Source organism: Pristiophorus japonicus, chromosome 17 (assembly GCF_044704955.1).
Source record: "Pristiophorus japonicus isolate sPriJap1 chromosome 17, sPriJap1.hap1, whole genome shotgun sequence".
NCBI classification, from domain to species: domain Eukaryota; kingdom Metazoa; phylum Chordata; class Chondrichthyes; family Pristiophoridae; genus Pristiophorus; species Pristiophorus japonicus.
The window spans coordinates 124,640,462-124,784,141 of record NC_091993.1 but is presented as its reverse complement, the minus strand read 5'-3'; the positions used below and the strand labels follow the sequence as shown (position 1 = coordinate 124,784,141).

Sequence of the window (143,680 nt, the reverse complement as noted above, 5' to 3'; positions counted from 1 at the left end):
CCTTGCTGGGCTGTTGGGCGTGATGGGTTCGATTTCCTGGTCCAGGGTGGTGTCGTTGATCCTTTGGGTGTGTGTTGTGGGCTCGAAAAAGGTGGTGTCTGCTGTGGGTTGTTCAGGGCAGTCTGTGAACCGCAGCCTCGTTTGGTCCAGGTGCTTTCTGCAAATTTGTCCATTGTCTAGTTTGACTACAAACACCCTATTCCCTTCTTTAGCTATCATTGTGCCCGCGATCCACTTGGGACCATGTCCATAGTTTAGCACATACACAGGGTCATTCAGATCAATTTCCCGTGACACAGTGGCGCGACCATCGTTTACATTTTGTTGCTGCCGCCTGCTCTCTCTACCTGATCATGCAGGTTGGGGTGAACCAGCGAGAGTCTGGTTTTAAGTGTCCTTTTCATGAGTAGCTCAGCCGGGGGCACCCCTGTGAGCGAGTGGGGTCTCGTGCGGTAGCTGAGCAGTATTTGGGACAGACGGGTTTGGAGTGAGCCTTCTGTGACTCGTTTGAGGCTCTGTTTGATTGTTTGTACTGCCCGCTCTGCCTGCCCATTGGAGGCTGGTTTAAACGGGGCCGAGGTGACATGTTTGATTCCATTGCAGGTCATGAATTCTTTAAATTCGGCACTGGTGAAACATGGCCCGTGGTCACTGACCAGTATGTCAGGCAGGCCGTGGGTGGCAAACATGGCCCTCAGGCTTTCAATGGTGGCAGTGGCGGTGCTTCCCGACATTATTTTACATTCAATCCATTTTGGAAAAGCATCCACCACCACCAGGAACATTTTACCGAGAAACGGGCTCGCATAGACGACATGGATCCTCGACCATGGTCTGGAAGGCCAGGACCACAAACTTAGTGGTGCCTCTCTGGGCGCGTTGCTCAACTGAGCACATACGCTGCATTGCCGTACACAGGACTCTAAGTCAGAGTCAATATCGGGCCACCACATGTGGGATCTGGCTATCGCTTTCATCATTACTATACCCGGGTGTGTGCTGTGGAGATCCGAGATGAACGTCTCCCTGCCCTTTTTGGGTAGCACTATACGGTTACCCAACAACAGGCAGTCTGCCTGAATGGACAGCTCGTCCTTTCGCCGCTGGAACAGCTTGATTAGCTCTTGCATTTCAACAGGGATGCTGGCCCAGCTCCCATGCAATACACAGTTTTTTTACTAGGGACAGCAGAGGATCTTGGCTGGTCCAAGTCCTAATCTGACGGGCTGTGACAGGTGATTTATCATTTTCAAATGCTTCCATGACCATCAACAAGTCTACGGGCTGCGCCACCATCAACAAGTTTGCAGGCTGCGCCATTTCCACCCCCGTGGTGGGCAATGGTAGCCGACTGAGAGCATCCGCACAGTTCTCGGTACCTGGCCTGTGGCGGATGGTATAGTTATACGCTGATAGCGCGAGTGCCCACCTTTGTATGCGGGCTGAGGAATTAGTATTTATCCCCTTGTTTTCAGCGAACAGGGCTATGAGGGGCTTGTGATCGATTTCCAGCTCAAATTTGAGGCCAAACAGGTACTGATGCATTTTCTTTACCCCGAACACACACGCTAATGCCTCTTTCTCAATCATGCTGTAGGCCCTCTTGGCCTTAGACAAGCTCCTGGAGGGATAGGCGACACGTTGCAACTTCCCCGCAATGTTAGCTTGTTGTAATACACACCCGACTCCGTACGACGACGCATCACATGCTAGCACAAGTCTTTTACATGGGTTATACAATACAAGGAACTTGTTTCTGGCTTTCTCAAAAGCAATTACTTGGTTTTTTTCCCCATACCCAGTTCTCACCTCAACACAATTACACATGTAGGGGCTCTAAGAGGGTGCTTAATCCGGTAGGAAGTTACCAAAATAGTTGCGGAGTCCCAGGAACGACCGCATCTCTGTGACATTCTGTGGCCTGGGCGCGTTCCTGATAGCCTCTGTCTTGGCGCCTGTGGGCCGAATGCCGTCCGCCGCGATCTTTCTCACCAAAAACTCCACTTCTGTTGCCATGAAGATGCATTTCGACCTCTTCAGCCACAGCCCTACGAGATCCAGTCGCTGGAGGACCTCCTCCAGGTTTTGTAGGTGCTCGACGGTGTCCCAACCCGTGACGAATACGTCGTCCTGAAAGACCACCGTGTGTCGTACCAACTTGAGTAGGCTCTCCATGTTTCTCTGGAAGATCGCTGCAGCCGACTGAATTCCAAACAGGCATCTGTTGTAGATGAACAGTCCCTTGTGCATGTTGATGCAGGCGAGGCTCTTCGAAGACTCCTCCAGCTGCTGAGTCATGTAGGCCGAAGTCAGGTCGAGCTTGGTGAATGTCTTGCCTCCTGCCAGCGTCTCAAATAGGTCATAGAAAACATAGAAAATAGGTGCAGGAGTAGGCCATTCGGCCCTTCGAGCCTGCACCACCATTCAATGAGTTCATGGCTGAACATGCAACTTCAGTACCCCATTCCTGCTTTCTCGCCATACCCCTTGATCCCCCTAGTAGTAAGGACTACATCTAACTCCTTTTTGAATATATTTAGTGAATTGGCTTCAACAACTTTCTGTGGCAGAGAATTCCACAGGTTCACCACTCTCTGGGTGAAGAAGTTTCTCCTCATCTCGGTCCTAAATGGCTTACCCCTTATCCTTAGACTGTGACCCCTGGTTCTGGACTTCCCCAACATTAGGAACATTCTTCCTGCATCAAACCTTTCTAAACCTGTCAGAATTTTAAATGTTTCTATGAGATCCCTTCTAATTCTTCTGAATGCCAGTGAATACAAGCCCAGTTGATCCTGTCTTTCTTGATATGTCAGTCCTGCCATCCCAGGAATCAGTCTGGTGAACCTTCGCTGCACTCCCTCAATAGCAAGAATGTCCTTCCTCAAGTTAGGAGACCAAAACTATACACAATACTCCAGGTGTGGCCTCACCAAAGCCCTGTACAACTGTAGTAACACCTCCCTGCCCCTGTACTCAAATCCCCTCGCTATGAAGGCCAACATGCCATTTGCTTTCTTAACCGCCTGCTGTACCTGCATGCCAACCTTCAATGACTGATGTACCATGGCACCCAGGTCTCGTTGCACCTCCACCTTTCCTAATCTGTCACCATTCAGATAATAGTCTGTCTCTCTGTTTTTACCACCAAAGTGGATAACCTCACATTTATCCACATTATACTTCATCTGCCATGCATTTGCCCACTCACCTAACCTATCCAAGTCACTCTGCAGCCTCATAGCATCCTCCTCGCAGCTCACACTGCCATCCAACTGAGTGTCTTCCGCAAATTTGGAGATACTACATTTAATCCCCTCGTCTAAATCATTAATTTACAATGTAAACAGCTGGGGCCCCAGCACAGAACCTTGCGGCACCCCACTAGTCACTGCCTGCCATTCTGAAAAGTACCCATTTACTCCTACTCTTTGCTTCCTGTCTGACAACCAGTTCTCAATCCACGTCAGCACACTACCCCCAATCCAATGTGCTTTAACTTTGCACATTAATCTCTTGTGTGGGACCTTGTCGAAAGCCTTCTGAAAGTCCAAATACACCACATCAACTGGTTCTCCCTTGTCCACTCTACTGGAAACATCCTCAAAAAATTCCAGAAGATTTGTCAAGCATGATTTCCCTTTCACAAATCCATGCTGACTTGGACCTATCATGTCACCTCTTTCCAAATGCGCTGCTATGACATCCTTAATAACTGATTCCATCATTTTACCCACTACCAATGTCAGGCTGACCGGTCTATAATTCCCTGTTTTCTCTCTCCCTCCTTTTTTAAAAAGTGGGGTTACATTGGCTACCCTCCACTCCATAGGAACTGATCCAGAGTCTATGGAATGTTGGAAAATGGCTGTCAATGCATCCACTATTTCCAAGGCCACCTCCTTAAGTACTCTGGGATGCAGTCCATCAGGCACTGGGGATTTATCGGCCTTCAATCCCATCAATTTCCTCAACACAATTTCCCGACTAATAAGGATTTCCCTCAGTTCCTCCTTCTTACTAGACCCTCTGACCACTTTTATATTCGGAAGGTTGTTTGTGTCCTCCTTAGTGAATACTGAACCAAAGTACTTGTTCAATTGGTCTGCCATTTCTTTGTTCCCAGTTATGACCTCCCTTGATTCTGACTGCAGGGGACCTACGTTTGTCTTTACTAACCTTTTTCTCTTTACATATCTATAGAAGCTTTTGCAGTCCGTCTTAATGTTCCCTGCAAGCTTCCTCTTGTACTCTATTTTCCCTGCCCTAATCAAACCCTTTGTCCTCCTCTGCTGAGTTCTAAATTTCTCCCAGTCCCCGGGTTCGCTGCTATTTCTGGCCAATTTGGCTTTAATACTATCCCTGATTTCCCTTGATAGCCACGGTTGAGCCACCTTCCCTTTTTTATTTTTACACCAGACAGGGATGTACAATTGTTGTAGTTCATCCATGCGGTCTCTAAATGTCTGCCATTGCCCATCCACTGTCAACCCCTTAAGTATCATTCGCCAATCTATCCTAGCCAATTCACGCCTCATACCTTCAAAGTTACCCTTCTTTAAGTTCTGGACCATGGTTTCTGAATTAACTGTTTCATTCTCCATCCTAATGTAGAATTCCACCATATTATGGCCACTCTTCCCCAAGGGGGCTAACACAGCGAGATTGCTAATTAATCCTCTCTCATTACACAACACCCAGTCTAAGATGGCCTCCCCCCTAGTTGGTTCCTCGACATATTGGTCTAGAAAACCATCCCTTATGCACTCCAGGAAGTCCTCCTCCACCGTATTGTTTCCTGTTTGGTTAGCCCAATCTCTATGCATATTAAAGTCACCCATGATAACTGCTGCACCTTTATTGCATGCACCCCTAATTTCCTGTTTGATGCCCTCCCCAACATCACTACTACTGTTTGGAGGTCTGTATATAACTCCCACTAGCGTTTTCTGCCCCTTGGTATTCTGTAGCTCCACCCATATAGATTCCACATCATCCAAGCTAATGTCTTTCTTTACAATTACATTAATTTCCTCTTTAACCAGCAACGCCACCCTGCCTCCTTTTCTTTCTGTCTATCCTTCCTAAATGTTGAATACCCTTGGATGTTGAGTTCCCAGCCTTGGTCACCCTGGAGCCATGTCTCCGTGATGCCAACCACATTGTATCCGTTAACTGCTATCTGCACAGTTAATTCGTCCACCTTATTCTGAATACTTCTCACATTGAGGCACAGAGCCTTCAGGCTTGCCTTTTTAACGCACTTAGACCCTTTAGAATTTTGTTGCAAAGTGGCCCTTTTTGTTTTTTGCCTTGGGTTTCTCTGCCCTCCACTTTTACTCATCTCCTTTCTGTCTTTTGCTTTTGTCTCCATTTTGTTACCCTCTGTCTCCCTGCATTGGTTCCCATCCCCCTGCCATATTAGTTTAACTCCTCCCCAACAGCACTAGCAAACACTCCTCCTAGGACATTGGTTCCGGTCCTGCCCAGGTGCAGACCATATGCTTTGTACTGGTTCCACCTCCCCCAGAACCGGTTCCACCTCCCCCAGAACCGGTTCCAATGCCCCAGGAATTTGAATCCCTCCCTGCTGCACCACTGCTCAAGCCACGTATTCATCTGAGCTATCCTGCGATTCCTACTCTGACTAGCACGTGACACTGGTAGCAATCCTGAGATTACTACTTTTGAGGTCCTACTTTTTAATTTAGCTCCTGGCTCCTTAAATTCGTCTCGTAGGACCTCATCCCGTTTTTTACCTATGTCGTTGGTACCAATGTGCACCACGACAACTGGCTGTTCACCCTCCCTTTTCAGAATGTCCTGCACCCGCTCCGAGACATCCTTGACCCTTGCACCAGGGAGGCAACATACCATCCTGGAGTCTCGGTTGTGGCCGCAGAAACGCCTATCTATTCCCCTTAAATTGAATCCCCTCTCACTATCGCTCTCCCACTCTTTTTCCTGCCCTCCTGTGCAACAGAGCCAGCCACGGTGCCCTGGACTTGGCTGCTGCTGCTCCCCCCGGATGAGTCATCCCCCTCAACAGTACTCAAAGCGGTCGTCTGCTTTAGGTAGCGGGTATTGGTCCTTTAGTGAGAAACGACTAATAGTTACTTTATAATCACCGCAAATCCTGACCGTGCCGTCACTTTTGAGTACTGGAACAATCGGGCTGGCCCACTCGCTGAATTCCACTGGGGAGATGATGCCCTCGCGTTGCAGCCTATCCAGCTCGATTTCCACTCTCTCCCTCATCATGTGAGGTACCGCTCGCGCCTTGTGGTGAATGGGTCGTGCCTCTGGGACCAAGTGGATCCGCACCTTCGCTCTGGAAAAGTTTCCAATGCCTGGCTCAAAAAGGGAAGGAAATTTGTGAAGAACCTGGGTACATGAAGCCTCATTGACATGTGATATTGCTCAGATGTCATCCCAGTTCCAGCGGATTTTGCACAGCCAGCTCCTTCCAAGCAGTGTGGGGCCATCGCCCGGGACAATCCAAAGTGGCAGTTCGTGCACCGTGCCCTCATAGGTGACCTTGACCATGGTGCTGCCCAGGACATTGATGAGCTCTTTGGTGTACGTTCTCAGTTTCGTGTGGATGGGGCTCAGGTCTGAGTGCCTTGTTGCACCACAGTCTTTCAAACATCTTTTTATTCATGATGGATTGGCTAGCGCCAGTGTCCAGTTCCATGGCTACGGGTGAGCCATTGAATTTTACATTTTGCATTATAGGTGGACATTTTGTCGAAAATGTGTGCACCCCGTGTACTTCAGCATCTGCCTCCTCTCTCTGAGGCTCGAAATTGCTTTGATCCACCATGGACCGATCTTCCTCTGCCACGTGGTGGTTAGCAGGTTTTGTAGAGCTTGCAGCTCGTTTGCAAGCTCGTTGGAGGTGCCCCATTGTTCCACAGCTCTTGAAAACATACCCTTTGAAGCGGCATGAATAGGCTGAATGGAAGCCTCCACAACGCCAACAAGGTGTGAATTGCCTTGCATTCATCCTTTGTTGCGGACTCTGAGTCATCTGGGTCACCTGAGGCCTGCTGGCACTTGCAGACTCGTGGTTTCTGCCCTGTACATTTCTGCTCGCAAACACAGTTCCAGTTAATTTATGAACATTGCTAGCACTTGTGTGCTGAGAGATTTGTTTGGTGTTATCACTGGTGGACATAAACGCCTGTGCTATCGCAATGGCCTAACTGAGGGTCGATGTCTCTACAGTCAAAAGTTTTCGTAGGATGGTCTTGTGGCCAATGCCCAGTACAAAAAAGTCTCTGAGCATTTGCTCCAGGTAGCCATCAAACTCACATTGTCCTGCAAGTCGCCTTAGCTCGGCGACGTAGCTCGCCACTTCCTGACCTTCAGATCGCTGGCACGTGTAGAACCGATATCTCGCCATCGGCATGCTCTCCCTTGGGTTAAGATGCTCCCGAACAAGTGTACACAGCTCCTCATACGACTTATCTGTGGGTTTCACCGGAACCAGAAGATTCTTCATGAGACTGTAGGTCGGTGCCCCGCAGACCGTGAGGAGGACCGCTCTCATTTTTGCAGCGTTTCCTTCTCTGTCCAGCTCATTGGCTACAAAGTACTGGTCAAGCCGTTCGACATAGGCTTCCCAGTCCTCACCCTCCGAGAACTTCTCCAGGATGCCCACAGTTTGCTGCATCTTTGCGTTGGATTTGTGTACTCGTCGCCAGTTATTGTGTTCCGAACACAGATGAGACTGCACACGGGGAGGTTAATGTAACAGTGACCTCAGAGTGAGGAACAGGCCTTAGGGGCCGGCTTATATACAGTGCTCCCAATGGATGCTGGGATCCCTTGGGACTTCAGGGGATGCGCTCCCTGGTGGCGGAACATGGGAGTGCATGCTTTACAGATACACAACTCTAACCTACATTCTCAAGATAATAACATGTATTTATATAGGGCCTTTCAAGTTCCATGACGCTTCACAGCCAATGAATTAATTTTTGGACTGTAGTCACTGTTGTAATGTAGGGAAACGCGGCAGCCTATTTGCACACAGCAAGTTCCCGCAAACCGCAATGAGATGAATGCCCACATAATCTGTTTTAGTGATGTTGGTTGAGAGATAAATATTGACCAGGACACCAGGGAGAACCCTGCCTGCTCTTCTTCAAAATAGTGCCATGGGATCTTTTACATCCACTCGAGGGGGAAGACAGGGCCTCGGTTTAACGTCTCATCAGAAAGACGTCACCTCCAACAGTGCGGCACTCCCTCCGCACCACCCTGAAGGAAACACAACCCATTGTGGATTCCTCCTCCCTCAAGGAAAAAAGGCTTCTCAATATGGAGCCTCTTCCTGCCCCAGATCTAGTTTTCATGGTGATAGATAGTCACAGTCGACTCAATGCTACAACAACGATGTATTTGCTCGTTATTAGGAAGGTATGGGCTTGAAACCCGAGTCACTTTGCATTACAAGGCACTAGTTATTTTTTTCTGGTGGGAAAGACTTGCATTTCTATAGCGCCTTTCACAACCTCAGGATGTCCCAACGTGCCAATGAAATACTTTTGGAGTGTTCTCACTGTTGTAACGTGGGAAACGCAGCAGCCAATGTGCGCACAGCAAGCTTCCACAAACATCAATAATGACCAGATCATCTATTCTTGTTTTGTTGATTGAGGGATAAATACTGGTCAGGATACCAGAGATAACTCCCCTGCTCTTCTTCTTCAAAGTAGAGGAAGAGAATATGGCGATGATTGCTCCTTTTAGACGCTCTGTAAAACCTACCTCTTTGACCGAACTTTTGGTCACCTGCGCTAATTTCTCCTTATGCAGCTCGGTGTCAAATGTTTTTATCTCATAATACTCCTGTGAAGGACCTTGGGATGTTTCACTACGCTAAAGGCGCTGTATAAATACAAGTTGTTGTTGTTGTAATGTAGGAAAACGCGGCAGCAAATTTGTGCACATCAAGCTCCCGCAAATAATGACCACAAATTATACAATTTGGATAGATCACAAATGTGTTTTTGCATACAGTCTGAATTTGGCGAGGTTGGGTGAGGGTTAGATATTGTCCGGGAGACCGGTGGGAGGAGGCGTTGGGTGATTGTGTGAAACGAAGGCTGATGCTGCAGTGTGGACCAGCTGTCCTGCGTTCCTGCTCCCAGAGATCGGGTTCCCACGGGAAGGTCCTGGTGGGTTTCACCCTCCCCGAGCTTCATCAAAAGCTCGGGAATGTGAGCCGTTGAGTTGACAGCTGGGCATCCGGAGTCGGAGAGGCATGTGGGGCCAACAGGCAGTGGCCGGATCGCCTTACGCTGGAAACCACAGTGTCTGGCAGAGTGTGGGCTCGCTCAACCCGACTTACTGTTCAGTATTATATACACTGTCCTTGTACACGACCACTTCCTCCCTGATACTGCCTGTCAACACCGAACAGATAGGGTTTTGGATGTCAGCCTTAGCTCAGAGGGTCATGGGCTCAAAGGGCTTTACAGCCAATGAAGTATTTTTGGAGTCACTGTTACAATGTGGGAAATGCGGCAGTAACGATTGGTCGGGACTCTGGGGGGGGAGGAGAACTCCCCTGATCTTCTGCGAAATACTGGTCGTGAGATCACCCGAGCCCTCGGTTTAACGTCTGCTCTGAATGATGGCCCCTCTGACAGTGTGGCACTCCCTCAGCACTCATACTGGAAGTGTCAGTCCAAATATTTGTCTCTAGAGTGGGACTTGAACCCACGACCTTCTAATTTAGAGGTGGGAGTGCTACCCACTGAGCCATGGCTGTCACAATTGTCATCATCATCATAGGCGGTCCCTCGAATGAGGATGACTTGCTTCCACACCAAAAGGGATGAGTTCACAGATGTTTCAATGGAAGACCTGATGTTCCCGTCCTGAACTCCAGGGGTGGAAGATGACAGTGTGTGGATTTTTTTAACGTGTCCTGGCCATTGCACACCAGCCACCACACGGGTTTGACAGAGCTAGGCCTTTATCCAGTGGCAAGGGTTAACCTGGATGACTGGAGACCTGCTCTGCTGCACCGACCTAGTGCGCCCACATATCGCAGTGTGGGCTGGCCCGTGCTGCCCCTGGGCCCCGCCTCTTCTGAACTCCGCACCCTCATTTGCCGCACCTCAACTACAATCACTCACCATTCCTCCGCCACGATCTCCCGCCGCTCCTCCGCCACAAAACATTCGCTGCACTTCCGCCACGATCTCTCGTCACCTCTCCGCACCAAACACTTAACAACAAAACGTTATGCAGTACAATCCCACCTACCAGCTTCAGGTCCGCAACCCTGCAGGCCACGGCACTTCAAGTGCCCATCAATTATACTGTGACATGATTGGCCTTCTTATTAATGCAGCATGTAAACATTCTTCTGGCCTGCTTCTTCATGCATTTTGCTACACGTTTATGCTTTAGTGGCATCAGGGGAGAGGCGGGAGGTTGTCCGGGGACGTATAGCGTGGGACTCCCCACACCTCCAAATTTTCTTGCTGCCCAAAGCCCTCCCCCCCCCCCCCCCCGAGAATTCTCTGGGGTTCATTTCATGTGTCACACTACATGGACCGAGATCCCATGGGTCAGTGCCACATTTATACCCAGGTCCCCAACCCCCATCGCTTACCGTACCCCGCCTGTGCACATCCAGGGTTGCCAACTCTCCAGAGCTGCCCTGGAATCCCCAGGAATGAAAGATTCATCTCCAGGACAACACTGCGAGCAAGCATCCGGGAGAAAGAACATCAGAAACAGGAGCAGGAGTAGGCCATTTAGCCCCTCGAGCCTGCTCCGCTGTGAAAGATCATCAGGGCAGTTAAAAAATTGCATTTTCTTGGAAATAATAGTTGTAAAAATTTATTGGAGCTGGGGTTGGGCAGGTGCTAGTGGAACGGCTGCTCGACTGGGTGAGGCGGTTGAAAGTGAGCGGTCATGTGATGAAACCTCCAGGGATACGTCCAATCAGCCGTAGCTCAGTGGGTAACATCCTCCTCTCTGAGTCAGAAGATTGTGGGTTCAAGTCCCACTCCAGAGACTTGAACACGTAAATCTAGGCTGACACTCCCAGTGCAGTGCTGAGAGAGTGCTGCACTGTCGGAAGGGCAATACTGAGGGAGTGCTGCACTGTCGGAGGTGCCTTCTTTCAGATGAGACGTTAAACCGAGGCCCCGTCTGCCCTCTCGGGTGGACGTAACAGATCCCATGGGCACTATTTCAAATAAAGAGAGTCCTGGGCCAATATTTATCCCTCAATCAACATAACAAAAAAAAACAGATTATCTGATCATTATCACATTGCTGTTTGTGGGAGCGTGCTGTGCGCAAATTGGCTGCTGCGTTTCCCACTATGACTATACTCCAAAAGTACTTCATTGGCTGTAAAGTGCTTTGAGACTTCCAGTGGCCATGAAAGGTGCTATATAAATGCAAGTCTTTCTTTCGTACTTTTAATCAGAGTTGCCGATCTAGGTGCAGTTTGAGCCCGTTCCCACTCTCCTCCCAATGGTTACAGATTTAGCCGGACAGTTTTAACATTGTTGTGAAGATTTGGGCCAGCTGTTGAGCGTGAGAGTGACTCAGTTCACCATTCAGTTGAATTATTGCAGCAGCTGTACTCAAGGGGCTGATACACTATGTAGAGACTGGAAGCTGGAAGCTGGATTTCTACATGTGCAGGGTTTCTGTACCTCCTTGTCGAATTGCACATTGCTTCAGGCAACAAGCCACTTTATTTTTGTTCGATTTTCTGAAAGTGTTGCAAAGGTTTATATCGGCAAGCAACCAAAGCTTTTTACCTTCAAGGGGCCTTATAGGGCACACTGTGTACTCTCACATAGGATCGCAAATCCTCAGAATTGCCCTGGATTCTCCAAGAATTGAAGATTAATCTCTGCAACACTGCTGTGAACAAATGGCAGCACAGTGGTTATGTTACTGGGCTGGTAATCCAGAGGCCTAATATATGTCATGAGTTCAAAGCCCAGCACTGAATTCAGTTAATTAAATAAATTTGGAATTTTAAAAAGCTAGTATCAGTAACGGTGACTGTGAAACTATTGGATTGTCGTAAAAATCCATCTAGTTCACTAATGTCTTTTAGGGAAGGAAATCTGCTGCCCTTACCCGGTCTGGCCTATAGGTGACTCCAGACCCACAGCAATGTGTTTGACTCTTACCTGCCTTCTGAGATGGCCCAGCGAGACACTCAGTTGTATCAAACCGCTACAAAGAGGAGTTGGTTCAATGAACTGAGACTAAAAGCTGACAAATCCCCCGGACCCGTAGGCCTACATCCTAGGGTTCTGAAAGAGGTGGATGCATGGGTTTATGAACTTTCAAAATTCCCTCGATTCTAGAACAGTCCCAGTGGATTGGAAGGTGGCAAATGTAACCCTGCTATTCAAGGAAGGAGGGAGAGAGAAAACAGGGAACTACAGGCCAGTTAGCCTGATGTCAGTCATCGGGAAAATGCTGGAATTCATTGTTAAGGAAGTGGTATCAGGGCACTTAGATCATCATTACATGATTAGGCAGAGTCAACATGGTTTTATGAAAGAGAAATCATGTTTGCCAAATTTATTAAGAGCTTTTTGAGGATGTAACTATTGAAGGCGGAGCAGGCTTGAGGGGCCGTAGGACCTACTCCTGTTCCTATTTCTTATGTTCTTAAATAAAAAGAAAACCCAGGAGAGAGAAACCATAGAGGGCGTGAAACAAAATTGTGCTTTTTTTTTCATTTATTAGTTATAAAAATATTGGAGATGAAGGTGTTTCATAAACAGTCAAGAGTAATAAATCACAGGGCTATGGGGGGAGGCGGGGCGGGGGGGTGAGGGCAGATCAAGGGAATTGGGTTTCATTGGAAAGTGCTATCAAGGTGACAGCACAGACATGATGGGCCGAATGGCCTTCTCCTGTGCTGTATCATTCTCTGATTCTTAACGCAATCGGGTGACAAACAGTCGGTTCGCTCTCCAATTGGCCACGGCAAGGCAGAGGTGTCTGGAGCATGGCGGGAATTGGGGGAGGGGGGGGGGGAGGGGAATGGGGCAGTTTGAGGCGGGAGGTCATGTGATGAAACCTCCAGGAATGGACGCATTTATTTGTACTGCCAAAATGGCCAACAGGCTCCACCCTTTGTTTCTGATTGGTCCCCTTGGAGGATAAGCCACACCCTGAAGTTTCACAGGAATGTGTAACTGGAACCGCCCATCCCAAGGTCTCACTGACTTTGCAAATTGTAACTCGATCCACTTTGATTTCCTGAAGTGACAGAGGACAGAGCTCCCCAGAATACAGCAAGGGCCAGCCAAAGTGCCTTACCCCAGTCCAAATGCTGCCCCCACCCCCCCCAACCACCATAGATGGGGCATTGTGTATGGATTGTTAACAAGTTTATTGGATGTGAAGTGAATAGTGACAGTGTCGTGCCTTCTGGATATCATCCACTCCAATGTCCTTCTACTTTGACCAGGATGATGCCCTGTCACTTTGCTGAGCTCTTCAAGGAGCAGTCTCATGGGCATGCTGAGAAACTGATGAAATTCCAGAATCGGCATGGAGGCTGAATCATTTTGGTGGACATCAAGTTGTGTGACTTCCTGGAGACCAACTACTTGGATGAGTAGGGGGTTGGAAGAACATGATTGTCTTCCCTGAGTTCCCTCTCTTTCGCAGCCCCCCCCACCCCCCACCTACCTGTGTCTCTCTCTCTCTCTCTCTCCCCTCCAGCTTCTCACTCTCCCCCCCCCACCTCCCAGTCTCTCTGTCTCCCCCCCCAACCCCAGTCTCTCTGTCTCCCCCCCCAACCCCAGCCTCTCTCTCTCTTCCCCCCACCATCCAGCCTTTCTCTCCCCCAGACTCTCTCTCTCGCCCCCCTCCCAAGCCTCTCTCTCTCACCCCCCCCCAAGCCTCTCTCTCTCTCTCTCTCTCTCTCTCTTCCCCCCCCCCCCCCAAGCCACTCTCTCTCACCCCCCCCCCCCAAGCCTCTCTCTCTCTCTCTCTCTCTCTCATCCCCCCCCCAAGCCTCTCTCTCACCCCCCCCCCCAGCCTCTCTCTCTCTCTCTCTCTCTCTCTCTCACCGCCCCCCCCCCCAGCCTCTCGCTCTCATTCTCTCCCACCAACCTCTCCCCACCCCTGCCCCCCCAGCCTCTCTCTCTCTCCCCCCCATGCCCCTCTCTTCCCCCCCCCCCCCCCAACCCCCAGCCTCTCTCCTGCCCCCCTGGCCTCCCTCTCTCACCCCCCATGCCCCCCCAGCCTTTCTCTCTCTCCCCTCCATGCACCCGCCAGCCTCTCTCTCCCCTCCCCCCAAGTTTCCCTCTCACCCCAACCTCTCTCCCCCCACCCCCAGTTCCTCTCTCCCCCGCCCCCCCCAAGCCTCTCTCTCTCTCTCTCTCTCTCTCCCCTCCATGCACCCCCCAGCCTCTCTCCCTCCAAGTCCCTCTCTCCCCCCGCCCCCCCCCATCTCCCTCTCTCCCCCCCCGCCCCCCCCAGCCCCTCTCTCTCTCTCCCTCCCCCCATGTCCCCCCAGCCTCTCTCTCTCTCTCCCCTCCATGCACCCCCAGCCTCTCTCCCTCCCAGCTCCTCTCTCCCCCCACCGCCCCCCAGCCTCTCTCTCTCCCACCACCCCCCCCCTCCCCAGCCTCTCTCTCCCACCCCCCCCAGCCTCTCTCTCTCTCTCTCTCTCTCACCGCCCCCCCCCAGCCTCTCTCTCTCTCCCACCGCCCCCCCAGCCTCTCTCTCTCTCTCCCACCGCCCCCACCCCCCCAGCCTCTCTCTCTCTGCTCCCATGCCCTCCCAGCACCTTTCTCTCGCTATCGGGCCCTCACACTGGTCGTGGGGAGGGGGGGTGGGGAGGAGGGTGGGAGCCTCAGGTCCACGTGCATCGAATGATTCGGCCGGTGGGGGGGTGGGGGGGGCTTGTCGCATGTTGATCCAGAAAGTGCAGTATGGGCCGTGGGGGGTGGGGCTTGACGGACGGCTGTCTGTCAAAAAAAGTGCAGTACACATAGTTAGTCCCTCCAGGAATATTCCCAATCAGGGATCCCGTCCCCTCCCTCCTATAAAGTTCAAACCCGTATTCCCATCCATCTGATGCTGCCAATGGCAACAGGTCTTAGTGTTCTGATTGAGGATTCATCCACCAATGAGGCATCGGCGCCAAGAACAACTCTTTCTAAATCTCCAGGCCCACACAAAAATGTCAAATAGAGTAAGCCAGCAAATAAGACTGCGTTTCCCAGACTTTGAGGTCCTGATCGCTGGGGCTCAGGGTTGCAGTCCGCACTCCACCCCCCACCCCCCATCAGTGCCCCCGCCCCCACCAACTCAGCCCTTGTTTGGAATTGTGCTTATTGCAAGTGCCCGCTACATACTTTCCAAACTATGAAGTTTAATTTTGGTGCCATCAGCCGATGAATAGTTAACGATTCTACCAAAATAGCGGGCAGAATCGTACAGCACACAAGGAGGCCATTTGGCCCATCGTGCCTGTGCCAGCTCTTTGAAAAAGCGATCCGATTAGTCCCATTCCCCCCTGCTCGTTACCCATTGCCCTGTAAATTTTTCCTTGACAAGTATATATCCAATTCCCTTTTGCAAGTTACCACTGACCTCTGGTTACCCACCTTCCTGCCAGTGGCAACAGTTGGTCCCCATCAATCAGTTTCTCTCTATCTACTCTAACAAAATCCTTTGTAATCCTCCATTAAGTCTCCTCTTAGCCTTCTCTGCTCCAAGGTGATCCATCCCAGCTTCTCCAGCCTCTCCCTCATCCCTGGATTTGGCTCGTGTAAATACAGGAGTCTTTCTCTCCTCCCACCCTCCTTCATTTTATCTCACCAACCCTTTCATGATCAGTGATATTTTAGTCCTGGAAAGATGTACAAGAGGCCAGAGTTAGAGGAGCGCAGAGATCTCGGAGGTTGTCGGGCTGGAGGGGGCTACAGAGATAGGGATGGGCGAGGCCATTGAGGGATTTGAACACGGTGAGAATTTTAAAGTCGAATTGTTGCTGGAACGGGAGCCAATGTAGGTCAGCGAGCACAGGAGCGAAAACATTTCAAAAGAAAGAACATTAGTCAGAGATGCATCACATTATTCTCAGGAACACATTCATAATAGATGATTGTAAAAATCAGCCAGCCTTGTTTCAATGTGGGCACTGTCAACGTTTATTAAATCTTTTAGCTCCGTGTCCCTGTATAGAACAGTTTCAAGTTAAAGGTCTTGGACAGGCCATGGGTAATATCTGGTAACACCTCACTAATCTACTACATCCAAGTATTAACAACCAAATCTGATTCTAAATAAAAACAAAATTCTGATGCTTTGTCTCACTCATTCACAGGCCACATAATATTCACACTCATCTGATGAAGCTGTCCTACCATCCATATCACATGAAAACAATGTTCACTCATCTTGGGATTATAAAGATAGGCTTGAACTAGTCTAATAGAACTTACAGGTTAAGCAAGAGAAGAACCTTGTTGAACACGGGCAGATAGGGAGAGGAGTGGGTGGAGGGAACGGACAAAGATCCCATTTGCGACGCAGTTATTAAATGCATTGCTCTTTGTGGTACTGAATCCAGGAAGATGCCATGTCCCCGCTCTGGTCTGTGCACGGCTGATCCCAGTTGGACTCAGTGCCTCTGGGGCTAGGAAGTGAAGCAATCAGTCAGGGTTAGCCAGAAGGTCCCGGCTGTGTGACCCTTGGCCAAGGACAGGGTCCGCACCTGGGCAAACGATCAATCCTGGGCTGGAACATCTAGCCCACACTCAGTGGAACCAGTCACACGCGGAGAATAAATGGCCACTTGGGTCAGAAACCGGAGGGCTTCCAGGAACCGAGCTCCAGAAATGAGCTAGCTCCATCAAGAGGAGAGCCAGGGCACTTTGGGAAGGTATAAGAGAGGAATGGCCTCGGTTGCTGAAGAGAGAGAGAGGAGCCGAGATGAACCTGTGCCCTTTGGGTTGGAGTGACTTTACAGATGGGTAACAGGGTGACAGGTTTCAACCCAGGTTTGCCTTAATGCAAAAACGTGGAAATAAAACAGAGAAAAAAAAGGTTTCATCTGGCAATGCCCCTTGAAATAGTCTTGATACCTTTCACTCTTGACATTCAAATATTCAAACTAGAAACCATTTGGAAAAAATGTAAACAATATCGACGCCCATTGTCATTGGGGCCACTGAAAAAGAAATTAAGTGCAATTCATTTTTTTTTGTTATCGAAAGATTGTCACATTTGACATCAGACCCAAACCACGGTGTTGTAGTCAAACGGAGACTGTTTCTCGGTCACCGACTGTGCCAGTTTATTTGTGCAGCCAATCGATCTCGTTTCCTCTGGTAAAGTGGTACAGCCGGTCCCACGTCCATCCTGAGTCCGGCTGCTCTGGGCGTTGCTGCCCCGCAGTGCAAAGTAAAAAGTCACCTTCTGCTTGGATCCCTTGGTGGGCCGCTTGACGATGGGGTCTCCCGGGTTACCCACGGGTGTCTGGCCCCGCTTCTCCTTGGTTAGCTTTCCCTTGTCCGGCCGCACACTCCTCAGCAGCTTCTTGAAGATGTTGGCAGTGAGGTTCAACTTCTTCTGGAATTCCTGAGATCGGCTGAGGGCCGGGACAGGGTCATGTCGGCCTCGTCCCTCCACCGAGGCAGGGTGGGGTGGCTTCTTCTCCAGCTCGGGCAAATCCAACCAGTTGCCCACCAAGTCGGCAAAGACATTGTCTCCCAGAATGAGGGGCTGCCTGTTTCTACTTTGGGAGAGCAGGGAGGAGGTCCAATCATTGGGGGCGTCGCAACCTTGGGTTGTCCTACTGCCCGATCTGCTTGCTGTCGGAGTCTCCTGGACTTCTGGCAGGGCAACCGGCTGGGTCTGCTTGTTGAGGTCCAGCCTGGATGCCTCTGGTGATGGTCCATCCTCGGGAAGACCAAGAGACACAGGCAATAGCGCCGGTGACTGCATCTCTGGGCAAGGAGCCTCCTTGATATATTCTCCTAACCATGAGGTCTTTTCAGCCTGCCCTGGGAAGATTGTGGGACTCGCTGCACGGAGTGTGCTGCTGCTGCTGTTGCTACTGCTGGGCTTGTAGGTTTTTCTCTCCAGCCTGGTTCCCGGCCAGCCCTGGCTGCTCTTGAGCTCTTCTTTCCCATTTCGCAAGCGTTGCTGCCGGTTAATGACGGATGAAGCTTGGCTTCGAAATCCTGAGATCTCCAACTGCTCCAAAGCTGTCTGTACTTGGAGAAGTTTCAACTCCTGCAGGGCGCCCATCATACAATTCATCTGGTCCTGCAGCTCATCTCCAGCGTTCTTCATGGATTGCTGTCAAAGCACATTTTGCACCATTAAGCACTGCAGCATTATATCACCAGAATATACTGAAAGCATCGCAATGTCATCCCCATTTACTAACGAACCACACATCACCTGCACAAGACAGCCATTTGCTTACTCACCACTTCCCCAGCACAGTTTTGCTTCTCTTCTTAAAGCACTTATGTAAAAGACAAATAATCTCTTTCTATTTGTCACTGAATATATTTAAGGTGGAGATAGATAGATTCGTGGACCTCTGGTGGGGCAACCGGCTGGGTTATGGGGAGCGGCAGGGAAGTGAAAGATCAGCCATGGTCTTATTGAATGGTGGAGCAGCAAATGGCCTACTCCTGCTCCTATTTCTTATGTTCTTAGATCTAAAGGGGTGCAGGGTTTCGCCAAACCCTGAATATCCTTGCCCACGTAGAGATGATCCCTTACACAGTAAGTCAAAACATCACCCAATATAAATATAATCTACATCAAAACAGTTTCCCAATGACTTGTGATCTCCCCAAAGGCAATCTCACAAGATACTGAGGTGAGGCATATAATAAGGATGAAAAATTGAACTTTTAGGGGGGTTTTTTTGTGGGGGGAGTGGAGGGGGGGTTGGGAGAGGGGCAGTGTTTGAATTCTGACTCTTACTCCAGACCTCCATCGAATGATTTAATCGGGATCGAGCTGACCACGGATGTCTAGACCGTTGCTGAATCCCATCAACTCATTTTCATTAAAGAAATGCTCTGGAATTTGATACAGGGACGAACATTGCCCCCTGGACCTGTCAACAAATCAGCTCCGATCAGCAATTAATTCCACCGTCATTAGAAATGAAAACGCATCGTTTCATTAAGTTAAAGGTTTGCAATCGAACCCCATCGAAAAGAATATTTGAAACGCTAATACACATGCACAACTCTCTCTCTCTTTCTATTATAACTGCTGTCCATCTCACTCTCTGTCACTTAATGCATTCTCGCATACAGTGCACTCCAGTGGGGGCTGTATTATCCTGTACACAGATTCGCTCTCCCATTGAACAGGATTAAACAGCCCCAGAACAAAGCCTTTCCCCCTTTTATAGTCTTACCTTTTGTTTAATTGACAATAGGGTACCTGCTTTCATGCATTCGTTTTCTCCCCGCACAGGCACAAGCCCCCGGTGGACGCAGTGGGAGAAATTATGTCCTTTTTAAAAGGGGAGCTGTGTTTTATTAATCAGGAACGGCTGATTGACAAGGAGTCTGGTGACAACGCAAGCCTATCAAAGGGTGGCCATATGTTGGATGGGTGTCGCTTGGTTGATCCAGTTAATCAGCACCTCAAGGTGGGCTCACGTTTTAAAAAAAAAACGAAATAACATGACAAGTGACAAGGCTTTAATAAATATCAACATTTCACCGAGTCCCGTCTGCCTCTATATCAATCAGACAGAGCTGGGGATTTTTTTTGTGAATTACAATCTCTGACTATGACTCCAGGTTAAGTCCGAGAGAGCTGGCAATCTGGATTGTCCTGGTAGATTATGTGTCTGGACACTTTATTTGTCTGGATAGTTTATTTGAAAGTTTTTTTTTGCAAACGGTTAAATCAAGCTGCATAATCGAATTAAAAATGCGAGGGAGCAAATCACTGGGTTGGATGTGAACTTGTGTTAATTATGTGTGTCTGTGTGTGCTTTAGTGCGTGTTCCAGTCAGCAACTGAGAACGAAAACAAACTCGAGGAATATTAAAATATTTACACAGCAATGCTTTCATTCCGACTGCTTGTTAGACACAAAGCAAGCGTGTGGAAATTAGAAATGCATCGTTCTCAATGGGCCAACTATTTCTTTTTTTAAACACTGGCACAATTGCGGATTGCACAATGCCAAAAATAAAACCCGCTGGAAAGTATTTCGGAATCTCAGGTAACAAAATCGGATTTATTGTTTGCTGGTTATTCACTGACCCTGGTCACTGTCCCATCGCTCAAGTCTTGGTTCGTTTGCAACCGAGTTCCACCCTGCCTTCCCTCAGTCACTTCAATTGAGTAAGATTAATTGCCCTGGTTGGGGTTCTCCTCAACCCTCAGCCCTGGTATTTTGGGTGGGCCATTGGATACAGACAACCCCCTTGACCTTCGCGTGGAAGAGGACACTGGAGGGACTGAGTGGATGCAGAGAGAGAGAGAGGGGGGACTCTCATTTTCGATCCCAGCCACCACACCCACACAACACAAGTTACACCAAATCCCGGCAAAATGTTAACTTAAACACAAGGAACTCAATGCCCACCCTCCCAAAAAGAACAAGCGCAGAGGAGCTAAGTGCCTGGGATTCCGAGTTTGACCCGACACTCCTGAAAATGAATTACATTTGCAGATTTGCAACAGAGTTCCAAGCCATTTGCAGTTTAATCCAGGGGCAGATGGGATGATTGCAATTTCGACATTCTGACACCTCCTCAATTTATTATTCCCTCTCCAAGTAATTAAATAAGGGGAGACGGAGAGTCAATAGCCCAATATTTGATATATAAACACAGGTTCATTCTCTCGCCCCCACAGCACACAGAGAGATGGACCTCCACATCTACCGCCCACGTTAGTGTCAAATGCAATAAACACAAAACAAGCCACCGCCCCCCCCCCCCCCCAAAAAAAAATAATTCGAATAGACCCTTACCAATTCTTGCTTCAAGCGGCGCAGACTGTTATCCATGGTCCCTTTATGGAAGGGGCTGAACTTTTAACAAAAAAACACAACAAGAAGTTAGACGGTTTCAAATGTGCGGCCGAAAGATTTTAACACACTTCACACGTGTCCATCAGGAAGAGAGAGAGAGCTGCCTCCAGTGTGCGAGCTGCCAGCGAGTCTGACTGAGACAGAATGGGAGGAAGGACTGGTATGCAATGGAGTGGTTGTCTTTTCATAGACCCACTTATACTCGGTCGAGTCTGTACAGTGTAAGTGTTTGGTATCACATTACCCTGCCCTCAGCTCGGACCTATTGATCATTTGCTCAGCTTATGCCTACGTTCTGCCTCTATTATTTCCTCCTTCTCCTGACTCTGCAGTCATTTTATCTCTCTATTATTACAACATGTATATTTTTAGAGCCAGTCCCCTATTCCTTCCCCCGGCCCCCACACCCCCTGCCACCGCCTGAGCGACATTGTCTTCAGTCCCCGCCACAAACTCCATTCCCCAGTCACTGACTCCATCTCCTTCCCTAGCATCTGCCTGAGGCTGTTCGCAACCTTTGGTGTCATATTTGACCCTGAAATGAGCTTCCGGCCACATATCCGCACCATCACTAAGACCGTACCAAAGTTGCATGATCAGCCATGATCATATTGAATGGCGGTGCAGGCTCGAAGGGCCGAATGGCCTATTCCTGCACCTATTTTCTATGTTTCTATGTCTCTTTCCACCTCCGTAACATCGCCCGTCTCCACCCTTGCCTCAGTTCATCCGCTGCTGAAACCCTCATCCATGCCTTTTGTTGCCTCGAGACTTAACTATTCCAACACACTCCTGGCTGGCCTCCCACGTTCTACCCTACGTATGCCTGAGGTCATCCAAAACTCGGCTGCCTGTGTCCAAACTCACACCGAGTCCCGCTCACCCATCACCCCGTGTTCGCCGACCTACATTGGCTCCCGGTTCAGCAACAATTTTAAAATTCTCATCCTTGTTTTCAAATCCCTCCATGGCCTCGCCCCTCCCTATCTCTGTAATCTCCTCCAGTCCCACAACCCCTCGAGATGTCTGCGCTCCTCTAATTTTGCCCTCTTGAGCATCCCTGATTATAATCACTCCACCATTGGTGGCCGTGCCTTCTGTTGCCTGGCCCCCCAAGCTCTGGAACTCCCTCCCTAAACCTCTCCACCTCTCTCTTCTCCTTTAAGATGCCCCTTAAAACCTACTTCTTTGACCCAGCTTTTGGACATTTGACCTAATATCTCCTTATGGGGCTCGGTGACAAATTTTGTTTCATAACGCTCCTGTGAAGCACCTTGGGATGTTTTAACTACGTTAAAGGTGCTCTATAAATGCAAATTGTGTTGGCATTGCTGAAATGGAGATAACTTTCTGCCTGTCCAGTTTTTCCCTTTCTGACTCCAAAGCCACTTGTTCACACAAAGGGTAATGAAAATCCAAAGAACTCTCTCCCCTCAAAAAACTGTTGAGGCTGAGGGGGGGGGGGGGGTCAATTGAAAATGTCAAAATGTGAGATGGATAGATTTTTATTAGGAAAGAGTATTGAGGGTTATGGAACCTAGGCGGGTAGATGGAGTTAAGATACAGATCAGCCAAGATCGAATGGCGGAGCAGGCTCAAGGGGCTGAATGGTCTCCTCCTGTTCCTATGATTTGTGCTGGGAGCCTACTATCAGCAAGGACAGACATCGACGACGAGGTCTAACACCGCCTTCAGTGGTCCAGTGCAGTCTTCGGTTGACTGAGGAAGAGAGTGTTCGAAGATCAAGCCCTCAAATCTGGCACCAAGCTTATGGTCTACAGGGCTGTAGTGATACCCGCCCTCCTGTATGGCTCAGAGACATGGACCATATACAGTAGACACCTCAAATCGCTGGAGAAATACCACCAACGCTGTCTCCGCAAGATCCTGCAAATCCCCTGGGAGAATAGATGCACCAACGTCAGTCTTCTTGACCAGGCCAACGTCCCCAGCATCGAAGCACTGACCACACTCAACCAGCTCCGTTGGGCGGGCCACATTGTCCGCATGCCTGACACAAGACTCCCAAAGCAAGCGCTCTACTCGGAACTCCTACACGGCAAGCGAGCCCAAGATGGGCAGAGGAAACATTTCAAGGACACCCTCAAAGCCTCCTTGATAAAGTGCAACATCCCCACCGACACCTGGGAGTCCCTGGCCAAAGACCGCCCTAAGTGGAGGAAGTGCATCCGGGAGGGTGCTGAGCACCTCGAGTCTCGTCGCCGAGAGCATGCAGAAAACAAGCGCAGGCAGCGGAAGGAGCGTGTGGCAAACCAGACTCCCCACCCACCCTTTCCCTCAACCACTGTCTGTCCCACCTGTTCCCGTATTGGACCGTTCAGTCACCTGAGAACTCACTTTTAGAGTGGAAGCAAGTCTTCCTTGATTCCTAGGGACTGCCTATGAATGATGAACATCCCACAGCTGATTTCTTATATGTGGGCAAGTGGAGCCTAGACTGTGGGGCCTGGAAATTACTTACTGCCGCGGCAGTTTTACAGGCGTAAAACGGGTGCCTAAGGGTCCAAATGTGGCGGGCTGCTTGCACATTCACATTCCATGCCATATTGGTGAAAGTAGTAAAAGAAGCCTTAGCCCGCAACTTGCAGAAGCATCATTTAAATATCGCACATATGTTCCCAGTTGTGTCAGTTGTGGCTCAGTGGGCAGCACACTCGCCTCTGAGCCAGCAGGTCGTGGGTTCAAGTCCCACTCCAGGGATTTGAGCACAAAAACCTAGGCTGGCTCTCCCAGTGCAGTGCTGAGGGAGTGCTGCACCTTCGGAGGTGCTATTTCTTGGATGAGATGTTAAACCGAGGCCCCGTCTGCTTTCTCGGGTGGATGTGAAAGATCCCACGGCACTATTTTGAAGAAGAGCAGAGGAGTTATCCCTGGTGCCCTGGCCAATATTTATCCCTCAATTAACATCACAAAAAACAGATTATCTGCTCATTGTCACTTTGCTGTGTGTGGGAGCTTGCTGTGCGCAAACTGGTTGCTGCATTTCCTACATTACAACACTGACTACGCTCCAAGACTACTTCACTGGCTGTAAAGTGCTTTGAGATGTCTGGTGTTCGTGAAAGGTGCTATATAAGTCCAAGTCTTCCTTCCTTTATTTCTCACTGTGTAGTGCATGGTGTGCCAGAAACACCATGGGGGTCGTAGGTCAGAAACCAGGGCCAGATCGGCAAGTGCCAGGATGGTATTTCTTGGCTCCTGATCAGTGCTAGCGCTCTAGGCTCACATTGAATGCACCAGGTACCCACAACCGATAACACAGGGTACCCACCAAACCCTTGTATTACCGTCCTTTTAGTAGCTGTATCAAACACTCCTGTATCTGGGTTGGGCTTCACTTACATGCCGTCATGTCACTTGAGTACTAATGAAAATAAAGACAGCATTTATATAGCGCCTTTCATGACCTCAGGATGTCCCAAAGCGCTTTACAACCAATGAAGCACTTTTGTAGTGCAGTTGCTGTTGAAATGTAGATTTAAAGCCTCATCCAAAAGGTGGCAGCTCACACAGTGCAGCACTCGCTCAGCACTGCACTGGGAGTGCCAGCCTGGATTTTATGCTCAAGTCTCTGAAATGGGGACTTGAACCCATGACCTTTTGACTGAGAGACGAGTGTCCTACCCACTGAGCCAGGGCTGACATCTGAGGGCAGTTATTAGGGGACGGCACTGGGAGTATAGCAAGAGGACACATGTGGCTGTCTGTGTACTTGGCTTGGTATTATCGAGGGTGAAGGAGCGATAAAGGTCATTACTTTATAATCCTGGCACTGTTGGCTGACCCGACTTTGGTAACAGACCTGAGCTATACTGCTGCCACTTTGACCCCTACCTAGCAATATAAGACACGAGGCTGCCGTATTCACCAGTTTTCATAATGCTTTCCATGTGCTTCCTCTACCATAGAACCTGCCCAACGTGAAAAGGCACATTCCACGGCCACTAAAGCCTGGCATGATACTGCAGAATCATTATCGATATAGCTAGATGTTTATTACGTACCAGGAGTATAATGTATTTGCTTCATGGGTTCTTTGCTTAAGAATTTTTAGCAACACATTGCTATTAAGAACTAGTTGGTTTATTAGCAAAGGTTTAACAATCCCACTACACATTACCAGTTCATCTGCTAGGCTCACAACCACCTGCCTCATTGTGGATCCCCCGAACCCAACTGGCTGGGGTTTTATTGAGTCTTGTGAACATCACAGAACTGGCTAAGCCACTCCCAACTCAACAGCTCTACAACTATTTTGTGTGAAACATAAAATCAAATGCCCCTTTTGGCGAGGGCACTAGAACCCAAAAATGAACAAATAACCTTTTGGAAACTCAAATCAAATTAAAATTTGGTTGCCAGGGGTGATGATGCACTCCATCCCTCCGGTGCCCACCTCTCACGGAACGCCACGAGCGTACCGGTGGACACCGTGTGCTCCATCTCCAGGGACACCCTGGTTCGGATGTAACCGTGGAAGAGAGGCAGGCAGTTGGGCTTAACGACCCCCTCAACCTCCCGTTGTCTGGACCGGTTGATGGCCCCCTTGGCCAGGCCCAGGAGCAGTCCTACGAGGAGGCCTTCCGACCTGCCCCCTCCCCTCCGCACCGGGTGCCCAAAGATCAGGAGCGTGGGACTGAAGTGCAACTAGAGTTTGAGGAGCAGGCCTTTCAAATAATGAAACAGGGGCTACAACCTCACACACTGAACATAGACTTGGAACACGGACTCTTCCAGACTGCAGAAATTTAAGGCGGCCTGGGAGTCCATGAACCGACTTAAAAACCAACTGCACGGAACTGCTTCGTGCAACATCCTTCAGGCCAAGTCCCCAATAAATAGAGGGAGGACTCCCGCGTAGAGTGCACTCCACTGGGGACCCCCGCCTCCTCCGGACGGCAAGGTGGTGCGCCATAGCGTGTCCGGATGGCAGATGAGGATGGCAAAGTGGAGAGTGTGCAGGAGCAGCCCGTACAGGAATCCCCTCCACGCAGAACTGAAAGGGCACGGAGGGGATTTCCCTGAGGAGGCTCAAGTTATGAGGCGCCGGCTCCCGAGGGAGGTTTCGGGGCTTGGCGCCGATGAGGAATTCCATCCGGTCGGAGGTCAGTTTGGACGGGATCTCCCCACGTGCTTGAGCCTCCTCGACACACCTAACGGAGTCAGGGCCCAGTTCAACAGCTCTACAACTCTTTTTGTTGCAAAACGAAAAACAATTAAATCAAGTGCCGACACACACACTCCAAACAGTTTTCAAGTAATCTTTTTTTGTGGGTTTTTTGTGGGGTTTTTTAGGGCAACGAGAGGCAAATTATACAAGTTCCCCCTGACTGGGGGGAATTGGTTGTGCAACATAGGGCTCGAACCCACGACCCTGAGATTAAGAGTCTCATAAGCCTGCTGACGGTGTATGGGAGCTTTGGCCCGAACCGTCAACAGCTCTACAAACCTGTGAGCAGACGCACAGGTGCATACAGTACAATAGAGTAAAGGAGTAATTCTGAATTGATCAATTTTTGTTAGGCGAGGGTATTAAGGAATATGGAACCAAGGCGAGTAGGCAGAGTTGAGATACAGATCAGCCGTGATCTAATTGAATGGCGAAACAGGCTCGAGGGGCTGAATGGCCTCCTTCTGTTCCTCTGTTCCATTGTATATAGGGGCAATGTTATTCGGAGTAAAGGGGCAATACATTCTTTATTCTGAACTATATGCAGAAGCAGTATTACCAGGAGTAAAGGGATGTTACAATCATTATTTTGCATCAAACCATCCTTGAAATTTGTTAGAGGACCGTACAGCACACATTTCATTTCACAGTGAATGGAACATTAATTTTTGACAACTGCTGTCAGTATAACTGAATGTATTTTAATAATGAATGAGCCTTGTTAGCAGCATGACTCCTTATTATAATCTCTTCACAATCGGTTCCTCATGTGCGTAAGACTGAACCAGAGCTTGGCAAACAATTGTAATTCATTAGTTTGACTGTTGTATTGTGTAAAACCCAAACCTTCCGATTTCAGCTGCAGGAACAGTAAGGGCACTGCCATTATCGTTTGCATACCTGGACGACATTCAGGCTTGGGCTGGTAAGTGGCAAGTCACATTCGTGCCACACAAGTGCCAGGCAATGACCATCTCCAACAAGAGAGAGTCTAATCATCGGCCCTTGACATTCAAGGGCATTATCATCGCCAAATCCCCCGCCATCAACATCCTGGGGGGGGTCAACTATCCGTTCCTTCAACCACCGTCTGCCCCACCTGTGACAGAGACTGTAGGTCCTTCATTGGTCCCCTCAGTCACCTAACGACTCACTTTTAGAGTGGAAGCAAACCATCCTCGACTCCGAGGGACTGCCTATGATGATGATGGGTGTCGACATTAAGCTGATGCTCAAGTGGACCGGCCACATAAATACCGTGGCAACAAGAGCCGGTCAGAGGCTGGGTATTCTGCAGCGAGTGACTCACCTCCTGACTCCACAAAGCCTTTCCACCTTCTGCAAGGCAAAAGCCAGGAGTGTGATGGAACATTAGTGCCTGGATTGGTGCAGTTCCAACAACACTCAAGAAGCTCGACACCATCCAGGACGAATCTTGATCAACACCCCATCCACCACCTTCAACACTCACTCCCTCCACCACCGGTGCACCGTGGCTGCAGTGTGTACCATCTACAAGATGCACTGCAGCAACTCGCCAAGGCTTCTTCGGCAGCACCTCCCAAACCCGTGACCTCCATGACCTAAAAGGACAAGGGCAGCAGGGACCTGGGAACACCACCACCTCCACGTTCTCCTCCGAGGCATACACCATCCTGACTTGGAAATATATCGGTCGTTCCTTCATCGTTGCTGGGTCAAAATCCTGGAACTCCCTCCCTAACAGCACTGTGGGAGCACCTTCACCACACGGACTGCAACGGTTCAAGAAGGCGGCTCACCACCACCTTCTCAAAGGGCAATTAGGGATGGGCAATAAATACCTGTCTTGCCAGCGATGCCCACATCCCAAGATTGAATTAAAGAAGAGCACTCCTTGGGCAAGGGAATGTAACAATTGGGAATTCCTACTCTCCAGGACGGGAGCAGATTAACGCACAGCCTAAGGGGCCACAGGCCAATAGGGAGCCCCCTGGTTAATCATCATAATGCAGACAAACTGCATACAATCAAAATATTCTGGCCTTTAAAAACACTGTCAGAAGGAGGAGGGATAGACAGTAGATGTGTTACCATATATACATGGACATTCTACAAGCTGAATGCCCATGCATTTTGATACACGTGTGGATTTTAACGGATCAGGGCAGTTATGTAGAAATGAGAGGGGGTTCTGAATTAACTTTGGAACCCAGGGCCCCAACAATTCTTGAAGAAAGAAAGACTTGCATTTCTGTAGCATCTTTCACAACCTCAGATTGTGCCAAAACCCTTTGCAGCCAATAAAGTACCTTTTTGAAATGTAGTCACTGTTGTAATGTAGGAAACGCGGTAGCTAATTTCCGCACAGTAAGCTCCCAAAAACAGCAACGTGATGATCTCCTGCTCATCTGTTTTTTAGTGATGATGGTTGAGGGACACATATTGGCCAGGACACCGGGGTAACTGCTCGTCTTTGTATAGTGCCATGGGATCTTTTACACCCACCTGAGAGAGCAGACGGGGCCTCAGTTTAACGTCTCATCCGGAAGACGGCACCTCCGACAGTGCAGCGCTCCCTCAGTACTGCACTGGGAGTGTCAGCCATGTGCTCAAGTCATGGTTGATAAAGTTTTCTGGACTAGTTTTGATCGACTTGAGGGACTGGGGTCAGGGCCGGAAAGTGGAGTTGAGGTCGAAGATCAGCCGTGATCTTACTGAATGGCGGAGCAGGCTCGAGGGGCCGAATGGCCGACTCCTGCTCCTATTTCTTATGTTCTTATGTTATGTTCTTACTGGAGTGGAATTTTCCAGATTTCCTCCCCTAATTCGCCTTGTTTTTACATCTGTTTCTCGCCTCTCCTCGGAGATCATATGACACCTTTATTCCCATGTCTGATATTTTTATAACTAAGAAAGCAAAATGTTTGCAGAATTTCTTTTATAAACACCAATTTTTAATGTCCCAGTGATTGTTCACCCAGTTTTTGTTCGCTGCAGTGTCCGGGAGATAAATCTTTAATCCCTGGAGGGTTGGGAACCCTGGGTGGGTGAGAATGGTCAGAAGTGGTCTTTGGCGGACGTGAGGAGAGGGATATCACAGATGGGGGGGGGAGGGTAGATGGGGGGGGGGGGAGGGGTTGTGAAACGCTGGTAGGCCTCATTGCCTCATTCCAATGTTATATTTCTCATGAGCCTGCCCGAGTTTGAGCGGATCATGGAAGAGAATTCCTCTCTCCTCCCCTGGCCTGAGCGAGACCTCTGGAGTATAAGGGATGAGTACTGGATGGAATGCTTCTATACATGGATAGTTTGCAGAAACAATTGCATCGAATTTTCAGCACAGAAACAGACCATTCGGCCCAACGGGTCCGTGCCGGTGTTTATGCTCCACACCAGCCCCCTCCCACCCCTCTCCATCTCACCCCATCACCATATCCTTCTATTCCTTTCTCCCTCGTGTGTTTATCCAGCTTCCCCTTAAATGCATCGATACTATTCGCCTCAACCCCTCCCTGTGACAGCGAGTTCCACATTCTCATCACTCTCTGGGTAAAGAAGTTTCTCCTGAATTCTTTCGTGGATTTATTATCTTACAGTTACAGCCCCTTAATAGATCAATGTTCCTTTGGAAATGGAGGTGCAGTACAGTTCAAACAGACAATGGACACAGTCACACCTCCTCAAAAATGACAGAGGGATTTAGCTAATGTCTATAAGCTGTTATTCCATGGAATCTTTTACCTTGTATAAGACCTTTGTAGCTGCCATCTTCTGGCTGATTCATGTTTTGCAAGGATATGTATTGTTCCACATCTCTCGACATCTCAGAAGCCCGTATTCCATTTACATCTGTATCTATTCCCGAATTCTGCTCCCCTTCTGATCCATGCTGGGGTTTAGGTTTTTAAGTTTTTTTTTAATTGTAAATTTTTATTACAATGGAGAATTTAGTTTCTCGGGGCCAGATCATTGGTTTAGCAGTCAATACGCTGCTGTTAAAACCCCAGTTACACCTATTCCAAAACAGCTTAGCATTTAATGGGGTATTTAACAGCGATATTACTGCAGAAAAGCCCAGGTTTTCATCAGCTTCTCTGATTTCACTGATTAGCGGTTTTGGTGGGTGGGTGCCAATGAAGGCAAAGAGAGAGGGACATTAAATAGCCAACATGAATCTGGAAAATCTCAGCAAGCCACACTTGCTGATGTTCTTCAGTGTGAACATAAGAACATAAGAAATAGGAGCAGGAGTCGGCCATATGGTCCCTCGAGCCTGCTCCGCCATTTAATAAGATCATGGCTGATCTGATCATGGACTCAGTTCCACTTCCCTGCCCGCTCCCTATACCCTTGACTCCCTTATCGCTCAAAAATCTGTCTATCTCCACCTCAAATATATTCAATGACCCAGTCTCCAAAGCTCTCTGGGGCAGAGAATTCGACAGATTTATAACCCTCTGAGAGAAGAAATTCCTCCTCATGGCAACTTATTCTGAGACTATGCCCCCTAGTTTTAGTTTCCTCTATGAGTGGAAATATCCTCTCTGCATCCACCTTGTCGAGCCCCCTCATTATATTATAAGTTTCGATAAGATCACCTCTTATTCTTCTGAACTCCAATGAGTAGAGGCCCAACCTACTCAACCTTTCCTCATAAGTCAACCCACTCATCTCCGGAATCAATCTCGTGAACCTTCTCTGAACAACCTCCAATGCAAGTATATCCTTCCTTAAATACGGAGACCAAAACTGTACGCTTAACTCCAGGTGTGGCCTCACCAATACCCTGTACAGTTGTAGCAGGACTTCTTTGCTTTTATACTCCATCCCCCTTGCAATAAAGGCCAACATTCCATTTGCCTTCCTGATCACTTGCTGTGCTCGAAAGAGAACTTGAAGCAAGAGATGAGGTGATTGAAGCATTGCAAGTAAGTGTCACAGATATTACTTTTGCTTCTCCCACATAGGAAGGAGTCACAGATTTTGTTTTATATCTCGCGCGTTCAGATGTTTCAGCTTGTGGGAAGGCAAATGTATTCATCCTAATTACCTTTCAATCCTAAATGTGAGAAATGTATGTGTACTGGCATCCCTTGCTCCAGTGTTATGTGGAGCGGTGCTTGGGGTGATTCTGTGAACAGTGTTAATCATTTAATTTTTTTGTCCAGGCCTATAAATATGTTCCTTCTTTGGTGCGCGGGCCCTTTAACTGGCTGCGAGGCCCATTCAATGTTCCGTGCAATGGTTATTTCCATTGGAAAGGCGATGAGCAGCTTGCGTGGGTCCTCCAGGCCGTTGCATGGCCGCGCAGCTTAGCCGGAACATAGCCCAGAAACCTCCGACCTGAAAAAGCAGGGTAAGTGAACGTGCCCTTTTGTCTCTGTGTGTATATATATATCAGCCACATCGTCCACATACCCGACACAAGTCTCCCAAAGCAAGTGCTCTACTCGGAGCTCCTACACGGCAAGCGAGTCCCAGGTGGGCAGAGGAAACGTTTCAAGGACACCCTCAAAGCCTCCCTGATAAAGTGCAACATCCCCACCGGCACCTGGGGGTCTCTGGCCAAAGACCGCCCTGAGTGGAGGAAGAGCATCCGGGAGGGTGCTGAGCACCTCGAGTCTCGTCGCCGAGAGCATGCAGAAATCAAGCGCAGGCAGCGGAAGGAGCGTGCGACAAACCAGACTCCCCACCCACCCTTTCCTTCAACCACTGTCTGTCCCACCTGTGACAGAGACTGTAATTCCCGTATTGGACTGTTCAGTCACGTAAGAACTCACTTTTAGAGTGGAAGCAAGTCTTCCTCGATTTCGAAGGACTGCCTATGATGATGATGATAATATATATCAGAGATGCTAAATCTGTCCTGGATTTATATTACCGGGTTGTAGACTAGAATTTATGATATTGACGTTTAAATACTTAACGTACTACTTCCGATTTTTTTCTCAGGATGTGGGCAGTGCTGGGAAGGCTGACATTGAATGATCATCTCTAGTTTCTCTCGAGAAGGTGGTGGTGAGCCGCCTTCTGGAACCGCTGCAGTCCATGCGGTGAAGGTACTCCCACACTGGTGTGAGGTAGTGTTTGAAATCTTCCTCGACTCCGAGGAAGTCGAGCTTGAAGACGCGAAAGTGAGATTAACGATTTGGGCTGAGACCTTTTGCTAGATAAGTGCACCAATTGAGACGTTCAACCGAGGCCCCGTCTGCCCTCTCGGGTGGATGTAAAAGATCCCACGGCACTATTTCAAACAAGAGCACAGGGAGTTATCCCCGGTGTCCTGGGGCCAATACTTATCCATCAACGAACATCACAAAAAAACCCTGATGATCTGGTCATTATCATGTTGCAGTTTGTGGGAGCTTGCTGTGCACAAATTGGCTGCCGCGTTTCCTTCATTACAACAGAGACTGCACTCCAAAAAGTAAAGCGCTTTGGGATGTCCTGAGGTCGTGAAAGGCGCTATAGAAATGCAAGTCTTTCGTTCTTATCTTTCGAGTTCTCTAAGGGTGAAGCTTTTTACTAGCACAATAGGTTAGAGAAATCTGCCCTCGAGGAAGAGACTGCATTAACCTACATTTCTGTTTACATTGCGATCTTCGTACTTTTGTTAAAGCACTGTCTAACAAGCCGGCAGCAGTTTGTGCATGAATTGGAAGCAATTTAAGAATTCCAGCAAGACAATGCTCGGTTTTGCAGACTTTTACATCTGTTTTTTGACTTTTATTCTGATATGTTTTTGCTCCTGTGGGCTAGGGGTTCCCAACTCTCCAGGATTGCACTGGACGCACCAGGAATTAAAAAAAGACTTACATTTATATAGCGCCTTTCCCGACCACCGGGCGTCTCAAAGCGCTTTACAGCCAATGAAGTACTTTTTGGAGTGTAGTCGCTGTTGTAATGTGGGAAACGCGGCAGCCAATTTACGCACAGCAAGCTCCCACAAACAGCAATGTGATAAATGACCTAGATAATCTGTTTTCTTGTTATGTTGATCTTTTACGTCCACCTGAGAGAGCAGACAGCGCCTCGGTTTAACGTTCCATCCGAGAGATGACACTTCCGACAGTGCGGTGCTCCCTCAGCACTGCACTGGGAGTGTCAGCATGGATTTATTGGAGGGAGCAGCCTTCGGCAGCCCGGCCTGGAAATCGGCACGGTCCTGTCCTGCAAGACCATCAGCAGGCCGGGACCATTGGAGGGAGCAGCGTGCGGAGGCATACCACTGCAGGGAGGGCAACGGCTGCAAAGCCAGGTCGCTGATTGCAGTGCGGGCAGGCACAGCAGGAGGGGCGAAGGAGCGGCAAAAGCCCGTAGAGGGATGTGACCAGGGCCCAGGAGAAGCGTGTGTTCGAGGCTCAGAGGAGGCGAGGGGCCCTGGGGCAGCACGGGCCCAGCCCACACTGCGATATGTGTGCACACTAGGTCCGTGCAGCAGAGCTGGTCTCTAGTCGTCTTGGGTAACCCTTGCCACTGGACCAAGACCTAGCTCTGTCAAGCCCGTGTGGTGGCTGGTGTGCAACGGTCACCCCACGTTAAAAAAATCCACGCACAGGAATCTTCCACCCTTCAGGATGTAGTTCAGGACCTGGAATATTAGGTCCTTCATTGAAACACCTGGGAACTCATCCCTTTTTGGCGTGGAAGCAAGTCATCCTCGGTACGAGGGACTGCCTATGATGATGATGATGATGATGCGCTCAAGTCACTGGAGTGGGACTTAAACCCACAATCTTCTGACTCAGAGGCGAGGGTGCTGCTCACTGAGCCATGGCTGACAAAGATTAAATGACTGCAAGCAACCATGTGAAAAATATATTGGCGATTAAAAATATCTATTTTTTCCTTTTTCTTTGAACACTTTTGTTTCTTAATTATAAAAATCATAGAATAGAATCATAGAATGACACAGCACAGACGGAGGCCATTCGGCCCACCTATGCCGGCTCTTTGAAAGAGCGACCCAATCTGCCCCATGTCCCTACTCTTTCCCCAGTGAATTTCCACAGTGAAGGGGCTGAACATCACCAAGGCTGAAAAGAGTTAAAAAATGTCGAGAAGTACAATGCGAGAAAGACTTGCATTGATATAGCACCTTTCCTGACTTCAGGACGTCCCAAAGTGCTTTACAGCCAATGAAAGTGTAGTCACTGTTGGAATGCAGCAGCCAATGTGTGCACAGCAAGATCCCACAAACAGCAATGTGATTGAGGGATAAATATTGGCCAGGACACCAGGGAGAACTCCCCTGCTCTTCTCAGAAATAGTGCCACGGGATATTTGACGTCTACCTGAAAGAGCAGACGGGGGCTTCGGTTTAACAATAGAAAAATAGAATCATTTTTAAATGGTGAGAAACTTTTAAACGTTGGTGTTCGGAGAGATTTGGGTGTCCCTTGTGCAAGAAACACAGAAAGCGAGCATGCAGACACAGCAAGCAATAAGGAAGGCAAATGGCATGTTGTCCTTTATTGCAAGAGGGTTGGAGTATAAGAGCAAGGAAGTCCTGCTACAACTGTACAGGGCCTTGGTGAGACCACATCTGGAGTACTGTGCACAGTTTTGGTCTCCTTATCTAAGGAAGGATATGCTTGCCATGGTTGACTAGATTGATTCCTGGAATGAGAGGGCTGTCTTATGATGAGAGATTGTGTAGAATGGGCCGATAGTCTCTGGAGTTTAGAAGAATGAGAGGTGATCTCATTGAAACGGAAGATTCTGAGGGGGATTGACAGGGTAGATGCTGAGAGGTTGTTTCCCCCGGGCTGGAGTGTCTAGAACCAGGAGGCACAGTCTCAGGATAAGGGGCCGGTCATTTAAGATAGAGATGAGGAGGAATTTCTTTGCTCAGAGGGTTGTGAATCTTTGGAATTCTCTGCCCCAGAGGGCTGTGGATGCTGAGTCTCTGAATATATTCAAGGCTGAGATTGATAGATTTTTGGACTCTTGGGGAATCGAGGGATATGAGGATCGGGCGGGAAAGTGGAGTTGAGGTCAATGATCAGCCATGATCTTATTGAATGGCAGAGCAGGCTCGAGGGGCCGTACGGCCTACTCCTGCTCCTATTTCTTATGTTCTTACATCTTATCCAAATGATAAGATATTAAACCTCCAACAGTGCAGAATCCCCGCGCTTCACTAACTCGCACTGGATTTTGTAAAGTCTGTGGAGAAGGACTTGAACACACAATCTTCTGTGTGAGCATGCGACCTACTGTGTCGCAGTCCAGATAATGTGACGCCAAGCACGAGCTTTAAAGGCTTTAGCATGGAATTGGAAATGAGCCCCACTGATGGCAGATTGCGATCCCTCATACAGACACGGTGCGCCAATAACAAAATAAATTCCCAACACTGAATTTAAAATTATTAAAATGCCAGAATAATTCTGGCATTAATAAACTGGAGCCTATCGTATTGTGCCATACAAAGGTTGTCTGGCAATGAATTGTGTGTCAAATAAGATGATTATTGATTGCGCTGTTTGCATAATAACGGACAAGTTGCCAGTTTATTGATGAATTCTTTGTTCAAAGATGAAGTTATGCGAACCAGAAAATTGTTCAATAAATCACCCCATTCAGGGCCTGATGAATATTGCGGCATCTCCAAGGCGCCCCATTATTTCACTCACCACCTCTCGTTGACCTCTAACCTGCCTCGTAATCGATGTTGAGCTAAAGCACAGGAGGGTGTTTGACAGGATGAACTGCCCTGGAATTCTAGCGCTCTGTAAACAGAAATGCCGAGTACCATTTGTATTCACTGGAGTTCAGAAGAATGAGAGGGGACCTCATAGAAACATATAAAATTCTGACGGGGTTAGACAGGTTAGATGCAGGAAGAATGTTCCCAATGTTGGGGAAGTCCAGAACCAGGGGTCACAGTCTAAGGATAAGGGGTAAGCCATTTAGGACCGAGATGCGGAGGAACTTCTTCACCCAGAGAGTGGTGAACCTGTGGAATTCTCTACCACAGAAAGTTGTTGAGGCCAATTCACTAAATATATTCAAAAAGGAGTTAGATGAGGTCCTTACTGCTAGGGGGATCAAGGGGTATGGCGAGAAAGCAGGAATGGGGTACTGAAGTTGAATGTTCAGCCATGAACTCATTGAATGGCGGTGCAGGCTAGAAGGGCCGAATGGCCTACTCCTGCACCTATTTTCTATGTTTCTATTTTCTATATGTTAACTCTCTGGGCCTTTATCAACAAAAACTACAACTTGTATTTATATAGCGCCTTTAACGTTCCAAGGTGCTTCACAGGAGTGTTATGAGCCAAAATATTTGACACTGAGCCGCGTAAGTAGAAATTAGGGCAGGTGACTAAAAGCTTGGTCATAGAAGTAGCTTTTAAGCAGCATCTTGAAGGAGGAAAGGGAGGCGGAGAGGTTTAGGCAGGGAGTTCCAGAGCTTGGGGCCCAGGCAACAGTAAGGCATGGCCACCAATGGTTAAATGATTATAATCAGGGATGCTCATGAGGTTTGGTGATGGGGCATGGGGTGGGGTAGAGAGAGCTGTGGAGGCTGGGTCATTGAATATATTTACGGCGGAGATAGACAGACTTTTGAGCGATAAGGGAGTAAAGGGTTATGAGGAGCGGGCGGGGAAGTGGAGCTGAGTCCATGATCAGATCAGCCATGATCTTATTGAATGGCGGAGCAGGCTCGAGGGGCCGAATGGCCTACTCCTGCTCCTATTTCTTATGTTCTTATGTATGGCAGTTGGGGGGGGGGGGGCGGTGGGGGTGGTGGTTGTGGGGCTGGAGGAGATTACAGAGAGAGGGAGTTGAGAAGCCATGGAGGGATTTGAAAACAAGGAGGAGAATTTTGAAATCGGGGCGTTGCTTTACCAGGAGCCAATGTAGGTCAGTGTGCACAGGGGTGATGGGTGAGCAGGACTTGGTGCGAGTTAGGACATGGACAGCTGAGTTTTGGAGAAGTCAATGGTAGTATTTCCAAATATGAACACCATGCTTTGATAGGGAAACACAGCAGCCAATCAGCACACATCAAGGCTCCCCAAAGAGCCTGAAATAAATGTCCATATAATCTGATTTTATGAAGTTGGTCAAGGCATAAATGTTAATGCCAGGACACTGGGGAGAACTCCCCTGCTCTTGCTCAAACAACGGAATCTTTTCTTGGATGTAGGGGGTGCGGAGGGGCTGGATTCTGGCCTCTTTTAGAACACACCTACCTGTGTATTTGCAGGGTTTTGAGGACAGAGCAGGGAAGTGGGAATAATTGGATAGTTCTTTTAAAGAGCCGACACAGGCACGATGGGCCGAATGGCCTCCTTCAACAGCTTTCATCCCCGATTTCCGTCGCTCCACTATTGGCAGCCTTCAGCTGCGTAAGCTCATAGCTTTGGAATTCCCTCCCTAAACCTCTCCACCTGAGTCAGAAGGTCGTGGGTGCAAATCCCACTCCAGAGACTTGAGCACATAAATCTAGGCCGACACGCCCAGTGCAGTGCCGAGGGAGTGCTGCACTGTCGGAGGTGCCGCCTTTCAGATGAGACGTTAAACTGGGGCCCCCTCTGTCCTCTCAGGTGGATGTAAAATATCGTGTGGCACTATTGGGAAGAAGAGCAGGGGAGTTATCCCCGGTGACCTGGGCAATATTTATCTCTCAACCAAGATCACTAAAACTGATTATCTGATCATTATCATATTGCAATTTGTGGGAACTTGCTGTGTGCAAATTGGTTGCTGCGTTTCCCACATTACAACAGTGACTACATCTCCAGAAAGTACTTCATTGGCTGTACAGTGCTTTGGGACGTCCTGAGGACGTGAAAGGCGCTATATAAATGTAAGTGTTAATTTTCCAGAATCTCATTGAGGATCAGTGGATCTGGGTGGATCTTCTCATGAGGCTTGAGTCTTATAACGCATTTATATAGCACCTTTCACGGCCACCGGATGTCTCAAAGCACATTACAGACAATGAAGTACTTTTTGGAGTCTAGTCACTTGTAATGTGGGAAACGCGGCAGCCAATTTGCACACAGCAAACTCCCTTTTTTCTTAGGCAGTCCCTCTGATCGAGGATGACTTGCTTCCACGCCAAAAAGGGATGAGTTCACAGGTGTTTCAATGAAGGACCTAATATTCCAGATCCCGAACTACATCCTGAAGGGTGGAAGATGCCTGTGTGTGGATTTTTTTAACGTGGGGTGACCGTTGCACACCAGCCACCACACGGGCTTGACAGAGCTAGGTCTTGGTCCAGTGGCAAGGCTTAACCAGGACGACTGGAGACCAGCTCTGCTGCACGGACCTAGTGCGCACACATCGCAGTGTGGGCTGGGCCCGTGCTGCCCCTGGGCCCTCGCCTCTTCTGGCCCCGACCTCGCGCCTCTCCTGGGCCCTGATCATGTCCTTCTACAATCTCTCACCGCTCCTTCGCCGCGACCTCGCTGCTCCTGCTGTACCTGCCCACGCTCCAATCACCGAGCTGGGTTATGGTGATGGCCAATCCAGTCGCCCTCTTCGCTGCCGTCGCCCTCCTGCACCAGCTCGTGCTGCTCCCTGTAGGGGTACGCCGCCGCGCTGTCCAGGGGTCGCTCATCACTCCTTTTATGCAAGGCTCCCACAGAGGTGTTAAAGGCGCTATATAAATACAATATATAAATATAAGTTGTTGTTTGCTCCCTCTCAGCCCCAGAGCTCAGCTCTGGTCACGTGGGAGGATAGTGGGCGGTGCCTAGAGTGTAGTGGGCGGGGCTGGCGGACAACGGGCGGAGCTTGAGCGGTCTTGGCGTGGGGTCTGGGCGGTAAGCGGGGTCTGGGCAGTGGGTGGGGCCTGGGCAGTCTGGGGGTGGGGCCTGTACAATGGGTGGGACCTGACCGGTCTGGCGGCGGGGCATGTGGCCTGGGGGCGGCACCTGGGCGGTCTGTGGGAGGGGGCATGTGGCCTGGGGGCGGGACCTGGGCGGTCTGGGGGTGGGGCATGTGGCCTGGGGGCGGGACCTGGGCGGTCTGCAGGAGGGGGCATGTGGCCTGGGAGTGGGGCCTGGATGGCCTGGGGGTGGGGCATCTGGCCTGGGGGTGGGGCCTGTACAATGGGTGGGACCTGACCGGCCTGGGGGCGGGGCCTTGGTGGTCTGGGGGCGGGGTATGTGGCCTGGGGGTGGGGCCTGGGTGGTCTGGGGGTGGGGCCTGGATGGCCTGGGGCGGGACCTGGGCGGTCTGGGGGCAGGGTCTGTGTAGTGGGCGGAGCCTGTGCTGCCCGTGGGCGGCGCCTGTTGTCCAGGGGTGGGGCCTGGGCAGTGGGCGTGGCCTGTGCTGCCGGGGGCGTGGCCTGTGCTGCCCGGGGGCGGTGCCTGTGGCCCGGAGGCGGAGCCTGTTACCCGGGGGTGGGGCCTGGGCAGTGGGCGTGGCCTGTGCTGCCCGGGGGCGGGGCCTGTGCTGCCCGGGGGCGTGGCCTGTGCTGCCCGGGGGCGGAGCCTGTTGTCCGGGGGTGGGGTCTGGGCAGTGGGCGTGGCCTGTGCTGGGGCGGGCGTGGCCTGTGCTGGCCGGGGGCGTGGCCTGTGCTGCCCGGGGGCGGAGCCTGTTGTCCGGGGGTGGGGCCTGGGCAGTGGGCGTGGCCTATGCTGCCCGGGGGCGGGGCCTGGTCCTCTCGCGAGGCCCGGGCCGGGCGGGATTGAGTTGGGCCGCGGCGTGTGCTGGAGCCGGACTGTTGCCTTTCCCCGCTCCATGGCTCCCCCGCCCCCGCCCCCAGGCCGCCCGGCTCACTGCCTCCAGCGCCGCCGCCGCACCGGGGACGTGCTGCTGCCCGAGGCCGAGCGCCTGGACTTCGGGGCCTTGCTGCTCAGCCCGCCCGTGCTGGCCGGCCTGCGGGAGGCGGGCTTCCAGCGGCCCTCGCCCGTCCAGCTGCAGGCCATCCCGCTCGGCCGCTGCGGCCTGGGTGAGCACCGGGCGCGGGAGTGGGCCAGGGGGTATGGGAGGGGGGCGTGTGTGGGGGATACAGGGGGGGGCGTGTGTGTGGGGTACACGGGGCGTGTGGGGTACAGGGGGGCGTGTGTGTGGGGTACAGGGGGGGCGTGTGTGGGGGGTACAGGGGGCGTGTGTGGGGGGTACAGGGGGGGGCGTGTGGGGGGTACAGGGGGCGTGTGTGTGGGGTACAGGGGGCGTGTGTGTGGGGTACAGGGGGCGTGTGTGTGGGGTACAGGGGGCGTGTGTGTGGGGTACAGGGGGCGTGTGTGGGGGGTACAGGGGGCGTGTGGGGGGTACAGGGGGGGGCGTGTGTGTGGGGGATACAGGGGGGCGTGTGGGGGGTACAGGGGGGGCGTGTGGGGGATACAGGGGGGCGTGTGTGTGTGGGGTACAGGGGGCGTGTGGGGTACAGGGGGTCGTGTGTTTGTGGGGTACAGGGGGTCGTGTGTTTGTGGGGTACAGGGGCGTGTGTGTGGGGTTACGGGGGGCGTGTGGGGTTACGGGGGGCGTGTGTAGGGTAAAGCGGGGTGTGTGCGGGTACAGGGGGCGTGTGGGGGTACGGAGGGCGTTTTTGGGGTACAGGGGTGTGTGTAGGTACGGGTGTGTGTGTGTGGGGGCACGCGCGTGTGTGGGGAGTACAGGGTATATGTAAGTGGGGTACAGGGGTGTGTGGGGAGTACAGGGTATATGTAAGTGGGGTACAGGGGTGTGTGGGGAGTACAGGGTATATGTAAGTGGGGTACAGGGGTGTGGGGAGTACAGGGTATATGTAAGTGGGGTACAGGGGTGTGCGGGGAGTACAGGGTATATGTAAGTGGGGTACAGGGGTGTGTGGGGAGTACAGGGTATATGTATGTGGGGTATATAGTGGTATAGGAGGCATAACCAGTGTTGCAGTTTAGAATGAATGGTTCAAAGTTTAAGCTCTAAATTGGGCTAATCTGACGTGCGTGGGTTTTATTCACAGATTAATGTCTCTTTCAGATCTGATTGTGCAAGCCAAATCTGGAACGGGGAAAACCTGCGTATTCGCCACTATTGCACTGGACTCCCTTATTGTGGAGAATCCAGCCACACAGGTTAGCGTTCGTGTTTAATGTACAGGGATTCTTCCGAATTATAGTTCACTTTACCTTGCATATTCCTGTCATGTGAACTTGCTATAGTTGAAGGCTTGGCTGTATATATTTCTTCTGCTCTCACCAACCTAGTTTTTTAAAAGTTCAAATAAATGGGAAAGGTTGCATCATTGATCGTGGACCTCCTCCCCAGAGACGGAGTTCGCTCGTGCCATACGTATTCTGACGAAAGGGAAAGAAAGAAGTTGCATTTCTATAGCGCCTTTAATGACCTCAGGACATCCTGAAACACTTTACAACCAATGGCGTGCATTTTGAAGTATAGTCACTGTTGTGATGTAGGAAACTCGGCAGCTCCCACAAACAGCAACGTGATGATGACCAGACAATCTATTTTAGTGTTGCACGGTTGAGGGATAAACATTGGTCGGAACACCGGGAAGGACTCCCCTGCTTTACAAAACCGAGCCAAGGGATTTATTACATCCACCTGAGCGAGTAGACGGGGCCTTGGTTTAATGTCTCATCCGAAAGACTGCACCTCCAACAGTGCAAGTTCTTTATTTTTAAACAAAGCGTGAATTGCTTTCAGGCTAGGTTGGACTCTTACTCCCTATCATTCTGTCCCATTTCTCTTGACTGTTGTGGTAAGTAACCACTCCGAGCCGGCTAAGTCCAGCAAGTAAAGAGTTTATTCGAGCATATGCAAGGGAATGACCCTCAGTTGCCTGAGATACCACATTCAATAATAGAGTTTGCAGCATACTGTAACTTGGGTTTTTTGCGACAGTCATAAATCTACGCACTATTCCAACACTTGTATCACGTGCCAGTTAATCAATGGAGTTATTGAGGCCCAGCAGATGTCTCCTGTTACTTTAACTCCTGGCCTTGGGCTTCCCATTCCCATGGTAACTCCAGTTTGGCCTTCATTCTCCCTATCTTCTTCTTCTGGACATAACAATGAATCATTTTTCCAAGCTTCTAAATAACACTTTTAATGTCCCAAGCTTCTTAATGAGCTAGCTGTCTCTAAAGATACCCTTGGTCAAGTATCCCATGATGCCTAGGTGAAGAACCATTCCCATCTGCAGCATTTATTACAACGGTGCACTTTACTTAACAATTCAAGCATTGCTACTATAATGTTAGAGCATAATAGAATAAGGGGCCGCCCATTTAAAATTGATGAGGAGGAATTTCTTCTCTCTGAGGGTTGTAAATCTGTGGAATTCGCTGCCTCAGAGCTGTTGAAGCTGGGTCATTGAATAAATTTAAGACAGAGATAGACAGTTTCTTAACCGATAAGGGAATAAGGGGTTATGGGGAGCGGGCGGGGAAGTGGAGCTGAGTCCATGATTGGATCAGCCATGATCGTATTCAATGGCAGAGCAGGCTCGAGGGGCTGTATGGCCTTTTCCTGCTCCTATTATGTTATATTATTTTTCTCCCTATCTTCTTGTTCTGAACATAATAATGAGTAATTTTCCCAAGCTTGTAAATATCCCTTTTATTTGCCCAAGCTTCTAAATGAGCTAGCTGTCTCTAAAGATGCCCTTGGTCAAGTATCCCATCATGCCTCGGTGAAGAACGACAAAGATGCACTTTACTAACAATTCAAGCATTGCTACTGTTTAATGTTAGCCGAGCCCCACTTCGTGACTGCGGCTCGAGGCGAAATTTGAATGGCCCAGAAATCCCGATCGAGGACTCCCCGTGGGCAAACTACTGAAAAAAAGAGGAAAAAATGCGCACTTACCTGAAGGTGCTGCGCCCGCTCGAACTCCCGATTCTGAGGCCTTCACTCCCGAGGCATCGGACCGCGTGCACGTTGGGATGTCCGTGAGCTGGAGCTGGAGTCATATAGCTCTGGGCAGCCAATCAAGGTACAGTATTTTCTCATTCATAATGGGAACGCCGTAAGTTGGAGTTCCCATTATGAATGAGAAACCCTCCCCCCCCCCCCCCCCCCCCCAAACACATACAACACTAATAAATAAAAAAATAGAAAAATACACTATATATTTAAGATCCATTTAAATGAAAGTTCTTATTTAAAAAAAAATTTCCCCACTTTAAAAAAAAAAAAAAAAAAAGTTTTTTAAATTATGCCTTAAAATAAACTTACCGTAGTGGGGAGGGTTTTTAACAATGAAATGTGTTTTTATAACTTTATTTAAAAATGTTTATGTATTTTTAAATACTTGCGCCTGTAAAAGTACGCTATACGCCTGCTTTTTCAGGCGCAAGATTTTTGAGGACATTTGCTGGGCAAGAAATGCATAAATGTCGCAAATCTTGCCCTGCAAGTGGTCCTCACTCCTGATATGCGCGAGATCTGTCAAGCCAGAAATTTGACAGATCAGAAAAGCCGGTTTTCAGCGCATGCGCATTGTGTGCTGAAAACCGTCTTTTCCGATGCCTTCCCGGGTCTGTAGAAATTTCGTACGGACCCGGGACGTCGGAATTTCAGGGTCCATTATTTTTTGCTGCGGCTGTGGCCTTGTCCGTTTGCGACGTACTTGCTCTGTCCCTTGTGTTGACGCTTTCCGTTTGATGGCAGGTTCTCGTTCTGGCACCCACCAGGGAAATTGCCGTGCAGATCCACTCCGTTATTACGGCGATCGGCATTAAAATGGAGGCCCTGGAATGCCACGTTTTCATCGGCGGGACACCGCTGAGTCTGGACAAGATGCGGCTGAGGAAATGCCACATCGCGGTTGGGTCTCCAGGTGAGGAGGATTCCTAGAATGGAACAACTTGCATTTATCATCGTCATCATAGGCGGTCCCTCGTATCGAGGATGACTTGCTTCCACGCCAAAAAGGGATGAGTTCACAGATGTTTCAATGAAGGACCTAATATTCCAGGTCCTGAACTACATCTTGAAGGGTGGAAGATGCCTGTGCGTGGATTTTTTTAACGTGGGGTGACCGTTGCACATCAGCCACCACACGGGCTTGACAGAGCGAGGTCTTGGTCCAGTGGCAAAGGTTAACCAGGACGACTGGAGACCAGCTCTGCTGCACGGGCCTAGTGCGCCCACATATCGCAGTGTGGGCTGGCCCTGGGCCCTCGCCTCTTCTGGGGCCCGAACTCACGCCTCTCCTGGGCTCCGGTCACTTCCCTCTGCGAACTCTTGCCACTCCTTCGCCCCGACCCCACTGCTCCGGCTGTACCTGCCTCACGCTCCAATAGCGACCTAGATTTGGGCGACCCTGGGAGTGTGTCAGCATTAGCAGGGAATTCCCTGGGATTTCCAGAGCTCGGGGGCCCAGGCAGCTGAGGAATTAGAGGAGCACAGACATCGCGGAGGGTTGTGGGCCAGAGGATGTTACAGATAGGGAGGGGCGGGGCCATGGAGGGATTTGAAAATGAGGATGAGAATTTAAAGATTTAACCGATAGGCGGTAACTTGCGATTCTCTCGCGTTTTTGGAGGCTGAGGATGTTTTGAACTAACCAAGCAAATAAAGCTGACCTGATGTCTAATGGGGCGATGGACTGACTGGTGTGGACACTGAGCCTTGGCCGACAAGTCCAATCCCTGTGCTGAGATAATACAAACAATTATAGCGCCTTTCATAACCTTCGGAGGCCCCAAACGCTTTACAGCCAATGAATTACTTTTGGAGTGTAGTCACTGTTGTAATGTAGGAAACGAGGCAGCCAATTTGCGCACAGCAAGCTCCCACAACCAGCAACATGGTTGAAGGATAAATATTGGCCAGGACACCAGAGAACTCCTTTGCTCTTTGAAATAGTACTGTTGAATCTTTTAAGTCCACCTGAGAGGACAGGCGGGGCCTCGCTTTAATGTCCCGTGCGAAAGACGGCACCTCCGACAGTGCAGCACTGCACTGGAGTGTCATACTGAGTTATGTGCTCAAATCTCTGGCGTGGGACTTGGACCCATGGCCCTCTGTCTCGGGTGAGAGTGCCACCCACTGAGCTACAGCTGACACCTCACGACTAACTATATAACAGCAGCCGAGAGTAATTTGCAAGTGCTTGGCCTGCACAGATTAGCGTGCTGTACGATTTGTGGGAATAGAAACATAGAAACATAGAAAATAGGTGCAGGAGTAGGCCATTCGCCCCTTCTAGCCTGCACCGCCATTCAATGAGTTCATGGCTGAACATGCAACTTCAGTACCCCATTCCTGTTTTCTCACCATACCCCTTGATCCCCCTAGTAGTAAGGACTTCATCTTATTCCTTTTTGAATATATTTAGTGAATTGGCCTCAACAACTTTCTGTGGTAGAGAATTCCACAGGTTCACCACTCTCTGGGTGAAGAAGTTTTTCCTCATCTCGGTCCTAAATGGCTTATCCCTTATCCTTAGACTGTGTCCCCTGGTTCTGGACTTCCCCAACATTGGGAACATTCTTCCTGCATCTAACCTGTCCAACCCTGTCAGAATTTTAAACGTTTCTATGAGGTCCCCTCTCATTCTTCTGAACTCCAGTGAATACAAGCCCAGTTGATCCAGTCTTTCTTCATAGGTCAGTCCCACCATCCCGGGAATCAGTCTGGTGAACCTTCGCTGCACTCCCTCAATAGCAAGAAGGTCCTTCCTTAGCTTAGGAGACCAAAACTGTACACAATACTCCAGGTGTGGCCTCACCAAGGCCCTGTACAACTGTAGCAACACCTCCCTGCCCCTGTACTCAAATCCCCTCGCTATGAAGGCCAACATGCCATTTGCTTTCTTAACCGCCTACTGTACCTGCATGCCAACCTTCAATGACTGATGTACCATGACACCCAGGTCTCTCTGCACCTCCCCTTTTCCTAATCTGTCACCATTCAGATAATAGTCTGTCTCTCTGTTTTTTATCCACATTATACTTCATCTGCCATGCATTTGCCCACTCACCTAACCTATCCAAGTCGCTCTGCAGCCTCATAGCATCCTCCTCGCAGCTCACACTGCCACCCAACTTAGTGTCATCCGCAAATTTGGAGATACTACTTTTAATCCCCTCGTCTAAATCATTAATGTACAGTGTAAACAGCTGGTGCCCCAGCACAGAACCTTGCGGTACCCCACTAGTCACTGCCTGCCATTCTGAAAAGTACCCATTTACTCTTACTCTTTGCTTCCTGTCTGACAACCAGTTCTCAATCCATGTCAGCACACTACCTTCAATCCCATGTGCTTTAACTTTGCACATTAATCTCTTGTGTGAGACCTTGTCGAAAGCCTTCTGAAAGTCCAAATATACCACGTCAACTGGTTCTCCCTTGTTCACTCTACTGGAAACATCCTCAAAAAATTCCAGAAGATTTGTCAAGCATGATTTCCCTTTCACAAATCCATGCTGACTTGGACCTATCATGTCACCTCTTTCCAAATGCACTGCTATGACATCCTTAATAATTGATTCCATCATTTTACCCACTACCGATGTCAGGCTGACCGGTCTATAATTCCCTGTTTTCTCTCTCCCTCCTTTTTTAAAAAGTGGGGTTACATTGGCTACCCTCCACTCCATAGGAACTGATCCAGAGTCAATGGAATGTTGGAAAATGACTGTCAATGCATCCACTATTTCCAAGGCCACCTCCTTAAGTACTCTGGGATGCAGTCCATCAGGCCCTGGGGATTTATCGGCCTTCAATCCCATCAATTTCCCCAACACAATTTCCCGACTAATAAGGATTTCCCTCAGTTCCTCCTCCTTACTAGACCCTCCGACCCCTTTTATATTTGGAAGGTTGTTAGTGTCCTCCTTAGTGAATACTGAACCAAAGTACTTGTTCAATTGGTCCGCCATTTCTTTGTTCCCCGTTATGACTTCCCCTGATTCTGACTGCAGGGGACCTACGTTTGTCTTTACTAACCTTTTTCTCTTTACATATCTATAGAAACATTTGCAATCCGTCTTAATGTTCCCTGCAAGCTTCTTCTCGTACTCCATTTTCCCTGCCCTAATCAAACCCTTTGTCCTCCTCTGCTGAGTTCTAATAGGAACAGGCGCAGGCCATTCAGCTCCTCCATCCTGTTCGAGATCATGGCGGTTCTATATCCCTTCATACGCCTAGCTAGCAAAAATCTATCGCTCTCTGATTTTAAGATGAGTAATTGAGTGAACATCTATTGCCTGATAAAGTGCAACATCCCCACCGACACCTGGGAGTCCCTGGCCAAAGACCGCCCTAAGTGGAGGAAGTGCATCCGGGAGGGCGCTGAGCACCTCGAGTCTCAATGCCGAGAGCATGCGGCAAACCAGTCCCACCCTCCCTTTCCTTCACGACTGTCTGTCCCGCCTGTGACAGGGACTGTGGCTCTCGTATTGGACTGTTCAGCCACCTAAGGACTCATTCTAAGAGTGGAAGCAAGTCTTCCTCGATTCCGAGGGACTTCCTATGATGACTGCCTTTTGTGGAATGTTTTGTGGGGAATATTTATGGAAAGGGGGGAAAAAGTAATCGCTTGTGGGGAACATTCCAATTAACAACAACGTGAATTTATATAGCGCCTTTAACGTAGTGAAACGTCCTAAGGCGCTTCACAGAAGTGTTATGAGATAAGAAATTTGACACCGAGCCGCATAAGAAGAAATTACGGCAGATGACCAAAAGCTTGGTCAAAGAGGTCGGTTTTAAGGAGCGTCTTGAAGGAGGAAAGAGAGGCGGAGAAGTTTAGGGAGGGAGTTCCAGAGCTTGGGGCCCAGGCAACAGAAGGCACGGCCACCGATGGTTGAGCGATTATAATCGGATGTTCAAGAGGGCAGAATTAGAGAAGCGCAGAGATCTCGGGGGGGGTGGGGGGGGGGGGTTGTGGGGCTGGAGGAGATGGGGAGGGGCGAGGCCATGGAGGGATTCGTAATCAAGGATGAGAATTTTGAAATCGAGGCCAATGTACGTTAGCGAGCCCAGAGGGTGATGGGTGAGCGGGACTTGGTGCGAGTTAGGACACGGGCAGCTGAGTTTTGGATTATTGAGAGGTGATCTCCGTGTTGACGGAAGTGAATTGCTTCCCTTTATCCAGGTCGCATCAAGCAGCTGATCGAGATCGGCTTCCTGCCGACGGCCAGCATACGCCTGTTCGTATTGGACGAGGCGGACAAGCTGCTGGAGGAGGGCAGCTTCCAGGAGCAGATCAAGTAAGCCAGCGTTTCCAGAGTCGTGTCATTCGCAATACTCCTCTTAAAACAAAGCAGTTTTTCCCGTTGAGAGTCAAGCATTTTGTTTGCTATAAATGCCGACTTTAAAATATGGTAATCTAGCAACTCTAAAAGTGAATTATCACATTGTCACCTTTTGTCACAAGTGCTGCAAGTGTTTTGCCACTGCCGCACATCACTGGAAGGAAACGCCTCTGATCAACCCTTTCGAGTACTGTCTGTCTTTCGGAACATTTAATGAAAGGGGAATCTCCAGACCCATTTGTGGCCCCCCGTGGGAAGTGGGAAATCAAACTCTACACGCATTTCTCTTCCCTCACAAGTAAGGAAGTAGCTTCATTGGAGGCTCAAATCAAAGCAGCAAATGCCGGAGACACTCAGCAGGTCGGGCGACATCTGCGGGGAGAGGAGAGGAGAGGAGAGGAGAGGAGAGGAGAGGAGAGGAGAGGAGAGGAGAGGAGAGGAGAGGAGAGGAGAGGAGAGGAGAGGAGAGGACAAGAACTTTGCATTTCAGATTAGCTGTTCTAATTTAAGGTCACCAACCTGAAACGTTAACTGTTTCTCTCTCCACAGATGCTGCCTGACCCATTGAGCATTTTCTGTCTTTATTTCAAATTAATATCCTCTGCACTATTTTACTTTTTGTTTAATTAATTGGAGGACCAGTTTGCTCTTTGTAACTCCCTTGAATTCCCCCTCCTCTCTTGTAAACGCCGATAGTGTTCGATTTCTGTTGCCTTAGCTGCCCTTTGATATCCCGCCCAGATAGCCATGGTGATCTCAGGGTGGCTGGTGGGGGGGTATTTCAAACCCATCTAACAGCTTGCTGGGGTCCTGGCTGTGCAGCTTACATAAGAAATAGGAGCAGGAGTAGGCCAAACGGCTCTTCGAGCTTGCTCCATTACATAATACGATCATGGCTGATCTGATCATGGACTCGGGTCCATTTCCCTGCCCGTTCCCCATAATTCCTTATGGTTAAGAAACTGTCTATCTCTGTCTTAAATTTATTCAATGTCCTGGCTTCCACAGCTCTCTGAGGCAGCAAATTCCACAGATTTACAACCCTCAGAAGAAATTCCTCCTCATCTCAGTTTTAAATGAGCGGCTCCTTATTCTAAGATTATGCCCCCTAGTTCTAGTCTCCCCCATCAGTGGAAACATCCTCTCTGCATCCACCTTGTCAAGCCTCCTCATAATCTTACAAGTTTCGATAAGATCACCTCTCATTCTTCTGAATTCCAATGAGTAGAGGCCCAACCTACTCAACCTTTCCTCATAAGTCAACCCCCTCATCTCCGGAATCAACCGAGTGAACCTTCTCTGAACTGCCTCCAAGGTAAGTATATCCTTTCGTAAATATGGAAACCAAAACTGCACGCAGTATTCCAGGTGTGGCCTCACTTATACCCTGTATCGCTGTAGCAAGACTTCCCTGCTTTTGTGCTCCATCCCCATGTCAGACGCACAGGAGCAGGGGTGGACCCCTCGACTCTGCTCCGCCATCCAATCAGATCGTGGTGATCTGTCGGATATATACTTGAAAAGGAAAAATTTGCAGGGCTATGGGGAAAGAGCAGAGGGAGTGGTACAAATTGGATCGGTCTTTCAAAGAGCAGGCATAGGCACGATGGGCCGAACGGCCTGATGTGCTATAAAATTCTCTGTTCGAATTTGCTTAAGTCTGCAAACCAAACGACTGAGAAATACACAAGTGGGGTCTCTGCTTGTTTGATATGGAGTCAGACTGACTGGGGACACATCCGACTTAATTAAACCCGGGGATCCTGTGCGCAGCTTGCTGAAAGTTAACACTTGGGGCTGGCCGAGTGTTTGTGCAAAAAGAAATTGCTGGACTTTAACAAATTAAACCTGCGCTGCATTCCAACCAAAACTGATAAGCTTCTCTCCATTTGTCCCACCAGTCTCCCCCATCCCCACCCCCCTCATCTTTTGTGGCATTATCTGGAGCCGAGTGGACAGAATTCCAGCCTCCTGCCCCCGCATTGTTCCCATTGATTTTTGTTTTGGGTACGCGGCCCATTCGGAATACAGCGCCTGCGTGATTTTTCCCATTTCAAAGCCGGTGAGCAGGCTTTAGGTTATCTCCAGGGTGCTGCGTGTTTGCACAGCTTACAGGGAACGTTGTTCCACCACCCCCCCATCACCACGTCGGGCTGTCGGTCGATCAACAGCTCCCTGGGATATCCCAGCTGCCTGGCTGCTGCTGCTGCTGTCAGCTGTGTTGTCTTGGAGCCAAAGGAACCCTCCTTGCCCTTCCTTTTATACACAAACATGTGTGCACACGATAGTCCCCGCTTGATTAGACAAATATTAAGTGAATGTTTGTTTGAGCGAAGCTAGTTAACCTTCTGCAGCACGGATCCTCTGCAACATGAACCCACATGTACAGTGTGTGTATACTTTAGGCTTTCTAAAGTGATGCTGATGCTCCTGAAGACTTAAAGCCCTGATTATATAGGTTCTGTGTGAACTGGCGCAAACGTTCCTGTGTGTATAAACGTTGTCAGATGTGTGAACTTACATCTTGATGTAGAACCCGTTATTTATACAGGTGTGTGTGTGTGTGTCTGAACATAGAATTATGAGCAGCAGTAGGCCATTCGGCCCCTCGAGCCTGCTCCACCATTCAATAAGATCTAGCTCCCCACGCAGCCCAACTCTCCTCTCCAGCCTCTCCTCCCCCGACACCCTAACTCTCCTCTCTACCATCTCCCCCCCCCCCCACCCCCCACGACACCCTAACTCTCCTCTCTAACACACACACACACACAGACGCGCTTTAGGAGGAAGATGGTATATTTATGCTGAATATGTGGCTTAATATTTCAGAGGATTTGTACGCCTGAAATATGTATTTGCTCAAACCCATGCTCGTCAGTGATCGAAATACAGAGCAACCACCAGCTGCAGAATCTAGAATGTGAAGTGGAGTTTGAATCACTTCATCCTGACCACTCGTGCCTGAAATAGTCCCTGGTATGCTCTCCTTCAATATATTGTGGCAACATATATTTTACATTTTTTACCTGCTTCGTTAAAGCTGGGGTTTGTATAATAAATGTCGATCTCCGCAGGTCTAAGCCCTTTGCGCTGATCCTCTTGTGAAGTTACAGCGCTTGTGGAGCAACTGGGAGAGGTCCGAAGCATTTCACTTCCTGCTCTTTCTCTACAGTTGGATTTACTCCTCCCTACCGTCCAATAAGCAGATGGTGGCACTGTCGGCCACATACCCAGAGGCGCTGGCCCATCATTTAACGAGGTACATGAGGGATCCCAGCTTTGTTCGACTGAACCCCACTGACCCAGCACTCATTGGTGAGTCCTAAACTTGCACTGTTCGATGGCTTGAAGAGTAAACGCTGCAGTAAAGAGTGGAAGCTCTCAAATCAAGTGTTTGCGAGGAATAGTTAAACTCAGTAGACTGGTTGGCGCAGTCAGCCACAACTTTGCCCCGAGTCTTTTAACATGCTTCAATTCCAGCTGCCATCGATCGGGTGAAAGCAATGTTACCCTAACCTGGAGGTCCAACGCAGGTCGCTCACCGGCTGTATTTAAAAAAAAAAAAAAAATTGTTCCTGGGATGTGGGTGTCGCTGGCAAGGCCGGCATTTATTGCCCATCCCTAATCGCCCCTTGAGAAGGTGGTGGTGAGCCGCCGCCTTGAACCGCTGCAGTCCGTGTGGTGAAGGTGCTCCCACAGTGCTGTTAGGGAGGGAGTTCCAGGATTGTGACCCAGCGACGATGAAGGAATGGCCGATATATTTCCCAGTCGGGATGGTGTGTGACTGGGAGGGGAACGTGGAGGTGGTGGTGTTCCCATGCACCTGCTGCCCTTGTCCTTCTAGGTGGTGGAGGTCACGGGTTTGGGAGGTGCTGCCGAAGAAGCCTTGGCGAGTTGCTGCAGTGCATCTTGTAGATGGTGCACACTGCAGCCACGGTGTGCCGGTGGTGGAGGGAGTGGATGTTGAAGGTGGTGGATGGGGTGCCAATCAAGCGGGCTGTTTTGTCCTGAATGGTGTCAAGCATCGTGAGTGTTGTTGGAGCTGCACTCATCCAGGTAATTGGAGAGTGTTGAAACCAAGGTAGGTAAATGGAGTTATCAGTTGTCTGACTGCAGAGCAGCCCGCAACTGCAGAATGGACGCCTAAGGTTTCCCACTCCTCTTGATTTATTCAGTCAGAAAACTGAGGGTGGGAGTTTGGTCAAAATCAGACCGACAAAGACTCTGATACAGTGCTTGTTATTGAGGAGTGGAGGGGAATAAGTGCCGATTTTTAATTTCCCATGGCTGGAATCGCTGGCACTTGCCCACTTCAGTCTCACTGAGCAAGTGGAACACGGACTATATTTGGATTTTCTAGCACCTTATCACATTGTTGAAACGTCTTGAGTGCGTCACATAATGAATTACTCTTTGGAGTATGCTGAATGTTATTGCTTTGGCAGAGGATGCAGCCTTTCTATCCAGGCCAAACAGCAGGACGGTTCAGCGCCACCTCCCATTTTTTGTTCCCCCCCCCCCCCGCTGGTATTTGTTGAGGCTGGGATATGCGGAGAGCTCCCTGCTCTGATTAATGCCGTAGGGTCATTCGCACTAACTGCAGCGGATAGGCACAGCCTCGCTTCAACGTCTCCCGTCTGACAGTGCAGTATTCCCCTCAGCGTGTCAGCCCGCTCAGAAGCGAGGGGGGGGATCTAAAAACGTGTTATTTTTAATTAAAATGAATGTAGCCTGCCAGCACTTGCTTGTCTTGGCTCTCTCATCCCTGAGGGTTGGCCAATTTGTGTGAGGCTACTGAGGGACGTCTTATCAAAGGTGAGGAGTGGGGAGCCTTCAAGTAGGAGAGAGGAGAAAATCTGCCTGGTTGGGGGGGGGGTGAAATCTTGCTTTATTTTAAGTAACAATTAAACGTCATTTGTCGCAGGTCGGGATGTTGCAGTTCCCACACCCACGACAAAATCTTCACCTATGTGTTCCTTCCGCTTTTATCTGAAGTTTGCAAGATGTCAAGGGGCACTGATAGGGAAGTTGGAAACTATTTCTGCCGATTGGGGAGTCTAGAACTAGGGGGCATAGTCTAAACATTGGAGCAAGGGTTTCGGGAGTGAAATTCGGAAACGCATCTACACACACGGTGGTAGAAGTTTGGAACTCTTCCGCAACCGCGGTTGATACTATATCAGTTAGTTTTAAATCTGAGATTGATTACTCTTCTGTTAACCAACGGTATTAAGAGGTCTGGGGCAAAGGCAGAAGGGTATATGAAGTTAGGTCGCAGATCTCATTGAATGGAGGAGCAGGCTCGAGGGGCTAACTGGCCTACTCCTGTTCCTACGTTCCTTGCCTGTGATGTCAGCGACAGCTTTGCGTCATAGAAAAATTATGACACAGAAGGGGGCCACTCGTCCCAACTTGTCCGCGTCGGCCGACAAAGCTTCCCAGCCTCATCCCACTTTCCAGCACTAGGTCCGTAGCCCTGCAGGTTACGACACTTTAAGTGCGCATCCAGGTACTTTTTAAATGTGGTGAGGGTTTCTGCCTCTACCACCCTTTCAGGCCGTGAGTCCAGACCCCCACCACCCTCTGAGGGAAGAAATGTTTCCTCATCGCCCCTCTAATCCTTCCACCAATTACTTTAAATCTATGCTCCCTGGTTATTGACCCCTCTGCTGAGGGAAATAGGTCCTTCCTCTCCACTCTAACTCGGCCCCTCATAATTTATACACCTCAATTAAATCTCCCCTCAGCCTCCCCTGTTCCAAAGAAAACAACCCCATTCTATCCAATCTTTCCTCATAGCTAAAATTTTCCAGTCCAGGCAACATCCTCGTAAATCTCCTCTGCACCCTCTCTAGTGCAATCACACCTTTCCTGTAATGTAGTGACCAGAACTGCACTCAGTACAAGCTGTGGCCTAGCTACTGTTTTATACAGTTCTAGCATAACCTCCCTGCTCTTGTATTCTATGCTTCGGCTAATAAAGGAAAGCATTCCGTATGCCTTTTAAACTTACCTTATCGACCTGTCCTGCTAGCTATAAGAATCTGCGGACGTGCACGTCAAGGTTCCTCTGTTCCTCCACATCTCTCGGTATCCTTCCATTTATTGTGCATTCTCTTGCCTTGTTGCCCCACCCCAAATGCAGGTGTCCTGAACCTTTGGCTATGTTCTGGAGACCAGTTACTGGGTGCAGAGGGGATGAGAAGAGGTAGGCAGGTACAGCAGGAGCAGCGAGAGACTGTGAAAGGATGTGATCAGGGCCCAGGAGAGGCGTGAGTTCGGGTCCAGGGGCAGCACGGGCCGGGCCAGCCCACACTGCGATATGTGTGCGCACTAGGTCCATGCAGCAGAGCTGGTCTCCAGTCGTCTTGGTTAATCCTTGCCACTGGACCAAGACCGAGCTCTGTCAAGCCCGTGTGGTGGCTGGTGTGCAAAGGCCTCCACACTTTAAAAAATCCACACACAGACATCTTCCACCCTTCAACATGTAGTTCGGGACCTGGAATATTAGGTCCTTCATTAAAACACCTGTGAACTCATCCCTTTTTGGCGTGGAAGCAAGTCATCCTCGATACGAGGGACTGCCTGTGATGATGATGACACTAGGGGAACAGATGAGTTACAGATGCTGACTGGCCTGCTGAGTGTTCCTGTTTTTTTTTTGATTTCCAACGTTTGCAATTTTCTTTTGGTTACTGCCCGTTTAATGATATCCTTGAACATAGAGAAAGCCCGAGAGAAAGGTGAAGATCTGATAGAACTGATGGTTCATAAAGGATCTGAAAAAGCTATCTGATTTATTTATGAATTAAGTGTTGCTAATTCCGGGTGACATTTCACGTTAAGGAATTTACTTACTTACTTTTTGAGCGAGAATACGTTGGCCAATTGCGTGCTGTGTTTGAGCCAGTCTTGCCAAACGGGCACATTCGGTTGAAAATTGCTGAAATTTTGCTGTACTGTGTCCAACTGAACTATGGAAGAACATCCGGCAGTATGGTTAAAGTCCATGATTCTGCTCCTGTCTGGACAGTGTATTTGCAGCTGTACGACACTAGGATCAGTGCTGATATTTACAGATCTGTCAGAAGTCTATTGTACACCATTCAAACCTATTAATTTAAATCGAACTTCTATGGTCATCGGTTTAATACCAGTGCTCTTAAGTCTAGCGATCCACTGATCTTTTGTGACCACGCGTCATGGAATAAACCACGTATTTTTCTTATTTTTAACCCGGGTTAATATTCCTACCCAACAGGGCTGAAGCAGTTTTACAAGGTTGTAAATTCCTACCCACTTCCACACAAGATCTTCGAGGAGAAAGTGCAACATTTACTGGCGTTGTTCAGCAAGATCCCCTTCAACCAGGCCCTGGTCTTCTCTAACCTTCACAGCAGGTACAGCAGACGCATTCGATGTTCCTCCGTGTGTGGCATTGTCCTATAATCAACAAGAAAGCAGCAACTTGTATTTATATAGCGCCTTTAACATAGTAAAATGTCCCAAGGCGCTTCACAGAAGTGTTACAAGGCAAAGAAATTAACACCGAGCCACACAAGGAAAAATTAGTGCAGGTGCCTTGGTCAAAGAGGTAGGTTTTAAGGAGCGTCTTAAAGGAGGGAAAGAGGGGTAGAGAGGCGGAGAGGTTTAGGGAGGGAGTTCCAGAGCTTGGGGTCCAGGCAACAGCAGGCACGGCCACCGATGGTGGAGCGATTATAATCAGGGATGCTAAAGAGGCCAGAATTAGAGGAGCGCAGATATCTCGGAGTCATAGATTCATAGGTTTGTCATAGATTCCTAGAATGATATAGCACAGAAGGAGGCCATTTGGCCCATCGTGCCTGTGCCGGCTCTGTGAAAGAGCGATCCAATAAGTCCCACTCACCCCTGCTCTTTCCCCACAGCTCTGCAAATTGTTCCCCTTCCAAGTATTTATCCAATTCCCTGTTTGAAAGTTACTATTGAATCTGCTCCCACCGCCCTTTCAGGCAGCGCATTCCCGATCACAACAACTCGCTGCGTAATTTTTTTTTCTCCTTCTCTCCCCCTCTGGGTCATTCGTTAATCACCTTAAATCTGTGTCCTCTGATTACTGTCCCTTATGCCACTGGGTACAATTCTCCTTATTTACTCTTATCAAAACCTTTCATGATTTTTGAACACCTCAATCAAATTTCCCCTTGACCTTTTCTGACCTAAGGAGAACAACCTCAGCTTCTCCATTCTCTCCATGTCAACGCACCCTGCTGACCAGTACATCTAACAGCTGGAGACCAGCTCTGCTGCACGGACCTAGTGCGCGCACACGTCGCAGTGTGGGCTGGGCCCGTGCTGCCCTGGGCCCTCGCCTCTTCGGGGCCCCAAACTTTCGCCTCTCGTGGGCCCCGATCACGACCTAGCTCTGTCAGGCCCGTGTGGTGGCTGGGGTGCAACGCCCACCACACGTTTAAAAAAAATCCACGCACAGGCGTCTTGCGCCCTTCAGGATGTAGTTCGGGATCCGGAATATCATTGAAACACCTGTGAACTCATCCGTTTTTGGCGTGGAAGCAAGTCATCCTCGTTGCGAGGGACGACTTATGACCAGTACATTTAGCCCTTGAGAGCGCCCTGGTCCCAGTAACACAGAGCAGGATAGAAATGATTACCTAAACCATTTTACACCAGGAATTCTTTTCAAAATTATTTATTTATGCAAGAAACCATCTTGATATAGATTTCCATCGTGGCTATCAGCAGTTCCTTGTTTGAATGATGGAGGTGGAAAGCAATGGGATACAGCACAGTAACTGACTTGAGTGGGTCACTAATACAAAATCTAAATACTGTGGATGCTGGAATCTGAAATAAAAACAGGAAATGCTGGAAATCTCTGGGTCACAGCAGCATCCGTGGAGAGAGAGAGAAACAGAGTTAATGTTTTGGGTCGATGACCCTTCATCAGAACTGGATAATGTTGGTTTGCATCTGAGGAGGGGGAATTACCTCGTGGTGAGTTCCTGGTCTTGCCTTTGGCAGCTTTTTGAAGTTATCCGGTTAGTCGGTGTCAGCTGTGGCTCACTGGGCAGCACACTCGCCTCTGAGTCAGAAGGTTGTGGGTTCAAGTCTCACTCTGGAGACTTGAGCACGTAAATCTGGGCTGACACTCCCAGTGCAGTGCTGAGGGAACGCCGCACTGTCGGAGGTGCCGTCTTTCGGATGAGACGTTAAACCGAGGCCCCGTCTGCTCTCTCGGGTGGACGTAAAAGATCCCACGGCACTATTTCGAAGAAGAGCAGAGGAGTTATCCCCGGTGTCCTGGCCAATATTTATCCCTCATAACTTAACAGAAACAGATGATCTGGTCATTATCACATTACTGTTTGTGTGAACTTGCTGTATGCAAATTGGCTGCTGCGCTTCCTACATTACAACAGTGACTACATTCCAAAAGTAATTCATTGGCTGTAAAGCGCTTTGGGATGTCTGGTGGTCGTGAAAGATGCTATGTGCTTTCTGACCTACATTGGCTCCCAGTTAAACAACGCCTCGATTTCAAAATTCTCATCCTTGTTTACAAATCAATCCATGGCCTCGCCCCTCCCTATCTCTAATCTTTTTTAGTCTCACAATCCCACAAGATATCTGCGCTCCTCAAACTCTGGCCTCTTGAACATGCCTCATTATAATCGCTCAACCATCGGTGGCCGTGCCTTCAGCTGTCTGGGCCCTAAGTTCTGGAACTCCCTCCCTAAACCTCTCCGCCTCTCTACCCCTCTTTCCTCCTTTAAGACGCTCGTTAAAACCTACCTCCTTAAACAAGCTTTTGGTAATCTGCCTTAATTTCTTCAGTGGCTCGGTGTCAAATTTATCTGTTTGTCGGTAACACTGTTGTGCAGCGCCTTGGGATGTTTTACTACATTAAAGGCGCTATATAAATACAAGTTATTATATAAATGCAAGTCTTTTATTTTTCTTGGTCTTCGGGGAGTGTGATTTGTAGGAGAGCGCTGCACACCCAGCGATCAGTGTAGAGCTGTGTTTGTGTGGGAACCTCCCTCGCATCTCTGGTCAGTTCATGTCAGACAGAATTTACTGACTGTGTGCTTAAGTCACCGCTCAGCGATTTTTCAATGTTTTTCCCCCTCACCTCTCTATCAAAACACTCCTGGGTGTGGGGAGGGGAGAGGAAGAGGTTATATACGACTGGTTGACGTTCAGATCCAGAGTAAATAGACAGATGAATGTGGCCTCCTTTCTTCCACCATCTTTTTAAAACCATGCAATCTCTCAATCTGATCAGTGTTTCAGTAACTTTCTGTTTGGTTTCAGAAATATTATTTTCAATAAAAGCAACTTGTAGAAATGTCATTCAGAATAAATGTTGTGTCTTTCATATTGTAACAGAGCACAGCGGCTTGTAGACATTCTGACCTCGAAAGGACTTCCCGCAGTCTGCATTTCAGGTGAGTGATATTCTGTGTTGCAGATGTATAACTTGCTGCTGGGCTGTATATTGGGACCTGGGGCTTCTGCTCGGTAATGCTGCTTTCTATCGGCGTAATTCGCCCGAAATTGGTGCAAAAAAAAAAAAAATCGCAGAATTTTCAGCCGCAAATAAAGTTACAAGAACACAAGAAATAGGAGCAGGAGTAGATCATTCAGCCCCTCGAGCTTGCTCCGCCATTTAATTGGATCATCCGCGTCCTCTACCTCAACTCTATCTTCCTGCACTAACCCCATATACCCCGATTCCCTGACTACCCAAAAATCTATCGATCTCTGCCTTGAATATACTCAACGACTGAGCCTCCACTGCCCCCTGGGGCAGAGAATTCCAAACATTCACCACCCTCTGAGAAATTCCGCCTCATCTCAGTCCTAAATGGCCGACCCCTTATTCTGAAGCTGTGACCCCCTGGTTCTAGACTCCCCAGCCAGGGGGAAACATCCTCCCTGCATCTACCCCAGTCTAGCCCTGTAAGAATTTTGTGCTAGTTTTAAAAGCATCACACTAGGAGCCGGTCGAACCCACGAAACCGTATCTCTACTTTGGAGGTGGTGCAACGAAGATTGACTAGGTTGATTCCTGGCCTATTTTGAGGAGAGATTGCGTAGAATGGGGCCTCTGCTCTCTGGCGTTTAGAAGAATGAGAGGTGATCTCATTGAAATATTCAAGATTCTAAAGGGGATTGACCCATCTTCTCGAGGGCAGCTAAGGATGGGCCAGCGACATGCTCAACCCATGAACGAATAAAAAAAACCTATCTGGTCTATATTTCAGTTTCACACTGCGAGAGGTATTTACTGGGGATGTCATAGTGAGAGCTCAATTAAATTGTAATGTTGCAAAACCAAATAAGTTGATAAAATGTGGTTCATGACTCCAGATGACTTAAGAGTGATGTTTACAGCTCACAATATACTGTTACTTTCCACTCATCTGTGTGTTTTCCCCCCCCCCCTTTATTTAGGCAGCATGAACCAGAATCAGCGACTTGAAGCCATGTCTAAACTAAAACAGTTCAAATGTCGCGTCCTCATTTCCACTGACCTGGTGAGTTTTCAAAGGCACTTGATCAAACCAGCACTGTGGCTCGTGAGAGGGGCAGTCCTGCCATTGGAGAGTCTACAGTAGCAGAGTGGTTATGTTACTGAACTAGTAATCCAGACGCCTGGACTCGAGATCCAGAGACGCGAGTTCAAATCCCACCAAACGGCAGCTGGGGAATTTAAATTTAGTTCATTAAATAAATCTGGTATTTAAAAAAAAAAGCTAGCCTCAGTAATGGTGACCGTGGGCTAGACTTTCCCGAGAGCCCCTCAACGCTCGATTGCCCGCCCAGAAAAAACACTAACGTTTGGTAAGTAACGCTGGTGAAAATTTACACAAGTTAAAACTAATCGCCCGGCGAGAAAATGGATCTTGCACCATTATTCTCGGCGGTTAAGGGGAAATTAAGTAAAACGGGCGTTTAAAAAAAAAAATCTAGTCTGAGGCTGTGATTGGGCCTAGGGAGGGGGGGAAAACTTAAAAATGTCACACAAAAAAAAGTTAAAAAAAACATTCCCAAGGTACTTTTATACCTAATCGCCATTTTACAATTAAAAATAGATAGATAAAGAACTTTTAACTTAACTTTCTTTGCCGAGTACTCACCTACAGCCCTGTTTAAGCTGCTTTCACAGGGCGGTTCCCTCGGCGATCTGGACGGGCTTCCGTTGAAACGAAACTTACGCTCTGGCGATTTTCTCGGCGGGGTATGTCGGCGGTTTGGTCCCGGAGAGCAGTTTCAGATTTGGGCGATGCTATTGAAAGACAAAAGGGGAAACTTTCGCCGGGTGGAAGAACAGCTGTACCCGCTGAGAAAATCGCCGAGAACCCGCCGAAAATGAAAGGGAAGCTTAGCCCCATGAAACTACCGGATTGCCATGAAAACCCATCTGGTTCACACACACCCTTTTAGGGAAGGAAATCTACTGCCCTTACCCAGTCTGTGAATCTTACCTACCCTCTGAAATAGTGGTTCAACGGCAATTAGGGATAGGCAATAAATGGTAGCCTTGCGTGCAATTTTGGTCCTCTTACTTAAGGAAGGATAGACTGGCTTTGGAGGGGGTACAGAGACGATTCACTCGGCTGATTCCGGAGATGAGGGGGTTACCTCATTTGTTACCTCATAGGTTGAGTAGACTGGGTCTTTACTCGTTGGAGTTCAGAAGGATGAGGGGTGATCTAATAGAAACATTTAAAATCATGAAAGCGATTGACAAGATAGAGGCAGAGAGGTTGTTTCCACTGGTCGGGGAGACTAGAACTAGGGGGCACAGCCTCAAAATACGGGGGAGCCAATTTAAAACCGAGTTGAGAAGGAATTTCTTCTCCCAGAGGGTTGTGAATCTGTGGAATTCTCTGCCCAAGGAAGCAGTTGAGGCTAGCTCATTGAATGTATTCAAATCACAAATAGATAGATTTTTAACCAATAAGGGAATTAAGGGTTACGGGGAGCGGGCGGGTAAGTGGAGCTGAGTCCACGGCCAGATCAGCCATGATCTTATTGAATGGCGGAGCAGGCTCGAGGGGCTAGATGGCCTACTCCTGTTCCTAATTCTTATGTTCTTATGTTGCCAGCGACGCCCACATCCCAAGATTGAATTAATAGAAAACCAGCTACAGATAACCCTGAAAGCCAATGCTCTTAACAGAGCAGCTAGTCCTGGCTGGAAGCTCGCCATTGCTCTCTCTCTCTCTCTCTCTCTCTCTCTCTCTCTCTCTCTCTCTCTCTCTCAAATACTGCATTATTTACCCAGTTACAATCCTGCGGGAACTTTATGCACATATACGAGGCGGGCGCTTGGCTCTTTATATTTGAGTGAGTGAGCTGCGTTCCTAAAAGAAAAACACGTATTTGTATAATGCTTTTCACGACGACCAGACATCTCAAAGCGCTTTACAGCCAATGAAGTACTATTTGGAGTGTAGTCACTGATGTAATGTAGGAAACGCAGCAGCCAATTTGTGCACAGCAAGCTCCCACAAACAGCAAAGTGATAATGACCAGATAATTTGCTTTTTGTTATATTGATTGGGGGACTAAATATTGGCCAGGACACCATAGATAATGCCACTGCTCTACTTCGAAATCGTGCCACGGGATCTTTTACGTCCACCTGAGAGAGCAGACGGGTCCCTCGGTTTAACGTCTCATCTGAAAGACGGCACCTCCGACAGTGCGGCGCTCCCTCAGCACTGCACTGGGAGTGTTAGCCTAGATTTTTTGTGCTCAAGTCCCTGGAGTGGGACTTGAACCCACAACCTTCTGACTTAGAGGAGAGAGTGCTGCCCCACTGAGCCACAGCTGACATTCGAGGGAAAGTGAGGACTTCATAACCAGGCAAAGGGGGAAAGTATTTGTGTGAATTTGTTACTAGTTTGCAGTCTCCACATTGGCCGTAGAGCTCGAAGCACAGGAAGAGTCCGTTTGGCGCTTTGTGCCTGTGCTGGTGCTAGTTCTGTATCCACTTGGATCCCATTTTCCTGCTTGATTTTATTGTAGCCCGTGATGTCCTCCTCCTCCTTCAGGTGTTTATCTCAATCGCATTTGAGTGTTATTGACTCAGCTACCTGCAGTAATGCACACTGTATTCTAATAACCTTTGCATCAACTGGACTGGCGTTGTTCTCCTTGGAGCAGAGAAGATTGAGAGGAGATTTGATCGAGGTGCTCAAAATCACGAGAGGTCTGGACAGAGTAGATAGAGAGAAGCTGTTCCCATTGGTGGAAGGGTCGAGAACCAGAGGACCCAGATTCAAGGTGATTGGCAAAAGAACCAAAGGCGATGTAAGAAATTTTTTTTTTTTTTTTTAAACTCAGCGAGTGGTTCGGATCTGGAATGTGCTGCCTGAAAGGGTGGTGTGGTGACAGACTCGATCACTGTTTTCAAAAGGGAGTTGGATAATTATCTGAAGGAAAAAAAAAATTGCAGGGCTACAGGGAAAGGTTGGGGGAGTGGGACTGGCTGAGAGTCAGCACGGGTCGAATGGTTGTCTCTTGTGCTGTAACCATTCTTTCCCCTCCTCCTTCATGTTTCTGGTATTAATCCTAGGTTTGTGCCTTGTTAGCGTACCACAGAGCATTTCTTCTGTCGTACTGTAGTAGCAAAGTAAATCAAACGTCAATATCCAAGTTGGATATCCAGGGCCAAAGCTCCCGGTGTAACAGCGTGGATATCCTGTAGGCTGCCTGTGAATTCCCTCTGAGGGCAGAGCTCGATGATGTGCCCCAGGGTCTGATTAGGAGCTCCACAGTCACATGATGGGGAGGCTTTAATCTTCCACCGATGGAGAAGGTGGCAGCATCGACCGTGACCGGTTCTGAGGTGGTTGATGGTTGTCCACTGTGAGGAAGGTTTGATCCTTCAGGTTGTACTGAAAATTATCTTCAATTATTTAAAGAGTCAAGGGATATGGGGACAGGAACAGGAGGAGACCATTCAGCCCCTCATGGCTGATCTGCGACCTAACTCCATATACCCGCCTTTGGCCCATATCCCTTAATACCTTTGGTTACCAAAAAGCTATCAATCTCTGACTTAAAATTAACAATTAATCTAGCACGATTGCCGTTTGTGGAAGTGAGTTCCAAACATCTACCACGCTTTGTGTAGAACTGTTTCCTAATTTCACTTCTGTAAGGTCTGGCTCTAATTTTTAGACTGTGCCCCTAGTCATAGAACCCTATCTGTTCTTAATATCCTGAAAACTTCAATCCTATTACCCCTTAACCGTCTAAATTCTAGGGAGAGAGTAATTTGGGAAGATGGAGTTGATCTTATTGAATGGCAGAGCAGGCTCAAAAGGCCGAATGTGTCTACTGCTCCTATTTCTTATGTTCTTATGTATTTCTATAGCGCCTGTCACCACCTCAGGACATCCCAAAGCGCTTTACAGCCAGCGAAGTACTTTTGAAATGTAGTCACTGCCGTAACCTAGGAAACACAGCAGCCAATATGCCCACAGCAAGCTCCCACAAACAGCAATGCGATAATGTCAAGACCATCTGAGGGTTTTTTTTTAAAGTGGTGTTGGTTGAGGGCTAAATATTGGCCAGGACACTGGGGATAACTCCCCTGCTCTTCTTCGATTCGTGTCAGCTGTGTCTCTGGATATCACGCTCGCCTGAGTCGGAAGGTTGTGGGTTCAGGTCCCACTCCAGGAGCTCGAGGACAAAAATCTAGGCTGACACTCCAGTGCTATCAGCTGTGTCATCTTGGAGCCAACTTGGCCCTCCTTTTCTACACAAACACATGTGTGCACAGGATACTCGCTGCTTGATTAGACAAATATTAAGTGAATATAGCTTGGGCAAAGTTAGTTAACATTCATCAGTGCAAATCCTTCAGGGACTTGAGCATATAAAATCTAGGCTGACACTCCCAGTGCAGTGCTGAGGGAGTGCTGCACTGTCGGAGATGCCGTCTTTCGGATAAGACGTTAAACCGAGGCCCCGTCTGCTCTCTCGGGTGGATGTAAAAGATCCCATGGCACTATATCGAAGAAGAGCAGGGGCGTTATCCCTGGTTTCCTGGCCAATATTTATCCCTCAATCAACATAACATAAAAACAGATTACCTGGTCATTATCACATCGCTGTTTGTGGGAGCTTGCTGTGCGCAAATTGCCTGCCGCGTTCCCCACATTACAGCAGTGACTACACTTTAAAAGTACAGGTTGAACCTCTCGGCACCATTCCTCGCTCAGCACCATTCCTGGGTGGCGCATGCGCAGATAAAAAACATTTTTGGACTTGCCAATATTCTCCGCTCCCCTGAAGGTGGAGAAGCCTTCCTCGGTCTGATTCTGAAGGCACTGATTGCCTAAGTGGCCTTGAGGGTGGCTATTCCAGTCCGGGGAGGGGTGGGCAAGAGAGGTTCAACCTGTACTACTATTATATTTTGAATTAAAATATAAATAAAAGCTTGATAAAAGTTATTTTCATTAAAAATAAATATGTTTACCCCCCCCCCCCCCCCCCCCCCCGGCTAGTTTTTCGCTTTGCTGAGCTCGGCCGCTATTTCTCCTCGATGCTGGGAACTCCTGCAACCACAGAGCCGCCATAGCTCCGCTTACGCTGGGCGGGCTTGCTCTTAACGCGATCCGGATTGCACATAGAAACTCGGTGCAGGAGCAGGCCATTCGGCCCTTCGAGCCTGCACCGCCATTCAATAAGATCATGGCTGATCATTCAACCTCAGTACCCCTTCCCTGCTTTCTCTCCATACCCCTTGATCCCTTTGGCCGTAAGGGCCATATCTAACTCCCTTTTGTATATATCTAACAAACTGGCCTCAACAACTTTCTGCGGTAGAGAATTCCACAGGTTAACCACTCTCTGGGTGAAGAAGTTTCTCCTCATCTCGGTCCTAAATGGCTTACCCCTTATCCTTAGACTGTGACCCCTGGCTCTGGACTTCCCCAACATTGGGAACATTCTTCCTGCCTCTAACCTGTCCAATCCTGTCAGAATTTTGTGTGTTTCTATGAGATCTCCCCTCATTCTTCTAATCTCCAGTGGATATAAGCCCAGATCCAGTCTCTCCTCATATGTCAGTCCTGCCATCCCGGGAATCAGTCTGGTGAACCTTCGCTGCACTCCCTCAATAGCAAGAATATCCTTCCTCAGATTAGGAGACCAAAACTGTACACAATACTCCAGGTGAGGCCTCACCAAGACCCTGTACAACTGCAGTAAGACCTCCCTGCTCCTATACTCAAATCCTCTAGCTATGAAGGCCCACATGCCATTTGCCGCCTTCACCGCCTGCTGTACCTGCATGCCAAACTTCAATGACTGATGTACCTTGACACCCAGGTCTCGCTGCACCTCCCCTTTTCCTAATCTGCTGCCATTCAGATAATAGTCTGCCTTCGTGTTTTTGTCGCTGAGTCCCATCGACCGGGCTGGTGGGCCGTGTCCTCGGGCTGGCTGTTCCTGTCCTCCACGCTCTGCCAAATAAAACGAAAATGCTTCAATACTTTCAATGAGTTTTAGAGATGGGGGGTGGGACTGATATCTGTATCGGGGCTGGCTGGCTGGGGGCTGGCAGTTGTAAAAGGCGGTAGAACACGTGACCTCCCCTTGTCCGGAAAAATCCCTTATCCGGCACAGGCCAGGTTCTGAGGGTGCTGGGTAAGGGAGGTTCAATCTGTAATTCATTGGCTGTAAAGCACTTTGAGACGTCTGGTGGACGTGAACAGCGCTATATAAATGCAAGTCTTTCTTCATACTGTGGGATCTTCATCGTAATTCTTTAGATTGCTTTGCTCAAAAGTCCAACACCCGAGAATAACTTGATGATTTACACCTAGGAGAGTTAGTGTTGGGGAGAAACTGCTGTAAATTGTACAGTACAATCTGGCTCCTCTCACTGGGCAATGTTTACAAAGCTCTCGGACATCCTCTAGTGGTAAAGGCTGGTTATTGCAGTATTGTGTTCATTGCACTGAAAATATAATGGGGTGAAATACTGTGCGGGACTTCTGATCCCTCACTAACTTTGGTGGCAACAGCCATTTATGCCTTTTTGCGCCCGAGGAAATTTTACTCTGAATTTTTAGGAACAGCCAGTCCCCTTTTTAATAGATCGACCCCCACCTGCCTGTGTTCATTGCGAGAGGGATGGAGTACAAAAGCAGGGAGGTCCTGCTGCAACTGTATAGGGTATTGGTAAGACCGCACCTGGAGTACTGTGTGCAGTTTTGGTCACCTTACTTAAGGAAGGATATACTGGCTTTGGAGGGGGTACAGATACATAAGAACACAAGAACATAAGAATTAGGAACAGGAGTAGGCCATCTAGCCCCTCGAGCCTGCTCCGCCATTCAATAAGATCATGGCTGATCTGGTCGTGGACTCAGCTCCACTTACCCGCCCTCTCCCCGTAACCCTTAATTCCCTTATTGGTTAAAAATCTATCTATCTTTGATTTGAATACATTCAATGAGCTAGCCTCAACTGCTTCCTTGGGCAGAGAATTCCACAGATTCACAACCCTCTGGGAGAAGAAATTTTTTCTCAACTCGGTTTTAAATTGGCTCCTCCGTATTTTGAGGCTGTGCCCCCTAGTTCTAGTCTCCCCCACCAATGGAAACAACCTCTCTGCCTCTATCTTGTCTATCCCTGTCATGATTTTAAATGTTTCTATAAGATCACCCCTCATCCTTCTGAACTCCAAGGAGTAAAGACCCAGTCTACTCAATCTATCATCATAAGGTAACCCCCTCATTTCTGGAATCAGCCTAGTGAATCGTCTCTGTACCCCTTCCAAAGCTAGTATATCCTTCCTTAAGTAAGGTGACCAAAACTGCACGCAGTACTCCAGGTGCGGCCTTACCAATACCTTATACAGTTGCAGCAAAACCTCCCTGCTTTTGTACTCCATCCCTTTCGCAATGAAGGCCAACATTCCATTCGCCTTCCTGATTACCTGCTGCACCTGCAAACTAACCTTTTGGGATTCATGCACAAGGACCCCCAGGTCCCTCTGCACCACAGCATGTTGTAATTTCTCCCCATTCAAATAATATTCCCTTTTACTGTTTTTTTTCCCCAAGGTGGATGACCTCACACTTTCCGACATTGTATTCCATCTGCCAAACCTTAGCCCATTTGCTTAACCTATCCAAATCTCCTTGCAGTCTCTGAGTCCTCTATACAACCCGCTTTCCCACTAATCTTAGTGTCATCTGCAAATTTTGTTGCACTACACTCTGTCCCCTCTTCTAGGTCATCTATGTATATTGTAAACAGTTGTGGTCCCAGCACTGATCCCTGTGGCACACCACTAACCACCGATTTCCAACCCGAAAAGGACCCATTTATCCCGACTCTCTGCTTTCTGTTCGCTAGCCAATTCTCTATCCATGCTAATACATTTCCACTGACTCCGCATACCTTTATCTTCTGCAGTAACGATTCACTAGGCTGATTCCGGAGATGAGGGGGTTACCTTATGATGATAGATTGAGTAGACTGGGTCTTTACTCGTTGGAGTTCAGAAGGATGAGGGGTGATCTTACAGAAACATTTAAAATCATGAAAGGGATAGACAAGATAGAGGCAGAGAGGTTGTTTCCACTGGTAGGGGCGACTAGAACTAGGGGGCACAGCCTCAAAATACGGGGGAGCCAATTTAAAACTTGAGTTGAGAAGGAATTTCTTCTCCCAGAGGGTTGTGAATCTGTGGAATTCTCTGCCCAAGGAAGCAGTTGAGGCTAGCTCATTGAATGTATTCAAATCACAGATAGATAGATTTTTAACCAATAAGGGAATTAAGGGTTACGGGGAGAGGGCGGGTAAGTGGAGCTGAGTCCACTGCCAGATCAGCCATGATCTTATTGAATGGAGGCTCGAGGGGCTAGATGGCCTACTCCTGTTCCTAATTCTTATGTTATGTTCTGTGTTCTCCCCATGTCCCTCGATGCTCCCTGTCTCTCGAATTGTGTCTAATTAGCATCAAACCCATTAGCCGACCTGGCTGAGTTGTTGGCACTCTTAACCACATGTAATCTAGGCTGACCCATGCAGTGCTGAGGGAGTGCTGCATTGCTGGAGGTGCCGTCCTTCAGACTGAGGTAGTACACACAAGCCACTTCTGCCTGTTCAGGTGGATGCTAAAGATCCCATGACACTATTTACAGAAGAGTAGGGTGTCCTCCAGGTGCCGTGGCCAATATTGCTCCCTCCACCAGCATCACCAAAAACAAACTAACAGGACATTCTTACTGATGGTGCAGGATTTTGTTATACCCAAGATTGATTTTGTAACCACAGTAACAGCAGGATATAATTTATTGAACGTGGAGCACTTTAGGATGTTTTGAGATGTGATGAGGTGCTGTATAAATGCAAGTTCTCTCTCATTCTTTTCCATTCAATACCTTTCCCTGGAAACTAATTCCACGACTTGACATAGAATGTACAGCACAGAAACAGGCCATTCGGCCCTTCTGCTCCGTGCCGGTGTTTATGCTCCACACGAGCCTCCTCCCACCCTTCTCCATCTCACCCCATCAACATATCCTTCTGTTCCTTTCTCTCTCGTGTGTTTATCTAGCCTCCCCTTAAATGCATCAATGCTATTCACCGCAACCACTCCCTGTGGCAGCGAGTTCCACATTCTCACCACTCTGGGTAAAAAAAAGTTTCTCTTGGATTCCTTATTGAATTTATTGGTGACTATCTTAATAGTTATGCAGGCTGAACCTCCCTTATCCAGAACTCCCTTATCCGGCACCACCCCTCGTCTGGCACCATTCCCAGCTGGCGCATGCGGAGAACGCGACCGTCAAAATCCTACTCGCCAATATAATCTTTCTCAATCGGCTGCCTCCTCCTCGTTGGCCTGCTGGAACTCCTGCAGCCACAGTCCTCGGGCCGGCATACAGCGCTCCCTCCGAGGCCCGCCGGCTCTTTGGGACCCCCTGCACACTGATTGGCTGGCTGGCTGGCTGACTGACTTGACAGTCGGTCGAGCCAATCAGCGCGCACACACACTTACCCCAGCAACGGCACTTAAAGGCGCAGTCCACCCAAACACGTGACCTCCCCTCATCTGGCAAAATCCCTCGTTTTGGGACAGGCCAGCTCCTGAGGGTGCCGGATAAGGGAGATTCAACTTGTACGCCCTCGTTTTGGGCTCGTCCGCCCCACAATTGGAAACATTTCTCTACCTCTACCCTATCAAACCCTTTCATCATAAATATCTCCCATCAGGTCACCCCTCACTTGCTACCACTTAGAATGAAAAGTTCCATGCTGATTCCTAATTCAGTTTTTCACTCCTGACCCCTAGCATTTGAACACTTCACCACCATGAGCGCTCTTTCCTGTTGAATTAGGGTGTCGTTACACTGTTGGCTCCTAGCGTCAGTATACACTGAGAGGTTAGACCCTGGACTTTAGTGATAGAGTGCACCTACTGTTCCCTGTCTTCTGATGCTTGCTGCGCTGTGTAAGCGCATTACCAGATTAATTATTTTTTGTTATTCATGTGTCGTGGGGGTCGCTGGTGAGACCAGCATTTATTGCCCATCCCTAATTGCCCTTAATTACAGCGTTACCCACATTACAACAGTGCCTATACTCCAAAAGTACTTCATTGGCGGTAAAGTGCTTTGAGGTGTCCGGTGTCATGAAAGGCGCTATATAAATGCAATTCTTTCTTTCACTGAGTGGCCTGCTCGGCCATTTCAGAGGGCATCTTATTAAATGGAGGAGTAGGCTCGAGGGGCCAAGTGGCCTACTCCTGCTCTTATTTCTTATGTTCAACCACATTGCCGTGGGACTGGAGTCACATCGGCCAGACTAGGTAAGGGCGGCAGATTTCCTTCCCGAAAGGACATCAGCGAACCAGATGGGTTTTTACGACAGTCAGATAGTTGCATGGTCACCATTACTGATGCTAACTTTTTATTCCAGGTTTATTGGTGGGATTTGAACTCTTGCCTCTGGATTATTAATTCAGTACCATAACCACTGTGCTACCATTCCCTTATGTTGGGTGTCTGGATTAGTTCTACGATACTGTTGAATTTAATGGAGAAATATATCCATAATACTTATTTCTTTGTAGCAAACAAAAACGGAGGAGATTGTTCTCATTGTAATGAGCCAATTTTATGTTCTGCATCGTTTAAATAAAACATCAAACTCCCTAAGTCGCACAAACCAAATGGAAGGATTCCAGTTCTTCCGTCAACAACAACAACCTGTATTTGTATAGCGCCCTCAATATCCCAAGGCATTTCACAGGAGTATTAGGAGATTAAAAAAATTTGACACCGAGCCGCATAAGTAGAAATTAGCACAGGTGACCAAAAGCTTGGTTAAAGAGGTATGTTTTAAGGAGCGTCTTGAAGGAGGAAAAAGAGGCATAGAGCTTTAGGCAGGGAGTTCCAGAGCTTGGGGCCCAGGCAGCTGAAGGCACGGCCACCAATGGTGGAGCGATTATAATCCGGGATGCTCAGGAGGACAGAATTAGAGGAGCGCAGACATCTCTGAGATTGAGAGGCTGGAGGAGATTACAGAGATAGGGAGGGACGAGGCCATGGAGGGATTTGAAAATGAGGATGAGAATTTTGAAGTTGAGTACAAGTCATGTCGGCTGAGGCAGGAGGCAAAGATGCTGCAATTGGTCTCCACCTTCTCCGTTAGGGAAGCGAACAATCAGCCTTTGTGCAAGTCCCTGATCGCAATCCAGTGAGCCCTGTGGGAAGTTTTGTAATGGGGAACTGGTTTGGGGCAGGGTTGAACATGGCTAGTTTGTCTTATTCCGTCTCCCTCCCTTGTGATTCCGTAGCATGCTGCACTTCAGTGGCCGACAAAAGTTGAAAAGCTTGGACACTGTGACACTTGGCCGTGGGGAGCGGGAGATGTGCAAGGATTTACTGTGGCGTAAAGGTGTTCTTTATTTATACAGCTGTGTGCGTCTGTCTCTTTCAGACTTCCAGGGGGATTGATGCAGAGAAAGTGAACCTGGTTGTTAACCTTGATGTGCCCCAGGACTGGGAGACGTACATGCACCGGATCGGAAGAGCAGGTCGCTTTGGTACAAATTGCATTGTGTTTCCAGCACAGAAACTGGACAATTAGCCCAACTGGTCCATGTCGGTGTTTATGCTCCACTCACAAGAACATAAGAAATAGGAGCAGGAGTCGGCCATTCAGCCCCTCAGCCTGCTCCGCCATTCAATAAGATCATGGCTGATCTGATAATGGACTCGGCTCCACTTCCCTGCCTGCTCCCCATAACCCTTTATTCTCTTATCGCTCAAAAATCTGTCTATATACGTCTTAAATATATTCAATGACCCAGCCTCCACAGCTCGCTGGGGCAGAGAATTCCACAGATTTACAACCCTCAGAAGAAATTTCTCCTCATCTCAGTTTTAAATGGGCGGCCTCTTATTCTGAGACTATGCCCCCTAGTTTTAGTTTCCCCTATGAGTGGAAATATCCTTTCTGTATCCACCTTGTCAAGCCTCCTTATTATCTTCTATGTTTTGATAAGATCACCTCATTCTTCTGAACTCCAATGAGTAGAGGCCCTTCCTACTCAACCTATCTTCATAAGTCAACCCCCTCAACCTAGTGAACTTTCTCTGAACAGCCTCTAATGCAAGTATATCCTTAAACAAAGAGACCCAAAATTGTACGCAGTACTCCAGGTGTGGCCTCACCAATACCCTGTACAGTTGTAGCAGGACTTCTCTGCTTTTATACTCCATCCCCCTTGCAATAAAGGCCAACATTCCATTTACCTCGAGCCTACTCAGCACCTTCGCTTTATCCACACATCCTTCCCTTCCTTCCTCCCTCTGTACTGAAGAAGTTCTGTGGCTTTCTGATACTTTATAAATGGGTGGTTCATGAAAATGGCACTGCGAATGTTTTTAGAGATCGACACGTAAAAGAACTCTCTTCTATCAAACCTATTTCTGTGAATTAAGGGAAGGAGCATTCTGCTAATTTGCCTCACAGTCCTGAATGTAATCAAGGAAGATGCCTGTGCTCTTCCTGGTGTCTCGTGCTCTGGTTTATGCTTGAGAACTGCTAGCTTAGAAGCCTCTAGAGAGTAGGCAGATAATGACAATACCCAACCTGCTCCAACACCACTGATGGGGACAGTGGATTATGGATTGAATGCAACAGTCCAGCTAAACTGCACAGCCGTGCAGTGGTCTGGGGGTCCCGCGCTTCAGTACAATGAATGGGCAACGCAGCCAGTTAAAGGGACAGCGCACCCAAAATCAAATTAGAGGGAATATTGGTTGAATGTACTTTCCCTGTAAAAGCCGTAATCTAATTAGGAGATTGATGCAATGTCCCTGAACCGAATATGAAGCCAGAGTGGTCTATGGCCGTTGTCTGCACTTATTGCCGTAAACATGATTATGTTGCTTTTTATAACTTTCCTTACCCGTTAAGGTATATGAATAATAGCTGTGCCACCTCGGCCTGTAGCATTACTGGGTCGTGGGTTCAAGCCTCACTCCAGAGACTCGAGCGCACAATCTAGGCTTGTATTTCTGCAGTACTGAGGGGAGTGCTCAATTGTCGGAAGTGCCCTCTTGCGGATAAAATGTTAAACCGAGGCCCCGTCTTTCGGTTCAGATGGAAATAAAATAATGCATGACGCTATTCAAAGAACAGCAAGAGTTCTCCCGGTGTCCTGGCCAGCACTTATCTCTCTCGTAACCAAAGCCAGATTAATTGACCATTTATCTCATTTGTGGAACCTTGTTGCATACAATTAGCTGTCACATTTGCCGATACAAGTCCCATCATAGGCAGTCCCTCCAAACGAGGATGACTTGCTTCCACACAATGTGGAAGGCAAGCCAGGAGTGCGTTGGAATAAGTCAAGTCGAGAGGTAACACAGGCGTGAGGGCTTCAGCAGCAGATGAGCTGAGGCAAGGGCGGAGACGGACGATGGTAGAGGTGGGAATAGGTGGTCTTAGTGATGGTGCGGATATATGGTCGAAAGCTCATTTCAGGGTCAGCTATGACAGCAAGGTTGCGAAGAGCTGCAAACAGCATTCGTCGTCATTTCCCCTCGGGAACTGACCGCACCTTCGGGATTTAGCGCATGAGCATCTAAACGTAGAAATCCTGACGTTGTGGCTAGCCATTCACTGCTCTGACACTGGCTGCACTGTTCCCCCTACACCTGCCCACCCCCTTCATAGGTGGTCCCTCTTATCGAGGATGACTTGCCTCCACAAAGGGATGAGCTCACGGGTGTTTCAATGAAGGACCTAATATTCCAGGTCCTGAACTACATGTTGAAGGGTGGAAGATGCCCATGCGTGGATTTTTTTAACGTGTGGTGGCCATTGCACACCAGCCACCACACGGACCAAGAAATGGCAGACCAATTGAACAAGTACTTTGGTTCTGTCTTCACAAAGGAAGACACAAATAGCCTTCCCGATGTACTAGGGGTCCAAAGGACTAGTGAGAAGGAGGAACTGAAGGATATCCTTAGTGGGCGGAAAACTGTTGGGGAAATTGACGGGGTTGAAGGCCGATGAAGGCCGATAAATCCCCAGGGCCTGATAGCCTACATCCCAGAGTACTTAAGGAAGTGGCCCTAGAAATAGTGGATGCATTGGTGATCATTTTCCAACAGTCTATCGACTCTGGATCAGTTCCTATGGACTGGAGGGTAGCTAATGTAACACCACTTTTTAAAAAAGGAGGGAGGGAGAAAACGGTTAATTATAGACCGGTTAGCCTGACATCGGTGGTGGGGAAAATGTTGGAATCGATCATTAAGGATGAAATAGCAGCGCATTTGGAGAGCAGTGATAGGATTGGTCCAAGTCAGCATGGATTTATGAAAGGGAAATTATGCTTGACAAATCTTCTGGAATTTTTTGAGGATGTAACTAGTAGGGTGGACATGGGAGAACCAGTGGATGGTGGTGTATTTGGACTTTCAAAAGGCTTTTGACAAGGTCCCACACAAGAGATTGGTGTGCAAAATCAAAGCATATGGTATTGGGGGTAATGTACTGACATGGATAGAGAACTGGTTGGCAGACAGGAAGCAGAGAGTCGGGATTAACGGGTCCTTTTCAGAATGGCAGGCAGTGACTAGTGGAGTGCCGCAGGGCTCAGTGCTGGGACCCTGGCTCTTTACAATATATATTAATGATTTAGATGATGGAATTGAGTGTAATATCTTCAAGTTTGCAGATGACACTAAACTTGGTGGCGGTGTGATCTCTGAGGAGGATGCTAAGAGGCTGCAGGGTGACTTGGACAGGTTAGGCGAGTGGGCAAATACATGGCAGATGCAGTATAATGTGGATAAATGTGAGGTTATCCACTTTGGGGGCAAAAACACGAAGGCAGAATATTACCTGAATAGCGACAGATTAGGAAAACGGGAGATGCAGCGAGACCTGGGTGTCATGGTTCATCAGTCATTGAAAGTTGGCATGCAGGTACAGCAGGTGGTGAAGAAGGCAAATGGTATGTTGGCCTTCAAAGCTAGGGGATTTGAGTATAGGAGCAGGGAAGTCTTGCTGTTGGACAGGGCCTTGGTGAGGCCCCACCTGGAATATTGTGTTCAGTTTTGGTTTCGTAATCTGAGGAAGGACGTTCTGGCTATTGAGGGAGTGCAGCGAAGGTTCACCAGACTGATTCCAGGGATGGCTGGAATGACATGAGAAGAGACTGGATCAACTGGGCCTTTATTCACTGGAGTTTAGAAGGATGAGAGGGGATCTCATAGAAACATAAGATTCTGACTGGACTAGACAGGCTAGATGTGGGAAGAATGTTCCCGATGTTGGGGAAGTCCAGAACCAGGGGACATAGTCTTAGGATAAGGGGCAGGCCGTTTAGGACTGAGATGAGCAGAAACTTCTTCACTCAGAGTTGTTAACCTGTGGAATTCACTGCCGCAGATAGTTGTTGATGCCTGTTCATTGGATATATTCAAGAGGGAGTTAGATATGGCCCTTACGGCTAAAGGGATCAAGGGGTATGGAGAGAAAGCGGGAAAGGGGTACTGAAGGAATGATCAGCCATGATCTTATCGAATGGTGGTGCAGGCTCGAAGGGCCGAATGGCCTACTGCACCTATTTGCTATGTTTCCATGACAGAGCTAGGTCTTGGTCCAGTGGCAAGGATTACCCGAGACGACTGGAGACCAGCTCTGCTGCACGGACCTAGTGCGCACACATATCTCATTGTGGGCTGGCCCGTGCTGCCCCTGGGCCCTTGCCTCTTCTGGGCCCCGACCTAACTCCTCTCCTGGGCCCCCCTGCGAACTCTTGCCGCTCCTCCGCCCCGACCTCGCCGCTCCTGCTGTACCTGCCCACACTGCAATCAGCGTCCAATCTAGTCCTCTTCGCAGCCGTCGCCCTCCTGCAGCAACATGCGCTGCTCCCTGCAGTGGCATGCCTCCACACGTTGCTCCCTCTTAATGGCCCGGCCTGCTGATGGTCTTGCGTATAAGAAGGGCGTTGAGATACAAGTGCTATAAGATGCTGTATAAGTGCAAGCAACGCCTCGCTTCCTATCTGTCACTACTCAGTAAGCCCGACTGGAAAGTGGCCATTGGGGAATATGGGCTGTGAACATCATCGAGCTCGGCTGTGACCAATGTTACCACCACGGTGCGCGTGTTTGTCGGATCCCGCGCAGGCTGCTCACCAGCTTTTCCATTGTAAACATTGCGTGGGCGCTGAAATTTAAAGGGACCACGCATTAAACGAAACGGGACGCGCAGAACAAAGCACAGCTCACGGAACATTGACCGCGAAGCCTTCTGCAGGCGAATAACCCTGCACTCCAGCTTCGTGCATGAAGCAGTGACTCTATGGGGAAGTGCTGGAAGGCAATGAGTGCAGTCATATGACAATACAGGCCAGTGCCTTTTAGAAAAGCGTTGGAGAAAATTATACGGCGAAATTTAAAAGGTAGCATTAATGAGTCCTTTTGCATACTAGGAAAAAAAAACACCTTGCATCTTAATTTTCTTTTGATATTCATTCAGGCACTCAAGGCTTGGCTGTAACATTTTGTTGCCGTGGTGAAGAGGAGACGGAATTGGGGCTAATAGCCCAGCGATGCAATCTTCAGCTCCTGTGTCTGCCTGGTAGGTGAAGACCGTGAGCATAATTGAAAGTGTGATATGCTAAATTGTTTTTAACTGGAGCCAAGTTGTAACTGCGTACTGTAGCCGTTACAGAATCTCCCATTTTTGGAAGAAAGACAGACTTGGATTTATATAGCCCTTTTCACGACCACCAGATGTCTCAAAGTGCTTTACAACCAATCAATCAATCCCTCAATCAACATATTATCTGGTCATTATCACATTGCAGTTTGTGGGATCTTGCTGTGTACAAATTGGCTGCCGCGTTTCCTACATCATCATACGCAGTCCTTCGAAATCGAAGAAGACTTGCTTCCACTCTAAAAGTGAGTTCTCAGGTGGCTGAACAGTCCAATACGGGAATTACAGTCTCTGTCACAGGTGGGACAGACAGTGGTTGAAGGAAAGGGTGGGTGGGGAGTCTGGTTTGCCGCACGCTCCTTCCGCTGCCTGCGCTTGGTTTCTGCATGCTCTCGGCGACGAGACTCGAGGTGCTCAGCGCCCTCCCGGATGCACTTCCTCCACTTAGGGCGGTCTTGGGCCAGGGATTCCCAGGTGTCGGTGGGGATGTTGCACTTTATCAGGGATGCTTTGAGGGTGTCCTTGTAACGTTTCCTCTGCTTACCTGGGGCTCATTTGTCGCATAGGAGTTCCGAGTAGAGCACTTGTTTCCTAGATTACAACAGTGACTACACTTCAAAAGTACGTCATTGGCTGAAAAGCGCTTTGGGACGTCCTGAGGCCGTGAAAGGCGCTATATAAATGCAAATCTTTCTTGGGCATACTGGTTTAATATATGTATAATTAACAGGTCTCCCATGGCATTGCTGACTATAAGTCAGATGATTATGGTGCTTTACAAGGACCAAAGCCTTATACATTGTACTGCTCTGCTGCTAAAGTGAATCTATGTGCTTTTAGGCAACATGTTCTATGTACTGTTAAGTAAACACTGGATAAGGTAATTCAATTACAAATATATGATGAGAAATCTGAGGTCTAATTCTCGCCTCTTGTGCATCCTGTGATTTCCTTCACTCCACCATTGGTGGCTGTGCCTTCAGCAGCCTGCGCCCTAACCTCTGCAATTCCCTCCCTAAACCGCTCAGTTTCTCCATCTCTCCTCTCCTCTAAGACGCTCCTTAAACCTACTTCACCTGTCCTCAAAAGAACATAAGAAATCGGAGCAGGATTAGGCTATATGCCCCCTCAAGCCTGCTCTGCCATTCAATAAGATAATGGCTGATCTGATATTGGCCTCAATTCCACTTTCCTGTGTGTTACATAGAAACATATAAAATAGGGGCAGGAGTAGGCCATTCGGCCCTTCTAGCCTGCACCACCATTCAATAAGATCATGGCTGATCATTCACCTCAGTACCCCTTTCCTGCTTTCTCTCCATACCCCTTGATCCGTAAGGGCCATATCTAACTCCCTTTTTGAATATATCTAACGAACTGGCATTAACAACTCTCTGCAGCAGAGAATTCCACAGGTTAACAACTCTGAGTGAAGAAGTTTCTCCTCATCTCGGTCCTAAATGGCTTACCCTTATCCTTAGACTGTGACCCCTGGTTCTGGACTTCCCCAACATCGAGAACATTCTTCCTGCATTTTATATGTTTCTATGAGATCCCGTCTCATTCATCTACACTCCAATGAATACAGGCCCAGTCGATCCAGTCTCTCCTCATATGTCAGTCCTGCCATCCCGGGAATCAGTCTGGTGAACCTTCGCTGCACTCCCTCAATAGCAAGAACATCCTTCCTCAGATTAGGAGACCAAAACTGAACACAATATTCCAGGTGAGGCCTCACCAAGACCCTGTACAACTGCAGTAAGACCTCCCTGCTCCTATACTCAAATCCCCTAGCTATGAAGGCCAACATGCCATTTGCCGCCTTCACCGCCTGCTGTACCTGCATGCCAACTTTCAATGACTGATGTACCATGATATTTAACATTTAACTTTATAGTTCAAGAATCTGTCTATCTCAGCCTTCTATATTCAAATACCCAGCCTCCACAGCACTCTGCAGCAGAGAATTCCAAAGATTCACGACCCTCAGAGAAGAAATTCTTCCTCATTTCTGTTTTAAATGGGCGACCCCTTATTCTGAAACTATGCCCCCTAGTTCTAGATTCCCCCACGAGGGGAAACATCCTCTCTGCATCCACCCTGTCAAGCCTGCTCAGAATTTTATGTTTCAATAAGATCACCTCTCATTCTTCTAAACTCCAATGAGTTTAGGCCCAACCTGTTCAACCTTTCCTCATAAGTCAACCCCCTCATCTCTGGAATCAACCTAGTGAACCTTCTCTGAACTGCCTCCAATGCAAGTATGTCCCTCCTTAAATACGGAAACCAAAACTGTATGCAGTACTCCAGGTGTGTTCTCAGTTGTAGCAGGACTTCCCTACTTTTATACTCCATCTCCCTTGCAATAAGAACTAATATTTCCTGATGTGGCTTGGTGTCAAATTTTGTTTGATAACGCTCCTGTGAAGCACCCTGGAACTTTTTACTACGTTAAAGGGCGCTATATAAATGCAGTTTTTTGTTGAAAGACCATATCCATTAAACTGCACCCATGTGTACCTTTAACATAACATGAGAAATAGAAGCAGGAGTAGGGCATTCGGCTCCTCGAGCCTGCTCCGCCATTCAATAAGATCCTGGCTGATCATCTACCTCCACTCCACTTTCCTGCACTATCCCCATATCCCTCGATTCCCTTAATATCCAAAAATCTACTTGAATATACTCAACTATCTGGGGTAGATCATTCCAAAGATTCACAACCCTCTGAGTGAAGAAGTTCCTCCTCATCTCAGTCTTAAATGACCGACCCCTTATCCTGAGGCTGTGTCCCCTAGTTCTAGATTCCTCAACCAGGAGAACAGCCTCCCAGCCTCTACCCTGTTGATCCCGGTAAGAAGTAGTAAGCTGACTTTCTGTAGTCTGCGGGTGAGATGAAATGCCTGAATTCCTTCTCACTGTGATGGCCAAGCACGGTCAGGAGTTAGACATTCTTACTGCTGTGTCAGTAATGTATTTTCAGAGGCTAGAGGAGTTCCATTACACATTTCAAATGACTGGCTCTCTTTGCAGTCTTTCTTTATTAAAAAAATATCTGTTTTCCATGTGTGTGATGGGCACAGATGTATTAATAGAATAGATTTTTTTTACATATCGAGAATAGATTTGAGACGAACATAATAATAAAGGGGCAAAAGCTGGTTCCACAGGATTTCTCAAATGGTGATCACGGGCTGATTATGGAGCACCCACTGTGTAGACCGCCCCGACCTGTGTGAGACCACCACCGCAGATCGGGGCTATAAATAGAGCTGGAGCGCCGGGTCCTGGAACATCGTGGCGAAGGTGTGGTGAACAAGGGTACGGGGCCCAGAAGAGCCGAGGGCCCAGGGGCTGCACGGCCCAGCCCACACTGCAATGTGTGCGCGCTAGGTCTGTGCAGCAGAGCAGGTCTCCCGTCGTCCTGGTTAATCCTTGCCCCTGGACCAAGACCTAGCTCCGTCAAGCCCATCGGTGTGGTGGCTGATGTGTAACGGCCAGCACACGTTAAAAAAATCCACGCACAGGCATCTTCCACCCCCTCTACTGGAGTTCAGGACTGGAACATCAGGTCCTTCATTGAAACATCTGTGAACTCTTGTGGAAGCAAGTCATCCTCGTTCGAAAGATTGCCTATGATGGGATGAATTGTGAGGTGCCTGAATCAGAATGATTTAGCACAGCGTGCCCAAGGACAGCCGGGGACTGAATGTCCTGGTTTGGATGCATTGTGCGACAGCATGATTTCTGGTTGACTTGCAAGTTGATATCCTCTGTGAAACTTCTTGCTGGGGGAAGAGCCGAGGGTCTTTAAGGAAAGGGAAAGATAAAGTAAAATAATAAATGGCTCTTGATTGTGTCGGAGATGCATGGATGTGGACCAGCTTATGAGTAAAGCTGGAGTCCAGTTCCCCCAATGGTTTAACTGGGGAATACACTGCATGGTCAAGTGGTAACCCATATAGACTGAGGTTTGATCCCTCTACTCTGCTGAGTTTAAACCCGTGCAGCTGGGCTGAGGAGAAAGCCTTACATTTATATAGCGCCTTTCACGACCACAAGACGTGCCAAAGGGCTTTACAGCCAATGTGGTACTTTTGGAGTGTAGTCACTGTTGTAATGTGGGAAATGCAGCAGCCAACTTGTGCACAGCAAGCTCCCACAAACAGCAATGTGATGATGACCAGATCGTCTTTTTTTTTGTCATGCTGAATGAGGGATAAATATTGGCCCCAGGACACCAGGCATAACTCCCCTGCTCCTCTTCGAAATAGTGCCATGGGATCTTTTACGTCCACCTGAGAGAGCAGACGGGGCCTCGGTTTAACGTCTCATCCAAAATATGGCGCCTCCCGACAGTGCAGCACTCCCTCAGCATTGCACTGAGAGTGTCAGCCTAGATTTATGTGCGCAAGTCTCTGGAGTGGGACTTGAACCTCCACAACCTTCTGACTCGGAGGTGAGTGTGCTGCCCACTGAGCCACGGCTGACGGGAGGAGGGAAAATCCACCAGGCTCCATGTTGCCGATTATCGGGCCATTCCTGTTGGTACATAGGTAGACAGTGAGAACAGGATTGTCCCCCCCCAGTCTCCACTCCCCTCGCCAACCAGAGGGTTGAGGAGTGCAAGTTTGCAGACAATGAATAGACTCTTGCTGCAAAATTCTTCACGGTTCTTTTTGTTTCTTTTTAACAGATCCAATTCCCCCAGGATTACTGGAAGAGCCTATTGATTGGGACATGGAAGTCATCAAGGTGCAAGAGGCTGAGAATTCGCCCCCTGTGGAGGCTTCACTGCCCATTGAAATCGACCCTCCAATCGCCGTGAAGCAGCAGGACCCATCCCTCGACCCGCCACTGCCACCCCGCGTCGAACCCGCCGGAAAGAAGTTAACGGCCGGAAAGAAGTTAACGACCAGGAAGGTTCAGAAACCGAGGAAGGCACCGACAGAAAAGGAACCCCAGGAAGAGCTCGGGGGAGGGGGTTCCGAGGTCACCGTCTGTCACGTACCCGACAACGACATCAAAATGAAAGTCCGGGCGAATCTGCGTGACGCTCTGCCCCAGCCGGTAACCGAGGAGACTGCCGTCACGCTCCAGGAGAGGAAGGCCCTGCAAGAAACGCTTCCGAAAATCCCGCCCTTGCCGCTGTTCAAGAAAAGAGCGAGACGCAACAAGAGGCCGCTGAGCTTTGTGGGCATCGTGGAGGATTACGAGAAGTTCCTCACCGAGCGGAACGAGAACCCCGTGGAGATAGTCAGGCGGTGGACCGGCTTCGCTGGGGTCCTGAAGGAGAGGTCGCGCAACGAAAGCGAAGACTTGGAAACCCGCGAGCTGATGTCCCGGGAGCAGAACAGCAGCCTGTTTCTGAGCAAGAGGGATATGAGGTGTCTGCACACTAATCAGCAACGGGCCAAGCCGCCGGTGCTGGTTGGGCCTGACCCCAGCGATTCCGACTCCAGCGCCAGCTCTCCGACAAGAAGCAGGAGCAGCAGCCGAGAATCGTCCACCGAGGCCGAGGTGCCGGTGATGGCGCGTGTCCGTGGCGGAGTCCCGAGCCCGGCGCTGGAGGGCTCCCCCGACCCGAGTGGGGGGAGCCTCCGTGACGCCCGGCCCGCCGCCCGCCGAGGGGGCTCGGAAGGGGGTGCCGGCTCCGATTCTTCTTCCTCCCGCGCGCCTTCCAAAAGGCCGCTTGAAAACGATGCGGGATCGGCTCCTCGGGTCGCCTCCGTTAAAGGCCAGCCTCCCAAGGCCAGCACGAAACGATCCAAGATTGGAGCAGCTAGGGTGGCCAGAGCTCCCAGTGTCACTGAGACGAGCAGCCAGGGCGCATCGAGCTCTTCGGCCGAAAGCGGGCACCTTCCGCCCACCGAGCCCGACAGTCCCGGCGATTACTGGAAGGCTTACTATCGGGCCTGGCGCGGTTACTACGCGACCATTGGCTATCCTTACTACGGCAGCTCGGACAGAAATTGGCTGAATGCTTACCAGATGAACTCTGTGTATCTGCGGGAACTGTTCAAACCTTAAATGATGAACTTTTTATTGGTAATTCACAGCAGAACTTTTTTGTACCAGAACTAAGCTGCGACAATAAAGATTTCACCCTCGTGATCTATTTTGGTATTCGTTCTTTTAACTATCTGAGGCAATGCTGTCTTCTGAAGAAAGGCTGAGCAGGTTGGGCCTGTACTCAGAAGAATGAGGGGTGATTTTATTGAAACGTGTAAGATTCTGAGGGAGCTTGACAGGGTAGATGCAGAGAGGATGTTTCCCCTCATGGGGGAATCTCGAACTAGGGGGCATAGTTTCAGAATAACGGGTTGCCCATTTGAGACGGAGATGAGGAATTTTTTCCCAGAGGGTTCTAAATCTGTGGAATTCTCTGCCTCAAAGAGCTGTGGAGACTGGGTCGTTGACTATATTTAAGGCGGAGATACAGACTTTTGAATGATAAGGGAATCGAGGGTTATGGGGAGCGGGAAGGGAAGTGGAGTTGAGGCAAAGATCAGATCAGCCATGATCTTATTGAATGGCGGAGCAGGCTCGAGGGACCAAATGGCCGACTCCTGCTCCTATTTCTTATGTTCTTATGCTGTGGTTTTGGTGTAAGAACATATGAAATTTGAGAAGACCTGTTTAGTCCATTGTACCTGCCCCCACACCCATGATGGCTGGAGCATCCTGACTAAACACTTCTTCCCAATTTCCCCACCCCCACATTCCCGTAATCTCTTAGGAGAATTGGAAAAAAAAACACCACTGCCCATAAGGGGAAAATATTACTCTGGAAAATTCCTCTCTGACCCACCTCTCGGTTGATCAGAGCCTGTCTAGGTGATCTTGTACCAGAAAAGATGCCATGGATTGGTGGAATTAAAAAAAAGAAAGACTTGCATTTCTATAGTGCCTTTCACGACCGCCGGATGGTGACAGACCCACTCCCATCCCACTAGCAGCCCATCCCATAAAGAAAGTGTGAGTGGTGAAGTTGAGGTTACCCTGCTACCGACCTTGCAACAAACCTGACCACAGCATAGACATGGAGGCTGCGCTGAACATGGGCCAAGCTCCACTTGAAAGTGGTGTCTCCGCTAGTCCTTTTGAGAGCGAGTACCTGGGTTGGCTCAGCACATTGCTCTGTAGATGTGCAAACAACTACCAAACCCTTAAACTGACATCTCCCTTTGGCGTGTGGGGGGGATGTGGAACTAGTGCAGACAGACAGCGGGCTCTGATGTTGAGGCACATTGCTGGAACATGTTAGGGAGAGCTTTCCTTTGTGTCTTGTTCTGGGGGTGTTTGGTGTAACCACAGGGGAGTCCCCAACAACAACACACCATGGCATGTTGGCCTTCATAGCGAGTGGATTTGAGTACAGTTGTACAGGGCCTTGGTGAGGCCACACCTGGAGTATTGTGTACAGTTTTGGTCTCCTAGATTGAGGAAGGACATTCTTGCTATTGAGGGAGTGCAGCGAAGGTTCACCAGACTGATTCCCGGGATGGCGGGACTGACATATCAAAGACTGCATCAACGGGGTTTGTATTCACTGGAGTTCAGAAGAATGAGAGGGGATCTCATAGAAACGTTTAAAATTCTGACGGGTTTAGACAGGTTAGATGCAGGAAGAATGTTCCCAATGTTGGGGATGTCCAGAACCAGGGGACACAGTCTAAGGATAAGGGGTAATCCATTTAGGACCGAGATGAGAAACTTCTTCACCCAGAGAGTGGTGAACCTGTGGCATTCTCTACCACAGAAAGTTGTTGAGGCCAATTCACTAAATATATTCAAAAAGGAGTTAGATGTAGTCCTTACTACTTGGATCAAGGAGTATGGCGAGAAAGCAGGAATGGGGTACTGAAGTTGTATGTTCAGCCATGAACTCATTGAATGGGTGTGCAGGCTCGAAGGGCCGAATGGCCTACTCCTGCACCTATTTTCTCTGTTTCTATGTAACCGGCACAACAATTTAACCAGTTTGCTGCTGCTGCTGATTTGAAACCTTGGCTCTTAAATGTTTTTGATTTGCAATAATTAATTTTGAGTTTTTTGAAAAATTTGTAAATTATTATGACTTAAATATACAGAATTGTTTCTTGGTTAAATTGAGGTACAGTAGTCAGTTTCTTAGTAAATTTAAAAAATATACATTCAAAATATCCTTAAGTGTCCTATCGCCCAAAAGAACCAGCTTAATTTTTCGAGGCTCCTTGAAGTCCTGCAAACGAGCGCAATTAGCGGAAACTCTCAATGGCAGTTCATTGACCCTGGCAGCGTGACCCGTTTTCTGGGCAGGGTGATGTTTTTAAAACTAGCGCAAAGATGGTGGAAAATTGATTGGTGCTGAATGCAATTTTCATGTAGAATTCTGTGCTGGTTTCGGGCCGAGAAAACCAACGCAACCAAGTGGAAACTCTACCCCGGAGTGATTACCACTAATGGTTGTGGTTGGTCAGATTGGTAGATTTACCACTTGGAGTGGGTGTGGGGGGGGGGTGTGGAGGGGGTAGGGGGGAAGAAGGAGAGGGCAGGAGGGGGTGGGGGGGGGGAGAAGGAGAGGGTAGAGGGGAGGGGGGGGGTGAGAAGGAGAGGGGAGAACTTAAAAAGGACAAGGAGGAGAAAGAACAGATGCTCCAATCGCAGAGAGGGAGTTAATGCAATGAATGAGCTGCGTTGTTACCAAATCGGCACCTGAAATGCAAACCGCACCTTCCCGCTCCCTCCGGCCATTGGCAGACCCATCCCACCAGCAGTCCATCCATCCCATAAAGAAACTGAGTAGTAAAGTTGAGGCTACAAAAGTCAAGGTTGCAATCCAAGGCTTACAGATTGACCAAGATGATGAGTCGCTGATCTTGATAGGTAACTTGAGGCTGGCTGGGGGACACAGGCAGATCCGCACCAATCGTGGATAGGATGGAGATGCTCTTCTCAGCGTAGAGGAGACCACACAGTGAGTGGCGATTACACGTTACTGCACTGGAGAGGGCACAGAGGAGATTTACAAGGATGTTGCCAGCACTGGAGAATTTTAGCTATGAGGAAAGATTGGATAGGCTGGGTTTGTTTTCTTTGGAATAGAGGAGACTGAGGGGAGACCTTATTGAGGTGTATAAAATTATGAAGGGCCTGGATAGAGTGGATAGGAAGGATCTATTTCCCTTAGCAGAGGGGTCAACAACCAGGGGGCATAGATTTAAAGTTATTGGTAGGAGGGGATTTGAGGGGAAATGTCTTCACCCAGAGGGTGGTGGGGGTCTCCTCCTCCTCCTCCTCACTGCCTAAAAGGGTGGTAGAGGCAGAAACCCTCATCACATTTTAAAAGTACTTGGATGTGCACTTGAAGCGCTGTAACCTACAGGGCTACGGACCTAGAGCTGGAAAGTGGGATTAGGCTGGGTAGCTCTTTGTCGGTTGGCGCGGACACGATGGGCCGAAATGGCCTCCTTCCGTGCTGTAAATTTCTATGATAGTTTGCTAGATTTGAGGAAGTAGATGTAAATTGGTTTGCCACACTGCAGGAATGCCGGGGGATTGAGGCGTTGAGGAGGAGGAGGGGGGCGTCCTGGGCAGTTGTGTGGGAGGAGGTTGAGTGGGTGGGTGCATTTGCACTGATTGCACAGGATGGTACCAGAGAAGTGTGGCTGGAAGCTGAGTGATGGAAGAATAGAAACATAGAAAATAGGTGCAGGAGTAGGCCATTCGGCCCTTCTAGCCTGCACCGCCATTCAATGAGTTCATGTCTGAACCTGCAACTTCAGTACCCCATTCCTGCTTTCTCGCCATACCCCTTGATCCCCCAAGTTGTAAGGACTTCATCTAACTCCTTTTGAATATATTTAGTGAATTGGCCTCAACAACTTTCTGTGGTAGAGAATTCCACAGGTTCACCACTCTCTGGGTGAAGAAGTTTCTCCTCATCTCGGTCCTAAATGGCTTACCCCTTACCCTTAGACTGTGACCCCTGGTTCTGGACTTCCCCAACATTGGGAACATTCTTCCTGCATCTAACCTGTCTAAACCCATCAGAATTTTAAACGTTTCTCTGAGGTCCCCTCTCATTCTTCTGAACTCCAGTGAATAAAAGCCCAGTTGATCCAGTCTTTCTTGATATATCAGTCCCGCCATCCCGGGAATCAGTCTGGTGAACCTTCGCTGCACTCCCTCAATAGCAAGAATGTCCTTCCTCAGGTAAGGAGACCAAAACTGTACACAATACTCCAGGTGTGGCCTCACCAAGGCCCTGTACAACTGTAGCAACACCTCCCTGCCCCTGTACTCAAATCCCCTCGCTATGAAGGCCAACATGCCATTTGCTTTCTTAACCGCCTGCTGTACCTGCATGCCAACCTTCAATGACTGATGTACCATGACACCCAGGTCTTGTTGCACCTCCCCTTTTCCTAATCTGTCACCATTCAGATAATAGTCTGTCTCTCTGTTTTTACCACCAAAGTGGATAACCTCACATTTATCCACATTATACTTCATCTGCCATGCATTTGCCCACTCACCTAACCTCTCCAAGTTGCTCTGCAGCCTCATAGCATCCTCCTCGCAGCTCACGCTGCCACCCAACTTGGTGTCATCCGCAAATTTGCAGATAGTACATTTACTCCCCTCGTCTAAATCATTAATGTACAGTGTAAACAGCTGGGGCCCCAGCACAGAACCTTGCGGTACCCCACTAGTCACTGCCTGCCATTCTGAAAAGTACCCATTTACTCCTACTCTTTGCTTCCTGTCTGACAACCAGTTCTCAATCCATGTCAGCACACTACCCCCAATCCCATGTGCTTTAACTTTGCACATTAATCTCTTGTGTGGGACCTTGTCGAAAGCCTTCTGAAAGTCCAAATATACCACATCAACTGGTTCTCCCTTGTCCACTCTACTGGAAACATCCTCAAAAAATTCCAGAAGATTTGTCAAGCATGATTTCCCTTTCACAAATCCATGCTGACTTGAATCTATCATGTCACCTCTTTCCAAATGCGCTGCTATGACATCCTTAATAATTGATTCCATCATTTTACCCACTATCGATGTCAGGCTGACCGGTCTATAATTCCCTGTTTTCTCTCCCTCCTTTTTTAAAAAGTGGGGTTACATTGGCTACCCTCCACTCAATAGGAACTGATCCAGAGTCAGTGGAATGTTGGAAAATGACTGTCAATGCATCCGCTATTTCCAAGACCACCTCCTTAAGTACTCTGGGATGCAGTCCATCAGGCCCTGGGGATTTATCGGCCTTCAATCCCATCAATTTCCTCAACACAATTTCCCGACTAATAAGGATTTCCCTCAGTTCCTCCTCCTTACTAGACCCTCTGACCCCTTTTATATCCGGAAGGTTGTTTGTGTCCTCCTTAGTGAATACCGAACCAAAGTACTTGTTCAATTGGTCCGCCATTTCTTTGTTCCCTGTTATGACTTCCCCTGATTCTGACTGCAGGGGACCTACGTTTGTCTTTACTAACCTTTTTCTCTTTACATATCTATAGAAACTTTTGCAATCCGTCTTAATGTTCCCTGCAAGCTTCTTCTCGTACTCCATTTTCCCTGCCCTAATCAAACCCTTTGTCCTCTTCTGCTGAGTTCTAAATTTCTCCCAGTCCCCGGGTTCCCTGCGATTTCTGGCCAATTTGAACAGGAAGGAACAGTTCCTCCGCAAGAGGGAAGGGTATGATGTGTCTGGTAATGGTGATGGCATCGTGTTGTATGGAGTGTAACATAATCTGGTGAATGTGGAGGCTGGTGGCATGGAGGCCGAGATCCACGGGGCCCTGTGGTCTTTGCAAGGGGAGGGCGTTGTGGTGGAGATATAGGAAATGGGGTAAGGTGAGACAAAGACAAATTCGGTAAGGAACAAAAGAACATACATTTATATAGCTTCTTTCACGATCTCTGGATGTCCCAAGGTGTTTTACAGTCGATGAATTACCTTTGAAGTGCAGTCCCTGTTATGCAGCCAATTTGTACACTGCAAGATTCCATAAACAGCAATGAGAGAAATATTGAGGAATAAATATTGGCCAAGAGTGGATACTGGGTGAACCCATAAGAGTGCCATAAGACCCATTACTTCGATGGTGGAAGGGTCGAGAACCAGAGGACACAGATTGAAGGTGATTGGTAGAAGAATCAAAGGCAACATGAGGGAAACCGTCTTTACGCAGCGAGGGGTTAGGATCTGGAATGTGCTGCCCGAGAGGGTGGTGGAGGCAGACTCAATCGTGGCTTTCAAAATCGAATTGGATGAAGTGTCTGAAAGAAAAAAAAATTGCAGGGCTACAGGGAAAGGGTGGGAGATGGAGCTGAAGTGCTCTTGCATAGAGCCACCATGGGCTCGACAGGCCACATGGCCTCCTGTGCTGTAACCATTCTATGATAAGCAGGCAGATGGGGCCTCGATTTAACATGTTAACTGAAAGACGGCACCTCTGACAACGCAGCACCCCCTCAGCACTGCACTGAAGTGTTGGCCTCGATTGTGTGTACAAGTTCTGGAGTGGGGACGTGATCCCACAATTTGCTGACTCTCAGAGGCGAGGGTTCTTCCTCTAAGGCAACACACTGAGGCTTGTCGAAAATGAAGAGGGAATGGGGCATGAATTGTTCGAAGTTCCTGCCCTTGCCACCCGATAGGAAGAGGGGGCGAAGAACTTTTGTTGAAGTGTCAGATGAGCAGGAATTGGATAAATATTTGAATGGGATGAATTTGCATAGCTAAGAGGGAATGGCAGGGGCATGGATCACTCTTTCAAGGAGTCGGTACAGGCATGATGGGTCAAATGGCCACCACCTGTGCTGTGAGATTCTATGTTAAGGTGTAAAATTGAGAACCTGCTCACCAATGGAATTGACAGATTTAACCTAAAATTATTGCATTGCTTACAAAAATACATTGAACAAATTAAACTTTTCACTAAACAATTACATTATTTGTAGTGAGGGCAGGGACTGGTAGGACAGCCATTCTGAGAATGAATATGTTGCTCCACTCTTGAGTTTTAACACTTGCAATAAAACAACTTGCATTTATATAGTGTCTTCCATGTCCCAAACCGCTTCGCAGGCGCGTAATCAAACACAATTTGACACCGAGCCACAGGAGGAGAGATTAGGACAGGTGACCAAAAGCTTGGCCACAGAGAGAGTTTTTAAGGAGCATCTTAAAGGAGGAGCGAGGTGGGGAGGCTGAGGGGAGGGGAGGGGGGGGGGCAGAGTTTGGCGGCCACCAGTGGGGGGGGTGATTCAAATCTGGGATGCTCAAGAGGCCAGAGTTGGAGGAGAGCAGAAATCTGGGCGAGCTGTGGGTGGGAAGGGCCATTGGGAGAGGTGAATTGCACCAGAATGGGTTAATGCGCTTGTTGTGAGTTGATGCACTTGCGCTACACGAAAAGCCAAGTGCTTACGTGCGCTGGGAGGGAAACCAATCAGAGATTAACGAGGAAGATGCAATGATGAGACGGTGAGGCAAAAACCCGCCGACCCACAGCATCGAGGCGAAGCTGCAAAGGGAAGGAAGGTGGATTGCAAGAGTGAAGTTTGCAGTTAGTGCAAGATTATTGACGCGGAAACTTAACAAGGAGCAAAGACGATCGGGCACCGAAGTGAAGTGATTTGAGAGTCCTGGAGGAAGTTTTGGGCGTGTGTTGAAGAGGGGGAGATGCCGGGACCTCTTGGTCCAGGGTCCAACGGGAGCAGCTCCCCGGTGTATATTCCCCTGAGCGCTGTTTCTCTGGCGGTGAGCGGACTGATGCTCGGCTGCACTTTGGTGATCGGGGTGTTGGGGAACGGGCTGGTCTGCCGGGTGGTGTACGCGAACAAGTCCCTCCAGACGGCCAACAACGCGCTCCTGGTCAACCTGGCGGCCAGCGACCTGCTGCGATGCACGGTGGACATCCCTGGGTTCCTGGTGGCCACCACTTGGGGCAACAGCCGGGCGGACCTGGGGGAAAGCATGTGCCTCCTGCAGCCCTTCACCTACTCCCTCAGCAGCTGCGTCCAGTTGGTCACTCTGGTGGTCATCAGCGCCGAGCGTTACCAAGCCGTCGCCCACCCCTTCCAGACGGCCAAGAGGAGGGTCAGGGTCAAGGTGTGGATCTCCATGGTGTGGTCCGCGGGGCTTGTCCTGTCGGTCTTCTCGGTCACGGTGGCCAAGGACACCCCGGTGTACCTGAGGTGCCGGCATCGCCCAATCGACGCCCAGAGTTACTTTGACCCTTTTGGTTCCTACATCCTGCTGCCCGTTTGGATGGCCAGTCTGTCTCTGATCATTGTCCATTACACGAGAATCTTTGTGCTGGTCAGACGGCACAGCAACCGAATCTTCGACAGCGGCATCGTGCCCGCTTCACCAGAGGAGCACGGGCTACGCCTGCCAGCCTCAGCCTGGCACAGCGTTCAGCAAATGCCAGCCGCCATGGTGCCAACCAACGGGCAGGTCCAACACCTGCACATTGAGGCCGACCCCGCTCTTCAGTCGAAGAAGGATGTCTGTCCAGTCCAGTGCCAAGTTGCTCCGATGAATAATAGTGTACTGTCGCCCCCCGGGCATGGACCATCCGATGCCCCTAACATTGTGGGAGCAGTGTGCCTCGTTACCAGCAAGTCTCGAGAGCACACCACCAAAAGGATGGAGGGCAAACTAGCCAAACGCTTCGGTTACATCATCTTGACCTTCCTGGTGTTCTGGATGCCGCTGGTTATTATTTTGCTGTTGAACACGTTTCTGCAAGGTGCTTTTTCCATGGTAAGTGGATATAACTGTACTTTAATAAAGGAAAGATTTGCGGGGCTATGGGGAGAAAGCAGGGGACTGGGACTAATTGGAGCTGGCACAGACATGATGGTCCAAATGGCCTTCTGCGCTGTTTGATTCTATGAATTCTCCAGCCTAAGTATAAGGAGACTGATTATCTACACACATGTGTACCTACACACACTGGGGCTCAGCCATTGAGTTAATGTGGCTATGCAGCTCAAGATAGCAGAGGTGAACGATGTATTTCTCTCCATTTTCTCCACTCATTTTCTGCAGAACAGAAGAAATAGGAGCAGGAGTCGGCCATTCGGCCCCTCGAGCCTGCTCCGCCATTCAATAAGCTCATGGCTGATCTTCGACCTCAACTCTACTTCCCTGCCCGCTCCCCATATCCCTTCATTCCCTTAGCATCCAAAAATCTATTGCTCTCAATCTTGAATATACTTAACGACTCAGCATCCACAGCCCTCTGGGGTAGAGAATTCCAAAGATTCACCACCCTCTGAGCGAGTGAAGAAATCTTTCCTCGTCCTGAGTCCCCTTATCCTGAGAGTATGACCCCTAATGCTGAAGGCACTGATTCTCTCTGCAGGTCAGCCGTACAAGGACCAGTTGTCCTCCAGTGCATCGCGTAAGTGGCCACTCTTCACGTTTGAATAGACCAGGGAAGCTGGCAGGTTAATCAACCTTGGGGTGCATCATAACCCAGCCTAAACATGTCCTAGTGAGATCATCATCATCATAGGCAGTCGCTCGGGGTCGAGGATAACTTGTTTCCACACTAAGAATGACTACTCAGGTGACTGATGAAATTTTAAACAGTAGAAGATGCCTGTGCGTGAATTCTTTTAACGTGGGGTGACCGTTGCACACCAGCCACCACACGGGCTTGACAGAGCTAGGTCTTGGTCCAGTGGCAAGGGGATCCAAGAAGATTGGAGACCAGGCACTGCTGTATGTGCCAATACATACACACACATTTTGTCCTATGTCCTAGCGCGATATCCACACAGGCACATGTTCCAGCAGGGGTTATTGTTCAGTTAGCAGCAGTGGGAGGCTCCGATTTTTCTTGTATTCGACCCTTCAGTGCCTGGGGTGTTGAGGCCTGTTGTAATACCTCTGCTGCCACTCCAGCGAACTTATTGAGGTGTATAAAATTATGAGGGGCCTAGATAGAGTGGATAGGAAGGACCTATTTCCCTTAGCAGAGGGGTCAAAAACAAGGGTCATAGATTTGAAGTAATTGGTAGGAGGTGTAGAGGGAAAATTCCTTCACCCAGAGCATGGTGGGGATCTGGAACTCGCTGCCTGAAAGGGTGGTAGAGGCAGAAACCCTCACAGCATTTAAAAAGTACTTGGATGTGCACCTGAAGTGCCGTAATCTACAGGGCTACGGACCTAGAGCTGGAAAGTGGGATTAGGCTGGGTAGCTCTTTGTTGGCCGGCGCGGACACGATGGGCCGAAATGGCCTCCTTCCGTGCTGTATATTTCTGTGATTCAATGATTTCTATGAAAGGCTTAGCTGCATACCGGCCATTGAACTACCCAACCGGGTCACCGGGGAGCGGCGCCGGGCAGGAAAGTCCTGGAGCCTCTCACATACTCCCCACTCCTCCCCAGTTCCCACATTACTGGTGTAAATCAGAGGTACTGATTGGGGGTTGGTAATGATATCAAACTTGTTCAAGTACTTTTGGTTTTTGCGAATATATTTGAAGAAACTGGAGGGTTGTCAGCAAAAAGGGCACCAGATTCGAGAAACTGTCAGGGACGAGGCACAGTATCGAGTCTTGATTCTAACCGTGTTCTCCCTGTCTCTTCCCTTCCTCCACAGCGGCCATTACTCCTCGAGCTTCAGACGTTTGCAGTTGCTTTGACCTGCGTTCCTGCCGCCGTGAACCCTTTCATTTACACCATGCTCAATCAGCAGTTCCACTCAGAAATCCAGCAGGTTATCACTAGATTGCGCAGCACTTGTGAGGGTCTGATCAGTAGGACATGAGGGCCACGCCCCCTGTCTGATAGGCCACGCCCCCTGTCTGATAGGCCACACCCCCTTCCTGAAGGGCCACGCCCCCTGCCTGAAGGGCCGCGCCCCCTGCCTGATGGGCCACGCCCCCTGCCTGATGGGCCACACCCCCTGCCTGAAGGGCCACGCCCCCTGCCTGAAGGGCCACGCCCCCTGCCTGATGGGCCACGCCCCCTGTCTGATGGGCCACGCCCCCTGTCTGATGGGCCACGCCCCCTGTCTGATAGGCCACGCCCCCTGTCTGATAGGCCATGCCCCCTGTCTGATAGGCCACGCCCCCTGCCTGAAAGGCCACGCCCTCTATCTAAAAGGCCACGCCCCCTATCTGTAAGGCCACGCCCCCTATCTGAAAGGCTACACCTCATCTGAAAGGCCATGCCCCCTGCCTAGACCTATATTATATTTGATCTTAAAGGCTGCACCCCTATCGAATTGACTGTGCCCTATCTTCTAGGCCACGCCCTCTTTTTTATCGACCACGCTCCTACCCGAAAGGCCACACCCCATAACAGGTCACGCCCCTTATTTTAAAGGCAGCGCCCCCTACCTCATACCTCTACTTATCTCTTTGACCTACTTTTGTATATGACACTGAAATGTTCCATCCTGAGTCAGCGAGGGCGGTGTGTCTGGGCTTCACCACATGCGATGTGACGTCGCCGGGTCCTACCCATGGGCGGTGTTGAGTTGGACAGTCTGGGTTGTGAGTAGCCGTCTGGACAGCTCTGAGATGTAAGCCAAATGCCTAAAGTCTTCATATAAAAAATAAATAAATAAAGGCCCATTTTTCTGTTTCCGTTTGTGTGTGATGATATGGAAACATTGCTGGTTATTGTCAATGAATATTTTCTTGTTACAGAAATGTCATAACTTGTGACACAATCCCAATCTCTCCTTCCCCCCATACTGCTCCTTGTCTTGTCTTGGCTGAAGTTGCCATTGATTCTGGCCCAATCACTTCAATGGACTGTTCTACACTCATAAAATACCTTCTCCAAATGTGCCGAGCTATCCTAGCAGACACGCAATCTTCTGCAAGTTAAGACAAAGGTTTGAAACTTATAAAGCAAATTTGAGCAATATATATATTTATAACTTGCATTTATGGAGTGCCTTTCATGACCACTGGATGCCCCAAAGTGCTTTACAACCAATTAATTACTTTTGGAGTGTAGTCAGTGTTGTAATGTGGGAAACGCAGCAGCCAATTTGTGCACAGCAAGCGCCCACAAACAGCAATGTGATAATGACCAGACAATCATTTTTAGTGATCTAACTGGGCTTGTAACCTTTTATACATTAAGGGGATCTAATTGAGGTATTTAAGGTGATGAAAAGATTTGATCGGGTAGATAGAGAGAAACTATTTGCTCTTTTGGGGAACAAGGGGGCATAACCTTAAATTCGAGCTAGGGTGTTCAGGGGCGATGTCAGGAAGCAATTCTTCATACAAAGGGCAGTGGGAATCTGGAACTCTCTCCCTCAATAAAGCTGTTGAGGCTGGGCGTCAATTTACAATATCACAACTGAGGTTTCTATTAGGCAAGGGTGTTAAAGGTTACAATGCCAAGGCAGGCACATGGAGTTAAGATACAGATCAGCCATGATCTCATTGAATGGCAGAATAGGCTCAAGGGGCTGAATGGCCTTCTCCTGTTCCTATGTTCCTATTATCTGAGACATATTATAACCCACTCCAAGTCTAAATACATCGCATCTGATCCAGCTCCGGACACGAGGAAAACGTTTTACGCAACGAGTGGTTAGGATTTGGAATGCACTGCCTGATAGGGCGGTGGATATAGATTCGATAGTCGCCTTCAAAAGGGAATTGGATAAATACTGGAAGGAGAAAAAATTACAGGGATTTGGGGATAGAGCGGGGGAGTGGGACTAACTGGCTTGCTCTTCGAAAGAGCTGGCGCGGACTCGATGGGCCGAATGGTCTCCTTCTGTGCTGTAATAATCTATGCAACCACGAGCCCCTGATAAAAGACATGAAACCCATATTGAGTTTTCAGTATAATTTATGATACATGTTTGATATATAGGATGGAGCTACCTGTATCAATGACGAATCAATGTCTTGCTGTATTCAGTGATAGTCATAATAATAATCGGATTTCTCATTTCGAATGTAGATTTTCACGGCACTTTATATATGTGTCAGTGTTTTGTGACAAAATTATTATTTTCTTGAAGGAAAATTCAGCTGTGATGTGCCGGTGAATTATACATGGATCCGACCTTGGGAGGTCTGATGTAGTTGTCACTAGCAGAGTCTCGCAGAACAGTAGGGAGCCATTTGAATGACGATGTAGAAAATATCAGAATTAATTGGCGTCAGTAAATGATTCAAGTCTCAATTGTTCTTTGCATATGCCTCTCATTACCATCTGGGCTTCAGTTCCAGCAAGGGCAGGGACCACCCAGGATTCTGAATGCAGGTAACCTGGCTCACAATTCATGAAAATTCTTGGCCACAGGCAATTGGGTCACCTCTACCATGGTTACTGTTGGCCATTCTTAATGGGGTCGTAGAACATAAGAAATAGGAGCAGGAGTCGGCCATTCGGCCCCTCGAGCCTGCTCCACCATTCAATAAGATCATGGCTGATCTGATCTTGGTCTCAGCTCCACTTCCCTGCCCGCTCCCCATAACCTTGACTCCCTTATCATTTAAAAATCTGTCTATCCCCACCTTAAATATATTCAATGACCCAGCCTCCACCGCTCTCTGGGGTAGAGAATTGCAAAGATTCACGACCCTCTGAGAGAAGAAATTTCTCCTCATTTCCGTTTTAAATGGGCGACCCCCATATTCTGAAACTGTGCCCCCTAGTTCTAGATTCCCCCACGAGGGGAAACGTCCTCTCTGCATCTACCCTGTCAAGCCCCCTAAGAATCTTATACATTTCAACAAGATCGCCTCTCATTCTTCTAAACTCCAGTGAGTACAGGCCCAACCTGCTCAACCTTTCTTCACACGACAACCCCCTCATCTCAGGAATCAAACTCGGGACAACCTAGTCTTCTACCAGGAGTAATCCGGGAAACTGTAAGAAAGAAAGACTTGCATTTATATAGCACCTTTTACAACCTCAGGATGTCCCAAAGCACTTTACAGCCAATGAAGTGCAGTCACTAGTGTATTGTTGGAAACATGATAAGCCCCCCCTACCCCCACCCCCACACAACAATGTGATAGTGACCAGATCATTTGTTTTTTTTTAGCGATGTTGATTGAGGATAAATATTGGCCCAGGACACATTGGGGATGTTGTGTCTTTAGATGCTCTGATAATGACTCCACGAGGCAATGTGTTGTACTTGAACTGTAGTGACCTTAGTCCTTTGTTGATAACTCCAGAGTGAGGATCACACCTGGTGGCCTGCCTTTTATACTAGGCCAGGCACACCTGTACAGGTAACCTACAAGTCTCCCACTGCAGTGCCTTGTGATAGTACAAGCAGTAACCATATAGGATACATGACAGGGGAGAACTCCCCTGTCCGTAAGAACATAACAACATAAGAAATAGGAGCAGGAGTAGACTATTTGGCCCCTCGAGCCTGCTCCGCCATTCAATAACATCATGGCTGATCTGATCATGGACTCAGCTCCACTTCCCTGCCCGCTCCCCATAGGCTCCCCATAACTCTATTCCCTTATCGATCAAAAACCTATCTATCTCCTAGGTTATCCTTGTTGTGGCACTCTTGCCCCTGAGTCAGAAGATTGTGGATTCAAGTCCCGCTCCAGAGACTCGAGCCTCTCTACCTCTCTCTCCTCCTTCAAGATGCTCCTTAAAACCTATGCCTTTGACCAAGCTTTTGTTCACCTGCCGTAATATCTCCTTACATGGCTCGGTGTCAAATTTTGTCTGGTAACACCCCTGTGAAGCATCTTGGGACGTTTTACGATATTAAAGGCGCTATATATCGCTGGATGTCAGACGAGGACAGGGTAAGGCTCAGCTGCGATGACCCCACAGTCAAATAGTTGTCCGGCACCGACTAAGGCTTTATAAAAAACATAGCCTTGGGTGAGGTGTCGGAAGGCAGACTGATTCCTGCGGAACCCGAGCCCTCACGAGAGTCAGCGTCTGCAGGAGAAAGGGGGGGTGGAGGAGAATTAAAAAAAAAAATCAAGATAAAGTCATATTATCTTCTCCACAAAATGTAAAGATGTAAAAATGAGTCTCTTATATAAAATGGCAGTTGAAGAGTTGTCTGCGTCTCCTGAGGAGGGCAACTGTCAATCAGACGATATGTCAGAGGGTGATCAGGAGCACTTGAGACAGTTCTTTGAGTTATTTAGATATCTTTGCTGCTAATTAGCTGTGACGTTTGATAAACCCCACATGCTAATCTCCCCACGCCCCCAGCCCCTCCAGTGATTTAATGAAACACAGAGGAAGGTCGTTAACTCAAGGTTCTGAAATTAAGCAAGGGATTCTCTGTCCACAACACCCTTGAACAATGAGGTGACGGGGAGGGGGGGTGGGGATGGCGCAAGGTAGGGGGAGGGGGGGTGGGGATGGCGCAAGGTAGGGGGAGGAGTGGGGTGGAGGGGGGAGGAGTGGGGTGGAGGGGGGAGGAGGGGCATCATGGGGGAGGGGGTGGAGGGGGGCAGGGAAGGAGAGGAGTGGGGTGAAGGGGGTGGGGAGGTGTGGGCTGGAGGAGGAGGGTTTGGGGAGGGGGTGGAGAGGAGGGGGAGGTGCTTAGATGAAGGCAGCTTTGAGACTTTGGACCTCCTCAGCCCTCGCGTCCAATCACTCCCCCTCCCCCCACTGTATATTTTACCATCTCCAGGGCCCTTTGCTCTGCATCATAGCCCTTCAGCTATGGAGACATCAAACAGGCACCATGGTGTGACTTAGTTATTAATATAACGCAGCATTAATCTACTGTTAATATACATATTTATTATGTACGCGGAGTTATTAATATGTTGCTTTATTAATTTACCACATTCTTAATTAACTGGGTTATTAATTTACCAAGTTAATAGATCATGTTATTAATTTAATGGGTTATTTAATTTAAACGTCTGCTCAGTTGCTCCTACCCTGACCTCTGAGTCACTAGCTGTGTTTTACAAGCCCCACTCCAGGGTTTGAGCACGTAATCTGGGCCAGTCTTGTTCAGTACCTTAGCTGCTGGCCACATGGGGCTAATTGGGAATCCAGATGTGGCTAATAGCATTTATGATTAGCAAATAAAAAATGAGTAATTGACACTATCATTGGTCATGTGGTCCGAAAGGTCCTGCCAGCTGTGGCTCAGTGGGCAGCACTCTTGCGTGAGTCAGAAGGTCGTGGGTTCACGTCCCACTCCAGGGACTTGAGCTCAGAAATCTAGGCTGACCCTCCAGTGCAGTGCTGAGGCAGTGCTGCACTGTCAGAGGTGCTGTCTTTCGGATGAGACGTTAAACCGAAGCCCCGTCTGCTCTCTCAGGAGGATGTAAAAGATCCCAGGACACCATTTGGAAGAAGAGCAAGGGAGTTTTCCCAGGTCTCCTGGCCAATATTTATCCTGCAAACAACATCATTAAAACACAGATTATCTAATCATTGTGTGTCAGCTGTGGCTCAGTGGGTAACACACTTGCCTTGGAGTCAGAAGGTCGTGGGTTCAAGTCCCACTCCAGGAGCTTGAGCACAAAAATTCAGGTTGACATTCCCAGTGCAGTGCTGAGGGAGCGCTGCACTGTTGGAGGTGCCATTTTTCAGATGCGATGTTAAACTGAGGCCCCGTCTGCTCTCTCAGGTGGATGTAAAAGATTCCATGGCATTATTTTGAAGAGGAGCAGGGGAGTTATCCCTTAATCAACATAACAAAAACAGATTATGTAAAGAGAAAAAGGTTGGTGAAGACAAACGTAGGTCCCCTGCAGTCAGAATCAGGGGAAGTCATAACGGGGAGCAAAGAAATGGCGGATCAATTGAACAAGTACTTTGGTTCGGTATTCACTAAGGAGGATACAAACAACCTTCCGGATATAAAAGGGGTCAGAGGGTCTAGTAAGGAAGAGGAACTGAGGGAAATCTTTATTAGTCGGGAAATTGTGTTGGGGAAATTGATGGGATTGAAGGCAGATAAATCCCCAGGGCCTGATGGCCTGCATCCTAGAGTACTTAAGGAGGTGGCCTTGGAAATAGCGGATGCATTGACAGTCATTTTCCAACATTCCATTGACTCTGGATCAGTTCCTATGGAGTGGAGGGTAGCCAATGTAACCCCACTTTTTAAAAAAGGAGGGAGAGAGAAAACAGGGAATTATAGACCGGTCAGCCTGACCTCAGTAGTGGGTAAAATGATGGAATCAATTATTAAGGATGTCATAGCAGTGCATCTGGAAAATGGTGACATGATAGGTCCAAGTCAGCATGGATTTGTGAAAGGGAAATCATGCTTGACAAATCTTCTGGAATTTTTTGAGGATGTTTCCAGTAAAGTGGACAAAGGAGAACCAGTTGATGTGGTATATTTGGACTTTCAGAAGGCTTTCGACAAGGTCCCACACAAGAGATTAATGTGCAAAGTTAAAGCACATGGGATTGGGGGTAGTGTGCTGACGTGGATTGAGAACTGGTTGTCAGACAGGAAGCAAAGAGTAGGAGTAAACGGGTACTTTTCAGAATGGCAGGCAGTGACTAGTGGAGTGCCGCAAGGTTCTGTGCTGGGGCCCCAGCTGTTTACATTGTACATTAATGATTTAGACGAGGGGATTAAATGCAGTATCTCCAAATTTGCGGATGATACTAAGTTGGGTGGCAGTGTGAGCTGCGAGGAGGATGCTATTAGGCTGCAGAGTGACTTGGATAGGTTAGGTGAGTGGGCAAATGCATGGCAGATGAAGTATAATGTGGATAAATGTGAGGTTATCCACTTTGGTGGTAAAAACAGAGAGACAGACTATTATCTGAATGGTGACAGATTAGGAAAAGGGAAGGTGCAACGAGACCTGGGTGTCATGGTACATCAGTCATTGAAGGTTGGCATGCAGGTACAGCAGGCGGTTAAGAAAGCAAATGGCATGTTGGCCTTCATAGCGAGGGGATTTGAATACAGGGGCAGGGAGGTGTTGCTACAGTTGTACAGGGCCTTGGTGAGGCCACACCTGGAGTATTGTGTACAGTTTTGGTCTCCTAACTTGAGGAAGGACATTCTTGCTATTGAGGGAGTGCAGCGAAGGTTCACCAGACTGATTCCCGGGATGGCGGGACTGACCTATCAAGAAAGATTGGATCAATTGGGCTTGTATTCACTGGAGTTCAGAAGAATGAGAGGGGACCTCATAGAAACGTTTAAAATTCTGACGGGTTTAGACAGGTTAGATGCAGAAAGAATGTTCCCAATGTTGGGGAAGTCCATAACCAGGGGTCACAGTCTGAGGATAAGGGGTAAGCCATTTAGGACCGAGATGAGGAGAAACTTCTTCACCCAGAGAGTGGTGAACCTGTGGAATTCTCTACCACAGAAAGTAGTTGAGGCCAATTCACTAAATATATTCAAAAGGGAGTTAGATGAAGTCCTTACTACTCGGGGGATCAAGGGTTATGGCGAGAAAGCAGGAAGGGGGTACTGAAGTTTCATGTTCAGCCATGAACTCATTGAATGGCGGTGCAGGCTAGAAGGGCTGAATGGCCTGCTCCTGCACCTATTTTCTATGTTTCTATGTTTCTATGTTTCTATCTAGTCATTATCACATTGCTGTTTGTGGGAGCTTGCTGTGCATAAATTGTCTGCCATGTTTCCTACATACAACAGTGACTGCACTTCATTGGCTGTAAAGTGCTTTGGGACATCGAGAAGTGCTGAAAGGTGCTATAGAAATGCACTCTTCCTTATTATTCTGAATACAGATACATCAAATCAAGTTGTTGATTTATTGAGTTGCTATTTGTTCAGTTATTAATATAGCAAGGTAATATACGTAGGCCTTGAAATGACACTGTGACATAGTAAGTACGACATGGACCGAATGGCCTACTTCTGTGCAATAAATTTCTAAGATTCTATGTTAAATATTTGTCTGAAATTCTTTTCTCTGCTATTTTAGTGGAGGCATTAATCCATATAAAATAAATTAGTGACTCTTCGGAAAGAGCAGAGAAGTAAGCATTTGTACCTATTATTCCACAGCTTAATTTCAAAGCCCAATTTATTAACATGCCAAATTATTAAGATACTGAGTTCATACATTGAACTATTAATACACTTGATTTATTAGTTTTCAAAGTTATTATTACACCGGGCTATTAATAGCAGCTGCATTCGGTCTTCACCTCATCCATTGTCCATATTTCACAAAGGCATCGCTGAACCAGGAACCTTGGCCGAATTTGTTCTTGGCTCTCGCCTAGTTCCATTGTGACATCCCAGATAAGGCAGCCATTTAAAGAGAAGGTCGAATTGTCACCGTCCATTTTACCTTTCTTCAGTGTAATTCTTTCCGACGTTCAGTCGAGCCTCATCATCATAGGCAGTCCCTCGAAATCGAGGAAGTCTTGCTTCCACTCTAAAAGTGAGTTCTCAGGCGACTGAACAGTCCAATATGGGAATTACAGTCTCTGTCACAGGTGGGACAGACAGTGGTTGAAGGAAAGGGTGGGTGGGGAGTCTGGTTTGCCGCACGCTCCTTCCGCTGCCTGCGCTTGGTTTCTGCATGCTCTCGGCGACGAGACTCGAGGTGCTCAGCGACCTCCCAGATGCACTTCTTCCACTTAGGGCGGTCTTTGGCCAGGGACTCCCAGGTGTCGGTGGGGATGTTGCACTTTATCAAGGAGACTTTGAGGGTGTCCTTGAAATGTTTCCTCTGCCCACCTGGGGTTCGACTGCCGTGTCGGAGTTCCGAGTAGAGCGCTTGCTTTGGGAGTCTTGTGTCGAGCATGCGGACACCAGAGGAACTAGAGGGAAAATGAGGAGCAGTTTCTTCACACAGAGGGATGTAAAGATCTGAAATGCACTACATGCTCTATCAAAACCTTTCATAATTTTGAATACCTCTATTAATGCTACACTGGGAGTATCAGCCTAGATTACGGGCTCAAGCCTGTGGAGTGGGACTTGAAATCACCATCCTTCTGACTCGGAGGCGAAAGTGTGCAATGGCTCACATCTAAGCTATACCTTGGGTACATTCTACATTGATGCAAAGCCAAATCCACTCCATATATTTTTTTATTTTATTCGTTGCTGGGATGTGGGTGTCGCTGGCAAGGCCGGCATTTATTGCCCATCCCTAATTGCCCCTTGAGAAGGTGGTGGTGAGCCGCCGCCTTGAACCGCTGCAGTCCCGTGTGGTGAAGGTGCTCCCACAGTGCTGTTAGGGAGGGAGTTCCAGGATTGTGACCCAGCGACGATGAAGGAACGGCCGCTATAATTCCAAGTCAGGATGGTGTGTGACTGGGAGGGGAACGTGGAGGTGGTGGTGTTCCCATGCGCCTGCTGCCCTTGTCCTTCTAGGTGGTAGAGGTCGCGGGTTTGGGAGGTGCTGCCGAAGAAGCCTTGGCGAGTTGCTGCAGTGCATCTTGTAGATGGTGCACACTGCAGCCACGGTGCGCCGGTGGTGGAGGGAATGAATGTTGAAGGTGGTGGATGGGGGGCCGATCGAGCGGCTGCTTTGTCCTGGATGGTGTCGAGCTTCTTGAGTGTTGTTGGAGCTGCACCTATCCAGGCAAGTGGAGAGTGTTCCATCACACTCCTGACTTGTGCCTTGTAGATGGTGGAAAGGCTTTGGGGAGTCAGGAGGTGAGACACTCGCTGCAGAATACCCAGCCTCTGACCCACTCTTGTTGCCACAGTATTTATGTGGCTGGTCCAGTTAAGTTTCTGGTCAATGGTGATCCCCAGGATGTTGATGGTGGGGGATTCGGCGATGGGAATGCCGTTGAATATCAAGCGGCAGTGATTAGACTCTCGCTTGTTGGAGATAGTCATTGCCTGGCACTTGTGTGGCGCGAATGTTACTTGCCACTTAAGCCTGAATGTCGTCCAGGTCTTGCTGCATGCGGGCATAGACTGCTCCATTATATGAGGAGTTGCGAATGGCACTGAACACTGGAATTGAACACTATCATGGGAAATGGACAGTGTGGGTACGGGGAAAAATACTCCGGATGCTGGAATCTGAAATAAAAACTGAAAATGCTGGAAAAAGAGTGGGAGAGCTATAGTGATAGGGGACTCTATCGTAAGGGGAATAGATAGGAGTTTCTGCGGCCGCAACTGAGACTCCAGGATGGTATGTTGCCTCCCTGGTGCAAGGGTCAAGGATGTCTCAGAGCGGCTGCAGAGCATTCTGGAGAGGGAGGGTGAACAGCCAGTTGCCGTGGTACATGTAGGTACCAACGATATAGGTAAGAAGTGGGAAGAGGTCCTACAGGCTGAATTTAGGGAGCTAGGAGTTAAATTAAAAAGTAGGACCTCAAAGGTAGTAATCTCTGGATTGCTACCAGTGCCACATGCGAATCAGAGTAGAGGAAGCAGGATAGTTAGAATAAATACGTGGCTTGAGCAGTGGTGCAAAAGGGAGGGATTCAAATTCCTGGGACATTGGAACCAGTTCTGAGGGAAGTGGGACCTGTACAAAAGGGACGGTCTGCACTTGGGCAGGATTGGAACTGATGTCCTCGGGGTAACATTTGCTCATGCAGTTCGGGAGTGTTTAAACTAATATGGCAGGGGGATGGGAACCTATGCAGCGAAATAGGGCAAAGTAATATGGAGTCAGAAACAGATGGTAGAAAGGTAAAAAGCAATAGTGGAAGGCCGAGTAAACAAAGGCAAGAAACAAAAAGGGCCACACTACATCATAATTCTAAAAGGACAAATGGTTTTAAAAAAACAAGCCTGAAGGCTTTGTGTCTTAATGCAAGGAGTATCCGTAATAAGGTGGATGAATTAACTGTGCAAATAGATGTTAACAGATATGATGTGATTGGGATTACAGAGACGTGGCTCCAGGATGATCATGGCTGGGAACTCAACATCCATGGGTATTCAACATTCAGGAAGTATAGAATAAAAGGAAAAGGAGGTGGGGTAGCATTGCTGGTTAAAGAGGAGATTAATGCAATAGTTAGGAAGGACATTAGCTTGGATGATGTGGAATCTATATGGGTAGAGCTGCAGAACACTAAAGGGCAAAAAACATTAGTGGGAGTTGTGTACAGACCTCCAAACAGGAGTAGTGATGTTGGGGAGGGCATCAAACAGGAAATTAGGGCTGCATGCAATAAAGGTGCAGCAGTTATCATGGAAGACTTTAATATGCACATAGATTGGGTTAACCAAACTGGAAGCAATACGGTGGAGGAGGATTTCCTGGAGTGCATAAGGAATGGTTTTCTAGACCAATATGTTGAGGAACCAACTAGGGGGGAGGCCATCTTAGACTAGGTGTTGTGTAATGAGAGAGGATTAATTAGCAACCTCGTTGTGCGAGGCCCCTTGGGGAAGAGTGACCATAATATGGTGGAATTCTACATTAGGATGGAGAATGAAACAGTTAATTCAGAGACCATGGTCCATGGAACTTAAAGAAGGGTAACTTTGAAGGTATGAGGCGTGAATTGGCTAGGATTGATTGGCGAATGATACTTAAGGGATTGACTGTGGATGGGCAATGGCAGACATTTAGAGACCGCATGGATGAACTACAACAATTGTACATTCCAGTCTGGCGTAAAAATAAAAAAGGGAAGGTGGCTCAACCGTGGCTATCAAGGGAAATCAGGGATAGTATTAAAGTCAAGGAAGTGGCATACAAATTGGCTTGAAATAGCAGTGAACCTGGGCACTGGGAGAAATTTAGAACTCAGCAGAGGAGGACAAAGGGTTTGATTAGGGCAGGGAAAATAGAGTACGAGAGGAGGCTTGCAGGGAACATTAAGACGGACTGCAAAAGTTTCTATAGATATGTAAAGAGAAAAAGGTTAGTAAAGACAAACGTAGGTTCCCTGCAGTCAGAATCAGGGGAAGTCATAACAGGGGACAAAGAAATGGCAGACCAATTGAACAAATACTTTGGTTCGGTATTCACTAAGGAGGACACATACAACCTTCCGGATATAAAAGGGGCCAGAGAGTCTAGTAAGGAGGAGGAACTGAGGGAAATCCTTATTAGTCGGGAAATTGTGTTGGGGAAATTGATGGGATTGAAGGCCGATAAATCCCCAGCGCCTGATGGACTGCATCCTTAAGGAGGTGGCCTTGGAAATAGCGGATGCATTGACAGTCATTTTCCAACATTCCATAGACTCTGGATCAGTTCCTATGGAGTGGAGGGTAGCCAATGTAACCCCACTTTTTAAAAAAGGAGGGAGAGAGAAAACAGGGAATTATAGACCGGTCAGCCTGACATCAGTAGTGGGTAAAATGATGGAATCAATTATTAAGGATGTCATAGCAGCGCATTTGGAAAGAGGTGACATGATAGATCCAAGTCAGCATGGATTTGTGAAAGGGAAATCATGCTTGACAAATCTTCTGGAATTTTTTGAGGATGTTTCCAGTAGAGTGGACAAGGGAGAACCAGTTGATGTGGTATATTTGGACTTTCAGAAGGCTTTCGACAAGGTCCCACACAAGAGATTAATGTGCAAAGTTAAAGCACATGGGATTGGGGGTAGTGTGCTGACATGGATTGAGAACTGGTTGTCAGACAGGAAGCAAAGAGTAGGAGTAAATGGGTACTTTTCAGAATGGCAGGCAGTGACGAGAGGAGTACCGCAAGGTTCTGTGCTGGGGCCCCAGCTGTTTACATTGTACATTAATGATTTAGACAAGGGGATTAAATGTAGTATCTCCAAATTTGCGGATGACACTAAGTTGGGTGGCAGTGTGAGCTGCGAGGAGGATGCTATGAGGCTGCAGAGTGACTTGGATAGGTTAGGTGAGTGGGCAAATGCATGGCAGATGAAGTATAATGTGGATAAATGTGAGGTTATCCACTTTGGTGGTAAAAACAGAGAGACAGACTATTATCTGAATGGTGACAGATTAGGAAAAGGGGAGGTGCAACGAGACCTCGGTGTCATGATACATCAGCCATTGAAGGTTGGCATGCAGGTACAGCAGGCGGTTAAGAATGCAAATGGCATGTTCGCCTTCATAGCGAGGGGATTTGAGTGCAGGGACAGGGAAGTGTTGCTACAGTTGTACAGTGCCTTGGTGAGGCCACACCTGGAGTATTGTGTACAGTTTTGGTCTCCTAACTTGAGGAAGGCCATTCTTGCTATCGAGGGAGTGCAGCGAAGGTTCACCAGACTGATTCCCGGGATGGCGGGACTGACATATCAAGAAAGACTGGATCAACTGGGCTTGTATTCACAGTTCAGAAGAATGAGAGGGGATCTCATAGAAACGTTTAAAATTCTGACGGGTTTAGACAGGTTAGATGCAGGAAGAATGTTCCCAATGTTGGGGAAGTCCAGAACCAGGGGTCACAGTCTAAGGATAAGGGGTAAGCCATTTAGGACCGAGATGAGGAGAAACTTCTTCACCCAGAGAGTGGTGAACCTGTAGAATTCTCTACCACAGAAAGTTGTTGAGGCCAATTCACTAAATATATTCAAAAAGGAGTTAGATGTAGTCCTTACTATTAGGGGGATCAAGGGGTATGGTGAGAAAGCAGGAATGGGGTACTGAAGTTGCATGTTTAGTCATGAACTCATTGACTGGCAGTGCAATCTCGAAGGGCCAAATGGCCAACTCCTGCACCTATTTTCTATGTTTCTATTTTTCTAAATACTCAGCGGGTCAGGCAGCATCTGTGGAGAGAGAAACAGAGTTAACGTTTGGGGTCTGTGACACTTCATCAGAACTGGAAAAGTTCAAGATGTCACAGCTTCTTGAGGAAGTGCGGGGGGAGGAGGGCTGTGAGGGGGGGGGGCAGGGAAAGGGGGAGGGGAGGAAAGAACAAAAAGGAAGGTCTGTGATCAGGTGGAAGGCAGGAGAAATTAGAGAGACAAAAGGGATGACGGGCAAAAAGGAGATGATAATGGCACAAGTTAGGAAACTAAAGATGAGTTTAGATAGGGATGTGAATGGTAGAATCACCACCAGCTGCCGTGACCATCTCATTTGTATTATCTATGTGGGGGGCAATCTTGTGAGCCACATTTGATCGAAGGTCATCTCCAGGTGCCCTCTGCTCCACAAAAGATGCATTTTAATGGCAAGTAATCAGAGTAATCAGCTGCACAATGGCCATGACATTAAATCAGCCACTGCTGTGATTAGGATTGTCTACACATCTGCATTTAATTCACAAGAGTTACTAATCAGTAATTAATGGATTGAAGTGCGTCTTCACCATGAATGGTATTATTGCTTAAATGGTATTATTTACATAATTTACCAAAATACGTGCAGCCGCTCAGTTCAGTGATGGAGGCGGGGATAGTGAACCCTTTTAACCCTTATCAAACATGACACATTTTTCACCCCACCGACACCTGGGAGTCCCTGGACAAAGACCGCCCTAAGTGGAGGAAGTGCATCCGGGAGGGCGCTGAGCGCCTCGAGTCTCGTCGCCGAGAGCATGCAGAAATCAAGCGCAGGCAGCGGAAGGACATGCGGCAAACCAGACTCCCCACCCACCCTTTCCTCCAACGGCTGTGGACAGAGTCTGTGGCTCTCATGTTGGACTGTTCAATCACCTGAGCACTCACTTTTAGAGTGGAAGCAAGTGTTCCTCGATTCCGAGGGACTGCCTATGATGATGATGATGATTTTTTTAAATACATGGGAACGATGAGTCAGAAGGTGCGGTGTTGTGTCCATTGAGCTTCCACTATACTGGACCTACAACCATAGAATTCTACAGCACAGAGGGAGGCCATTCGGCCCATCGTGCCTGTGCTGGCTCTTTGAAAGGACCCACCAATTAGTCCCACTTCCTCCTGCTCTGTTCCCATTGCCCTGCAAATTTTTCCTTTTCAAGTATTTATCCAATTCCCTGTTGGAAAGTTACTATTGAATCTGTTTCCACCGCCCTTTCAAGCAGCACGTTCCAGATCACAACAACTAGATCAAATGCTCTTAGAATCATAGAAACTTACAGCGCGGAAGGAGGCCATTTTGGGCCAATCATGTCTGCGCCGGCCGACAAAGAGCTATCCAGCCTAATCTCACTTTCCAGCTCTTGGTCCGTAACCCTGTAGGTTATGGCACTTCAGGTGCTCATCCAAGTAACTTTTTAAATGTGGTGAGGGTTTCTGCCTCTACCACCCTTTCAGGCAGTGAGTTCCAGACCCCCACCACCCTCTGGGTGAAGACATTTCTTCTCAAATCCCCTCTAAACCTCCTACCAATTATTTTAAATCTATGCCCCCGATTATTGACCCCTCTGCTAAGGGAAACAGGTCCTTCCTATCCACTCTATCCAGGCCCCTCATCATTTTATACACCTCAATAACGTCTCCCCTCAGCCTCCTCTGTTCCAAAGAAAACAACCCCAGCCTATCCAATCTTTCCTCATAGCTCAAATTCTCCAGTCCAAGCAACATACTCGTAAATCTCCTCTGCACCCTCTCTGGTTCAATCACATCTTTCCTGTAATGTGGTGACCAGAACTGCACACAGTACTCCAGCTGTGGCCTAACTAGTGTTTTATACAGTTTAAGCATTACCTCCCTGCTCCTGTATTCTATGCCTTGGCTAATAAAGGCAAGTATTCCATCTGCCTTTTTAACCACCTGACCTGCTACCTTTAGGGATCTGTAGACATGCACTCCAGGACCCTTTGTTCATCTACACTTCTCAGTGTCCTACCATTTAATGTGTATGCCCTTGCCTTATTCATCCTCCCCAAGTGCATTACCTCACACTTCTCTGGATTGAATTCCATTTGCCACTGTTCTGCCCACCTAACCAGTTTATTGATATCTTCCTGCAGTCTACAGCTTTCTTCTTCATTGTCCACCACGCAGTCTATTTTTGTATCATCTTCTCCTCACAGTTCTCTCCCCTCTTGTCCTGAAGGCACTGACATGTTATGGTACAGTGCCATGGGGATTACACACCGCCAGTGCCTGACCCAAGAGGGGTGGGTGGGCAATTCCTCCATGGGGAGCATCTCAGTCCAGTCCGACTTTGTCCTCATGAAATATGCAGCACTGATTACTGGATAGCCATCAGAAACAGATACCTGGACTAATTTTGATCTTCACTGGTTGAAGGACAATTAAAGCACCCCACTCTTATTCCCTTGTAATGTATTTGCTTCCTGGGTTCTTTGCTTAAGAATTCATAGCAACACATTGCTATTAAGAACTAGTTGGTTTATTAGCAAAAGGTTTAACAATCACACTACACATTACCAGTTCATCCACCAGGCTCACAACCACCTGCCTCATCGTGGATCCCCCGAACCCAACTGACTGGGGTTTTATTGAGTCTTGTGAACATCACATGACTGGCTAAGCCACTCCCAACTCAACAGCTCCACCAACCTGTGAGCATATTCACAGGTGTATAGCTTACAGTGCCTCAACCAACATCACTTTAAAAAAAAGCAGATTATTTGGTCATTATTACATTGCTGTATGTGGGAGCTTGCTGTGCGCAAATTGGCTGATATTTTTCCCACATTACAAAAATAACTACATTTCAAAATTGCTTCATTGGCTCTGTACGGTTTTGGTCTCCTTACCTAAGGAAGGATGTACTTGCCTTAGAAGGGGTGCAACAAATGCTCACTAGGTTGAGTCCTGGGATGAGTAGATTGTCCTATGAGGAGAGATTGAGTAGAATGGGCTTATATTCTCTGAAGTTTAGAAGAATGAGAAGAGTTCCTATTGAAATGTATAAAATTCAATTTGGGCTTGACAGGGTAGAGGATGTTGAGAGGATGTTTCTCCTGGCTGGAGAGTTAGAACCAGGGGGCACAATCTCAGGATAAGGGGTTGGCCATTTAGGACTGAGATGAGGAGAAATTTCTTCACTCAGATGGTGGTGAATCTTTGGAATTCTCTGCCTCAGAGGGCTGTGGATGTTCAGTCGTTGAGTATATTCAAGACAGAGATCGATAGATTTTTGGCCACTAAGAGAATCCAGGAGTATGAGGATAGTGCAGGAAAGTAGAGTTGAGGTAGAAGATCAGTCATGATCTTAATGAATGGCGGAGCAGTCTCGAGGGGCCGAATGGCCAACTCTTGTTCCTAAGTCTTATGTCCTTATTCAAATTAGCTGCCACATTTCCTACATTACAGCAATGACTACACTTCAAAAGGTACTTCAAAGACACTTCAAAAGTGTCAGCTGTGGCTCAGTGGGTAGCACACTCGCCTCTGAGTCAGAAGGTTGTGGGTTCAAGTCCCGCTTCAGGGACTAGGCTGACACTCCCAGTGAAGTGCTGAGGGAGTGCTGCACTGTCAGAGGGGCAGTACTGAGGGAGTGCTGTACTGTCGGAGGGGCAGTACTGAGGGAGTGCTGCACTGTCGGAGGGGCAGTACTGAGGGAGTGCTGCACTGTCGGAGGGGCAGTACTGAGGGAGTGCTGCACTGTCGGAGGTGCCGTCTTTCGGATGAGGTGTTAAATTGAAGCCCTGTCTGCCCTCAGGTGAATGTAAAAGATCCCCTGCCACTATTTTGAAGAAGAGCAGGGGAGTTATCCCTGGCCAATATTTATCCTTCAACCAACATAACAAAAGCAGGCTCCCACATTGCTGTTTGTGGGAGCTTGCTGTGCGCAAATTGCTTGCCGCATATCCCACATTACAACAGTGATCACACCCCAAAAGTATTTCATTGGCTGTAAAGCGCTTTGAAACATCTGGTGGTTGTGAAAGATGCTATATAAAAGCAAGACTTTCTTTTTACTTCAATGGCTGTGAAGTGCTTTGGGACATCCTGAGGTTGTGAAAGGCGCTATATAAATGCAAGTTCTTTCTTTTTAATACACAGCTGAGAGCAACTAACTCAGCTCGGGCCAGGGATTGAACCTGGGCCACCTGAGCTAATTGTTCTAATCAGGCTACCTCTTTTAACCCCTGCAATTGGACACGGGGGGACATCGCCAGCCCCTAGATGCAGGAAGAGGTGAGGGATTGAATCTTGTCCCCCCCCTGAAAACAGCATACTGCAGGCCTCCCTGGAAGAGGCAATCTAATTCTATGGAATGATATCGAATCGGATTACAAAACTGAGATTGTTGAGAAGCAGAACAAGATATTACTTGATGTGCTCCGTTTACCATCTGTCGCTATCTTACTCCTCGCTCCACAGTCTAGCTCAGATGGTGTGATGTGCTGGCTGGTGACATTAGAGAGATAGGCTGGAGTTAAATAGATTATAGAAAATTGGCCATAACCAATCAGTGGTTCGAAATGAAATCTCTTTAGATCAAATATTCAGAGTCCAATCTAACCGCCTACTCCTGCTCCTGTTGCTTATGTTTGTATGTTCCGCTTTGCAGCACGCAGTTCTTCTGACAAATCCTCGGCATTCCACAGGCGAAGGATGAAGGCGTAAAAATTGGCTAATGTGCTGCTAAGCACCTACCAACACAGTGTCCTCGCCTCCCGAAAACTTCAATGGAGAGATGGGCGCGGAGCTGAGAGATAGCACTGTGCACTCTCATCATCATCATAGGCAGTCCCTTGGAATCGAGTAAGTCTTGCTCCCACCCTAAAAATGAGTCCTTAGGTGTCTGAACAGTCCAATACGAGAATCACAATTGGGACAGATAGTCGTTGAGGGAAAGGGTGGGTGGGGAGTCTGGTTTGCCGCACGCTCCTTCCGCTGCCTGCGCTTGGTTTCTGCACGCTCTCGGCGATGAGACTCGAGGTGCTCAGCGCCCTCCCGGATGCACTTCCTCCACTTAGGGCGGTCTTTGGCCAGCGACTCCCAGGTGTCAGTGGGGATGTTGCACTTTATCAAGGAGGCTTTGAAGGTATCCTTGAAACGTTTCCTCTGCCCAGCTTTGGCACGTTTTCCGTGAAGGAGTTCCGAGTAGAGCGCTTGCTTTGGGAGTCTCGTGTCTGGCATACGAACAATGTGGCCCGCCCAGCGGAGCTGGTCGAGTGTGGTCAGTGCTTCAATGCTGGGGATGTTGGCCTGGTCGAGGACGCTAACGTTGCTACGTCTGTCCTCCCAGGGGATTTGCAGGATCTTGCGGAGACAGCGTTGGTGGTATTTCTCCAGCGATTTGAGGTGTCTACTGTACATGGTCCATGTCTCTGAGCCATACAGGAGGGCAGGTATGACTACAGCTATGTAGACCATGAGCTTGGTGGCTGTTTTGAGGGCCTGGTCTTCAAATCTCTTTTCCTCAGACGCCACCCACGTGGTGACGTCATCGAGCGTGCAACCAAAATGGTTGCCAAAATGGAGTTGGATCACCTGCTTTACCAGCGGGCACTGCTCCAGATTGGGGGCAAGTAGGCGGTCCCACCAAACATCGGGCGAAATGACTGCGGAGGAGAAGATAAGTGGCGGCAAACAACTTTATTCATTTTAAATGACATTGGCCCAGAAATTGCGATCGGAGGCTTCCCGCGGGCGGGTGCCTCCGACCTGAAACATTTCTACGAAAGTACCTGGTGGTCCCAGAGGTGCGTAGGATTCCGGTGGGGGGGGGGGCCTTCTCTTCCCGAGCTGCGGAGCGCGCTCCCGTCCTCCAGGTTCCCACGCAGAAGGTGCAGTCGCGTGTGAGTGCTCAACCAATCAGGTGCAGTATTCCACAGCTATCTCATTAATAGCAACGGGAACTCCGTATCTACCAGTTCTCAATGCTATTAATGAGAATAACAAACTCAAACACACTAAACACCATAATAAAAAATAAAAAACACACCTCACATAATTAAAATGAATTGAAATTAAAGTTAATAAATATTTTTCCGATTTTTAAAAAAAGTTTAGTAATTAGGGTTAAAAATAAACTTACCTTTAGTGGGCAGGGTTTTAACAATAAAATGTGTTTTTTAAATTTAATTTAATTACATTTTTGTATGTTTTAAAACTCTTACTCCTGTAAAAGTATGTTATACACCTGCTTTTATCAGGCGCAAGAAGTTTGAGTATAAAAGCAGGGAAGTCTTGCTACAGCTATATAAGGTATAGGTGAGGCTGCACCTGGAGTACTGCGTGCAGTTTTGGTTTCCATATTTATGAAAGGATATACTTGCTTTGGGGGCAGTTCATAGAAGGTTCACTAGGTTGATACTAGGTTGAGGGGGTTGACTTATGAGGAAAGGTTGAGTAGGTTGGGCCTCTACTCATTGGAATTCAGAAGAATGAGAGGTGATCTTATCGAAACGTATAAGATTATGAGGGGGCTTGACAAGGTGGATGCAGAGACGATGTTTCCACTGATGGGGGAGACTAGAACTAGAGGGCATGATCTTAGAATAAGGGGCCGCCCATTTAAAACTGAGATGAGGAGAAATTTCTTCTCTCAGAGGGTTGTAAATCTTTGGAATTCGCTGCCTCAGAGAGCTGTGGAAGCTGGGACATTGAATAAATTTAAGACAGAAATAGACAGTTTCTTAAACGATAAGGGGATAAGGGGTTATGGGGAGCGGGCAGGGAAGTGGAGCTGAGTCCATGATCAGATCAGCCATGATCGTATTAAATGACGGGGCAGGCTCGAAGGGCCGTATGGCCTACTCCTGCTCCTATTTCTTATGTTCTTATGTTCTTATTTCCTGGGCAAGATATGGGTAAATCTTGCCCTTGCAAATGTCCTGGCTCCCGAGATGTGGAGGATCTGTCGAGCTCCAGTGTGACAGATCGGAAAAGCCGTTTTTCAGCGCATGCGAATTGTGCGCTGAAAACTGACTTTAACGATGCCTTCCCGGGTCCGTAGACACTCCGTACCGACCCTGGAAAGCCAGGATTTCCAGCCCAATACTTATCTGCCTTGCTTTTGCTGCAGGTTTTGAGCTGGTCGACCTCGCCTCCTCTTTAGGTGCCAAGATGCCTCCTGGGCTATTGCTCCATTAGGACCCTGAGAGCTTCCCTTACCACTCCATTCCCCTCTCGGGGCACGAATAGTGACTAATCCAGTTGGAGGTGGTAAACATCGCCTGGTGCTAAAATTAGCCAGGCTATTATGAAATTCTAACCCTAAATCTCCAGGGATTGAAAGAAAGAAAGACTTTAATTTCTATAGGGCCTTTCACAACCTCTGGATGTCCCAAAACGCTTTACAGCCAGTGAAGTACTTTTTGGAGTGTAGTCACTGTTGTAATGTAGGAAACGCAGCAGCCAATATGTGCACAGCAAGCTCCCACAAACAGCAATATGATAATGACCAGACCATCTGTTTTAGTGATAATGATTGAGGGATAAATATTGGCCCAGGACACCGGGGATAACTTCCCTGCTCTTCTTCGAAATAGTGCTGTGGGATCTTTTACGTCCACCTGAGAGGGCAGACGGGGCCTCGGTTTAATGTCTCATCTGAAAGACGGCACCTCCGACAGTGCAGCGCTCCCTCAGCACTGCACTGGGAGTGTCAGCCTAGATTTTTGTGCTGAAGTCTCTGGGGTGGGACTTGAACCCACGACCTTCTGACTCAGAGGCGAGAGTGCTGCTACCTACTGATTGCATCACTAGTGTCACAATTGCCTACATTATGCGAGCTGGGATGATTTTTGTGCGCGTCTCTGATATCCTCGTGTCCGCCCCACGGTCAGAGAGTGTTGTGTGGGTCACACACCCAGATGCAAAGCGTTGGCAGATGTGAAAGTTCACCTGAAAACCGACATTTTGCTCGGATACTGTCGGAAACCCCCCCCGCTTGCATTGCAGAAGCTGTACACGAGAAAGGAAATCAATGAACGAGAGATTTAGGCTAAATGTAAATCAGAAATAACATTGATTTCTCTGACTTTATGCAACCAGTATGGGCATTAATTTAATTAGGAAATGATCAATTTAAAAATACCGCATCAACAAATGTCTGGTTATTATTTACGGTTTTGTTAGAGACTGTATTTTAATTAATGAATAGCAAGCTAGACAACATCTATTTCATTCATTTATTGTCTCTCCTTTCATGTGAGAGACGCATCTCCTCAGTTTCCTCCCGTTACAGCAGCACCCTAGCGAGATCTGTTGAGTGGAAAGGCAATATACCATGGATGCTGGAAATCTTAGATAAAAAACAGCAAATGCTGGAAATACTCAACGGGTCAGGCAGCACCTGTGGAGGGAGAAACAGAGTTAACGTCTCAGATCCGTGATCCTTTCGTCAGAACTGGAAAAGGGTTAGAGATGTAACAGAATTTAAGCAAGTACGGAGGTAGGGGAAGGGGGAGAGGAGGAGAGGTCAAACGGGAAGCTCTTGTGATGGGGTGGGAGGTGGAAGTGATTAACCCAACAGCAGAATCATTACTAGCATCTGCTGTCTGAAAAAAAATATGGCCAGAGGTTACGATCTGAAATTGTTGAACTCGATGTTGAGTCCAGAAGGCTGTAAAGTGCCTAAACGAAAGATGAGGTGCTGTTCCTCGAGCTTGCGTTGAGCTTCCTTGGAACAGTATAGGAGGCCGAGGACGGACAGGTCAGAGTGGAAGTAGAGCGGGGAATTAAAGTGACAGGTGACCAGAAGCTCAGGGTCACGCTTACGGACTCAACGGAGGTGTTCCACAAAGCGGTCACCCGATCTGTGTTTTTAGGAGCAGGAGTCGGACATATGGCCCCTCGACCCTGCTCCGCCATTCAATAAGATCATGGCTGATCTTCGACCTCAACTCCACTTTCCTGCACTATCTCCATAATCTCTAGATTCCCCTAAAGTCCAAAATTCTATCGATCTCAGCCTTGAATATACTCAACGACTCAGCATCCACAGCCCTCTGGGACAGAGAATTCCAAAGATTCACATCCCTCTGAGTGAAGAAACTCCTCCTCATCTCAATCCTAAATGGCCGGCCTCTTATCCTGAGACTAGTTCTAGAATGAATGTTGTTTCAGCAAATATCAAGCTGCACAAAACACAATCCATATTTTGCCCCCAGAGGGGTCCATTCTGCATTGCTATTCTACACGAATTCTGCTTGCTGCTTGCTGACTAATGTCATTCATCCAATCGGGCGTGGAGGAGCTTTTGCTGAGGAAGTGTAATCACGAGTGAGACGTTAGCTGTTTTCTAGACAAGTGCAGGATTTGGTGCGCTGTGTGCCGTCTTCAAAGGGCTTTGCCTGTTGATACAAAGGGGAGAAAGCTTTCAAAGCTCAAAGGCTTTCATCTTCCCAGCTTTTCTGTCATTTTACCCAAGATAAGTCAGTGTCTTTGAAAAGTGTGAAACTGAGGTGAAGAGACACTCGTGCGAACAGAGCCATTCAATTGGTCTCCTTCCCTTAAAGAGAGGCCATTCAAGTTTCCAACAGCATGTTGTCGTGTTACAGTTTGGGAATCTCGCGCCATTTTCTCCTTCAGCCACTCGACGATGGTATGTATAGAATTTACTACAACAACAACAACCTGCATTTATGTAGCGCCTTTTGAAATGTAGTAAAACATCCCAAGGCGCTTCACAGCATGTTGTAAGACAAAACAACTAATGTTGACACCGAGCCACATAAGAAGAAGTTACGGCAGGTGACCAAAAGCTTGGTCAAAGAGGGAAGTTTTAAGGAGTGTCTTGAAGGAGGAAAGAGAGGTAGAGAGGTGGAGAATGTGCAGCACAGAGATAGACCATTCGGCCCCACCGCTCCGTGCCGGGGTTTATGCTCCACACCAGCCCCCTCCCACCCCTCTTCATCTCACCCCATCACCATATCCTTCTATTCCTTTCTCCCGATGTGTTTATCCAGCTTCCCCTTTAAATGCATCGATACTATTCACCTCAACCACTCCCTGTGACAGCGAGTTCCACATTCTCACCACTCTCTGGGTAAAGATGTTTCTCCTGAATTCCTTATTGGTTTTATTGGTGTCTCCAGCCCTTGGGATCTGCATCCTTTTGCTTTCTGCCTCTGCAGAATCCACAGACACGGGCTTAACAAGTATCTCATTTGCAATACTGGATTAAGTGTAGCCTTGTGATACACTTGCCTCAGTCCCTCGGACCGACAGAAAATATTAGGAACAGATCAGAGATTCAGCAGGTTAAGATAATGCGTCAAATTTATTTACTGAATTATAAAATGCAGCAAATTTGACTGACATACTATGGGCTCAATTTTCCCCAATTATCTGCGTCGTTTTTTTTGGCCTGTGTTATGTGTGTATGCCAATGATGTACTGATGTACTGTAACACTAAACCTGAATGTACCTTCACCCTGATATATACCTTAATTGTACACCAGAGGGTGCTGCTGCTGGAGACCTAAGGGTCACCTGTACACTGCAGGTAACCCAGTATAAAAGGGAGCTCACCTCTTGGTGTCCTCACTCTAGGTGCTGCAATAAAGGACTGGCCTGTACAGTTCAAGGGCCATACCCCTGCCTCGTGGAGTCATCAACACAGTGCCTACATACACAATAGCCTGCACCGTTTTTTTTGGAGTAAATTGAAATCTCCAAATTTCCTCTAAGTTTCTGCGCTAGCGTAGGTAGGATTTTTTTAGGCTATGATTTTTTTTTAACCTCACTGGAGGCGTAACCTGCCACCTGCGCCAATTCTGGCCATTTAGCCAAATTTGGTCAGTTCTGCTTTACTCCAATTTTTCTTAGGACGGCGTATGTGACCACTCTGGAAAAACCTTCTGGGCAGTTAACAAAATCGGCGCAGGTAAGGAAATTAGCCCAGCCAGTTCCACGGCCCGGACAGCAACAGCGGGGGGGGGGGGAGAGGGGAAGAGGGGGAGAGGAGAGAGGGGGGAGAGGGAGTGAGGGGGGAGGGGGGGAGAGGGGGAGAGGAGAGAGGGGGGAGAGGGAGAGAGGGGGGAGAGAGGAGGGGGGACGGGGAGAGGGGGAGAGGAGAGAGGGGGGAGAGGGAGTGAGGGAGGGAGGGGGGGAGAGGGGGAGAGGAGAGAGGGGGGAGAGGGAGAGAGGGGGGGGAGAGGAGAGAAAGGAGGGGGAGGGGAGAGGAGAGAGGAGAGAGGAGGGGGGGGGGCGGGGAGAGGGGGAGAGGGGGAGAGGAGAGAGGAGAGAGAGGGGGAGGCCTTTCGGCCAAGGTTAGCAGTGGCAACTGGCACCGGCACCTGGAGAGGAGAGGTGGGGGGGTGAGGGGGGGGATAGACTTTTGGCATAAACACTTTAATAATTTAATGCTGATAAGCTGCTGCAATGTGCAAGGTGCTTGTGCAGGTGGCTGTGAGCGGCCAGAATGTGTTGTATGTGTCATTTTCCAGCCTCAGCCCGCAGTGTGTCCCTCGTTACCTTGGCAACCCGATCTTTTTGACGTGGATTTTAGGCTCCACCCCCAAAGTTAAAGGACGGGTTCGGCGGCGCCAAAATCAACATTTTGGGCCCCAAAAAACGGCCGTAACTCTTCAAGTCCGCCAAAAAACGCCATTGGAGAAAATTGAGCCTTATAATTAATGACATATAGTCGATCCAGTTTTCACCAATCCTTGTCCCAACAGTTGGAAATCCCTCTTTGAATTTATTGTGCCTCAGTTTTGGTGCAGTGAGTGTTAATACTTCAACATTCTCACGGCCCTTGGTTACAGGAGGTTGTCTCGCGCAATATCAAGCTTGATTGGCACCCCATCCACCACCTTCAACATTCACTCCGCAAACCCCCGGCCTCTACCATCGAGAAGGACAAGGGCAGCAGGCGCATGGGAACACCACCTCCTCCACGTTCCCCTCCCAGTCACACACCATCCTGACTTGGAAATATATCGGCCGTTCCTTCATCGTCGCTGGGTCACAATCCTGGAACTCCCTCCCTAACAGCACTGTGGGAGCACCTTCACCACATGGACTGCAGCGGTTCAAGGCGGCGGCTCACCACCACCTTCTCAAGGGGGCAATTAGGGATGGGCAATAAATGCCGGCCTTGTCAGCGACGCCCACATCCCATGAACAAATAAAAGATAATCCCTCAGGTAGGAAGACTCAAGTGTAATATTAACATCAAATGCTTATGGAACTCTTCAGTCTGAATTACTTCACAATCCAATAGCAATGCAATCTGCAGATCAACTAAGCTTTTATTTGCTTAACAATTGTGAACATTTGCCAAAACAAGAATATAACAGGAGTAACATTTCTTGGCGAGAAAGCAGGAATGGGGTACTGAAGTTGCATGTTCAGCCATGAACTCATTGAATGGCGGTGCAGGTTCGAAGGGCCGAATGGCCTACTCCTGCACCTATTTTCTATGTTTCTATGTGGTTCAGGCTCACCCACGGCCTCTTTCACAACTTCCGGTTAGACAACCTAACACAAAACCGCGCTCAAACTACATCTGAGCCTGCCGTGGGGCCACGGTGAAATTGTGTCCTGATTCTGAATCAACAGCCGGGGCCAACGGACAGAGACCCGTCCCATTCATACCTGGAGAGCACAGGCCTGCCACTATATACATTTAACATTGCAATCAAGCAGTGTCAGCCGTGGCTCAGTGGGCAGCACTCTTGCCTCTCGGCCAGAAGGTTGTGGGTTCAAGTCCCACTCCAGAGACTTGAGCACATAATCCAGGCTGACACTCCCAGTGCAGTGCTGAGAGAGTGCTGCGCTGTCAAGGGGGCCGTCTTTCAGATGAGACATTAAACACAGGCCCCTGTCTGCTCTTTCAGGTGGATGTAAAATATCCCATGGTACTTTTTTGTAGAAGAGCAGGGCAGTTCTCCCCGGTGACCTGGGCCAATATTTATCCCTCAATCAACATCAATAAACGAGATTATCCAGTCATTATCACATTGCTGTTTGTGGGAGTTTGCTGTGCGCAAATTGGCTGCTGTGTTTCCCACATTACAACAGTGACTGTAAAGTGCTTTGAGGCGTCCGATGGTCGTGAAAGGCACTATATAAATCCAAGTCTTTCTTTTCTTTTTTTGTCTTAGCCTGGTTAATAAAGCCGTCAATTATTATCGTAAAAACATTTAACTAAAACATCCTACTGACTTCAAGTTTCCTCTGGAGGTGATTTATAATAAATGTGTTCGCGCCTCAATTAAAAGAGAAGACAGGAGATTTATTCGAACGTGTTCAGTGACAAATGATAATGTTTAACCATTCTCGGAATGTGGGCATCGCTGGCAAGGCCGGCATTTATTGCCCGTTCCTAGATGCCCCTTGAGAAGGTGATGGTGAAGTATTGGCCAACTGAGTGGCTTGCTAGGCTACTTCCAAGGGCAGTTAAGAGTTAACCACATTGGTGTGGACTGGAGTCCCATGTAGGCCCAGACCGGGTAAGGATGGCAGGTTTCCTCCCCTAAAGGGTCAGTTGAGTTTTCCCCCAGTTTTCATGCACACTGATATCTCTTTTTATATCCAGATATTTGTATAACTGAATTCATATTCTAAAACTGTCATGGTGGGATTTCAACTCATGTTCTACTGGATGATTAGCCTAGTCCGCAGGAGTACTAATCCTGTAACATAACCACTACCTTACGACATCTATTCATCGAGCAGTTCTGCTAAACCTGTATCGAACCGTGGTTAGACCACACTTGGAGCACTGTGTACAGTTCTGGTTGCCATATTTTAAGAAGGATATAGAGGCACTGGAGAGGGCGCAGAGAAGATTTACAAGGATGCTACCAGAAATGCGAGGGTATACATATCAGGGAAAGGATGTAAGGCTGGGTCTCTTTTCTCTTGATAAAAGAAGGCTGAGGTGTGACCTAATAGAGGTCTTTAAAATTATGGAAGGTTTTGATAGAGTGGATACAGAGAGAGTGTTTCCACTGTTGGGTAAGAGCATAACTAGAGGCCATCAATATAAGATAGTCACCAGGAAATCCAATGGGGAATTCAGAAGAAACCTCTTTACCCAGAGAGTGGTGAGAATGTGGAACTCGTGGAACTCGCTGCCACAGGGAGTGGTTGAAGCGAATAGCATAGATGCCAATAATAGGCTCCCGAGGTATGGAAAGTGGTCCACGTTGTCCAGGGCCATACCGTGGCTTTTGATGACCGGGAGGCAGTGCTGTGTGGCAGGATCATGTTGGTGGAGGACCTTTGTCTTACAGATGTTTAGTGTAAGGCCCATGCTTTCGTAAGCCTCAGTGAAGATGTTGACTATGACTGGGAGTTCAGTCTCTGAATGTGCGCATACGCAAGCATCGTCCGCGTACTGTAGTTCGACGACAGAGGATGGGACAGTCTTGGATCGGGCCTGGAGACGACGAAGGTTGAACAGGTTCCCATTGGTTCTGTAGTTTAGTTCCACTCGAGCGGGGAGCTTGTTGAGTGTGAGGTGGAGCATTGCAGCGAGGAAGATCGAGAAGAGGGTTGGTGCGATGACACAGCCCTGCTTGACCTTAGTCCAGATGTGGATTGTGTCTGTGGTGGATCCGTTGATCAGGATCACGGCCTGCATGTCGTCGTGGAGCAGGCGGAGGATGGTAACAAACTTTTGGGGGCAGCCGAAATGGAGGAGGACGCTCCATAGACCCTCGCGGTTAACAGTGTCAAAGGTCTTTGTAAGGTCAAAGAAGGCCATGTACAAGGGTTGGTGCTGTTCCCTGCATTTCTCTTGCAGTTGTCGCGCCATAAAGATCATGTCCGTTGTACGTACTGGATGGAATCTGCATTGTAACTCTGGGAGGTGCTCCTCAGCCACAGGGAGAAGACGCCAGTGTGCCAGTGCAGCCTTCGGTCGCCTGAGGAAGAGAGTGTTCGACGATCAGGCCCTCAAATCTGGCACCAAGCTCATGGTCTACAGGGCTGTAGTGATACCCACCCTCCTGTATGGCTCAGAGACGTGGACCATGTACAGTAGACGCCTTAAATCGCTGGAGAAATACCACCAACGATGTCTCCGCAAGATCCTGCAAATCCCCTGGGAGGACAGACGCACCAACATTAGTGTTCTCGATCAGGCCAACATCCCCAGCATTGAGGCACTGACCACACTCGACCAGCTCCGTTGGGCGGGCCACATTGTTCGCATGCCCGACACAAGACTCCCAAAGCAAGCGCTCTACTTGGAACTCCTACACAGCAAGTGAGCCCTAGGTGGGCAGAGGAAACGCTTCAAGGACACCCTCAAAGCCTCCTTGATAAAGTGCAAGATCCCCACTGACACCTGGGAGTCCCTGGCCAGAGACCGCCCTAAGTGGAGGAAGTGCATCTGGGAGGGCGCTGAGCACCTCGAGTCTCATTGCCGAGAGCATGCAGAAAACAAGCGCAGGCAGCGGAAAGAGCGTGCGGCAAACCAGACTCCCACCCACCCTTTCTTCCAACCACTGTCTGTCCCACCTGTGACAGAAACTGTAATTCCTGTATTGGACTGTACAGTCACCTGAGAACTCACTTTTAAAGTGGAAGCAAGTCTTCCTCGATTTCGAGGGACTGCCTGTGATGATGATGCTGATAGATGCATTTAAGGGGAGGCTAGACAAGCACATAAGGGAGAAGGGAATAGAGGGTTATGTGGATAGATTTGGATGAGGAAACTCGAGTGGAGCATAAACGCCGGCATGGCCTGTTTCTGTGCCGTATACCCTAAGTACCATATCCACCCTTTATAACATAAGAAACACCTAGCTTAATCCTTGTTTAGCAACGCAGCTTTGTATACTCAGCCTTTAAGTGCCAGTGTGGCGGAATGGAAGTACTGAGTCTCGAAGTCACACTCCAAGATGTGAGCACGTAGCTGGCATTTCAGAGCAGTACTGAGGGAGTGCCGCATTGTCAGAGGCACTGCCTTTCAGTTGAGGCAATTTTGTTATTCACTCACAGGGACATCGCTGGCAAGGCCGGCATTTATTGCCCATCCCTAATTGCCCCTTGAGAAGGTGGTGGTGAGCCGCCTTCTTGGACTGCTGTAGTCCCATGTGGTGAAGGCACTCCCATGACTTTGTCGTAGCGGTTTGGAACAATGAGCAGCTTGCTAGGCCAGTTAAGACCAGTTTGCTGTGGTTGTGGAGTCACATATCTCAGAACAAACTGGGTAAGATTTCCTTTTAGATGGGTTTTTACGACAATCCGGTAGTTTCATGGTCCCCATTACTGATACTAGCTTTTTACTCTAGATTTTATTTAATTAACTGAATTTAATTCTCCCAGCTGACGTGATGGGATTTGAACACATGTCTCTGGATCGGCAGTCCTAGCCTCTGGATTACTGGTCTAGTAACATTACCACCGTGCACAACGCTCACACCTGCTCAGCATGTCCAGGTGGGTGTAAAGGATCCCACGACACTATTCATCCGACCCACGATCTTCCCGCAGTCAACGCAACCAAAACAAATAGCCGGCCATTTTTATCTTATTGTCCGTTTTGAGATCTTGCTTTGCGTAAACTAGGCTGCTGCGTTTGCCCACGCAAACAACAGCGAACACACTTCATAATTAATTCATTTGGCTGTGAAGCACTTTGGGACCTCATGAATAATGTGTACGTTGTTGTGTAAACACGGGGCACTTTTCTCCCGAGGAATATTGCGGTTTGACTTATTGTTAGTGGGTCAGGTGTTTCACAATCGGTGACGGGTTGTCAAAGCAAGAAGTGATGTGCTGTCGCTGGCATTGTAGCTGGCTCTGATGTCCTGCTTTGTGCTTCACTGGGTAACCCATGGCAATTGCCTCGCTGAAGGAACCTTTCATGCCCTCGTACAATGAATTCATCCTCGAGAAGCTCGGCAAAGGCCGCTATGTGAAGACTTGCTCTCACCCAAGGAAGCTTTTTCACCTTCCAGCAGCTGTTTTATAATTGTTCTTTGAAACGTTTGTGACGTTCAATTTACAGCGCATCCCGTCCTTCTCTAAAAGTCTACCTTTGACAACTGCTCCGTAGACTTGTCAGTGATGTCTCCGCAAGATTCTGCAAATCCCCTGGGGGGACAGACGCACCAACGTTAGTGTTCTCGATCAGAGCAACATCCCCAGCATCGAAGCACTGACCACACTCGACCAACTCCGCTGGGCGGGCCACATTGTCCGCATGCCCAGCACGAGACTCCCAAAGCAAGCGCTCTACTCGGAACTCCTGCACGGCAAGCGAGCCCCAGCTGGGCAGAGGAAACGTTTCAAGGACACCCTCAAAGCCTCCTTGATAAAGTGCAACATCCCCATCGACACCTGGGAGTCCCTGGCCAAAGACCGCCCTGAGTGGAGAAAGTGCATCCGGGAGGACGCTGAGCACCTCGAGTCTCGTCGCCGAGAGCGTGCAGAAACCAAGCGCAGGCAGCAGAAGGAGTGTGCGGCAAACCAGACTCCCCACCCACCCTTTCCTCCAACCACTGTCTGTCCCACCTGTGACAGAGACTGTAATTCCTGTATTGGACTGTTCAGCCACCTGAGAATTCACTTTTGGAGTGGAAGCAAGTCTTCCTCGATTTCGAGGGACTGCCTGTGATGATGATGATGAAGACTTGTCAGCAATGACTGGATGCGCGGGATTCTTCGCCCCCCCACTCCCCGTAGGCGAGTACAGTTTTCCGCTTCTTCACGGGGCCGCGCGCCCCAGGTAAAATACCGCGCTTGCGTGGTTTTTCTATTGAAGCCCTCATCCGTGCCTTTGCTCCCTCCAGACTTGACTATTCCAGCGCACTCCTGGTCGGCCTCCCACATTCTACCCTACGTAAACTGGAGCTGATCCAAAACTCGGCAGCCCGTGTCCTAACTCGCATCAAGTCCCGCTCTCCCATCACCCGCTGTGCTCGCTGACCTACATTGGCTCCTGGTTGAGCAACGGATCGATTTCCAAATTCTCATCCTTGTTTTCAAATCCCTCCATGGCCCTCGTCCCCTCCCTATCTCTGTAATCTCCTCCAGCCCCACAAACCCCCCGAGATATCTGCGCTCCTCTAATTCTGCCCTCCTGAGCATCCCTGATTATAATCGCTCAACCATCGGCGGCCGTGCCTTCTGTTGCCTGGGCCCCCAAGCTCTGGAACTCCCTCCCTAAACCTCTCTACCTCTCTTTCCTCCTTCAAGATGTTCCTTAAAACCTACCTCTTTGACCAAGCTTTTGGTCACCTGTGTTAATTTCCCATTATGCGGGTCAGTGTCGAGTTTTTAAATCTCATAATCTCCTGTGAAGCGCCTTGGGACATTTCACTACGTTAAAGGCGCTATATAAATACACGTTGTTGAAAAGCTGACTATGCCAGCCCCTGGAGTGCCACCCAGTTGACAACATTGCTCAATGCCAGATCGTAGCCTTGTCTGACAGTGTGCCGACTGGGAGTTGTCAGCACATTATGTACTATTCCAAAGTAAAAAAAAAAGCCTGTGATTACAACTTGGGCGCCATCGGGAATTTGCGGCCAAAATGCGCTTGGGATCCCACTGCTCAAAGTTTCCGCTAAAAGCCTTTCACACAATCACAAGCGTGAAATCTCCCGTGAACCGACGACATCGGGCAGCGTGACAGAACGTCACCCTTTCTCTTGTTCCTTTCCAGTATAAATCCTTCCTCGATGCGCTGAAGGGAGGTTTTATTAGGTACAGCAGAGAATGGGTTTATCACCAAAAATAAGCAATTTTCAATCAGAGTTTCCAGCCCTACACCTGTGAGTAACCTGATTTAAAATCACTGAATATTTTGAACACTGTTTTGACAAACTATACCAAACCATTTAATAGTTTTATCGGTGTGCCTCAGTCAGCTATGTAAATTCAACGGCCCTGAAATTGTCGCCTCTCCGGGTGCGTACGATGTGCACACACGCGCGCTCGAAGACGCCCCGCAAGTTCCGAAATCTGCCGCTTGCAATCTGTCAACATTTCTTTGGACAGATCCCAGCGCGTACGGAAGTAGAGGGTCTCCGCGGGCGAAGATTTGGGCTATTTGCCCAACTCTTGCCCAGCGAATATCCTTCAAACTCCTGCTTTTACTTAAGCTTTCAGCTCTGTGACCCTTCGTCAGACCTCCTCAATATGCGACGAGAGTAGCGGTTCGAGGAACGCTGAATACCTCGGGGATATCTGTAATCCTGGGCGGATGCAAAACGCGACGGGTGGAATTTCAGCTGGAATCCGCGTGGATTAAGCCAGAGACGGAGACAGTTGCTGAGGAAAGAGATGTGGCTGTGAAAGCGAGTCTTGGCAGATACTTGTTCAAACACAAGAAGGGAAATGGAAAGCGATGAAGATGAACAAGGTAAAAGAGACAAACGGAAATCCTGCCTGGGGGAAGGACTGAACTCCTTCAAGGTGGGTTACAGACCCAAAACGTTAACTCTGCTTCTCTCTCCACAGATATTGCCCGACCCGCTGAGATTTCCAGCATTCTCTATTTTTATTTCAGATTCCATCATCTGCGATATTTTGCTTTTGTAATAATCCAGAGACGTGAGTTCACATCCCACCACGGCAGCTGGGGAATTTAAATTCAGTTCATTAAATAAATTTGGAATTAATAAGCTAGTGTCACGAATGTTGACCATGAATCTACTGGATTGTTGGAAAAACTCATCTGGCTCACTAAAGTCCTTTAGGGAAGGAAATCTGCCGCCCTTACCCGGTCTGGGCCTATATGTGACTCCAGACCCACAGCAATGTGGTTGACTCTTAACTGCCCTCTGAAATGGCCCAGCGAGACACCCAGTTCTACCAAACCACTCTGATAAAGCCAGCACTGTGGGAGCACCTTCACCACACGGACTGCAGCGGTTCAAGAAGGCGGCTCACCACCACCTTCTCATCATAGGTGGTCCCTCGGAATCGAGAAGGACTTGCTTCCACTCCCAAAGTGAGTTCTTTGATGGCTGAACATTCCGATATGAGAGCCAGAGACCCTGTTATAGGAGGGACAGAAATTCGTTGAGGGGAGGGAAGGGGTGGGTGGGGCTGGTTTGCCGCGCGCTCCTTCTGCTGCCTGCGCTTGACCGCTCCACGCTCTTTGCGTTGAGACTCGAAGAGCTCAACGCCCTCCCGGATGCACTTTCTCCACCTCGGGCGGTCCTCGGCCAGGGTCTCCCAGGTGTCAGTGGTGATGTCGCACTTTACCAAGGAGGCTTTGAGGGTGTCCTTGCAACGTTTCCGCTGCCACCTTTGCCCACCTTCTCAAGGGGCAATTAGGGACGGGCAATAAATGCCGGCCTTGCCAGCGACGCCCACATCCCGAGAAGGAATAAGTAATAAAAAAAATAGACCAGTTGGGCAGAATGACCTGCCTGTGTGCTGTATGATTCATGTAATTCTATGTCGTCACCATGTGGTGGCAGTCTCGTCTACCAATTGGAAACTGTCACTGTGAAGAAGTTATCTCACACAGGGCAAGCTGACGTGCTCCGTTAGTTAGACTTCGTCCTGCATCCTTCAGCCGGGAAAGATTTTGGGCCCCGCACGTGCGGGCTGATAGGGCAATGGGACATCTGGGCCCTCGGTGAGCGACGGGACAGATAGTCTACCTCCTCAACCAGCGAGATTTATGGATTGAGAAAGAAACAGAGGAACAACGAAGATGGAAACAGAGTCGATTCGAGTCAATTCAGGAATAACAAAGAAAAATAAAGAGAGGGAAAGAAAGATTGGAATAAGAGAGAGAGAGAGAAAAAAGAGGCAGAAAGGAAAAGAAAATGTTAAAATTTGACATTTTTTTAAATCTCCAACAACAATTCACTACATGCAAGAATGAGATTGAAGGCTTTAAGTTGTCCACTTTCTGGGCCAGAGAGGTTGATTGGCAGTCATTGACAATCATCATGTTCTTAGAGAGGTACTGACCAGAAGCAGTGACCACATTTGATCAGCTCCGCTGGACAGGCCACATTGTCCGCATGCCAGACACGAGACTTCCAAAGCAAGCGCTCTACTCGGAACTCCTTCACGGCAAACGAGCCAAAGGTGGGCAGAGGAAACGCTACAAGCACACCCTCAAAGCCTCCCTGATAAAGTGCGACATCCCCACAGACACCTGGGAGTCCCTGGCCAAAGACTGCCCTAAGTGGAGAAAGTGCATCCGGGAGGGCGCTGAGCACCTCGAGTCTCGTCGCCGAGATCGTGCAGAAAGCAAGCCCAGGCAGCGGAAGGAGCGTGCGGCAAACCAGTCCCACCCACCCCTTCCCTCAGCGACTGTCTGTCCCACCTGTGACAGAGACTGTGGTTCTCGTATTGGACTGTACAGCCCACCAAAGAACTCAGGTTAAGAGTGGAAGCAAGTCTCCCTCGATCCCGAGGGACTGCCGAGGATGATGATGAGAGAGGTACTTAGGCACTTAATTACCAGACTTAACTTTCTGTGGCCAGATTAATGGGGCAATTCACGTGCAAATTCAGCAAGTTCTTATAAATGATGGGAGGCTGAGGGCGAGGTGCCTTCTGGTTCCAGAGATTCACGGCATATCTCTTCAGCCGCTGAATTTGCAGACCGATTCGCGCATTAATAACGGGCGTGCGCCATTCACATGCTGATGTTGTTCCAGCAAGTCCAGGCTCAACCTGTTCTTAACCCCGGTATGTAGCATAACAAAAAAAAAAGTGATAATAAAACCGTGGGGGAAAATGCTTCATTTTTTTTTTCACAAGCAGTTAGCAACAGTCCTGGAGCTCCCTGACCTCAAATAATACATGATTGGGCTGGACTTGTCTGGTATTGAAAGAAAGAAAGACTTGGGAGGAGAAATTCGGGTTGTTTGCGCCTCCCGTTAGCACCACTGGGGGGGGCGCTAACGGGGCACTAACGACTTCCCGCCCGGGCACGATGTCGGTACCGACTCCCGCGAAATTCCGCAGCGGTAAACCCATAGCACCCAGCTTCGCTGTGCCGGCGATGACGACGCCATCACCGTGAGCAGCGACCCCTGTTTTCCCCACGGAGCGAAAGTTCGGTAACACCCCGTGAGGGCGCTGCGGGCAAATGCCAGTGCCAGATTGGCGGGGCGCGTACCGGGCTTGAGGCCGCTCGCGGGGCGAAAATTACAGGGCGGGTTCGGGTCGCGGCACTGCCGTTTTTTACAAAATGGCCGACTCGCCGGTCGCGGCCTGGCCGTCCGTAGATCGCGGGATCCGTGCCGCCATGTTGCAGCCCGGCGCTCTGCTTCTGTGCCGGGCTATTGCCACGGCAACTCCGCCCCCCCCCCCCCCCCCCCCCGCCCGGTGCTCCAGCGGCCGCACCCCTTTCTCCCTGACTCAGAGTCCGCAGCGTGGCCCCTCCCCTTTTGTAATATATTTAGGCATGGGGTCACCAGACAGCAGAGGGCGCCACTATTCCAGGTTCCAACATCCGCAGTGATTTGCTTTTGAAACAATATGATGTTAATCCACCCGGTGCAGTCCATCATTATGATTGGTGGCCCAGCAGCCCAGCTTCACCCACACTCCCCGTCTACAGTCTGTGGACCTCCCTCTTAAAACAGTAACATTACGCGTAGCTCTAACCGAGGAACAACGATTGCCGGTGTTAATGAGTGAATGCCGAACGTATCCACAGGCACTCCTCGAATGGAGGTGTTAACCCATCTGAGCGCACACAGGAGGTAGCAAACTTGCATTTATATAGCGCCTTTCATGACCTCAGGACATCCCATAGCGCTTTACAGCCAATTAAATATTTTTTGAGTGCAGTCACTGTTGTAATGTGGGAAACGTGGCAGCCAATTTGCGCACAGCCAGCTCCCACAAACAGCAATGTGATAATGACCAGATAATCTGTTTTTTTTGTGATGTTGACTGAGGGATAAATATTGGCCCCAGGGAGAACTCCCCACCTCTTCTTCGAAACAGTGCTATGGGATCTTTTACGTCCACGCGAGAGAGCAGAAGGGGCCGCGGTTTAATGTCTCATCTGAAAAACGGTACCTCCAACAGTGCGGCACTCCCTCAGCACTGCACTGGAGGGTCAGCTAGATATTCGTGCTCGAGTCTCTGGAGTGACTCAGAGGCAAGAGTGCTACCCACTGAGTCACAGCTGACACCGACTAGAGAGCCAGTGATTGGGTTGGAAATTCCCCAACCTTCCTAGAAATGATGCCATAGGATCTTTTATACGAGCAAACGGGGCCCTCGGTTTAACATCTCATCCGAAAGATGGCACCTCCAACAGTGCGGCGCTCCCTCAGTACTGCCCCGCCTACAGTGCGGCGCTCCCTCAGTACTGCCCCTCCGACAGTGCGGCGCTCCCTCAGTACTGCACTGGGAGTGTCGGCCTGGATTATCTGCTCAGGTATCCGGAGTTTCTGACTCCAAGGTGAGAGCACTGCCACTGAGCCACAGTTGTTGCACTCCGCCACTGATCGGCTTTCCACGTTTGTAGGTTTGTACTTGTGAAGAACACTGCCATCTATCGGCTTTAATCTTCAATGTGCTCAGTTCTGAGATTCAAGTTTCTCCAAGCAAATTGCAAGAGGATGTGATTATAAGAGTAAAGATGCCTTCCTACAATTATACAGGGCCTTGGTGAGACCACACCTGGAGTATTGTGTACAGTTTTGGTCTCCTTATCTAAGGAAGGATATACTTGCCATAGAGGGAGTACAACGAAGGTTCACCAGACTGATTCCTGGGATGGTGGGATTGCCCTATGAGGAGAGATTGAGTAGACTAGGCCTATATTCTCTAGAGTTTCGAAGAATGAGAGGTGATCTCATTGAAACATATAAAATTCGTACAGGGTAGATGCAGGGAGGATATTTCCCCCGGGCTGGGGCGTCTAGAACCAGCAGTTACAGTGGATGCTCAGTCGTTGAGTATATTCAAGACAGAGATCGATAGATTTTTGATATTAAGGGAATCAAGGGATATGGGGACAGTGTAGGAAAGTGGAGTTGAGGTAGAAGATCAGCCATGATCTCATTGAATGGCAGAGCAGGCTCGAGGGGCCGAATGGCCTACTCCTGCTCCTATGTCTTATGTTCTTTTAAGTACAGATGAACAACAAAAACATCTAGCATTTAGATAGTGCCTAACATAGTAAATCGTCCCAAGATGCTTGGCAGAAGCGTTCTAGAACAAAATTTGACACCGAGCCACATAAGAAGAAATGAGGGCAGATGAGGTAGGTTTTAAGGAGAGCCTTAAAGGAGGAAAGAGAAGTAGGGAGGCGGAGAGGTTTAGGCCGGGAGTTCCAGAGCTTCTGGGATGCTCAAAAGGGCAGAATTGGAGGAGCGCAGATATCTCGGGGGATTGTGGGGCTGGAGGAGATTACAGAGATAGGGAGGGGCGAGGTCATGGAGAGATTCTCTAGAGTTTAGAAGAATGAGAGGTGATCTCATTGAAACATACAAAATTTGTACAGGGCTTGACAGGGTCGATGCAGGGTGGATGTTTCCCCTGGGTGAGGAGCGCTCTCACCTCGGAGTCAGAAACTCCGGATACTTGAGCAGATAATCTAGCTCGACACTCCCATTGCAGTGCTGAGGGAACAAACAGGGACGAGAATTGTAAAATCGAGCGTTGCTTAACCAGGAGCCAAAGTAGGTCAGCGAGCACAGGGGGTGATGGGTGAGCGGGACTTGGTGTGAGTTAGGACACGGGGCAGGATCAAAGTAGTGCCGTGGGATCTTTTACGTCCACCTGAGAGCAGTCGGGGCCTCGGTTTAATGTCTCATCCAAAGGACGGCACCTCCGACAGTGCGGTGCTCCCTCAGCACTGCACTGGAGTGTCAGCCTGGATTTTAGTGCCCAATCTCCTGGAGTGGGACTTCAACCCACAACCTCCTGACTCAGAGGTGAGAGTGCTGCCCACTGAGACTGAGACAACATGTGAGCCATTGACCTTTGACCGCGACAGGGCTACAACTGTCAGAAGTTAAATAAAAAGTCAGAGTGACCAAGCCAGGCGGTATAGCTTTAATGTTCCTTATTTTACAACAGTGACGACACTTCAAGGATACTTAATTGGCTGTAAAGCGCTTTGGGTCATCCTGAGGACGTGAAAAGCACAAAATAGTCTTTCTATCTATTGAAGAAATCATTAACTTTAATTGCCTATTATCAGGAATGACTCCCAACCTGTGAGGATAAAAGGCAGTGAAAGAGTTCAGTTGAGGAGAGGAGTTTGGAGATGAAGGAACTGGGTGTGAGAAGGTGTAGGCTGGGATGTAATCCTGTTACTGTCTTGTTCATTGCTGCATTTATAGACACAACTGCCCAGGGTGAATGACCTCCACTTGTTTTGAGTGCTAGTTTGCATGTCTAATTGACCATTGGGTCCTGAGCCTGTTTCAGCTCGTTACGATATACATTCAAACCACTACTGCCCGAGAAGGTTCAGTGTGTCTAATCTCTGGCAGTCTAATGGGAGTGGCCGCGCGTTTCATATGTTATCCTAATATCGTGTCCTAACGCTTACCAAGTCCCGCTCACCCATCACCCCCTGTGCTCGCTGAACTACATTGCCTTCCAGTTAAGCAAGGCCTCGATTTCAAAATTCTCATCCTTGTTTTCAAATCCCTCCATGGTCTCGTCCCTCCCTATCTCTGTAATCTCCTCCAGCCCCACAACCCCCCCCGAGATGTCTGCGCTCCTCTAATTCTGCCCTCTTGAGAATTATAATCCCTGATTATAATCGCTCAACCATTGGTGGCCGTGCCTTCTGTTGCCTGGGCCCCAAGCTCTGGAACTCCCTCCCTAAACCTCTCCGCCTCTCTACCTCTCTTTCCGCCTTCAAGGCACTTTTAAAAACATGCTTCTTTGACCAAGCTTTTGGTCACCTGGGCTAATTTCTACTTATGAGGCTCGGGTGTCAAATTTTTATCGCATGATACTCCTGTGAAACGCCTTGAGGCGCTACCTGTCAGACGGCCAACAAATAAAAAACATGGCCAGCCACGGAAGTGCGCCTTCCCCTTGGATAACCGGCGCGCTGTTGTGTCGCACACACCCGTCCAACAAGGTGCACCGACAGAAAAAGCTGTCGGGGGCACCACGCAGCGGATCAAAGATTTACCACGACGAATTTGGCTGGAAGTGTGGGAGATTGGCGGTGCGCGCTTTGATGACGCACTTAGGAGGGTTCAGCAGTCGCGGGCAGAAGTGCGGACCACCGGAAAAACCCCCAAGGTGAATTTCGCTGGCAGCGGCCACTCAACTCCGCGCATAGTTGCTGATTTCAGACAGTAACAGGTCTTTTTGGGAGGCTGAATTTCGGACCCTTTTACACTTCTACACAGATCCCCTTGTAACCGGACGTCTCAAAGCGCTTTACAGCCAATGAAATACTTTTTGGAGTGTAGTCACTGTTGCAATGTAGGAAACGCGGCAACCAATTTGCGCACAGCAAGCTCCCACACACAGCAATGTGATAATGACCAGATAATCTGTTTTTTTGTTATGTTGATTGAGGGATAAATATTGGCCCCAGGACACCGGGGATAACTTCCCTGCTCTTCTTCAAAATAGTGCCACGGGATCTATTACATCCACCTGAGAGAGCAGACGGGGCCTCGGTTTAATGTCTCATCCGAAAAACGGCACCTCCGACAGTGCAGCACTCCCTCAGCACTGCACTGGGAGTGTCAGCCTAGATTTATGTGCTCGAGTCCCTGGAGTGGGACTGGAACCCACAACCTTCTGACTCAGAGGCGAGTGTACTACCCGCTGAGCGCACTTAGGAGCAGAAGGCAGCCATCCGGCCCCTTTGAGCCCATTCCGCCATGCATTAAGATCATGGCTGACCTTTGACCTAAACTCCACCTACCCGCCCTCTCCCCATATCCCTTGATTCCTTTAGTGTCGAAAAAAATCTATCGATACCAGCACTAAATCTACTCAACGACCCAGCCTCCACAGCCTGCTGGGGCAGAGAATTCCAAAGGTTCACAAGCCTCTGAGTGAAGAAATCCCTCCTCATCTCAGTCTTAAATGGCCGACCCCTTATTCTGAGACTGTGACCCCTGAAGTAATGAGTAACCTGGCTAAAATTAAGTTAAAAGTTATCTGTCAGCAGAAGAAGGAATAGAGCAGCAAGCAGAGGCAGCCGTGTTCCCATGGGAACCAAGAATAGGCGGTTCACCGAATCAATTGGAATTACATTGGATATACAGCACAGAAACAGGCCTTCAGGGAGAGGAAGGGGATAAAGCAGAGAATATTTGACCCTTACAAATGAGTGTTCACATTTTCAAGGTGTCATTCCTGAATGTATTATTATTTTACAAATTTAATGACTCTGCCAAGTCTACATGCTGTTAGTCTGAGTTTGCTGTGGCTCAATGGGCAGCACGCTTGCCTCCGAGTCAGAAGGTTGTGGGTTCAAGTCCCACTCCAGGGAATTGAGCACATAAATCTAGGCTGACACTCCCAGTGCAGTGCTGAGGGAGTGCTGCACTGTCGGAGGTGCTGTCTTTTGGATGAGATGTTAAACCGAGGCCCCGTCTGCTCTCTCAGGTGGACATGAAAGATTCCTTGGCACTATTTGGAAGAAAAGCAGGGGAGTTATCTCTGATGTCCTGGGGCTAATCAACTTAATCAACATCACTAAGTTAGATTATCTGGTCATTATCATATTGCTGTTTGTGGGAGCTTGCTGTGCGCAAATTGGCTGGCACGTTTCCTACATTACATCAGTGACTACACTCCAAAAGTACTTCATAGGCTGTAGAGAGCATTGGAATGTCTGGTGGTCATAAAAGGCGCTATATAAATCCAAGTCTTTCTTTCTTTGTGCAAACTAGTTTGAAACTAGTTCCTGCTAATTTGGGAGTTAGTAAAAGACTAATGTCCACTCTAGAGTTTAAAAATGTAGTCCCTCACAGCCCAGGCTCATTCATTGGTTGATTGCGCAAGCAGGTGACCTACAGCCAATGACTTGCCGGTGCTGCTTCTGAGCAGGTTAGTCACAACTGATTCTCTGCCCCGCGCCCACACCCCCACCTTCTCTCCCAGCGATGGTTGCAGCAATCAGGAACATGGCCCCAGTTCTTCATTGAATAGCTGACCAGCATCATTTGCCACATGGGGAATACTGGGTGCGGATCCGGAGGAGATTTACCTCACAAAGGAGGACACAAAGAATCTGCAAAGGGATTATAGACAGGCTCAGTGAGCGGGCAAAAATTTGACAGATGGAGTATAATGTGGGAAAATGTGAGGTTATTCACTTTGGCACGGAAAATAAAAAAGCTAATTATTACTTAAATGGAGAAAAATTGCAAAGTGCTGCAGTACAGTGGGACCTGGGGGTCCTTGTGCATGAAACACAAAAAGTGAGTTATGCAGGTACAGCAAGTGATCAGGAAGGCAAATGGAACATTGGCCTTTATTGCAAGGGGGATAGAGTATAAAAGCAGAGAAGTCCTGCTACAACTGTACAGGGTATTGGTGAGGCCACATCTGGAGTACTGCATACAATTTTGGTCTCCGTATTTAAGAAAAGATATACTTGCATTGGAGGCTGTTCAGAGAAGGTTCACGAGGTTGATTCCCGAGATGAAGGGATTGTTGTATGAAGAAAGGTTGAGCAGGTTGGGCCTGTACTCATTGGAGTTTAGAAGAATGAGAGGCGATCTTATTGAAATGTATAGGATTCTGCAGGGGCTTGACAGGGTAGATGCAGAGAGGATGTTTCCCCTCGTGAGGGAATCTCGAACTAGTGGGCATAGTTTCAGAATAAGGGGTCGCACATTTAAAACGGAAATGAGGAGGAATTTCTTCTCTCTGAGGGTCATGAATCTTTGGAATTCTCTGCCCCAGAGAGCTGTGGAGGCTGGGTCATTAAATATATTTAAGGTGGAGATAGACAGGTTTTTGGATGATAAGGGGATAAGGGGTTATGGGGAGCGGGCAGGGAAGTGGAGCTGAGTCCATGATCAAATCAGCCATGATCTTATTGAATGGCGGAGCAGGCTCGAGGGGCCAAATGGCCGACTCCTGCTCCTATTTCATATGTTACCAGAATGTTCCCAGGGATGCGGGACTTCAATTATGTGGAGAGACCGGAGAAGCTGAGATTTTTCTCCTTAGAGCAGAGAAGGTGAGGGCAAGATTTGATAGAGGTGTTCACAATTATGATGGGTTTTGATGGGTTGAATAGAACATAAGAACATAAGAAATAGGAGCAGGAGTAGGCCATACGGCCCCTCGAGCCTGCTCCGCCATTCAATAAGATCATGGCTGATCCGATCATGGACTCAGGTCCACTGCCCTGCTCGCTCCCCATAACCCCTTATCCCCTTACCTGGAGAACCTATTTCCATAGGCAGGAGGGTCGGTAAGCAGAGGACACAGATTGAAGATACTTGGCCAAAAAATCCAGGGGGCCTAGATGAGGAGAAATGTTTTCACGTGGCAAGTTGTTCTGATCTGGAATGCACTGCCTGAAAGGACAGTGGAAACAGATTCATCAATAGTAACTTCCAAATGGGAATTGGATAACGGAAAAAAAAGCAGCAGGGCTATGGGGAAAGAGCGGGGGGAGCGGGGGGGTGGGGTGGGGGTGCGGGTTTAAGTGGGTCGCTTTTTTCAGAGACGGCACAGCCATGATGGGCCGAATGGTCTCCTGTGGTGTTTGAGTCTCTGAAAGTATAAGGGTGATTTCACCATCTGACCCTCCCAATTCAGAGTGTTGCTCTGAGCGAACACATCTTGGGAAATTGCTGGCGTGTTTGCAAATGGGAATATGTTTTTTTGTTCTGGGCTGGGGGCGTGGAGAACTTTCCTTTGTGAAGCGGTTTAAATGACTCTTTGTCCCATATTTGTTTAAATTCGTTCTTGGGATGTGGGCATCGCTGGAAAGGCCGGCATTTATCAAACAGAATTCTTTAAATGATTAAACATTAAGACGAGATACAGGAATAGTTGTAGGTGTCCTCAAAAACGTGCTGGATCTTGCTGCTGGTAGCTAAGTGTATAAAGTAAACTGTAAATGGGTGTGAGAGGCCTCAGGATGTGTTCAGCTCATTTCATTCTTTGTATGAACTATTTTGAAAGCAGGTCTTTGGCATGACCGATGTCCCACGACCCTTCAAATATAGGTGTTATCCCAATTTAAAAAAAAATGTTCCTGGGATGTGGGCATCGCTGGCCAGGCCGGCATTTATTGCCCATCCCTAATTGCCCCCTTGAGAAGGTGGTGGTGAGCCGCCTTCTTGAACCGCTGCAGTCCGTGTGGTGAAGGTGCTCCCACAGTGCTGTTAGGGAGGGAGTTCCAGGATTGTGACCCAGCGACGATGAAGGAATGGCCGATATGTTTCCAATACCATAATTCCCTCCTTCCTATATTAAACATAGACCAACTCGAGCATTACGCTAAATGCCCACAAACGCTTGACCCTTTGACTGGGGCTGGAAGGGAAGGGAACGTGGAGATGGTGGTGTTCCCATGCGCCTGCTGCCCTTGACCTTCTAGGTGGCAGAGGTCACGGGTTTGGGAGAAGCCGCGGCGAGTTGCTGAGGTGGGCCCCACAAACAGAGCCCTGTCCCACAATTTAAAGAGGTATCACGCTGGGTGACAGAGAAAATATCTCACCACTATCAAGTTTATTGACTTCTTCTACTGTACGATGAATACAGAGCTGGTCTGATGCTGAGAATATATGATCATAGGCACTTTCCCTACATTGTCTTCCCGTTGAACTGTGATGGAGAATTCAAAATGCTTTTTCATCTTAGTCTTCAACAGGAAGGCCTCAATACAAATATTAAAAATGGGACTAATTAAAATAATACTTACACAGCACACAGATCAGAAAAAACGCAAGAACGTGAAGCCATTCTAATAGTCTAGGTACATCGGATGCTGCGGATGGCTGTAATTGTGTCGGAATACCACTTTTCAGCCCGTCTGAATAGAGCAGGGGGCACCGATATTAACATATTGCGGCTGATAAACAAAGTGGAACTGACTTCAAACACATCCTTTGCAATTTGGAGAAAGTAAAACGGAATCAGAAAGGATAATCTCAGCGCACGCTCTTCAGACCCGCGATGTGTTCATGCTGGGGACAAGAAATGGCAGAGAAAGGGGTGCCAGGAATGTGTGCAAATGCTCCCTCCCTCCCTCCCCGCGCCTCCCCACTAACGGTACTGTGAATCCAGGCCGACCCACTGTGGGCTCAGCTCGATATAAACACAACAAAAAGCTTGGGTCAGGTTTGGGAGGTGAGGAGGCTCTATGCATTTCCACCGACAACAAACCAGGTGCTTGTTCCAGAAAGAGAATGGGGAGGGGAGGAGAGGAGAGGAAGGGGAAATGAGTGGAGGAGAGGGGAGGGGAGAGGAGGCGGGGGAGGGAAGTGTAGTGGAGGGGAGGGAGGGGAGGTGAGGGAAGTTGGGGGGATGGGAGTAGAAGGAAGGGGAGTTTGTGGGATGGGGATGATAGGGGTTTAGGGGAGTGAGTGTGGGAGGTAGGGGAAGGGAGGAGAGGGAACGGGAGTGGAGCAGAGGGCAGTGGGGGGAGTGGGTGGTGAGGGAGTGGTAGGGATTAGGGGAGTGAGTGTGGGGGGAAGGGGAGGAGAGGGAAGGGGAGAGGGGGGCGGAGTAGGGGGAGTGAGTGTATGGAGGGAAGGGGAGGGGGGAAGCGGAGGGGGAAGGGGAGTGAGTGTGGAGGGGGAAGGGGAGAGTGGAAGGGGAGGGGGAAGGAGAGGGGTAAGGGGAGGGGTAAGGGGAGGGGGAAGGGGTAAGGGGAGGGGGACGGGGAAGGGGAGGGGAAAGAGGGAAGGGGGAGAAGGGGAAGGGGAGTGAGTGTGGGGGGGAAGGGAAGGGGGGAGGGGGAAAAGGGGATGGGGAGTGAGTGTGGTGGGGAAGGAGAGGGTGGAAGGAGAGGGTGGAAGGGGAGGGTGTGGTGGGGTAGGGATTAGGGAAGTGTGTGTGGGGAAGAGGGGAGAGGGAAGTGGGGCAGAGTGGGTAGGGAGGGTGGGGAAGGGGAGGGGGAAAGGGGACGTGTTGGGGAGGGGGAAGGGGTGGAGAGGGGAGGAGAGGGAAGGGCAGTGAGTTTGGAGGGGGGTGAGGGGAGATTAGGGGAGTGAGTGAGGGGGGGGGAGGGGCGGGCGGGCTGGGGAAGGGGAGGCAGAAATCTTATTCATCGGCAACCCATCTGAAAATAATGGTGGCCCAAGTCATGAAGACCTTTTGAACCTTTCCACTCTATTTAAAACCATTCAAATCCCATAATAATCAGCGTGTGGGAGCTTTCCCCTCCAACAGGTTTCCATGGTGAGGTTAGGGGTGCCAATTCTGGTTGGACGTAGCTTTTTCATCACATGACCCACCACCTCCAACCGCCCCGCCCTCTTCATGGCAGCCCGCCTTCCCGCATCCATCGGGAAAGCGAGCAGCCCCTTCGTTACCCGATCGGATGAGTCCTGACTGTCAATTCCCTCCCTTCCTCCTCCACTCTCCTCCCTCCCCCCTTCCTTCCTCCTCGCCCCTTCACGCTCCTCCTCTCCCCTCCACAATCCGTTCCGCTCCTCCACCCTCCTCTACTCCCCTTCCCTCCCTTCCACTCCTCCGCTTCTCCTCCTCTTCCTCCCTCTCCTCCCCTTCCCTCTCCTCCACTTCCCTCTCCTATGCCCTCCCCTACTCCCTTTCCCTCTCCTCTGCTCCTCTCCCCTTCCCCTCCCCTCAGCTTCTCTCCCCTTCCCTCTCCTCCACTTTCCTCTCCTCCTCTTCCCTCCCCTACTCCCTTTTCCTCTCCTCTGCTCCTCTCCCCTTCCCTCCCTTCCCTCCCTTCCCCTCCATTCCATTCCCCTCCCCTCCCCTCCCCTCAGCTCCCCTCATCCTCTCCCCTTCCCGCTCCTCTATTCCCCTCTCCCCCTCCCCTCCCATCTCCCATATTTATTTTGTAACCCTCTGATGTTTCTCAGAAGTGCCGGGGAAGATTAATCTTTATTCCCAGAGGCAGTCGGGGAGATTTATCAATGCTGGATGAGGTATGGGGAGAGCGTTCTTTGTGCTAAATCACGAACATTGAGATGATGTGCTCATGCTCTGTATGTGATGTATCTCAATATTTTACTTTGTCGGTACTGAAGTCGGAAATCACTCCCAGGACTCCCAACAGGGTACATAAAATAAAGGAACTCCGAGTACATGACATGTGGTGATTAGAACAAAACTTTGGCAACATATGACTACTTGCCTACTTACATTTTCATCCTTCTGTTAATAAATCCTTTTTAGTTAGATTCTTCTTCACCTCTCGTTCTTCTTCCTGACATCCCTCCCCTCCCCCGCCCCCCCCCACCACCCCCATTCCGCAATGTTCCCTCTCCGCCTGAGGAAATGGGACAGAGATGTCCTTCCTGACCTCTACCCATCCAGCTCTGTAACTGAATACTATATAAGAATATGAGAACATAAGAAATAGGAGCAGGAGTTGGCCATACAGCCCCTCGAGCCTGCTCCACCATTCAATAAGTTCATGACTGATCTGATCATGGACTCGGCTCCACTTCCCCGCCTGCTCCCCATAACCCTTGACTCCCTTATCGTTCAAAAATCTGTCCATCTCCACCTTAAATATACTCAATGACCCAGCCTCCACGGCTCTCTGGGGTAGAGAATTCCAAAGATTCTGAGAGAAGAAATTCCTCCTCGTCTCTGTTTTAAATGGGAAACCCCTTATTCTGAAACTATGTCCCCTAGTTCTAGATTCCCCCACGAGGGGAAACATCCTCTCTGCATCTACCCTGTCAAACCCCCTCAGAGTCTTGTACATTTCATCTCTCATTCTTCTAAACTCCAATGAGTACAGGCCCAACCTGTTCAACCTTTCCTCATAAGACAACCCCTTCATTTCAGGAATCAACCTAGCGAACCTTCTCTAAACTGCCTTTAATGCAAGTATATCCCTCCTTAAATAAGGAAACCAAAACTGCACGCAGTACTCCAGGTGTGGCCTCACCAATACCCTGTACAGTTGGAGCATGCACTGCCCACGAAAATGGGAAAGGGTAGAAAATCGCAAGCTGTGCGCGCCGGACATTCTGAGATGCCTTCCCAGTGGATAAGGTTCCCCGCTGGGAGTGAGGACTTGTACAATAATCCCCAGTGCGTTGTACATCTCAGGAACCATCGTGCTCACACCAAATTCCTCAGCCCTCTATTTTAGGAAACGGAGGTGACTCCTGATGGTGACCAATCTCCTTTCAAACAAGTGGCTCATAAACTCAATAAATTCTACAATTAACACAATTAATAAAGTAAACTACAACTGAACAAGATTTGTTTTCATCAACTTCTCAATTCCTCATTTTAGGAAGTCGGGCAACAATAAACAAATAAACAGCAAACACTGGAACTGTGCATGGGCATCTACTTCCTGTGTATTGGCAGCAGCCGCGTCCTTTCGCTATAGGCAAACTTTGAACATAGGATAGAACAGAATACTTTCTAAATGGTGAAAAGCTAGAAACTAGTGGAGGTCCAATGAGACTTGGGGCGGTCCAGGTACATAGATCATTAAAATGTCATGGACAGGTACAGAAAATAATCCAAAAGCCTAATGGAATGCTGGCCTTTCTATCTGGAGGACTAGAATACAAGGGAGTAGAAGTTATGCTGCAGCTGTACAAAACCCTGGTTAGACCACACCTGGAGCACTGTGAGCAGTTCTGGGCACCACACCTTAGGGAGGGTATATTGGCCTTGGAAGGAGTGCAGCGTGGATTTACCAGAATGATACTCGGACTCCAAGGATTAAGTTACGAGGAGAGATTACACAAATTAGGGTTGTATTCCCTACAATTTACAAGGTTAAGGGATGATTTGATCAAAGTTTTCAGGATATTAAGGGGAACTGACGGGGTAGATAGAGAAACACCATTACCACGGTTGGGGAGTTTAGGACCAGGGACATGACCTAAACAATAGAGCCAGGCCTTTCAGGAGTGAAGTTAGGAAACACTTCTACACACAAAGGGTGGTAGACATTGTGAACTCTCTTCCACATACTGCAATTGATGCTAGATCAATTGTTAATTTTAAATTAGAGATTGATAGATTTCTGTTAACTAAAGGTATTAAGGGATATGGGGCAATGGTGGATATATGGAGTTAGGTCACAGATCAGCCATGATCATCATAGGCAGTCCCTCAAAATCGAGGAAGATTTGCTTCCACTCTAAAAGTGAGTTCTCAGGTGACTGAACAGTCCAATACGGGAATTACAGTCTCTGTCACAGGGGGGACAGACAGTGGTTGGAGGAAAGGGGTGGGTGGGGAGTCTGGTTTGCCGCACGCTCCTTCCGCTGCCTGCGCTTGTTTTCTGCATGCTCTCGGCGATGAGATCAGCCATGATCGCATTGAATGGCGGAACAGACTCGAGGGGCTGAATGGTCTCCTCCTGTTCCTATATCCCTATGTTCCAATGAAGCTCAACGCAAGCTCGAGGAACAGCACCTCATCTTTTGTATAGACACTTTATAGCCTTCTGGACTCAACATCGAGTTCAACAATTTCAGACCATAACCACGGCCCTCATTTTTTTCAGACAGCAGCTGTTGACGATTCTGCCATTCCCATTTACATCCCCTCTAGACCCATCTTTTGTTTCTTTACCTATCCCATTACCATCTCCTTTTGCCTCGCACCATCATCCCTTTTGTCTCTCTAATCTCTCCTGCCCTCCTCCCTATCACAGACCTTCCCTTTTGTTCTGCCCTCCCTCCCCTCCTCCCTTTCCCTGTTCCCTGCACATGCTTAAAAACCCGCAACATCTCTAACTTTTTCCAGTTCTGACGGAAATTCATCGACCTGAAACCTTAACTCTGTCTCCCTCCACAGATGCTGCCTGACCCATTGAGTGTTTGCATTTAATCTAGATTGAGCCTGAAGTTCTGGAAAGAGGAGACAGCGAAAACAAAACATTTTACAGCCGCCCGCAAAGTTTCCAATCCACACGCAAGTTTTTTTTTGTTGCAAAATACATAAACCGTTTTTCTTTAACTAATTCTAATAAAGTCCTAGTGACCTAAGTGAAAGAGTGGACTAAATGAAAGTGGGGAAGAGAGGGATTAGTGCATGGAATGACTCAAATTCTCTGGGTTCTGTGTTCTCCTCACAATATGCACACGGACTGTACTTAACCGACAAACACCATGTTCACACAATTGCTGCTTCTTGTGAGTAACGCACACTGAAATGTCACGTGGATTAAACAGCAGAAATGAAAGCTTATTGATACTATAGACCATAGGCTGATGACCATCAGCGCTTAGTAGCTGTCCTCTGTTCCATGTGTAACGCACAATAGAAATGTGCCAAAAAGTAGGTGACTACAACATCTGCAGCCGAAATCTCTTTGTCTTTCGTGAGACGCTGTTCTTTTTGTCTTTAAGTTACTCTTCCACGCTAAATA

At 48.6% G+C, this 143,680-nt stretch overlaps 3 protein-coding genes across 3 annotated transcripts; 2 read left to right on the top strand and 1 right to left on the bottom strand.

Annotated features, from left to right (window-relative positions):
• Positions 1–16,768: 16,768 nt before the first annotated feature.
• Positions 16,769–21,122, bottom strand: inka2 (inka box actin regulator 2). The gene is made up of 2 exons (XM_070859493.1): positions 20,998–21,122; positions 16,769–18,333 (listed from the first exon to the last, which is right to left on the bottom strand). Exons 1-2 carry the CDS (start codon positions 21,031–21,033, stop codon positions 17,263–17,265), a joined length of 1,107 nt encoding a protein of 368 aa, XP_070715594.1. The 5' UTR covers positions 21,034–21,122; the 3' UTR covers positions 16,769–17,262.
• Positions 21,123–39,838: 18,716 nt separating this feature from the next.
• ddx20 (DEAD (Asp-Glu-Ala-Asp) box polypeptide 20) lies at positions 39,839–82,767 on the top strand. The gene is made up of 11 exons (XM_070859241.1): positions 39,839–40,148; positions 41,162–41,256; positions 43,820–43,988; positions 48,255–48,369; positions 51,587–51,729; positions 55,676–55,814; positions 58,804–58,862; positions 59,872–59,954; positions 71,401–71,506; positions 76,471–76,572; positions 81,350–82,767. Exons 1-11 carry the CDS (start codon positions 39,938–39,940, stop codon positions 82,681–82,683), a joined length of 2,556 nt encoding a protein of 851 aa, XP_070715342.1. The 5' UTR covers positions 39,839–39,937; the 3' UTR covers positions 82,684–82,767.
• A 7,564-nt stretch (positions 82,768–90,331) lies between these two features.
• Positions 90,332–112,859, top strand: LOC139228042 (5-hydroxytryptamine receptor 1A-beta-like). Its single transcript, XM_070859191.1, has 4 exons — positions 90,332–91,417; positions 93,268–93,409; positions 93,480–93,789; positions 112,751–112,859. Exons 1-4 carry the CDS (start codon positions 90,332–90,334, stop codon positions 112,857–112,859), a joined length of 1,647 nt encoding a protein of 548 aa, XP_070715292.1.
• Positions 112,860–143,680: the final 30,821 nt, after the last annotated feature.

What these genes read in the sequence shown, in the direction of transcription:
- inka2 (XM_070859493.1), bottom strand. Translation starts at nt 21,033, where the DNA reads ATGGATAACAGTCTGCGCCGCTTGAAGCAAGAATTG. An exon ending in GCCGCTTGAAGCAAGAATTG is followed by an intron (nt 18,334 to 20,997) that starts GTAAGGGTCTAT and finishes GTGCTTTGACAG; the next exon opens with CAATCCATGAAGAACGCTGG.
- ddx20 (XM_070859241.1), top strand. Translation starts at nt 39,938, where the DNA reads ATGGCTCCCCCGCCCCCGCCCCCAGGCCGCCCGGCTCACTGCCTCCAG. An exon ending in TCCCGCAGTCTGCATTTCAG is followed by an intron (nt 58,863 to 59,871) that starts GTGAGTGATATT and finishes CCCTTTATTTAG; the next exon opens with GCAGCATGAACCAGAATCAG. An exon ending in TCAGCTCCTGTGTCTGCCTG is followed by an intron (nt 76,573 to 81,349) that starts GTAGGTGAAGAC and finishes TCTTTTTAACAG; the next exon opens with ATCCAATTCCCCCAGGATTA.
- LOC139228042 (XM_070859191.1), top strand. Translation starts at nt 90,332, where the DNA reads ATGCCGGGACCTCTTGGTCCAGGGTCCAACGGGAGCAGCTCCCCGGTG. An exon ending in CACTAGATTGCGCAGCACTT is followed by an intron (nt 93,410 to 93,479) that starts GTGAGGGTCTGA and finishes CCTGTCTGATAG; the next exon opens with GCCACACCCCCTTCCTGAAG. An exon ending in AAAGGCCACGCCCCCTATCT is followed by an intron (nt 93,790 to 112,750) that starts GTAAGGCCACGC and finishes TCTTTTCCTCAG; the next exon opens with ACGCCACCCACGTGGTGACG.